Source organism: Phalangium opilio, unplaced genomic scaffold (genome assembly GCF_054372755.1).
Source record: "Phalangium opilio isolate 3A_F unplaced genomic scaffold, DU_Popi_V2 ptg000038l_1, whole genome shotgun sequence".
Classification (NCBI taxonomy): Eukaryota; Metazoa; Arthropoda; class Arachnida; order Opiliones; family Phalangiidae; genus Phalangium; species Phalangium opilio.
The window spans coordinates 5,480-149,658 of record NW_028324161.1 but is presented as its reverse complement, the minus strand read 5'-3'; the positions used below and the strand labels follow the sequence as shown (position 1 = coordinate 149,658).

General features: G+C 37.7%; 10 protein-coding genes, 1 long non-coding RNA gene and 1 pseudogene across 13 annotated transcripts in view; 2 read left to right on the top strand and 10 right to left on the bottom strand.

Annotated features, from left to right (window-relative positions):
• LOC149681522 (centrosomal protein of 290 kDa-like) overlaps positions 1 to 3 on the bottom strand; it is a 2,410-nt gene extending 2,407 nt beyond the window's left edge. The window contains exon 1 of the mRNA XM_089834231.1: positions 1 to 3. This exon is cut by the window's left edge and continues 83 nt beyond it. The gene's annotated coding sequence lies outside the window, so the exon portion shown is untranslated.
• Positions 4 to 1,764: 1,761 nt separating this feature from the next.
• On the bottom strand, positions 1,765 to 11,209 carry LOC149681520 (uncharacterized). Its single transcript, XM_089834186.1, has 6 exons — positions 10,775 to 11,209; positions 10,642 to 10,713; positions 10,433 to 10,570; positions 2,720 to 2,860; positions 1,838 to 2,191; positions 1,765 to 1,770 (listed from the first exon to the last, which is right to left on the bottom strand). The coding sequence occupies exons 1-6, from the start codon at positions 10,865 to 10,867 to the stop codon at positions 1,765 to 1,767; spliced, it is 804 nt and encodes a 267-aa protein (XP_089690312.1). The 5' UTR covers positions 10,868 to 11,209.
• On the bottom strand, positions 6,890 to 9,432 carry LOC149681521 (uncharacterized). Its single transcript, XR_016365436.1, has 2 exons — positions 7,254 to 9,432; positions 6,890 to 7,131 (listed from the first exon to the last, which is right to left on the bottom strand). It is a non-coding gene; the product is annotated as an uncharacterized LOC149681521 (long non-coding RNA).
• A 42,925-nt stretch (positions 11,210 to 54,134) lies between the features above and the next one.
• Positions 54,135 to 59,754, bottom strand: LOC149681519 (uncharacterized). The gene has a single exon (XM_089834185.1). It carries the CDS (start codon positions 59,181 to 59,183, stop codon positions 54,135 to 54,137), a length of 5,049 nt encoding a protein of 1,682 aa, XP_089690311.1. The 5' UTR covers positions 59,184 to 59,754.
• Positions 59,755 to 59,873: 119 nt separating this feature from the next.
• LOC149681516 (uncharacterized) lies at positions 59,874 to 68,892 on the bottom strand (annotated as a pseudogene). Its single transcript, XR_016365433.1, has 3 exons — positions 68,703 to 68,892; positions 67,149 to 68,644; positions 59,874 to 61,474 (listed from the first exon to the last, which is right to left on the bottom strand). The product of XR_016365433.1 is annotated as an uncharacterized LOC149681516 (transcript).
• LOC149681518 (uncharacterized) lies at positions 61,718 to 63,395 on the top strand. Its single transcript, XM_089834217.1, has 2 exons — positions 61,718 to 62,612; positions 62,678 to 63,395. Exons 1-2 carry the CDS (start codon positions 61,787 to 61,789, stop codon positions 63,229 to 63,231), a joined length of 1,380 nt encoding a protein of 459 aa, XP_089690343.1. The 5' UTR covers positions 61,718 to 61,786; the 3' UTR covers positions 63,232 to 63,395.
• On the bottom strand, positions 63,516 to 67,132 carry LOC149681517 (uncharacterized). Its single transcript, XM_089834216.1, has 5 exons — positions 66,885 to 67,132; positions 66,153 to 66,785; positions 65,797 to 66,077; positions 65,555 to 65,724; positions 63,516 to 65,470 (listed from the first exon to the last, which is right to left on the bottom strand). Exons 2-5 carry the CDS (start codon positions 66,775 to 66,777, stop codon positions 63,538 to 63,540), a joined length of 3,009 nt encoding a protein of 1,002 aa, XP_089690342.1. The 5' UTR covers positions 66,778 to 66,785; positions 66,885 to 67,132; the 3' UTR covers positions 63,516 to 63,537.
• Positions 68,893 to 69,215: 323 nt separating the features above from the next.
• Positions 69,216 to 70,973, bottom strand: LOC149681515 (putative glutamate receptor). The gene is made up of 4 exons (XM_089834218.1): positions 70,286 to 70,973; positions 70,117 to 70,220; positions 69,962 to 70,052; positions 69,216 to 69,704 (listed from the first exon to the last, which is right to left on the bottom strand). Exons 1-4 carry the CDS (start codon positions 70,409 to 70,411, stop codon positions 69,537 to 69,539), a joined length of 489 nt encoding a protein of 162 aa, XP_089690344.1. The 5' UTR covers positions 70,412 to 70,973; the 3' UTR covers positions 69,216 to 69,536.
• Positions 70,974 to 74,001: 3,028 nt separating this feature from the next.
• LOC149681514 (uncharacterized) lies at positions 74,002 to 74,970 on the bottom strand. Its single transcript, XM_089834184.1, has one exon. It carries the CDS (start codon positions 74,968 to 74,970, stop codon positions 74,002 to 74,004), a length of 969 nt encoding a protein of 322 aa, XP_089690310.1.
• A 4,937-nt stretch (positions 74,971 to 79,907) lies between these two features.
• LOC149681513 (centrosomal protein of 290 kDa-like) lies at positions 79,908 to 116,084 on the bottom strand. The gene is made up of 26 exons (XM_089834183.1): positions 115,969 to 116,084; positions 115,662 to 115,764; positions 114,556 to 114,669; positions 114,405 to 114,473; positions 114,253 to 114,342; positions 102,583 to 102,664; positions 102,287 to 102,523; positions 100,727 to 100,957; positions 99,872 to 99,992; positions 99,469 to 99,795; positions 96,952 to 97,360; positions 96,270 to 96,704; positions 94,414 to 94,568; positions 94,158 to 94,344; positions 92,263 to 92,472; positions 91,857 to 91,971; positions 90,846 to 90,934; positions 90,573 to 90,701; positions 90,249 to 90,383; positions 83,761 to 83,889; positions 83,562 to 83,675; positions 83,391 to 83,474; positions 83,138 to 83,323; positions 81,761 to 81,934; positions 80,463 to 80,684; positions 79,908 to 79,999 (listed from the first exon to the last, which is right to left on the bottom strand). Exons 1-26 carry the CDS (start codon positions 116,082 to 116,084, stop codon positions 79,919 to 79,921), a joined length of 4,344 nt encoding a protein of 1,447 aa, XP_089690309.1. The 3' UTR covers positions 79,908 to 79,918.
• A 16,179-nt stretch (positions 116,085 to 132,263) lies between these two features.
• Positions 132,264 to 133,908, top strand: LOC149681512 (uncharacterized). Of its 2 annotated transcripts, none has more exons than XM_089834215.1 (3): positions 132,264 to 132,695; positions 132,790 to 133,312; positions 133,381 to 133,908. In XM_089834215.1, the coding sequence occupies exons 2-3, from the start codon at positions 133,209 to 133,211 to the stop codon at positions 133,568 to 133,570; spliced, it is 294 nt and encodes a 97-aa protein (XP_089690341.1). In that variant the 5' UTR covers positions 132,264 to 132,695; positions 132,790 to 133,208; the 3' UTR covers positions 133,571 to 133,908. Both variants share the same exon structure in this region; 1 of them encodes a protein (XP_089690341.1).
• A 317-nt stretch (positions 133,909 to 134,225) lies between these two features.
• Positions 134,226 to 136,505, bottom strand: LOC149681511 (uncharacterized). The gene is made up of 6 exons (XM_089834214.1): positions 136,419 to 136,505; positions 136,105 to 136,328; positions 135,895 to 136,025; positions 135,325 to 135,797; positions 134,954 to 135,197; positions 134,226 to 134,894 (listed from the first exon to the last, which is right to left on the bottom strand). Exons 3-6 carry the CDS (start codon positions 135,978 to 135,980, stop codon positions 134,375 to 134,377), a joined length of 1,323 nt encoding a protein of 440 aa, XP_089690340.1. The 5' UTR covers positions 135,981 to 136,025; positions 136,105 to 136,328; positions 136,419 to 136,505; the 3' UTR covers positions 134,226 to 134,374.
• Between the last annotated feature and the right edge of the window lie 7,674 nt (positions 136,506 to 144,179).

Below are 144,179 nucleotides of genomic sequence, written 5' to 3'. Positions count from 1 at the left end.
CTTCAATCTAAGATTTGAAATGACTTAACTCTGATTCGTATGAAATTAATTATTAAATAAAATAATTACCTCACTGGCAAGAAGCATTTTCTGCTCCATTATGAGTTTTAATTGAGATTCGCTTTCATCATAAGCTTCCTAAAATGTACATGAATTAAATGGAACGAAAATGAACGTTACTAATCTAGCGTATGACGATTTAATAAGTGGAACTAACTTTCAGTTTTATGTACTCATCGGTGGTTTTCTCCATTTGATCTACCGCTTCAATTAGTTTCTCGTGTAATTGACTTTTTTGTGATCGTAGTTCAGAGTTCTCACTTTCCAGAGTCTGTAAGATGTTTGAAATTCAATCATAAGTTTGCTACTGGTTACTGAGAGCTTTTCATGAAGTGACGTAGGTGAAACGTCATAGATTCTCGTAAAGCGACGCCTGGTGAGGCTCTGTGAAAGGCTTGGTAATGTAAAACCGAATGCAGTCAATTCTCGCGTCGTCATTCTCGAACTAGCTCTCAGTAAGTCTCTAGCATTACCAAATATAGTTAGTGTCATACTTATGGAACGTATCTTATAAACTTATGATGAAACATAGGCCCATATAAACTACTAGGACGTGCCGCGCACGGTCCCATATTGTTGTTGCTTTCTGGTGGAAAAGACATTAAGCTTACACCTGGCTCTTGTTAATAGAATTTATCGCGCGCGATGTCAAAACATTGTCGCCTTCAGATGAAAAATATCTGTTGCAAGCGACAGGCGGTTGCTACTAGAGCGTCAAAAGTGGAACGTCATAACAGTGTCGCCTTCTGGGGGAAAAGGTCTGAAGCTTTTCAATAGGGTGTACCTCACTGTACCACGACTCCACGAGGGACATCAAACCAGTGTCGCCTTCTTGTGGAAAAATAAAGGTTTGTAATTCGCGTCCTTCGATTGCTGTGAAAGCGTGCAACGTGCGACGTCATAACGGTGTCGCCTTCTGGCGGAAAATATCCTCAACTTGCTACTGGCGTTTGTTTAATAGAGCACACTGCGAAAATACCTGTGGTTCACGACTGGCAGTTAATATAAAAGCGTGATATGTTCCACGTCAAAACAGAGTCGCCCTCTGTTGGAATCGATCTTTAGTTAGCTAATCGATCTTTAGTTAGCTAATGGTCGTTGCTACTAGGAAGTACCACATGTCACGTCAAAACTTTCCCGCAATCTGTTGGAAACGAGCTGTACTTCACGATTAGCAATGGTTAATATTATAACAGTGTCGTTCTTTTCAAGATATCGCCAAAACGTCATTGAAACCGCAGATTTTAAAATAGATATTATTCAAAACAAATGACTCCATTTGGTAAAAAAAATGTTGACGTCGGAAATGAATGATATCAAGTGGCCTTGCATGAGGATTGATACGAATAAAGGCAGAAGTAGGATAAGGGACTAGAAGCAAAGAGCTCTAGTATTGGTAATAGAACCTGGCACTAGTGAACAAATTTGAGGATTTTATGCCGCTTCCATCGCGCCTACACTAGAGAGAAAAAAATTGGTCAAGTTCCAAAAACATTTCCTATCCCCTTCCCCTCAACCTAAAGCCGCGGAACACGGACGCGGGTGCTTGAATCTAGTTCGGCTGTCTACCGCCACGAGCGTCTCACGTTTTGGAGGGACAATTCAGAAACAGCTACCAGAGGGCCAACCGTTGGTGTGTTATCAAGAATATTCACTTTCGCCGAGTGAAGAATTTGGTTACCTCGATACTTCTAGTCCCTTATCCTACTTCTGACAAAGGGGAACTCCAAAACAAAATTCAAAACAAAAAAATTATAGACAGATACCAAAAATATACCTTTATATCATTTAGAAGTTGATGAATTTCTGCGTTTTTAACTTTAATCTTTGCCAAGAGCTCTTTCTCTTTCATTTTGCAGCTTTCTTCTTTCGATACTTCAACATTCTTCATCATCTCTTTGCTTTCTTCCAGTTGTTCTTGCAACTTCTCGATCTCGTCACCAGGGGAGTGCCAACATGAGCCAAAATTTTCCACTGGAGCGGGGGCAAAATGGCTGCCTAATGTTAAAGTCCCATAGAGTTGAACATTTGAGCGGGGGCTATCGCCCCCGCTGCCCCCGTAGTTGGCACGCCCTTGCTCGTCACGCAAGATACTCTGCTCCTCTTCGTGCTTCTCAACCATTTTAAGAGCCTAAGTACAATTAGAAAAAAAAAATTAACAATCCAAGCTTTCTCTGAAGTCTGAAATCAACCGAGAAGATTTTACAGGGTTGCCACGGAATTTTCAGAACCAAATTCCCTGACTTTTCCAGGTTTTCGCTGACCTTTTTAGGCCGAAAGTGTGAATGTTTACAGCACGTTTTAAGTGTTTATAATTAAACTCTCTACATTAAGTTTTCCAATGTATTTTTCGCCCCAAAATGAATAAGAAACATTTCAACTATAAATAACAGTCTAAGAGATTTTTTAGAGAGCATTTACTTTATAGAAACAATTCGAGACATTTTTAAGGATTGTTCTAGAGTTTTCTGTGTTAAGAGAGGATGAGGATAAACTTTCATTACTCTTTCAATAGAGACTTATCCCCAGAAATTTTAGCCACTAAAATAAAATTCCCTGACTTTTCCCTGACCTTTTCGGCCCATTTTAAAATTCCCTGACTTTTCCAGGTTTTCCCTGACCCGTGGCAGCCCTGTTGTAACTGGTGAACTGTTCACACTTTCTCAAACTCTCGTTTGGTTCTCCTGATTTCAGTCTTCTTCGATTCAATTTCTTTACTCAAAGTCAAGTTTTCCTGTTCGAGTTCCTCGTTTCGAAGATTATGTTTCAGAAGCGACGTATCACTGCCTTTTCTCGAACCCTAAATATAAGAGTAATTAAATAAGTTTTATTTCATGATGAACATGAGTCATAATTTCTAGACTGAAAAGAAAAGTTCAGATAATATAACATTATTATCCCTCAAAGAACGGCTTTTTTCTAAATATCAAAGGAAGAATATCATCAAAAATACTTGATGTACGAGGTTACCTCCCACTTTTTAAATGTTAGTAGTTTTTGACAAGCGCCATCTAGTGAGCGAATTCTGTACTTTGATTTTATTCCGTATTTTAAAAATGGCCGCGGACAACAACAATCTTTATGACACAGAGTTAACCCTTTGTCAGGTCCCGAATGAAGTTTGCAAACGCGCGATCTCCACTCCCTTAAATCCCTATCACTACTTTTACAGCCAAGAACGGAACATGTTCTACCCCAACTTGCCACTTTTATTTTTCAAAACATACTAATCACCAATGAGAATTAAAAAATATGTTCAAATCACCGGATTCACCGCGCCAAAGGATTTCAGACGATGGTTTTGAACTTCCTGCTTTTGAACGCTAGATGGCTTTAAGCACCGACGTTTAAAGAGACAAAAATACCGAATTTTACGCTTTACTTCGACGCTAGATGGCGGTATCAAAAACTACTAAGACGCAATGGCAGCCCCCTTGGAATTTGCCTGGTAAACGACGTATAAATTATCTCTTATTACAAAATAATTAGCATTTAAATAGGCTTATAAACGAGGACTACTGCCTCGCCATCCGCCATTGGTTTAGTGGCGTCTGCTAAATCGAACCCCCTTACCTCTCTCAGCTGGTGAGAATTCAACCAATCCCGTTACTCCCATTGGTTGTTTGGAGTCTGCTAAACTGAACCACTTACTCCTACGGGATTGGCTGAATTCTAACAGGCTTGTAACCGATTTGCTGTAAAAGCGAGGTTACAGAGTGAAATAATGAGCTCAACACCAATAATACTATGTTTGAACTCTTTTATTAGGTTCTTGGGTTAGTACTTGTTACAGAATATAATTAAATAAATGAATAACAAAATAAGTGATAGTGGCTAACTGGCTATTTACCCATGTGATAGGATGGGTAGTGAGAGCGCCAGACTAGGGGTGTGCCTTTAGGAGATAGCTATATAAGCAACACTTTCTAGGGTTAAAGTAGAGCCAGTTGAGTTCCATCTTAGGCCTACTGAAGTGATGGCACGAACAGAGAGAGTTAACGCCCTTAAACTAGTCATACGGACTGAATCACTGGATTGCCTCGTAGAAGGTCAATCTACCCTACATCTAAACAGGTCTTAGCTTAGATGGTGAATACGGCCTAAGGCCTACCGTACTAGCTAACTAACTCTCTACTAACACCAACAACTATCCTGGATAAACTGCCACTCTATCAGGATACTATCAGGATGACTAATGAGACAGACTGCTTAACAGACTGCACCAAGATGAAACTGTACTCTGACTCTAAAGCACAGCTGACCGGACTTATATAGCCCTAGCAATAGGCCTGGCTCAATATAGGGGCGCTCACCAAAGGTACAATATGAGACGCCACCTAGTGTTCAACTAATCTATTTTGGGGTTAAAAAGTCTTAATATAAAAAACTTGAGATTAGAGATCAAAGGGAGCCGGACATAAGCTTAGCTAAGTGTGATTGTGAAGGCTCAGTAGCGCATCTGCTACAGGCTCAGAGACCTAATCGTAAGGTATGGTTAAGAGGTTCTGGCTAGCAGACGCCACTAAACCAATAGCAGATGGCGCAGTAGTCCTTGATTATTTTTAAGACTATTTAAATCCTAATTATTTTGTATCAAAGAGATCATTTATTTTTTATAAAATTTTTCCTTTTATACTTAGAAAAGACCATTCTTTAAAGGTATAATGTTATGCTACTTTTCCTTTAATCAATTAAAATGAACTTGTTTTTCTACTTCCCCTTACGAAAATAATGGGTCTTCATTTAGGAGCAGTTTAGACCAATTGCTTTTTTCACGTTGTTAAGAGGTTTAAGACCTCTTCTAGACATCTAGAATACTTCTATTTGAGGTCTTTTAGAAGTATTCTAGACGTCTAGAAGAGGTCTTAAACCTCTTAATAATTTGCACCTGCGCGAAACCATTTTTAGTCTGATTTTAAGATGGTCTACAGACCTCTGTTTAGAATAGCCCTATACAACGTCTGTTAAAAGTATGGTTAGAAGATGTCCCTGAGAGGTCTGATTGGAAAATGCTCTATAGAAGTCTGAATATTAGATGCTCTGTAGAAGTCTGAATAGATGATGCTCTGTAGAAGTCTGAATAGAAGATGCTCTGTAGAAGTCTGAATAGAAGATGTTCTCGAGAAGTCTGAATAGAAGATGTTCTCGAGAAGTCTGAATGGAAGATGCTCTGTAGAAGTCTGAATGGAAGATGCTCTGTAGAAGTCTGAATGGAAGATGCTCTGTAGAAGTCTGAATGGAAGATGTTCTCGAGAAGTCTGAATGGAAGATGTTCTCGAGAAGTCTGAATGGAAGATGTTCTCGAGAAGTCTGAATGGAAGATGTTCTCGAGAAGTCTGAATGGAAGATGTTCTCGAGAAGTCTGAATGGAAGATGTTCTCGAGAAGACTGAATGGAAGATGTTCTCGAGAAGCCTGAATGGAAGATGTTCTCGAGAAGCCTGAATGGAAGATGTTCTCGAGAAGCCTGAATGGAAGATGTTCTCGAGAAGCCTGAATGGAAGATGTTCTCGAGAAGCCTGAATGGAAGATGCTCTGTAGAAGTCTGAATGGAAGATGCTCTGTAGAAGTCTGAATGGAAGATGCTCTGTAGAAGTCTGAATGGAAGATGTTCTCGAGAAGTCTGAATGGAAGATGTTCTCGAGAAGTCTGAATGGAAGATGTTCTCGAGAAGTCTGAATGGAAGATGTTCTCGAGAAGACTGAATGGAAGATGTTCTCGAGAAGCCTGAATGGAAGATGTTCTCGAGAAGCCTGAATGGAAGATGTTCTCGAGAAGCCTGAATGGAAGATGTTCTCGAGAAGCCTGAATGGAAGATGCTCTCGAGAAGCCTGAATGGAAGATGCTCTCGAGAAGCCTGAATGGAAGATGCTCTGTAGAAGTCTGAATGGAAGATGCTCTGTAGAAGTCTGAATGGAAGATGCTCTGTAGAAGTCTGAATGGAAGATGTTCTCGAGAAGTCTGAATGGAAGATGTTCTCGAGAAGTCTGAATGGAAGATGTTCTCGAGAAGTCTGAATGGAAGATGTTCTCGAGAAGTCTGAATGGAAGATGTTCTCGAGAAGTCTGAATGGAAGATGTTCTCGAGAAGTCTGAATGGAAGATGTTCTCGAGAAGTCTGAATGGAAGATGTTCTCGAGAAGTCTGAATGGACGATGTTCTTGAGAAGACTGAATGGAAGATGTTCTCTAGAAGCCTGAATGGAAGATGTTCTCGAGAAGCCTGAATGGAAGATGTTCTCGAGAAGCCTGAATGGAAGATGCTCTCGAGAAGCCTGAATGGAAGATGCTCTCGAGAAGCCTGAATGGAAGATGCTCTCGAGAAGCCTGATTGGAAGATGCTCTCCAGAATTCTGAATGGAAGATGCTCTCGAGACGTCTGATTAGAGGATAAATTCAAGTCGTCCGATGTTTAGGAGAAATTCGGGCTGAGTCACGCAATAAACGTACATAATATTTTTTCAATCATCACAATAAGTTTAAGCATTTTATTTTAGGTATTTTTATTTAAATGATAATGTCTTCAATGTCACTCCCACTTTGTTGCTCAACGGCGACGGACTTGCCTTTCCCAATAGATTCTTCATTTGAATCATCTGCTCTGCTGCATGGCTACAATAATCGGAATTATTTCACTATCATTTAAAACTTAGATCACCATAGAAGAATAAATCTTTTTTTTTTAGATTTACTATTTTTCGTTGTTTATAATCTCAATTAAGTTGGCCATTTCAGATATTTCAGGCGTCGTTGGTAAAATCTATAAATATTTACATGCCACGAATAGAATATTAAGTATACTTTTCCCTGCTTACTATTAAAACAGCATACCATATTTACTTGGTACAATTTAGTCAAACGATGCAGGTTTAGTATGAAAATTAATCCGATGATACATGACAGATCTTTTAAAAACGGGAATATGGAAGCGCGAAAAAACCGTTATGTACATAACCGGCAGGCTCTCACCCGACTGTGGCTCGATGCTCGAACATTCATTTCCCGCCTTTTTATTATACTTCCACGCATGCGTCAGGCTGTTTCTAGGCTAGAAACCTCTTATTTTTAGACCTTCTCACGCTTTCATGTTTTTTCCTTTAACCTTCTACAGTATGCATGTTCATTTCCCGCCTTTTTATTATACTTCCACGCATGCGTCAGGCTGTTTCTAGGCTAGAAACATCTTATTTTTAGACCTCACGCTTTCATGTTTTTTCCTTTGACCTATCTACAGTCTGCATGTTCATTTCCCGCCTTTTTCTTACACAACCTGGCTGTTTCTAGGCTAAAAACCTCTTATTTTTGGAACTTAAGCAAAAAGTCTCAAGCTTTAATTTCTAGACCTACAGTCTGCCCTTTTAAAGGTACTTATTTTAGACCTTTTAAACTGTTCGAACGGAAAACTTATACGAGTTTAACGCTGCTAAGAATGAAAAGACATAACTGTTTCATTGCATACCAAAATAGCGACGGTGGCTTAGATTAAGGATAAATTATTTCTTTCTTAAACACGAACCCCCCCCCCCTTCAACCGAACCCCAGAATATTTTGCTATTGTTAAGAAACTGATAGTTGATGATTGCTTTACAACGGAGACCTAGCCTTCTTAAATCGACATCCCATAAAAATGGTTGTTTACACTAGAAATGATGGCGCAGAAATAATTTCTGTCAATAATATTAATTCGCATCAGACTTCTGTTTGGGTTTGGGATGATATTTTTCTAAATGACATTGTTAACGTGTTGGAATATGACAAGATCATGAATAAACATAGACGTCTGAAAATGTAGATCATGATTTTCTGCGTCTATAAGGACTTGCAGCTTACGACGTTATCCTTAACCCTGAGCATAAGCGTCTATAAGACTGCTTAAACATCTTAATATTAGACCGGACTGAAAAACGTACCTCTTGGAAAGAGGTAGAATTAAAACCTCTAAGTTGGTCTACAAGGGCAACAGATTTTGGGTGTCTTCTTTAACCCTGAACATAGGCGTCTTTAAGACGTCTTAAATATCTTAATGTTAGACTGGACTAAAGAACCTCTTGGAAAGAGGAAGAATGAAGACCTCTAAGTTGGTCTACAAGGGCAACCGTTTTTAGATGTCATCCTTAACCATGAAAATAGGCGTCCTTAAGACGTCTTAAACATCTTATCTTGGACCGGACTGAAGAAACTCTTCGAAAGAGGAAAAAAGTAGGACCTCTATGTTGGTCTACAAGAGCAACAGAATTTAGATGTCATCCTTAACCATGAAAATAGGCGTCCTTAAGACTTCTTTAAACATCTTAATGTTAGACCGGACTGAAGAACCTCTTCGAAAGAGGAAAAAGTAGGACCTCTATGTTGGTCTACAAGAGCAACAGAATTTAGATGTCATCCTTAACAATGAAAATAGGCGTCTTTAAGACTTCTTTAAACATCTTATCTTAGACCGGACTGAAGAACCTCTTCGAAAGAGGAAAAAGTAGGACCTCTATGTTGGTCTACAAGAGCAACAGAATTTAGATGTCATCCTTAACCATGAAAATAGGCGTCCTTAAGACGTCTTAAACATCTTATCTTAGACCGGACTGAAGAAACTCTTCAAAAGAGGAAAAAAGTAGGACCTCTATGTTGGTCTACAAGAGCAACAGAATTTAGATGTCATCCTTAACAATGAAAATAGGCGTCTTTAAGACTTCTTTAAACATCTTAATGTTAGACCGGACTGAAGAACCTCTTCGAAAGAGGAAAAAGTAGGACCTCTATGTTGGTCTACAAGGGCAACCGTTTTAAGATGTCATCTTTAATCCTGAACATAGGCGACTTTAAGACGTCTAAACATCTTAATGTTAGACCGGACTGAAGAACCTCTTAGAAAGAGGAAGAACGAAGACCTCTAAGTTGGTCTATAAGGGCAACCGATTTTAGATGTCATCTTTAACACTGAACATAGGCGTCTTTAAAACGTCTAAACATCTTAATGTTAGACCGGACTGAAGAACATCTTGGAAAGAGGAAGAATTAAGACCTCTAAGTTGGTCTACAAGGGCAACCGATTTTAGATGTCATCTTTAACCCTGAACATGGGCGTCTTTAAGACGTCTTAAGCATCTTAATGTTAGACTGGACTAAAGAACCTCTTGGAAAAAGGAAAAAGTAGGACCTTTATGTTGGTCTGTAATTTAGGGAATCCAGAATTGCTCTTGGCTAAGACCGTGCAAAGACGTATCATAAGCCTAAAATGGATCTTAAGTTAGACCATCTTAAAACTAAACCTAAATATTGGTCTTATAATAGCCTAAAATAAACCTTCGATCATCCCTATTTTTAACTTAGACGAATCAAGAACAAAATAAGACTTCTTTTAGCGTTTAAAGTGCAAGAATAGACCATGTTTAGACCGATTTATTTTCGTAAGGGATCATTATCCCTTTGTTTAAAAGGAATTTTACATTGGGATTAATATTAAAGTAATTAATAATAGGGTCACAACTGGTCTTAAACCGGAGCCTCCGAAATGATCTAGGCCCATGCATGTCAAATTTTATGTGGGGAAATATCCAGTTTGTTAAGGAAAATATTTTCACCATATATGTGTACGAGATGGCGCATAATTGACCGTTGTGACAGGGGTCTTCCTTAAATTATCCTTGATATTTTAGGGGTCAATCATAAAATTTTTATGATAGAGAAAAGTTTCATCCTAAAATTAACGTAAATGTTTTTGGTGCTATTCACTTTTTATTGAATCTTTCGGTTAGATTGTATTGATGACAACAAAATAAATTATTTCAATTAAAATAATTCAGTAAGAGTTATAAAAACGTATACTTACAATCCGCGACCTTGGCCCAAAGCAGTCGACAGGGTCACGGGGTTGAACTTTGTTTATTTTACGGTAATATAAGCGCCCCCAAGCGTAAAACCACGGCGAACTAAATTGGTTAAAAAAATATTCTAGCTTCGCGACACGCATGGGCCTAGTTCATCTCGGAGGCTCCGCTTAAGCTCTTAATGAAGAATCAAAGGGTCACTGCTTGTGACATAATCCTTTGCCTTTCTCTTGTGACAAGTGTAAATATTCCAAACCATTTGCAACCCAAGCTTTTGGGGCATAAGCCGCATAATCAATCCCAAACCTGAACTAGATTTTTACGAAGTACAAAACTCTACCTACATGATACAAATACCAACTGAAAATAATTTTCCACAAGACAACACAACAACACAGACAACTCAATAGAGCTATTTCAGTGGGGGGAAAATTTCGTCTGCTACAAAAATTGGGCCTGCCTTTGAGTGTAGGGCGGCCATTTTATGAGGGTTTTCTCTATGGGCAAATAGCATTGGTGACGTAGCCATTACCCCCTCTGAAATAGCTCTATACCTTGACATTCTCCAACTCATCCTTCAGATCTTCAATCTCGGCTAAAAGCTCCTTTTCATGACGAGCGCTCAGTCTTCCTTGATTCTTGGCCATTTGCTCCAATTCTTCCATCGCAACCTCCGCTTGCAACCCTTTCAGCTTGAACACGATGTGATTTATTTATTTTATCTTAACTCTAATTAAAGTTTGTTTTCTTAAAGAACTTATACCTGCAAAACTGCTTTTGACACCAGAAAGAGCTTATGCAGTCTTTTGGGATCATCTTCGTTTGATGGCTTAAACTTTAATAATATAGGTTAATTAAAACCAATGGCAAATTTATATTCTAATTAGGGTACTTACATTAATTATTTTTTTGTAGAAACTTTCGGCTAAATCGTCATTTATATCCTGAAGATTGCATTTGTCAATTTCGTTCCAATCAATAGGCGCCATGTGAACAGCGGAAGTGCAAACTTATAGGGTAATGGCAGCCGTCTGCCTTCGACTGTATTAAGCTCTATGGGGAAATAACATGGGGTGCCATTAATCTATATTGCATGTGTTATTGTTATTTATTTTTAGGTAGTCATTGTCTTCTTTTCACAAATTTGTTATTTACCATGTGTACCAATAATAATAGAGGTTATTAAAAAATACGAACACCATGGAATCCATGTAACACACAACCACAGGGTTCCACTTTACAATTTTGAAATTCGAGTTGAAAAATCCAAGTTGACTTAACCCAGGCTCGGACACAATGTGGCACTACGAATCGTCGAAGTAACTAGGGTGCTTCCCCGGATATTGCTCGTGAAATGCTCTTCTAGCATTATAAACATACCAAAAACGGAGTAGTCACATCATCATCTAAATGAACTTAGTCAATTTTATTATATCTTATCTTTTGATTATTGTCTCAACGTTTCAATCAATTAGCCTGTTTTGAAAAGCCTTGGTAGAAGCTGTCTGCTTAGCCACTTCTATGTCTTCTTCGGTCTGCTACAAACATTTCTGTTTGTTATGTTTCCATAGCAACGAAAGTAACAAAGAGCTGGACATAGGAAATCTTACAGCAGTTCCATTGCAGTCTGCTATAGAGTGCTACTGCTACCACGAAGCTAGGGGGGAAAAACTGTGACGTCAATATTGGATCCCGAATTTGTATTGCCCAAGCTGACGACTTCTCGCGACTGCCAATATGGTCGCCTGAAAATAAGGTAAGAGATAAGACCATGTGACGTCACTATAAAGTTCGTGGTAACACACTATTTGAATCTGAAATCAGGCTCTATATAAGCATGAACGCTGGATCTCTAAAGGGACCGGAAAACGCCCGCCTTCCACTGTACAAACCGATACCTCTCTAGCATAGCATTGGGGGAAGGAATGGGGGCTGTCAATTTGGGAACACTCAAGGCCATTCGGTCTTTTGTGCTTCTTCAAAAACCTATTGAAAAAAATTTAAACGACCTTGGCCGTACCCGTTTTTCTTTTAATTTATTTTTTTACAAAGCAAACGTGCTTTAGAGAAAAATCTATTCCGTTTACCAGTCCCTTTAGAGATTCAGCGTTCATGACATAAGGCACTAGTCGAGGCATTTGACTACTAAAAAAATGCCTTGACTACTAAAATAAATCGAAATCTGGGGGTTCACTAGTCAACTTGACTAGTAAAAAAAATGTCCCAAATATTCGTAAACCACGCGTCTCTTTAGTCAGTGACTACTAAAAAAAATTGGGATAGGGGGGCTCACTAGTCAGGCTGACTACTAAAAAAAATATCCTTATGTAGAGCCCTGTCTGAAATCGCTTGCGGTTTACTTTATTTCGTCATGAACTTCTCAGTTAGATCTTGAAGAGAAATACGCATAATTTCCGGACCAGTTTTAACATTGGTTTTATTCCCGCCAAAGTGTTTATGCTGATTTTGATTTACCAAACGATCCGTACTGACATACTGATCTATCTTTTAATAGAAATCGGTTCCGAACTTCCGACTCGAGTAAGTCGAGTTCGCATTTCGCAAGCGAACTATATGGAAGATGTGAATCCGAGCATAGCCCACTCGATCACGCGTTAAACTGATCGAGTGGGCTATGATCCGAGTTAGAGGTGATCTCGACTTACCCATGGATGAAGAATGCGCGTGAGGAAATTTGTTTTCACTCTACAGGATAGGCAACTCCCTATCTCGAGCGACAGCTTATTCTGTATATACTCTGTTACAACATCGGTTGTCAGCACGCGCAAAGCTGGGTCTCTATGTAATCTAGCCTTGCGCGTGCTGACAAGTGACAAAAAACTTCAGGATATTTTAAACGATTTTAAATCCTGAAGATCCTAAGGTTTTTTGTCTCTTGTCAGCACGCGCAAGGCTAGATTACATAGAGACCTAGCTTTGCGCGTGCTGAAAACCAATGTTGTAACAGAGTATATACAGAATAAGCTGTCGTTCGAGATAGGGAGTTGCCGATCCTATAGCGTGAAAACAAATTTCCGCACGCGCATTCTTTATCCATGACTTACCTATGAAACATTGGTTTGCAGTTTCTCTCAAGGATCCCACACCATAACGTTTCCATGTCGTCCATCTTTATGTTGAGAGGCGAAATTGGTAGTGTATCCTTGTGATAGATACACACACCACCTCCCGTTTTATGGGTGCGGTCCTTTCTAATGAGAACGTAATTGGGGATAGTAATTACTATGTCTGGGACTGTGTCAGATAGCCATGTTTCTGATAATCCCAGGATATCAATATTGAAGTTCTTCAGTAGATAAGTAATGTCGGAAATATGACGCTGTAAGCTCCTAACGTTCAGGTGGGCGATTTTTAGTCCTTTTGGATAAACTGTTGATGGTTCCTTTTTCTGTTGAGATCTTATATAGCCGTGAGTTTTATATTGGTTTGGGTGAGTAAGGGTGCTAGTATTGGCCAGTCAGACTTCGTCCACCTGAGGTTTGGAGTTCCGGTGCCTTCGGATGGTCATTGGGCTTGGCCAGTTAGCTCTATCGAGGATAATGTCATCGAGTTTCCTACTACATTCAATGATGTAATTGGACGACCAGAAGTCTCCCTGTTTATAAGATGATATTCTTATGTTATCAGTATCAATGTCTAGGGATTCCAGGTGTTTGGCGATATCCTCGATGGTGATATTTGGATCACATCGTGAGAGAACGTCGATTGCGGTGTATTTGACCACCTTAAGGGGGTTAATTATATCCCCTAAACGATGGTGAACTCATTTAAAATATTAGTGATGACGTAATTGCTTACGTTCGGCGCACAAGAGTGACGCGTGCTCCCAGACAATTCCCTTACAAAAATCTTCTTAAGAACTCTTAAGAAAATTCCTTGGGAAATTTCTTTGGAAATCCTTAAGGCGTTCTTTAGAAAATTGGGGAATATTGGCCCCTTTTTCTTTGGAAATTACTTTGGAAATATCTTTGGAATTTTCTTGGGAAATATCTTTGGAATTTTCTTGGGAAATATCTTTGGAGTTTTCTTGGGAAATATCTTTGGAATTTTCTTGGGAAATATCTTTGGAATTTTCTTGGGAAATATCTTTGGAATTTTCTTGGGAAATATCTTTGGAATTTACTTGGGAAATATCTTTGGAATTTACTTGGGAAATATCTTTGGAATTTTCTTGGGAAATGTCTTTGGAATTTACTTGGGAAATGTCTTTGGAATTTTCGTGGGAAATGTCTATGGAATTTTCTTGAGAAATATATAGGGAAGATTATGGGTTAATTCATTTAGTCACTTGAAACGAGGATAGTTCTCACATGGAAAACCATATCCCAATACAGGGAGTGTAGTTCTTATATGCTGAACTACACCCCTTACAGCGAGGGAAGTTCTCGCATGCAGTGTGAAATTGCTTATAAAGTCAGACATTTAATCGACTTAAAAACATCCGTAAACGGCAGGAAGCTTTAAACCTGTCCAATTGTATGGGGTACTAAGTGGGTTTTGGAGGCTTTAATGGCCAAGCAGTAGATACAGACGTTGTTGTTAAATTTAATAATGTATATTCACTGAGAGTTTTTCGAGTATCAGAAACGCGTTTAACCTAATTTTCTCTACAATGTTTTTTAAAAAACATTTATTTTGGACTCTAATTACGCTCGAAATAAAGCTAAAACATGCCATAAGAGAATTAAGCAAAAATTCCGACTGACAGCTTAGATTCCCTGTAAATCTAAACATAACGATTTTAATTACTCTTATTTTACTTTTAATCTATTTCATCCTTTACAAAAACACCTCACGGATTATTAAAGGCAAAAAAAAGATAGAAAAAGAAAACAATAGGTAAATATAACATTCCATTTCAGCGCTTGCTGAGTCTTATAGCTACGGGACAAGCCTTCGTGAAACGTTTTTAATTTTTTTAACCATCAAGTTAATGTCTATCTAGGAAAACTTTAGCTAAACAATTAGGGTAAAAATATTGTTTAGATAATTATATGTAAAGCATAATTGCAATATATCTGGCCCTTTGAAATTCATCTCTAAAATTCTAAACTAATTTCGTTGGAAAATAAACCCTAGACCTTCTTTTGAAATTTATCTCTTGAATTCCAAACGAATTTCATTGGAAAATAAACCCTAGATCTTCTTTGGAAATTTATCTCTAGAATTCTTAAAGAATTTCTTAGGAAAATAAACCCTAGAGCTTCATTGGACATTTATCTCAATAATTCATAACGAATTTCTTTGGGAAATTAACCCTAGACTTTCTTTGGAAATTGATCTCAAGAATTCCTAAAGAATTTCATTGGAAAATAATCCCAAGAAGTTCTTTGGAAATTTATCTCTAGAATGCCTAAAGAATTTCTTTAGAAAATAGTCCGAAGACATTCTTTGGAAATTTATCTCTAGAATTCCTAAAGAATTTCTTTAGAAAATAATCCCACGACATTCTTTGGAAATTTATCTTTAGAATTTCTAATGAATTTCTTTAGAAAATAATCCCTAGACCTTCTTAAGAAATTTATCTCTAGAATCCCTAAAGAATTTCTTTAGAAAATAATCCCAAGACATTCTTTCGAAATTTGTCTCAAGAATTCTTTAGGAAATTCCAAGGAAGTCTTTGGAAATAGTTTCTTTAGAAAATTATCCCAAGGGCTCCGTAGGGTTCCAAAGAAATTCCTTTAGAACTCTTAAGAAGATTTTTGTAAGGGATTTCCAGGGTTTCTTCGGCCATTTTCTTGACGACTTTCTTAGTGGGCACTGATTTGTATTTATTAGTTACGATGGAGTGAATGACCAGTAAAAGTGACAGAAGGATCAAGGTTAAAAAGATTAAAATCACCACCTGAATTAATCAAGAGGAAAAACTCAATGAATTCTGTATATATCAGGTAGATTGTTATTGAGAAAAATTTACTTCGAAGTCCATATTTAAGAAGGACCAAGAATTGGACGTGACTGTCTCTTGGGGGCTGGACACGATAATCAGCTTGTTTATCCCAACGGGCGGAGACGGAGTGAAATGGTCCAATCGAGTACGGAAAAAAGAACTTGGCTCGTTCCACGCCATAACATGAGATTTCTAAAAACGGCGTAAGGGTTAATTACTTTTTAATAGGTTCAGAGTTTTTCAATATTAGCCGTAAAATCGCATACTTTGAACAAATTTGACTTATTGTATACATTATGACCGTCATTATAAATATTTTCTTCCAGTCTAAAAGTCATCGACAGAATTTAATTTACAATATAATGATAGCAATGATTTATAGCAGTCTGTAATCAGAGATTTGTTTCTGATAGTTGCGTATAGTGAACTCGGGAAAACATTGTCATGAACTTCAGTTACCAAACAATGCATTTGGCGGGGGTGTGCGAATAGTTGATTTCGACTTAAGTAGCAGATACGTTTTGGCATCAAAAGTTAATTGCTACGAGCAGAAGTAAGATAAGGGACTAGAAGTATTGAGGTAACCAAATTCTGCACTTGGCGAAAGTGAATATTCTTGATAACGCACCAACGGTTGGCCCTCTGGTAGCGGTTTATGATTTTTCCCTCCAAAACGTGAGACGCTCGCGGCGGTAGACGGCCGAACTAGATTCAAGCACCCGCGTCTGTGTTCCGCCGCTTTAGGTTGAGGGGAAGGTGGTAGGAAATGTTTTTGGAACTCAACCAATTTTTTTCTCTCTATATTGTGTAGGCGCGATGGCAGCGGCATAAAGTCCTCAAATTTGTTCACTAGTACCAGGATCTATTACCATTGCTAGAGCACTTTACTTCTAGTACCTTATTTTACTTCTGCTACGAGTAATGACATCGTTGCAACGAAACGACAAAAACTGAGTAGATAAGTCGATTTAGGATAAATGAAAATTCAAAGTTTCGGTTGTGTCTCTCAATTAGGGTAGAGACGGTGTAGCAACAGACAAAAAACAATGACAGACACGGTCGAAACAGAACCATTCCGGGACATACGTCACTCGGAGAGGTGAAAATCCCAAATAATCATCAGTACGATTATGATCGACTTAGAAATCGAGTTTATTAATTTTTCGCATACCCATTTGCCCGAAGAAGACAGCCAGGGTTTTGTTCAAATTATAGTGCACTCAAAATCCGATTATTAAATTTACTTTATATTGAGCAATCGTTTTAAATATTCAGCCATGAACTGGAACTGTGCATAAGACGTCCAGTCCTGACAAGAAATGAAAGTGTAATTGTCATCTAGAAAGCATTCTTTATTCTCACCTCTGATATCTAAATAAACTCACCCCAAAATACTCAAGTATCGAACAATTAATAGTTGTCTCATTTGAGTACCTTTAATAATAAAATAGTTTTCAAATCAACGAAAAAATGAAGGATTTGAAAATTCGAGTTCTACCTGTATTTGAAATATCGATCGTTTCCCACAAATTCAATTTCGTTCAATGCCATCCTATCATGGACAAGTAAAGACTTGGTGAGAGTAAATTGTAACAGGATGAGATAGACGGTGGAGTTTGATTTGAAACAAGACTTTCTAAACTCAAACATAATTAAAGCACAAGTGTCATATTTCGCATTCCTTTTATTCCTGGTAAGCTGTAAGTATTTTAAAAACATGGGTTTAAGCTAGTTTATGATAATTGGCCACAATCGAAGCTTTTGTTTTGATTGGTAGCACATGAATATTAGAAAGTTTCCGAGTTTAATTCAATAAGCATAAATCAAAAACCAACCTTAATTAGGAGTCCTATAAGCAAAATATTAACAGAAATATAAGAAACTTTCGTACTTGTCTTTCATTACAATTTTTTAATCGAGTATTTCTTCAGTTATAACGCGCAATTACCCCAAACGGACATTGGGTAACGCGTCTGTACGCATCCCGTGACCTGCGCTTTCTTAATCTGCTTTCTAAAACTGCAGTAGATTGGGTCAATTTAAAGAAATCATCAAGCTTGGCGCAATAACGGAAGTTAAATGGAGTACTGTACTTATTCTTTAGCGGCGAGTTAAACCCGGAGAATCTGATCAATAATTTTGCTAAGCAACATTAGAAGAGTTGGACATGCGAAAATTTAACACTGGAAAGAATCGGTTTTCTACGAGAATATTTATCCTTTCTGAGATTGAATTCTACTATAGTTAGCTTCGTATTATTTAACGTTTAAAACCCATTACGTCGGGGTTTCAGTAAAAGTTAACTTAATGTAAATATAGTTGATGAAAAATAATAGACTTACCTTTATTTAGTAATGCTTTAAGTGTTTCTAAGAAAACTTTGTGAAGAAAATTCGATATCAGAAAAGTAGACAAAACATATTTCGTTCGTGTGATTCAATCTAAGGTTAGGAAACGTTCTCTTTTAACGCCATTGAAAATAACTCAAAAGACCAAATACTAAATTATAGCAACCGAAGGGTACTTCTAAACGTTATATTCAAGTTTCTACGGTTATTGGGATTCTTTCGTAACAACAATTGCCATCTTGGGTTTTGGATAACAGTTGCAACGGTAAACGGACTTTGCGCCCTGGAAATGAGCCTTCTAATCTACAGACAAATTTATCCAGAGAAAAGGGACAATTTCTTACCGCACACTAACACTTACGTCGACTGTTTTCCATCAACACTAATTACTAATACACTAATGTTTAGTAAATTAAGCAAGAATTATTTGAAGCAATGTTCTAATATCATGGGGACTGATAAAAACTCGTGGATACTGAACTGTCTCCTGTTTGTAATCCTTGCATCGTTCACGTACCAATTTCTGTATTCGGTTAGCGAAGCTTCGAAGATTAGCATTGAACATTACGTCTACCTGCATCTCTTCAACTCAAAATTCTTGCATAGTCACAAAGAAGTAGCTTACGCATTGAAAATATTCCAGTTCACATCAACTCAGTTCGGAATTCTGGTAGGATACGTCATTCAAGCAATGATAATATTAACAATTGACTCGGTTATAAATGTTGCAAACACCTTAGCTAAACGTGTCCCTAATAATTACAATATTCGACAATTGGCAAATGCCCACACTGAAATTTGTACAATTGTACAAGCCCTAGACGAAACGTTGAAACCTAAAATCGTAATTTACTTTTTGAAATGGGCAGCTAATTTCTTTTTCAATTTCGCCATATTGTTTCATATCTCTCATCTCTCAAACGGTTCAGTCTGGGGAAGAAATACGTGATAGTTTATGGTACATTTTCGTGGCGACTAAACACACTGTCCCCGTTTTCAGTATCTTGTTAACGTTAATAACATTGTCGCTTATGGATAATTGCAACGGGACGCTATTGGCGGCGTGCGAATCGCGTTCCCTTAACAGAATTGCTATAGATGGTGGTGATAAGTCGTTAGTTGCAATTGCGGAGGAAGCCTACTTATGGAAAAAAATTTGCGTGGCTCCTTTGAGGTTTACCATTTTAAAATGCGCAACATTGAACGTGGCTTTCATTGGAAATACATTCGTGGCTTTGTTCTCAAATTTTTTGTTTATTCTTTCGTTGTTGCATATTAACAGTGCAGAGGTAGAGTAGGCGCTTCAAAATATGTGCAAGAATTCAACTAAGTCAAAGGCTTAACCTTAATGTTTTCAATAACTGATAGCTAATCGATTTTTTAAACTTGTGCTTGCAAATTTTTTTTCGAAAATATATTAAAAAAATCATGGTCTTATAACAGGTAGTTGAGTCAAAAATTTAAATTCCGTATAGGAATTATAGGATTTTATAGGAGAAAAAAATTCACGTGTTTTTATAGGAAATTATAGGACTAAAAAATGCATGCTCATATAGAATACTATTTCGGCTTAAACTATGTATAAAAATCTAATTAAAAATCTAATAATAAAAAAATGGGACTTTACTTTGAAAATTCAGAGGAACTTAATTAAAATAGAATGTATAAAAAATCCTAGTCAAATGTGATCTAGAAAAAAGAGTTAATTTTATGATAAATTTGATGCTAAACTATACGAAAACTTCCCCCAAACTAAGTCAAAAAATATAGGATATTATAGGACCTTTCATGAAATTATGACAGGTACAAAAATATGGGATTTTATAGGAATTATTATAAGACTGCTGGGTTCCCTGTTGAATGCATGGACAACTCCGTAAATTAAGTACAAGTATTGATCTACAGTTGGTTCACGCTTCAGGGAAATATAATTAGCTGACCTTATTTGGAGAAATGCATAGTCACGAATAAAAGTGAAATAAGTTCCGCTTGGTAAATTCAATAAACTTAACTTGGTGACCTGAAATTAGTGAAGGATATTCAGATACTTAAAACAGGCAAGTCCCACGAAACCCACGCCTTTGCCTAGCAGCAGCGAGCAAGAATAAGAAGGAGAATCAAAGAGGGGATAGGGAAGGTAACCATAACGGCACAGCCCGATCTCTCTCTCATGCGCACCTACTTTGGCGCACAGCTAAGGATCCAGACGTCAAGTGATCCGCGATTTTCTTCCCCTCTCTGTTACTTCGGTTGCGCATGTGCGGAACTCTGACACCGAGCCACAGCTTGGCTGACGTAGCATTAGGTCTCTCCAATCCTCCTCCTAATACGTGCTCACTGCTAGCAGGGCTTCGCTGAGTTAATCTTGGCATGAAGCGGCTCGAAACGCACTGATGTATGTCCAAAACATATTTATTGCCACTCTCGAAACTAAAAAGAGATCGAATACCGACTTAAGCGCGAAAAAGGTTAAGGTACTGAAAAACTTCTTAGAACTTAGCAATTAAGCCTTGTGAAGGTCTAAATTGTATATGGATAATTAACAGCGATTCAATTAACTGAACTTAGTGAAGGAAGAAACCTAGCAAGGTTCGCTAACAAAACCTCCGCCTCGCAGAGGTACGTTGGCAAAGTCATGGAATAAGTGACGCTAAAATATACAACTTGCAAATGAGACATCGATGTGTAAAACTTGAACCGAAATTAGGCACTGTACTAGAACCAACTTAAGGAATTTTCATGGGAAAAAACGTTAGCAGAATTTTGCGGGATCTCAGTAACCGAAGAAAACGTAGGGTTAATTGTTCTACTCAAGTGATTTCGAATAAAAAACGACCAGTGAGGAAGGTGGACAGTATACCAAGCATTATCAGAAGAAGTGTGGTGCGTCATGCTTTCTTTCGATTGCTACGTTTAATGGGATTTTTTAGGAAAAGCAACTGTCATTTGGGGCTTTGGATAACGTTTACTGTGTTGAATGTCTTCGGTGTAAACTCTGTGCTTACATTTTGTCACAATATTTGGAACCTAAAATATAATTTCAATAGTTTTCTTAATAGTGTAAGATTTCTTTTAAATATACTGTCAGTTATTTGGATAGCCAATGTAAGCTTCTTTGACGCAAAATTGATGAAAACCTGCTTGAGAACATGGATGAACTCTTCTTCCACGCGACCAAGTTTCAAATTGCTAAATATCATGCTCATCTTTATATTCATTATGATAGCATACAAATATATTTATATAACACTTAGTTATTTACGATATAAACCGAAAAATTTTGTTGAATTTTTCGTAAAAGTGAATTTCTACGACTCAAACTGGTTACGCTATTACTGGCGTTTCGCATACATATTGGCAATGTTCTGGATTTTACTGGCTTTAAATTTGCCATCAGTGTTAGAAGAAATGTTACTGGCTATGATAATAATTACCGTTGACTGCCTTAATACTAGGATTATAAAACTAGCGAAATGCATTCCTAAGAACAACTTCAGTGTTCTTCAATTATCTATGAAACACACAGAGCTCTGCGAATCCGTGCAGGACCTAGACAAATCGTTAAGATTTACCATTTTTACGTATTTAGTAAAATGGGTAACAAATTTCTTTTACAACACGTCATGCAGCTTTAATTTCTTGAAAAAAATAATGTCATGGTTAGCAGTTGGAATTTCTTGTTTATTCTTGCGAACTCATTTTCCCCATTGTTTACCATGGGTTTATTGTTTGTCAAATTATCTTAAATTAGCCAGAGTAAGGGTCTACTATTGCCAGCTTGTCACTCTCGTTTCTACACGAGGGTATCAATAGAAAGTGACAAGTCTCTGCTTAGAATAGCCGAAGAGTCCTATTTATGGAATCAAATAAGCGTGACTCAACTGAGATTTACTGTCTTCAAAACAGCTACGATAAATTTGGCCTTTCTTAGCAATTTCTTGCTGACCCTGTTCTCTAACTTTCTCTTCATACTTTCAATGATGTACAGACCTGTTGCAAATAAACCAGATTGCTAAAATTCCACAGCGACAATAACAAGCCTTTGATAACAATTTCGCCCACCTTATAATGCTCAATACGAAAAACCACACCTGCTGATGTAAAAATTGTAAATCAAACTTTGGTTCATAACCAAGTTCGACAAGTTACAACGATATTGATAACTTGAACTATAATGTAATACTTCACATTTCAAATCAATGCAAGTTTTAAAAAATGTCGGTTTCAACCTTGTAATCTAGAAATAATAAACACACAAATAATTAATTTTAATGAAATATTTCAATTGAAATTAAACTCGGTTCAAATAAACGAAAAATGTCAGAAATTTGTTGGAAACAAATTGTAATAGCGTTTCTCAATAAAGTATATAATAATGGCTTAAAAAATTTCATTTTACATTTTGCAAAATATTAAATCGCACTTAGTTGCATAATCAATATGTCAATACCATATTTTTGATAATTGAAAACAGTTGCTGAAATCAATGTTACGGTTCTTGACGTTTCTCATTAACACAGAACGCACATTTCACGCATCAGTAAGACAAAACTAAATTATAAAAGGCCCAAGAACTCAATTAGGCTTAAGCGCAGTCAAACAGAAAAGAACATGAAGTAAGTAACTGTAGTAGATTGAAAGCCTTCCGTTACTTTCCCTCTAGCACCATTATGGATCAACCAATCGCGTCGTACTTCAATATTCCATGTTATTATGTTATCTATTTTCTCTCTCAGACTACAGTAGTTCGATTTTAAGGCATTAAAGGCGTTAGAATATTTTTGGTTCTTCGTGATCATATATTAAGTTGTGCAAAACTGGTAATTGAAATGGGGTTTGACTACGGAGGGTGGGGAATTCAGAGGCAACGAGAATCACACGTCGATTTAATAGACCTAAAACTAAAATAAACAAGCTGGCCATATATATACGCCCGTTAAGGGGCAGATTGAAAATGAAGCAAGCGCCATCTAGTTAGTGGTCGGCATTTGGATAGGATTATATCTGTTTGTTTTATCTTTATTCATAATTTGAAATTATCCACGGGAAGTCTATGGTTAATGCAATGTAATCACGAAAAATTATCTGATTATTATTCATGAATAACTGATTTACCAAAATTCTGTGGATTATCTTGTCGAAACGCCGACCACTACATCTAGTGAACAGAAATACAAACTCAAAGGTGACATTTTTTCATTGGCTGAAAACATTCTGACACTAAAATTCTGCCTCTGCGCATTTCTAAGCGAACCAATAAGATCACCCCTCATTCGTGAAAGCCCGGTTTAGAAACTCGTAAGGCCGTTGTAAATTTTGAATGAATTTATTTTTAGGTGTATTCTCCTTCTAATACTTTCATTTACTTTTGATACTAGCTAATATGTGTTTGTATGAACTTGGTAAAAGTGGGGAATGGACTTGATTAAGGTATTAGTAATTAGCAACTAAATGGTAAAAGTTTCGAGTTCAGTTTCACCAAACATTGGGAAATGGATAATCAACGGAATGTGAAATTGAATCGCCCTTAAAGGCCGACTTCCAGCGAAAAAGGGTTCTAGTGAACTGAAAACGGAGCATCGAGACTAACAATAGAGCGACAGTTCCGATTTTTGAATCCCCGCTGGGGCAAGAGTTGAAAGGGTGTTCTGGTTCTAGCTAACTGAATGCCGTGCAATGTGGTTCTAGCTAGCTGAATGCCGTGCAATGTGGTTCTAGCTAACTGAATGCCGTGCTACGTGGTTCTAGCAAATGAAAGCCGTGCAATGTGGTTCTAGCTAACTGAATGCCGTGCTACGTGGTTCTAGCAAATGAAAGCCGTGAAATGTGGTTCTAGCTAACTGAATGCCGTGCTACGTGGTTCTAGCTAACTGAATGCCGTGCAATGTGGTTCTAGCTAACTGAATGCCGTGCATTGTGGTTCTAGCTAACTGAAAGCCGTGCTATGTGGTTATAGCTAACTGAAAGCCGTGCATTGTGGTTCTAGCTAACTGAATGCCGTGCATTGTGGTTCTAGCTAACTGAAAGCCGTTCTATGTGGTTATAGCTAACTGAAAGCCGTGCATTGTGGTTCTAGCTAACTGAATGCCGTGCATTGTGGTTATAGCTAACTGAAAGCCGTGCTATGTGGTTATAGCTAACTGAAAGCCGTGCTATGTGGTTATAGCTAACTGAAAGCCGTGCTATGTGTTTATAGCTAACTGAAATCCGTGCTATGTGGTTATAGCTAACTGAAAGTCGTGCTATGTGGTTCTAGCGCACTGAAGATAGAGAATTTCCTACAGAGGAAAGCAAGATTTCGGGAGGAAAAACATTTTAAAGAATTTATATAGTTTATCATCAGTTCGCTAAAACCACATTGCTCGGCTTTCAGCTAGCTATAGAGTATAGAACCAACTTTTGTCCCAGCGGGGATTTGAAAACCGGCACGGTCGTTCCATTGTTAGTTTCGATGTTCGGTTTTCAGTTCGCTAGAACCATTTACCTTGGAAGTCGGCCTTTAAACTCAATCATTTTTTACGCTAAAATAAATAGCGTTCCATGTCGCCAGTAATGATCATATATCGAAGAAAAACTGCTGAGAGATTTTTATCGCGTCTAAATTTCAAATCATTGGTTAGTTTATACCGGCATTTTTTTGCTTGAAAAGAGTTGCGGAATGGACGGTAACGGAAAATCAACGTGGCACCGCTAAGATGAGAGGCCAAGATGTGGGGAAGTTCCCTTTGGTGACATATGTTTCGTTATTTTGAGCGCATTAATAGTACAAAATGAATTTCTTTTGGGAAATTTCGATGAGAACATTAGGTTAAATAATCAAAAACTGTTAAAACAGTAAAATCATACGAAAACGTTGCTTCTGAAATATGCCTAATGAGTATTCAAATAGAGCTGTTCATAGTATTTTCTCCGTCATCGGTCTAGCTTTTTGATCTAGGAAAAAATACTACTATTTTTACTACTATCCTACTAAAAAAAATCCCACTATCGAAGGCGGCCTCGTAAATAGGAAAGATCCGACTTTGCTTTCCTCGGAAATTTATTCGTGGCCTTAATCTCTAATTTTCTATTTATGCTTTCTATAATTCAATATAAACCACCGCCCATCCCTTGTTCTAATCATAATGCTAAACATAAACCATAACAAACACTTTAGCTTTAACTGTCTACAAGATGAAATAGGAATGCCACTGAGTTAGATAAAGCCTATATATATAATCAGGGATAGACTTAATTTTAGAAGTAGGAATGGAGAACGGTTAGTATTTACTTCAGTCAGACTCATATCCTAGTATAGAGCCCCTCCCTCCAACACGTAACGAGAAGTTTAAATTATCTTAGTGGCTCAATTAAATTACGTTTTGATGACGTTGCTGACGGGGACGGCGAAAAATAGGTAATTCCTTTCTACCTCTGTCGCTATGACCCACCCGCCTCTTCTTCCATACCCCCCTCCGTCCCGTGGAAGGGGATCCGGGACTTTGACGCGCGCCCAGATTACTCTGTTCTCCATACCTACTTCTAAAATTAAATCTATCCCTGGTAATATTAAAACAAGTTGGGAAAACCAAAATATTACCTCTCCGAATCTAGAGGAGGACTACTTACAAACTTATTTACCCAGATATGGAAATGTTTCCTTTTTTATGAACAAATACTGAAGTTAAAATATTAAAGCAGTATATAAAGCATAGCAAATATACTGTAAATCAGACGGCATTTTACATCCAATAAGCATATACTTGTACACATTAAAATCATCCGATGAGGGAAAGGAAGAGATAAAACTTTGGAGGGATATTACCTTTACGCACTACCTCCTATATAAGAATCAAGGCCCGAGTATGCTCCCTCGTCAGATGGGGATTTGAACTTGTATATAATTGTGCGGTTTCCCCGTGAGGTGGAGCTCGTATCAGGATTTCTTATTTCAAATCACGCCCGTTCGCATTAGCACAATGACTTTGACTATTTGGCCAACATTGGTTAATTAGAACTATTTTATGTTTATTAATATTAATAGACTTAATTCAATACCAGTTTCATACTTTTAATTTATAATTATAGGCAAGCTTAAAAAACAGGTGTTATTAAAGTTTAAAAATAAAATTATTTAAACTCAGTGCATCATTTTAAACTTTTAAATCTCATTTAAATGAGTGAACTTAAACATCAACTTATCTTGTTTAAATAATTATATTCAGGGAACCTTTTTGAACCTAAATTAAAAATACTGTTATGAAAGAATTGAAAATTTATTTCTACATTTCCTATTATGAAAATAGACCAAGGGTTAAATGCAACCTTCAAATTTTAATAATGCTTTTTAAGTCAATATTTAATACAAGCAAATCGATAATCAAATATTTAGTACTTCTTTAGTATTTTGAAAGAAAAAGTTAAAGAAATTACCTTAACCAAAAGTAATATAAGAAACCTTCCGTAGGGAGGTTTCTACGGAAGGTTTCTTATATTATTTCTGCCTTAACGCATAATTCACAAATGTGACGAACAGAAAGGTCTCGAGCAGTCCCTCCCAATCCGCCAAGACAACCACGAGAGCCTCTCGTCTGCTATAGACGTCACAAACACGTCATAGCTGTGACGTCAAAGTCTGGAAACGAGCGCCGCGCTGCGTCTAAATCCCGCGAATTAAAATTCCTCATTTCGAAGATAAAAAAATTCCCATACTCGGGCCTTGATTCTTATATAGGAGGTAGTGCTTTACGTGTTTGTAAAGGCCAAATTTTCTACTCCTCAACTGTATACCCTCTATGTTCAAAGCCATATTCACAACAGGGTTGCCATGTAAACACTATCCTCTCGTTTCACCTCAACGATTTTCTCAGTTTGTCAACATGACTGTTAACGTTACATAACACTAAAGCTAAATTGTGGCTACACACACAGAAGGTAAATGCGCACCATAAAAAGCATGAAAACACGAAGTTATAATCCGATTACGATCAGACCTTTCACTGGTCTGGGCTGCGTCCAGCAGAGCTCCCCAAAATGACAGCGGATTTTGGAAACGGTTACCGGTGAGATCTGTCTTCATAGCTTTTCTCCGGTCATCGGTGTTTTAAAAATGAAGCTAGCGCAATAAAGCGTGCAAGGTGCAAAGGCTTAACAAAAATTGTATGATAACATATTAAAAGAGATAGATAACAACAACTTTTATAATTAAAATTAGAAACTAACATGTCTCTTATAATTCTCGCGTGATCAACTGGTTTCACGCCAATTAAATAGCTATAGTCCCATCACAATCAGCAAGAGCTATTTGTATTAATTCCTCCACGTTTTCTTCGCCAAGCTGAGAACTACGCGTTTTACGTCACGTGATCCAAAAACCCGACTATTTTCTTTGAAGACCGCGCTGGTTTAGCGCTGAGCACCGTGACGTCAAAATTCATTAACACTGCTAACAGCGATGAGCTCTGCTGAACGCGGCTCAGATTTCCACCATGATTATAAAATCTAAGCCTAATTATTTAAAAGTGTATTTAACTTTCGGCTCACTCTGAACCGTTAATGTCTCTGCATCACAGAAACGAAAACCAAGCGTTTATTTTTTGGTTCTCTAGGCCTATTGAAAAATAAAAGTTCATTTGACCAGTATAGTCACGTTCTTCTTGAAATCACTTTAGAAAGGATTATGCTATAAACAGATGTAGTATAGCTTAAGTAATATATAAACATCGATTTCAAATAATAATATAAAAAATATTCTTGGGATATCAAAATGAAACAGAGCTTTATAGCTACAAAACCACTAAAGGCATCGAAATTACGAAAAATATTTCCATATATTAATTATACATTATGAGAAAACCAAATATTAAGGTTTTGTAGGATTTATTTCCACAAAACAAAGCGAACTGCTAACGCGGTGCACTAACGGACGGACACACACAGACTAAAACATAGACTGCTTTTTAACTCTTTCCGTTTTAATTTTGAGTTGAGAAAAGGGATTATCTTAAATATTAAAAAAAATATATTTAATATTAAATTTTTTCTTCGTTAGTTGTTCGCCTTATTGAGCGTTACATAGCGTTGATAAAGAACAATTAGACATTCTTGAGAGACTTGACTAATATTGGCTTTTGAAATGAAGTATACGCCGGTTGCTTCGCCTTACTCAAATAGGTATTATATAAGGGTGTCGAACTGCAGCTAAAAGCAAGAACAACCGTAATTGCGAAAACCTTTGGTGGCGATCCCACCTTAGGGAGGCTAGACGTTTCTCGTAACCCTAGCTGATCGCCGCGAATGTGTTAAACCCAACGATGACGATGGAGTAGAAGCCAGGTGTGCAGACTGGTGTCCATGTGGGATGGACAAAATCAAAGACCTGAAGATGTTGGTGTAGAAGCCAGGTGTACAGACTGGTGCCCATGTGGGATGGACAAAAACAAAGACCAGAAGATGGTGGTGTAGAAGCCAGGTGTACAGACTGGTGTCCATGTAGGATGGACAAAAACAAAATCAAGGAGATGGTGGTGTTTGAAGCCAGTGTGTACAGACTGGTGTCCATGTAGGATGGACAAAAACAAAACCAATGAGATGGTGGTGTTTGAAGCCAGTGTGTACAGACTGGTGTCCATGCGGGATGGACAAAGACCAGAAGATGGTGGTGATTAGAAGTCAGTATGTACAGACTGGTGTCCAAGTGGGATGGACAAAGACCAGAAGATGGTGGTGATTAGAAGCCAGTATGTACAGACTAGTGTCCAAGTGGAAGGGACGAAGACCAGAAGATGGTGGTGATTAGAAGCCAGTATGTATACAGACTGGTGACCGTGTGGGATGGTTCAAGACCAGAAGATGGTGGTGTGAGAACTCAAGTGGAGGAGCCATTTTCGTGACTGTGAATGCAGTTCGGAAATGGCGAACACGTTTGCTCCGATTTGGAAACTGCGAACGCGGTCACGTGGGTGTAACAACAGACGGAACCTCTCCGTACATACGTCACTCGGAGAGGTAAAAATAGATTATCCTATGAAAAACATTAACATGTACAAAAATGGGCCAAGCCTCGCTTCGTGCCCACTCCGCCGTAAAACGTTCTGAGATCCCATGTAGAGCCAAGTCTGCCTTTTGTTCTCATTCAATCGCCAATTGAACAATTATGTTATAAATTAAGTCCTTTTCCTAATTAATAACCAATATTCTTTGACTCTATCATTATTATACATCTTTGTTCGTATCAAAAATATCGTGACTTGGCAATCACAGATAAGTAATATTAAAAGTAAGTCGAGGGGATATTCACTAAATCGTTTATGGTCGAGGGGATAAGTACAAGTTTATAAGATGAGTCATGCACAACCCTATGTACAAATTATATGGTGAGTTATGCATAACCCTATTTACAAGTTTATAAGGCGAGTTATGCATAACCTTATGTACACCTGCGCTTGCCAAGTCACGATATTTTTGATACGAACAAAGATGTATAATAATGATAGAGTCAAAGAATATTGGTTATTAATTAGGAAAAGGACTTAATTTATAACATAATTGTTCAATTGGCGATTGAATGAGAACAAAAGGCAGACTTGGCTCTACATGGGATCTCAGAACGTTTTACGGCGGAGTGGGCACGAAGCGAGGCTTGGCCCATTTTTGTACATGTTAATGTTTTTCATAGGATCTCACTTCTTTTTGTAGACCCTCTCGTTATACTTCGGTAGTTATATTAAAACAAGACCCTCTCGTGGTACTTCGTTTGCCAATATAATCGCTAACGTTTGTCCATATTTACGCTGAATTACCCCTTTCGACCCGCAGAGAATATGCAATAAAGACTGTACGCGATATCCTAATAAAATAATGTAGCATCAGTTACGACACATTTCTTTTAAACTACTACTCCTATTAGCTTTAATATATATTTAACTTTTGGTTAACTTTGGACCATTACGTCCTTTCATCAAGAACACACACTTTTTCTGTTGAAAATGCGGCAGCACCATCTAGTTTTAAAATAAAGAACTAAAGAACAATTTTATAAATATTTCGGGATGTTTTAATTTTTCTGTGCTTTATAAAATAAATGAAAACTAAATCCTGAATTTTAAGTTTCTATCTACTCTAGAAGTACCTTAGAATTTTGATGATCGGTGAGTGAGTGAGTGAGTGAGTGACAAAATAAGGTAAATTTCACCTGCGATATTTCGAAAAGTATATAGGGTAGGAACTTGAAATTTGGAATCTATAGCTACGATTGACAGTCCTCGCGGCAAGCAAAATTTCAGACTTTTACCTGTACCCATCACGAAGTTACAGTGGGCTTAAAAGTGCCACGAGTTGCTTCGAGAAAAGGATGTCAGTGCTCGACTTGGCTGGGAGCACTGCCGTGCTCCCAGATTAGAAAATTAGACCATGTAAAACATGAAATAATTGGCCAAGCAAAATTAACGTATAAAAATATATTAGCCTATTCTTATCAATGGTTTTAAGCAGCAATGGTCTTGTTTAGACGATTGTAAGGGAGAAATTTACCAAACAAAACCTTCCGGAGTGTTTTATATTCAATTCTCGGGTTTTGTACTAAGAATGAATGTATGAATGGATGTTTAATGACCAAAATAATCCCTTTTAAGTCAGGGAGAAACCCGTCAGTGGTTCACAGGTCCAAAAAAAATAAGACAAAACAAAATTGGTAACAATCAATGATACCGACAATAATAATATCAATATCAAAACCAAATTGGCTAATGACAAAGAATCGCTTCACAAGAATAAAACTGTCCCAATAGACTTAATGGATGGAATATACAAATTATACAAAGAACCGATCACGAAGAGCTCTGGAAGCGTAAAGACGCCCATCGATTTAAAGCCAATTTTGTGACCTCAAGTACACCGTTGGCAAAATCACCCCCAAGAGCCTGCCTATCCGCAAGGGTTAAATAGTACACTAAGGGAAAGCTTTCACGGCATTTTTCCCTCATATAATTTAAAGCCAGTTTTTGTCAGAGGAATCTATAGAATTAATAGATTATACTTATTGGTAGATCATAAGTTTATGGTACTTTTAATAATTACAAATGTGTCAAGTCAAATTATAACAGATCACCTCTTGAATTTTATTATGTTATTGTATAAGCACATATAGGGCGTGGTTAAATTTATTCCCGCAATATTTTTTCTTGTAAACAGTTAATGTTGTATTAAATAAATATTTTTCGTTTTCACCATACTCGTATTTGCTTATCAAAACTCTGAGATACTTCTTGCCTTACAGAAAGTTTTCTTCAGTCATTAACTGAAAGACGATCAAGCACACGAACAAATTTTAGCCATGGGTGCATCAATTCGCAAATTTTCATCAAGTAAAATTAAAAGTTTAACCGAGGAAGATTACATATCTTCGCGTCTACCCGTAATTGGTTCAAACACACCATTATTTATCAGTATCTATTTCTGGTCATCCGTTTTCATTTCGAAGTTCTATTTTGTGGTCAGGTTAACCTCTTTATATTACTATCCCAAAGATCGTTACGTCTTGTATGTGAAAATGCTCTCAATAATTGGTTATTTGACTTCGATATACATCATCGTGAACAAACGCAAAGAAATTCGGAAAATTTTTCTTGGTTTTTCTCGTTTCAAAAATGTTTCTACCCAAAGGGCGATCCGCATAAATAATAACATTATGCTCTGTGCTATCGTGGCTGTAGTGTTCAACGTTGTAGGTTTAGCCATACATCTAGTGTTCGAGCCCGCAATAGCGTATGGTCACAATCCAAAAATAAATTTTACGAGGGCTCTTACTCTTAATCTCGACTCAAACCTGAACGTTACGCCATTAATCGAAACAACTTGCGCTATGCTTTTTTATTCATTGGAAATACTGAGTCAACTCGCTTTGAGAAGGAAATTGCAGGGTGAAACAGTTCTTTAAAATTAAAAGTGTCTAAACTATAGGAAAAGCACTATTATGTATAAAACCAGAAAAAGATATGATTAACTAGTATTAACATATACGTGTGTTATCCTAACTCATTTTTAATCTCTTAGACTCTTCAATCAAATTTCAAATTATGTATTGATAGAAATTGACCAACACTACGAAATCGTAGTTAAAATAAAAATATCGCCTACATAAATAAGCACCATTCCCGGTAATGCTATGTTTATGTACAATGAAAGATAAATTTGTGCGACGACACAAAAGCCGCAGTGAACGCTACATTTCAACCAACTCGTTCGTTCTATTCCGAAACGAGCTTTTAGCTGATGTCTTTTTGCATTCATTCTGTGTCTTCAGAAATTCATGTATTTTATGTTGTTGTAAAAAAATAAAGGGTGTAACTATAATTTAAAAAACAGATTATTAGAAAATTAGACGATGTAAAACATGAAATAATAGGCCAAGCAAGATTAACGAATAAAAATATATTAGCCTATTTTTTCTTAGGCTTTTTAAGCAGCAATGGTCTTGTTTAGACGATTGGAATGGAGAAAATAACCGAACAAAACCTTCCGGCGATCGAGGAGTGTTTTATATTCAATTCTCGGGTTTTGTACAAAGAATGAATGAATGAATGAATGTTTAATGACCTAAATAATCCCTTTTAAATCAAGGAGGAACACTTAAGGGGTTCACAGGTCCAGAAAACAAGTTGGGAAAGCCAAAATATTACCTCTCCGAGTGGAGATGACTATCACTACCCCTTAAACAACCTAAATATATGCATCTATCGCTTTTTTAGCCATATCGTAGTATACGATAGGCTCTTAGTTTGACCCGAGCCGTCCGTAGTAATGGCCGGGGTTGTCGCTTCGTTATCGTCAGATTTTAGCTTAAAAGGAACTATATATTACCACAACTCACCCATAGGGGTTACTGGGCTCGGTTAGAGATTTAATTTTAATTAAAACTTTTTTCAGGTCAGACCCGGGAATCGAACCCAGGTCGCTGGCGTAGTAGGCAAACATTCTACCACTGAACTATAGAGACTTGATAGAAACCCCGAGTTTTTTATTATTTAATTTTATCTCTAAAATGTCGGGGTGATGTGGGGCGGGGTACCTCTTAATCTGTGGGATCGGATACTTTTAAATTTTTATCTGTGGGGTCGGATACTTATGAATTTGTATGTTTGGGGTTTTTATGTTTATTTTCTTTTATGTATGTGCTAATTAAATAGATAACGATTTTCCCCGTTTCCTACCGCGCTCCTCATGTGTTTCGTTCTCGTTCGGTAGCTATCGTCATCTATGTTATGTTTGACTGGAACGTTTTGGCGGTTAATTCAAAGGTGGGTTTAGATAGAGCTAACATAGTGTTAAATGAGCGTTATGCGTTTGATCATTTTAGCATTGCTAAAGGTAATTCGAGGGGATAATCACTAAAATGCATAATCACTATAACTAAACTTTCTCTTTCAAAAGTTTCTGGGCATAAGTCCTTGTTAGAAATTTATAAGATGCGATAAGTGTGCATCGGCATAAGTCTATTTTGTAAACTCATCGAGGGGATTATCACTAAAAATTATCTGTTCTTCCATTCGCCGGAATATTAGAATTACAGCGTAAGTAAATTTATACGGTCATAATTTAATCACTGTTTAGAGTAGGGAATCGAGGGGCTATTCACTCTGATTTTATGCACGGTAAATCATTTAAGCATTGAAAAAGATAGCGCTATTCACTCATTAGGGTAAGGTATAGAGAGGTTATCCACTCATTAGGGTAGGGTATAGAGGGGCTATTCACTCGTACGATTTGGCTACTATTACGAGCCCTTGGGCCGTCTTGTTTAATTCTTTGCAAGTGCAGGAATTCAATTTTAAAATAGTCAATTGTTCAAGCCTTTTCAATATCTCTCAATTGCTGTGGAAACTCTAGTCTCTCGCTATACCTCAACCGTATTCTTAGTCTACCAGTACGATTTGTAACATTTGTCCATATCAAAGCTGAATCATACCTCGCCACGCAAAAAGCAAATGTCCCCAAAACATGGAAGCCACAACCCAATCACACATAAGCTAGGCTCCCACTTAACCAAAATAATAATTAAACAAAAGGTGGGGTGGCGGAGCGATTAGCGCTTTCGTCTCGCAGCAAGAGGATCCCGGGTTCGATCCCGGACTGAGGCACCGGGTGAAAATCTGGGAACAAATCCTTCTGCGTAGAGTTTGCAAGTTCTCTCTCCGCTTGTTAAAGGAGTTTTCCTCCGCGGTCTAACCCGGTTTCTCCTTTCCATCAAAACTTGCAGAGGTTAACGGTAATAGTTAGTATAGGGCGCTGTCGGTTAGCTGTGGCATAGGGGCTAGCCACCACCCCTCTATGCATTGTAAAGGGACCCACCTGTAAACAAGCCACAGGCTTTGTGTGGAAATCCCTTCGTAGGCAAAAGCTTAGATTAAATTATTATTATTAAATACTCACAAAGATTGGCAAAATCAATCTCCTTCAGTAATACGTAGCGCTTAAATATATTATTTTCCGAACAAAATTAATCGAGCAAATTTAACGTTTAACTTCTTCCTTTGAAATTCTATCAAAGAGTTATTCAACTGTTTAAAAAAAGGTTTTTTTCGCAAATAGGCGATATCATCATATCAACCGCAATTCCGTCATATTTAAAAAAGATACATTGCCAACACTTTTTTAGACACAATAGTGGAAGTTTTAGCCTCATTTAAAACATGTAAAACATTATCTTATCTACAAATAGCTTACACATGTCTTTTTACCAATACCTAGCCGTTTGGATTTTTCTAAAGCAATCTTAGCACCAAAATATTTTTTGATACAAAATAAATGTTCTATATTCTTCATTTTTGAAAATATATTTTTAAGCGTTTATAATGATTACTCTCTACACCTACACTAATCTTACACAAACAAGGAGTATAAATCCACTAGTGGAAGCGGTGTTTTTATTGTAAATATATATGTTTAAGCGTTTACCATGATTACGCTCTACAGCTACACTAATCTTACACAAACAAGGAGTACTATAAACCCACTACTGGAAGCGGTATTTTTATTCAAACGTAAAACAATTTCGCTTAAGTTAATCATCTCTAGGCATCGTTAAAAATGTCTCTATCACTCCTAGGTAACTGTATGCACAGGATTTTACGACATTGTAACTCAATTTCATCTGATTATGTTTTAACAAGGTTAAATCTAACTGAGAGTAAGATGAAAGGAGTAGAAGCTTATCTGTCTTAGGAAATATGAAATTTTATCTTAACAGTTCGTTAAATCATAAGTTTATAACGAAAAAACGCGGAAGGGGAAAACGAGCAGACAACAGCGATTTTTGGGGGTAGAAGGTTAAGAGCGCCATCTGTCGTCCGTGCCAAAGTTGAACTTCCTCTCGAAACGCAATGAGAAAGTGGATAAAATAATGCCATCAGCTATTTAACTGCGTCGATATATTTAACAACTTGACCCATGACATGCGCGTAACACTGGCTTTTATGAATCCTATTTATTGTTGGATTCTAGGAAACTTGGTAGACGTAACAGTCTGTACTAGTACCCAAGCATCCTTCAATAAACGCCTGGCAACATTGTGGTACGCATGGTACGACTAAAAAATAGGATGTGTATTTATCTTTCGACTCACTCCAAGCCTTTAAGCCCTCATTACAGAGGATTTGAAACACTATCGTAATTCCTAGTGTCTCGAATCTCTACGTTCCTGTCCATTATGAACAGTGCTGAGAGAATGATACATCAGAAAGAGCCATTCAAATCGAATTGCCGAAAATATTATCCATATTTTCATTTCATATAACAGAGAAAACAAATTATTATGGTTCTGAGAGGAGCTTCCCATTTTGGTTGTTGTTTTCAAAAATATATCGCAATGCACGGGCCTCGATAGATATAGGAGGCAATGAAGGAAATATATCACAACGCTCGGGCCTTGTTGGATATAGGAGGCAATGAAGGAAATATATCACAATGCCTGGGCCTTGATAGATACAGGAGGCAATGTAGGAAATATAACGCAATGCACGCGCCTAAATAGATATAAGAGGCAATGTAGGAAATATAACGCAGTGCACGGGCCTTGATAGATATAGGAGGCAATGATTTAACGACTTGGGTACTTGGGTTTATCTTTAATATTTAAATAAATATAATTATTTTTAATTATTTTAATCGCCAGTAAATAACTTTAAAAATAGTTAAATCGTTTAAAATAAAGTTGTTCCTATTATCTTTCGAAACTTTGCTAATATTGACGTTTAAAGTGAAGGGTACCCCTCTTGCCCGCTTTTTTCAAATTTTGGGCTATATATACGATTCGTTTCCATTATTATAATAGATAACAAGACGGCCCAAGGGCTCGTAATAGTAGCCATATCGTACGAGTGAATAGCCCCTCTATACCCTACCCTAATGAGTGGATAACCCCTCTATACCTTACTCTAATGAGTGGATAACCCCTCTATACCTTACCCTAATGAGTGAATAGCGCTATCTTTTTCAATGCTTAAATGATTTACCGTGCATAAAATCAGAGTGAATAGCCCCTCGATTCCCTACTCTAAACAGTGATTAAATTATAACCGTATAAATTTACTTATGCTGTAATTCTAATATTCCGGCGAATCAAAGAACAGATAGTTTTTAGTGATAATCCCCTCGATGAGTTTACAACATAGAATTATGCCGATGCACACTTATCGCATCTTATAAATTTCTAACAAGGACTTATGCCCAGAAACTTTTGAAAGAGAAAGTTTAGTGATTATCCCCTCGAATTACCTTTAGCAATGCTAAAATGATCAAACGCATAACGCTCATTTAACACTATGTTAGCTCTATCTAAACCCACATTTGAATTAACCGCCAAAACGTTCCAGTCAAACATAACATAGATGACGATAGCTACCGAACGAGAACGAAAAACGGGGAAAATCGTTATCTATTTAATTAGCACATACATAGAAAGAAAATAAATATAAAAACCCCAAACATACAAATTCATAAGTATCCGACTCCACAAATAAAAATTCAAAAGTTTCCGACCCCACAGATTAAGAGGTACCCCACCCCACATCACCCCGACATTTTAGAGATAAGAATAAATAATAAAAAACTCGGAGTTTCTATCAAGTCTCTATGGTTCATTTGGTAGAGTGGCTGTTTACTACGCCAGCGACCCGGGTTCGAATCCCGGGTCTGACCTGAAAAAATTTTAATTAAAATTAAATCTCTAACCGAGCCCAGTAACCCCTATGGGTGGGTTGTGGTAATATAAAGTTCCTTTTAAGCTAAAATCTGACGATAACGATAGCGAAAACTCCGGCCACTACTGTTACTACTACTACTACTACGGCTCGGGTCAAACTAAGAGCCTATCGTATACTACGATATGGCTAAAAACGCATTCGCGCGAACCGATGGTGGAAGCCCTGCCATTGGGAGGCTAGACGTTTCTCGTAACCCTAGCCGATCGCCGCGTAGATCTTGAAACCAAACGATGACGAAGGAAAAGAAGCCAGAATGGACTGACTGGCGTCCATGTGGAATGGACAAAGACCTGAAGATGGTGGTGCATGCATAGAAGCTGGTGTCAATGTGGAATTGACGAAGAACAGAAGATGGTGGTGCATAGAAGCTGGTGTCAATGTGGAATTGACGAAGAACAGAAGATGGTGGTGCATAGAAGCTGGTGTCAAGGTGAAATTGACGAAGAACACCAGATGGTTGTGCTTGGAAGCTAGCAAGTACAGACTAGTGTCCATGTGGGATGGACAAAGACTAGCAGATTGTGGTCCTTAGTAGCCAGTTAGTAAAGACTGATGTTGGTAGCTGAATGGCCAAATTTCCGTGAACCGCGAACGCGTTCCGGAAATCGGGTATTTGTTTGCTCCCATACGCAAACTGCGAACGCGGTCACGTGGGGTCTGACAGACAGACACACAGACAGACAGAGAGACACACAGACACGGCCGGTGTAATACCTCTCCGTGACATACGTCACTCGGAGAGGTAATAAAATTTCTTATCAATTGATGAGAGATTCAATTTCAAATTCTAAAAAATAATAAAATAATTCCTAAATCAGGAAAACGTAATTAGTGCTATTTTCAATTTTCAAAGGTTGAATTATTATTTTTTTTTCTAATATCACGTATGACAAGAACTTATAACGAGTTATTGGCGATTACAACTGAGCCATGGAACGAATTTCATGTTATTATTTAATCATATTGTACATTTCAACATTCGGTTAACTAGACTGTGCCCAAAAATAAACACACTCATTGTTTCGCAATATATCACCTTAGCCCCTTGTAAAGATTTGAAATGAGAAAAATGGTATGAAGAAGAAACATTATTCGCTTATACTCTGTACTCTGTGAAAATCAATAAAAAGTCACCATATTTCGAGTCGTAGCTTGTTGCTAAGAAACTTTAAGCAATTTAATGAGCTTATTGGAAACTGAAGGCATGGTACAATGAATACCAGTGAGTGGCAGTGACGCCTTACGCGACTAATGAAAATCGAAAGTAAATTCCGTTCCAATGAAATTGTCCATCGTTTTGAGACACTATTTGGAAACCTTGCACCAGTTTGATAAGGCAAACACAAAATAATTGTTAAAATGTACGGTGCTAAAGAGACTTGGCGTACTAAACGTCGAAAAAACCAGAGTATGCGCTATTGACAACACGGACAAATTTAAGAAGAACGAAATTCCAGCTTGCGTAAGACAAAATCTATTGTTTAACGTGTTGTTTCGCCTATTACGAATATTGGGATTTTTTCGCGAGAACAATTGGCACCCGGGCTATTGGATCACGTTAATAATAATCAACGCTTCTTTCTTACATGAAACTTGTTTCTGCGTTTACGATCAAATTAGAAAACCTCAAATATCACCCCGTCTCATTTTACTGTACTTTAACCATCACTTGAACTTATGGGCAACAGCTTACACAATAAACGTATTTTTATTGAAGAAAGATTTAACTAAAAACATCTTGGAAAGCTTAAGAGTGTGTTCACGGATGAGTTCCAACTACAAAATATCTCGAGTTTTAAACTTAATGATCGTGTCGATATTTTTGGGAATTTTAAACAACATCGTTTACGATAGTTACGGACTTTCAAAGCTATACATAGAAAGTATAAGCATTTACATAGAAATATGTTTTTACCTCTCCGTGTGACGTAGTCCAGGAGAGGTTCTGTAACGGCCGTGTCTGTCTGTCTGTGTGTGTGTCTGTATGTCTGTCTGTGTGTCTGTCTGTCCGTTGTTACACCCACGTGACCGCGTTCGCAGTTTGCGTATCGGAGCAAACGTGTTCGCCATTTCCGAACTGCTTTCACAGTCACGGAAATGGCTCCTCTACTTGAGTTCTCACACCACCATCTTCTGGTCTTTGTCCAACCCATACGGACACTAGTCTGTTCTTACTGGCTTCTAATCACCACCATCTTCTGGTCTTCGTCCATTCCACGTGGACACCAGTCTGTACATACTGGCTTCTAATCACCACCATCTTCTATTCTTTGTCAATCCCACATTGACACCCGTCTGCACTTACACTGGCTTCTAACACCACCATCCACTGGTCTTCCGTCTATTCCACATAGACACCAATCTGTATCATTGGCTTCTACTCCATTATCATCGTTTGGTTTTAGGATATACGCGGCGATCAGCTAGGGTTACGAGAAACGTCTAGCCTCCCTAAGGTGGGATCGACCACCGAAGGTTTTCGCAATTGCGCTTTTTCCTTACTATTATAATGGAAACGAATTGTATATATACCCCAAAATTTGAAGAAAGCGGGAAGAGGGGTACCCTTCACTTTAAACGTCAATATTAGCAAAGTTTGAGAAGATAATAGGTATAACTTTATTTTAAACGATTTAACTATTATTAATGTTAATTATTTAAGATTAAAATAATTAAAAATAATTATATTTATTTAAATATTAAAGATAAACCTCTCGTGCAAAGAGAGATTATCATTGCCTCCTATATCTACCAAGGCCCGTGCATGCGATATATTTCCTTCATTGCCTCCTATATCTATCAAGGCCCGTGCATTGTGATATATTTCATTCATTGCCTCCTATATCTATCAAGGCACGTGCATTGTGATATATTTCATTCATTGCCTCCTATAAATATCAAGGCCCGTGCATTGCGATATATTTTTCAAAACAACAACAAAAATGGGAAGCTCCTTTCAGAAACATAATAATTTCTTTTCTCTGTATATGAAATGAAAATATGGATAATATTGCGCTCCTTTAATGGTATGAACCCTTGCCTGTTTATTAATATTTTACGTAGGAGTAATACGTTTTTAGCGAAGTCTAGAGAGGATAAACATAAGCGAGATTGTTTCGGAAAAAAAATACTGCTTCCACTAATGGGTTTATACTCCTTGTTACTGTTGTATAGAGTAATCATGATAAAAGCTTAAAAAATTACGAGAGGACAGACCTTTTTTATCCTCTTGTTCTATTCTTAATAAGAATATAAAACATTTATTTTGTATCAAAAAATATTTTTTGGTGCTAAGATTGCTTTAAAAAAATCCAAACGGTTAGGCATTGGTAAAAAAGAGAAATGATATTTTTCAAATCTAATGAGATAACGCCCACCTAGTTGAAAATTGCCCTTTTTTATCCGCGGGAGCCATTCTTAATGAGAATTTCGATGCTAGTAGGTTGTCAATTAAACTACCGGTATATTATTGTTGTTGGAAATTGGATATTAAGTCAAATTAGGTGGTTGTAAAGAGCCAGCAGGTTTTTGCCACTTCTTTTTGTGAGTATTTGATTTTTATATGTAAAATGGAGGAAGATAATGTTGAGAGTAAGGATGAAATGCGGAAGCGCAAAGCGCGGGAAAGGATGAGGGCAAAAAGGTCGACGTTTTCATTGGATACTTAAGGTTATATAATCTTCTCGACACGGAGAGGTAATATTTTGGTTTTCCCAACTTGTTACAACTTACAAGGTTTATCCTCACATCCAAATATATTGTATGCTTTAAAAATATTAGAAACCATGGGCTATAGGTATTCATTTCTACTAGGACATTTGATTGAAGCTCTTTTAATGCTAACCTCGGAGAGCGTTAGAAATCAAGCCGAACAGATAGCTAAACGCATTCCAAACCACAGCTTCAACGCCCGCCAACTTGGTGCCCAACACACGCTGCTTTTTGCAGTGGTCAATAAATTGGACTTAAAATTAAAATGGATAATATCCGTGTCTTTAGTGAAATGGTCCGTTAATTTCTTTTATAACGTAGCATTTCTATATGGATATGTCTATAGTTTTAAAAGATCTTCAATGGGAAATAAATTGTTTTCCTTTCCCAGAATATGGCTACTTATATATTTCATAATACGTGCACTTATACCCGTTTTAAGTAAAGCACTGATGTTGATAATTTTGTCACTTATGGACAACTGTAACGGGTCTCTTTTGTCAGCCTGTCACTCGCGTTCGTACAAGAGAAAACTGCGCGATGGTAACGACACCCCAATTACGGCAGCCGATGAACTGTATCTATGGAACAAAATTAACGTGGCACCGTTAAAGTTTACCTTAATGAAAGCAGCCACTATTGATTTAGCTTTCTTCGGAAATTTATTCGTGACCCTGTTCTCTAATTTTCTCTTCATACTTTCGATGTACCAAAATTAACCCTTGTCTCAACGACAAAAAGGTTGGCTCAAGGATTATTCAAAATGTCTAAGGACAAAGGGCACACACATATCTCTGTAGTAAGAGAATGTTCTTTTGTTGTTTGTGTTTTGTATTTTATAAATAGTTGAACAAGCGTCCAAAAGCTGTCGCTACTATGTTAAAGATAACCTATACCATAACAAGAGAAATAAAAGAAAGACCTAGCATAAAACGTGTCACGTTATTTCGTAGCTCTATTAATTCATAACCCTCAATAAACATAACAGTTTGTAAATTTTAACCTATGCCCCTCATTTCCACCTACTGAGGTCAAACGGATCTGATGTCGTTATGGCGCCACCTATCTTATTATGGCGAAAGATATTTTTAGAACCAAAGCTTGGCGCAATTTTTGGATTTTCATTGTTAAATTTGAAAAACGACTTACCAGGAGATCTATCTTCGTAGATAATTCCCTTAATTTTTTAAACACGAACACATCTTATATCAGAATTAATACCTTCAGCGATCATTAAAAAATATATATTCAGGTAAATACACGGGTAACCACCTTATATCGGCTCTTATGCCTCTGTGGTTGCCAGTAACTTTGTTTGCGTAATAAATAATAACAGAAGTAGGATAAGGGACTAGAAGTACTGAGCTAACCAAATTCTTCACTTGGCGAAAGTGAATATTCTAGATAACACACCAACGGTTGGCCCTCTGGTAGCGGTTTCTGAATTTTCTCTCCAAAACGTGAAGCGCTAGTGGGCGGCGGTAGACGGCCGAACTAGATTCAAGCACCCGCGTCCGTGTTCCGCGGCTTTAGGTTGAGGGGAAGGGGTTAGGAAATGTTTTTGAAACTCGACCAATTTTTTGTGTAGGCGCGATGGAAGCGGCATAAAATCCTCAAATTTGTTCCAGGATCTATTACCAATGCTAGAGCTCTTTAGTTCTAGTCTCATCCTACTTCTGATAATAATAATAATAGTTTGAAGTTTTAAACTTAGAACACCACTTAAGTAGATCTGCCGCTCGAGATCTGCTCACTTGTGCTCAGTTAAAGCAGACGAGAGAGAGAGAAGGACAAAGCTTTAACTTTTCAAGAAACGGGTCACATGTTCAAAATAAATAGTAGCTTTTAATGTGCACTGCCGCTAGGAACCGTTTGGAACATTTACCTTTGATATTTTCCCCTCTGCACTCTATCCTTAGACATTTGATAAATCTGTTTACATTTTACATAATTATTAGAAAGAATTTGTAAAAACAATAGCTTGTAATCAATAACAACAGTGCCACACTATAAAAAACATAATCTGTCAAAGTAAAGGCGTAATATTCTATCAATTTTAGTTTTGTTTTCGTACAATCAAATGTTTAAAATAAAATTTCCCTAGACAATTAAACCATTTCGGCCGTAGAACCGTGACCTAAGCACATTATTCGTAGTGACGCATTTTGTGACTAATAAAAACCGAAAGTAAATTCTGTCCCTAAAAAATTGTTCATGATCGTTTTGTGACACTATTTGAAAACCTTGCACCAGCTTGCTAAAGCAAATACAAAGTAAATAGTACGAAACAATTGTTAAAATGTACGGTGCTAAAGAGACTTGGCGTACAAAACGTCGAAAAACCAGAGTTCGTGCAGTTGACAACACGGACAAATTTAAGAAGTACGAAATTCCAGCTTGCGTAAGACAAAATCAATTATTTAGCGTGTTGTTTCGGCTATTACGAATACTGGATGTTTTTCGCGAGAACAATTGGCACCTGGGATTTTGGATCACGTTAATAATAGTCAACGCCTATTTATTACATAAAACTAGTCTCTTCGTTTACAATATAAACTTCATAAATTCTAAAATGTCACCCCGTCTCCTTTTACAGTACTTTAACGAAAACTTGAACTTAGGTGCAACCGCTTACATAATAAACGTATTTTTATTTAACAAAGATTTAACTAAAAACATCTTGGAAAGCTTAAGAGTTTGCACTCAGATGAGTTCCAAATACAAAATATCCCGAGTTTTAAACATTATGATCGTGATGATATTCATCGCAATTTTAAACAACTTCATTTATTATAGTTTCGTGTTTTTGTTGTACGATACAAACAGGACGAGTACAAGTATTTATTTAGGAATATTGTTCTACAACTTACAATGTTTATCCTCACATCCGAATATACTGGATGCTTTACGAATATTAGTAATAATAGGCAATAGGTATTCAAATCTGGTTGAACATTTAATCGAAGTTCTTATAATTCTAACCACGGAGAGCGTTAGAAATCAAGCAGAGCACCTAATTAGACGCATTCCAAACCACGGCTTCAACGTCCGTCAACTCGGTGTCCAACACACGCAGCTTTATGCAGTGGTCAATAAATTGGACTTAATGTTAAAATGGATAATATCCGTATCTATAGTGAAATGGTCCGTTAATTTATTTTATAACGTTGCAATGCTATTTGCATTTTCCAATATGAATTATGAAAGGAGAGTTGAAGCGTTTTCCATTTTCAGAACGTGCTTCATTGTAAGTCACATAATATATGAATTTTTACCCGTTTTGAGTAAAGCACTGATGTTGATCATTTTGTTACTTATGCACAACTGTAACGGGTCTCTTTTGTCAGCCTGTCATTTGCGGTCGTACAAGAGAAAACTGCGCGATGGCAACGATACCCCAATTACGTCATCTAATGAACTGTATTTATGGAACAAAATTAACGTGGCACCGTTAAAGTTTACCTTAATGAAAGCAGCCACTATTGATTTGGCTTTCCTCGGAAATTTGTTCGTGACCCTGTTCTCTAATTTTCTATTTATAGTTTCTATAATGCAAAGTGAACTACCGCCCAACCCTTGTCCTAATCAGTGAGCACATATTAGAAAGAGCGTCAAAAAGGGAAGGTAACTATTACGGTATCTCTCACGCGCACGGGCCGGAAATAAGAAAAATTTCTTATAGGACATGTGTGCAGTGACCCCCTGTTTGACTGAAAAATTTATGGGACATTGTCCGCTGGAGTGTGCAAAAATAGTATCATATCTCCATAGTCAAAATATCTAAACTTCGTAAAATTTATTGGTCAAACTGTCCAGTGACCCCCTTAGTTATTAACAAAATTGTGGGACATTTTAAAATTTTATAGGACAATGTCCAGTGTCCTGTGCTTATTTCCTGCCCTGCGCGCACCTACCAGGATCAGCGTGGTTAACTGTAGCCTCGGCAGTAAATAAACTTCTCCGATATTTTTCCCCCCTCTCTGTTGCGCCGATTGCGCATGTGCAGAAAGGGGGGGATGACGGAAAATTTGCTCTCCACAAGTCTCCTTCTCATACATGCTCCCAGTCATAATACAACGCATAAACCATAACAAATACTTAATGCTTTAACTGTCTATAACATCAAATAAGAATGATATTAAAAGTGTTTTTCAAAGCTGTTCTTAAGTTGAAAAATTATTATAGGTTTGTAATCAATAATAACAATGGCACGCCCTAAAATATAATCTGTCACACCTTTTTGTCATCAATTTAATTTTGCCTTCCATTGTTTGAAAGGGAAACTTCTAAAAAACAATTAAACCATTTCGGAAAAACCGTGCACTAAAAATACAATTTGTCGTGTTTTAGTCTAAACCATAACGTGAGTTGCAGTACGCAAAATGGCGCAAGAATTTAAAATTTACTTCATCCGTTTATTTAAAATTAATGCAACTATTCAAACGGTTCCTAAAACCCAATACCGAGCAGGACATAATTTGCGCGAAGTGTAACACGCTAACTTGGCTAATACTAAAATTTCTAAACTTATTTGGATTATTTCGTCACCATAAATCAAAATTGAACCTTGGATTTTGGATAACCATTGTGATAGTAAACTGTTATACAATACATTACACATGCAAGATCGTATATTAACATAACTTCTTTCAACATGGTGACATGGATAGTTACTGTTGGATTAGCCGTATAATAAACTTGTACGCGACCGCCTACGTCATCAACTTCTGCTTACGCAAAAATATACTATCGAGCAAATGCGTAAGATCGATTGAATCGTGGCATAAATCGAATTTTAAATTATCGAGAATTCTCACAACGATATTGGTAATGTTAACCGTAATTTCATGCGTTACTTTGTCATTTGAAATTATATCCTGTATATTTTATATCGACCAAGACCCTCAACACTTGATACCACTTCGATTATATAATTTCGAGTTTTTAAAACATCGATTAAATCTGGCAAAGTTTTTGATTATTTCTGACGTGTCATTTGGTCCAATAATGAATTTTTTGGAGTATTTGATAATTGTAATGATAATTTTTCTGTCAGAAAGTTTAAGAGCAAAGGTATAGAATTTTGCCAAAAATGTATCGTTCAATATCGAATCGAAGAATGAATTATCGTCTAATATCGAACTGGCAAATGAAATATCGGAAAATCTTGAAACTTTCAATACAATATCGTCTAATGTCGAATTTACCTTAACCAATAGATTGTTTAAAAATTGTCGGGCAAATGAAAAATTGTTTAATGACGATATTACCAATCAGATATCGTCTAGCAACGATATTCCCAACAAAATATCGTTTAGCAACGATATTCAAAACAAAATATCGTTTAGAAACGATATTTGCAACAAATTATCGTCTAGCAACGATATTCCCAACAAAATATCGTCTAGCAACGATATTCCCAACAAAATATCGTCTAGCAACGATATTCCAAACAAAATATATTCTATGAACGATATTCATAACGAAATATCGTCTAGCAACGATATTCCCAACAAAATATCGTCTAGCAACGATATTCCCAACAAAATATTGTTTAGCAACGATATTCCCAACAAAATATTGTTTAGAAACGGTATTCCCAACAAAATATCGTCTAGCAACGATATTCCCAACAAAATATCGTTTAAAAAAGATTCCACAAATATCATTTCACTAACAAACGATCTGGCTCATAAGCTATCGTGTGACAGTGACCTACCTAACCAAGCATCGTTCAATAATTGGTGTAACAATTACAATTCAGCCACAACGCAACAATTAGCCGAAATACACACCAAATTATTCGCTACCATATTAGAATTAAACTCAAAGTTTCAATACATAATTAGCATTTTACTATTAAAATGGTGCTCGAATATTTTACTTAGTTTAACCGCAATGTTTTTAAAATTAGAACTAAATAAAATCACATTAAACACGTTAGCATTCACCTACGAAATGAGCCTATTCCTATTTCCAATTTGCAGTCTAACTATATTCCTATTTATTTTATCCTTAATGAATAATTGCAACGAATTACTAGTGTCAGCTGGACACTCTAGGTCAAGGGTCACTGGGAAATCGCACGAGAGCTTGGCCATCGAATCGTACTTATGGAATAAAATGAACACGGCGCCAATAAAATTCACGGTACTGAATTACGTCACGTTAGACACGCAGTTATTGGGTAGTCTATTCCTGGCAGTGTTCTCTTATTGGACATTCATGGTTTCGATAATTAAAACATAAAATACTTAATATAATATAATACTTCTCTTCGAGAGACGTTTACTTGAACAGAGCGGGGTGGGTAATTAGTAATTGTAACATGATTCTTCCCCAACAACATCTCTTAATTAACATTTATTATAGCAGGGTTACTAAACCGAATCATGCATGCATGCACATACGCCATTTTAAATAGTTCCCTCGTCATTACTATATCTATTAGCGCTGCTTAACTATTTGCCAAGGCGCATGCATGCGCTTGTTGGTTAATTTTTGTCCCGCCACGTCAAGACAATCAAGGTTTGTGCCTGCTTGATTGCTGAATGGGGATTTAGTAAATACCACCAAACAATTATAGAATTCACCATAGCACGGTGCGATGTAATTACACCCATTTTAATTTAATTAAGTTTGATGAGCGGGAGAGCAAATGTTCAAAAAGGGTAATTCCCTCGCCTGGGAAGAATCATGTGATTACATAACTAAAACATTAAGAGCTGGAGTGTCACTCTTCTTCAATTATCCCCTTCTGATAACAATAATAACCTTATGTATGATACAACAAAAGATTTGAAACATTTTCATGACTAGAAAATTAAATATAAACACTGTCTTAAGAAATACGACAAAACTGGATGTTTTGAAAAGCGTACTGGAAAAGTTTTGTTGTTTCATGTCAATAAAGGTGTGGCACAATAAAAATATCCCATCAATTTTTTGTACCCTTGACATCCAACGTTTGAAATTAAAAGCTATTAGTGGATATAATATTTCACTTTTAAAGCATGTCGTTGCGCGACTCCAAAATTCCAAATTGTATTAAAGACAACCCAATATTTAACGCTGTATTTAGCCTATCAAATATATTGGGATTATTTAATTATGAAAATAAAAATCAATTAAAAGTCGTATTGGATTTTACATTACATTCGCGGTAATTAATTTATACATAATTAAAGAACTATGTCAGTGTTTCTTCTATAAAATTCAAGGCGCCGAAATAAACGTTAATGTACAATCAAATTTATACCTAGTTCAACGTATTATTAAATTCGGTTCAATCGGATACACGGTAAATTTATTTTTATTAAATAAAAAAATTAACAAAAAATGTTTAGAAATTTTAAAAATTTGTACAATTCGTGAATATGGAAATGGCAAAGTTAAAATAACGAATTTTTTTAATTACGTAATGATTTTCTTCTTCATTAACATTATTTACGTGTTAATACTTAGAGCTTGGTTAAACAGTACCAATGTTAACATGGCAATTGCAAATTACATTCGAGATTACTTGTACAATATAAATATCTTCTACAATTACCCCGATATTGTTCAACTTATAAGATGTATAAATTTGGTATTTGTTATGTTCACGTACATGGTACAATTTTTAATCGAGGCGATGTTGATTTTCATCTCTGAATGTGTCAGATATCGCGTAAACCAATTGTCAAATCGCGTAAAATGTGCGCGTAACAATATGAAAGAGCTCTGTGAACAACACACGGACTTGTACTCAACTGTACTCAAACTGGACTCTACTTTGAGTGAAATTATATGTATTTCTCTGATAAAATGGGCCGCTAATCTGTTTTACAGCATTGCACTAATTTACGAACGTCTAGACAAGTACACAATTCGTAATCAAACTGATAGACAACCTGAAATATTAATTTTTTATTTGGCCAATTACTGCATACCCGTTTTGACTACGGGGATATTTTTAATTACGCTTTGTTTAATGAGTAATTGTAACGGATTATTGTTAAGCGCTTGTAATTGGCGGTATGGTAAAAAGGGTACTACGTCATCGCGACAGACGTACATTTCATTGGCCGAGGAAAATTATCTTAGAAATAAAATATTATCAACACCATTTCAATTTACGCTTATGAAAAGTGCAAAGTTGGATTTGGAGTTCATAGGTGGGGTTTTTATGGCCTCCTTTTCGAATTTTCTTTTTATTTTGTCAATGATTAAACACAATTAAGCAATAGACCTAAAAATAAAATAAACAAGCTGGCCATATATATACGCCCGTTAAGGGGCAGATTGAAAATGAAGCAAGCGCCATCTAGTTAGTGGTCGGCATTTGGATAGGATTATATCTGTTTGTTTTATCTTTATTCATAATTTGAAATTATCCACGGGAAGTCTATGGTTAATGCAATGTAATCACGAAAAATTATCTGATCATTATTCATGAATAACTGATTAACCAAAATTCTGTGGATTATCTTGTCCAAACGCCGACCACTACATCTAGTGAACAGAAATACAAACTCAAAGGTGACATTTTTTCATTGGCTGAAAACATTCTGACACTAAAATTCTGCCTCTGCGCATTTCTAAGCGAACCAATAAGATCACCCCTCATTCGTGAAAGCCCGGTTTAGAAACTCGTAAGGCCGTTGTAAATTTTGAATGAATTTACTTTTAGGTGTATTGCAAGAGAGGACTTCGTTAATATTGTTTGCAATTAAAAATAGCGCAATGCTTTCAAAGTGAATTTTAATTTCTTTAAATAAATAAATAAATAAATAAAAGAATTCTAACGTAATGTTTGCCTTAAAATATCAAAATAAAAAATAACTAAATGTATGCATAAAGTATGTTAAATTTGTGACCCACATCTACATTAATATCAAAATTAAACCAGGGATAGATTTAATTTTTGAAGTAGGAATGAAGAACGTTTAGTATTTACTTCAGTCCGACACATAGCCCACCCAGTATAGAGCTATTTCAGTGGGGGAAAAATTTCGTCTGCTACGAAAATTGGGCCTGCCTTTGAGTGTAGAGGGCGGCCATTTTGTGAGGGTTTCTCTATGGGCAAATAGCATTGGTGACGTAGCCATTACCCCCTCTGAAATAGCTCTATAGAACCCCTCCCTCCAACACGTAACGAAAAGTTTAAATTATCTTATTGGCTGACTACGTTTTAATGACGTTGCTGACGGGGACGGCGAAAAATACGTCATTCTTTTTTACCTGTCGCTATGACCCTTCCGCCTCTTCTTTCATACCCCTCCGTTCCGTGGAAGGGGGGTCCGGGACTTTGACGCGCACCCAGTTTACTCTGTTCTCCATTCCTACTTCTAATATTAAATATATCCCTGATTAAACTAAATGTGTGCATAAATTTTGTCAGAAGTTTTTTAACTCTTTTCTTTGAGAGATGTGTACCACCACATAGCGTGGTGTTTGTAATTAACATCCTTCTATTATCCCCTTCTGATTATGTAGCGAAAAGTTCTGTTAAATAAAATAAAATGTTTGCCTAAATTTCTTGAATTTCTTTTTAAAAGTAATTAAATTAATTTTCAACAAAGTATTGTGACCCTTAACCTTATCATTTCAAAAGACATCAAAGCTCTTTTAGTTCCTATAAATCGCTACAAATGTACTTGATAACACGGATAAAGCATGAGATGTAAGAATACTCTATGTTAAATCCTATTCCTCAGAAAGTAGTTAATACCAAGTACAATTGCACTTAAGTTTAACAAAGTTAATAAGAACTGCTGTTCTTTTATCTTCTTGCAACTTGGATGGGCAAACACTTCGTCTCCAAGACCGTTGGAAAAGGTTTATACCATAGGGGTTATCTTTAAAGCTATTCTACCGCCTTGCCTCCTGTAATTGAACGAACCAGTAAACGTCACGCTCAATTCTTTATTGTTGACCCCGCAGAAGTGACACAGCTAGCGACTATTTTGCCGAGGCCGGTCAATTCTGAGAGAGCGGTTGCTCTCTTAGATAAGACCTCATACTGCGTTTAATGTATAAGGGTGGTTTTTTTGATTCGATGTAACTTTTTTCCTATCATGGTTACTGCTTTGAAAAAATTCCACTGAACTAAAATTCGGACCCTTAATATGTGGTTAAAATTTCAAAGAGATCCCTACATTAGTTTTTATTATAGAAAATAAAGTTGCTAAGGGTGGTTTTCAATTCCATTAAAAAATTCAGACATTTTGGCAAAAAAAGGGAAATTTTCCCTTAGGAATAACATGGGAAATGTTTGCTGTAATAGCGAAAGTTTCTCGACCATTTTTTGAAGACTATTTATTCGATAGGTCTGAAAATGGTTTTAAATGAATGGTTGAACATTTTTCTGGTGCCTTTCGAAGTTTTATTGAAAACAATTAATATTAAGCATTACTTTTTGTCAGAGCTGTGCTAATTAGCTGACAACTAATTGAATTAGAATTAGCAATTAGCGAAATATTTATGAACTAATTAATTAGCCAATTAGCAATTAGACATAGAAACTAATTCAATTCAATTAGAAATTAGGCATTTATTTATCAAACTTATTAATTAGAATTACTAATTTCTAATTAATTACTTGTCTAATTAAGGTAAAAAGAGACCATAAGTAAACATAAAAGTTTAAAAGTGCCCATGGATTTAGTACTTTGGTAATGCAAAGTTTAATGTTTTAATGTCATTGAAAAACGGGTACGGAAGCCATGAATTATTCTCGAAAAATGAGACAAGCCTCGAGCCTTCCGTCATGTTAAAATTTGCCTCATTTCTTCATTTTCTTCCCACAGTTCCTATAATGGACCCCTGAGTAGTAAATACATGCGCACTGCTATTAATTCGAGTAGGTAAAACAGTCGAAATTTCGAAATGGGGCAGTTGCGAACTACGAAATTTTCTACTAGTACTAGTATTCTCTCATGTTTGAGGAGCTGAAAAATTTAGAGTAGCACTAAGGTTTCCTCATCGATATAATAAGGCTTTTTCATATTCAAATAGATGAATCAAGAGTTAATTCCTCGATTTTTTTACAACAAATTGGCGTAAAAGATTAATTGAAAATTCAATTAGCTAATTAGTTAATCCTAAATCAAATTAAATTTTAATTAGATAATTACCTTTCCGATTCATACTAATTAATTAGAATTACTTCTCAATTAGCACTAAGGTAATTAAAATACAATTACCATTTTCAATTAGTAAATTTTGCTAATTAATTAGAAATTCAATTAGCTAACTAATTAATTAGCACAGCTCTGCTTTTTGTACTTTTAAGCACATACTTAAACTTACGACCTTTTATTCTGTTGGACTTACGTTGTATAATCCTAGCTAAAATCATAGAGAAACGTACTGTTGGACCACAGCCCACTCGATCACGCAAGTTGCACGTGCTATAGAAGCCCGTTCAAACAGCGAAAAGTCAAGAATATGACCGATTAGTACTCCTTTGTCAAACGAGTCTAAGAATTAGCATTATGTCTATGGGAAAATGCCGTTTTTTGGAGTAAAATGGGCGTAATTTCGCTTTTTGTGGATCAAATGTCGTGAAAATTTAAGAAAAGGTGCGTAGTAACGTTTTCTAAAGTCCTACAAATTTTCAAGTTTCAAGAGTGAATAGTTTTTCAGTAAAAAAATAAACACTAGGCCCATTCGATAACGTTCGTCAAAGCAGTCTAAGAATTAGCATTATGTCTATGGGGAAAATGCCGTTTTTTGGAGTAAAATGGGCGTAATTTCGCTTATTGTGGATCAAATGTCGTGAAATTTTAGGAAGAGGTGCGTAGTAACGTTTTCTAAAGTCCTACAAATTGTGAAGTTTCGAGCGTGAATAATTTTTCAGTGAAAAAATAAACACTAGGCCCAAACAATCCCGCTGATCGAGGGGGTAGACGCTCTAAATCTCTGTGTATGTTGTGTTTCGTAGATTAATCTGCCCAATCTAGTTCTGACTTAAGAGTTACTTTATTCGTTAAGTTACGAGTCGTTATTACATAGTTAAAAGCGTTCATCCGAGTGCCGTAATCATAGTCGGGTTGCCTTATATACAGTTCTAGTTAGGGCAAAGTTCACATGTAAAGCCGCATTTTCATAGAAGCTAGAAGCGTGAAAAAAACGCGCGAGAGCGAGAAAATGCCGCTAGAACTCAATCTTGCTTCTAGCTTTGGCATTTTCATTTACGCTGGAAGCATATACTAGAAGCCAGAAAATGACAAACTAGAGCGAGAAAATGACGCTAGCTCCGATCTGTCTGAGACAGATATTTCTAGCGTCCCGCTTAGCGAGAAGCGAGATGCTGCTGCCACGTGATGCATTTTTAACGAATCATAAGGACATAAACAAAGTGGGGTTTTCTTGACGTGGCCTAATTGTAAATTTAAAATCATTCAGTGTTATTTCTTGGATGTTTCTCTATGCAGATTGGTCTTATAATTAGGAGAGGAACAGATAAAACTCACATGATTTTCCACTTCATCATCCCTTTAAAAGAAAAGGTTTAACACGAAATGGAAATAAATAAAAAGATTTAAGAAGGAGACAATTATTAGTTGCATAATAATTAGAGAAGGTATATCGACCGAAAGTTGAAAGATTATAGAAATAGGGAGATCAACGAAACGTTGTGGGAGGAAGTTGCTTACCAAAATAATCAGGCCTATAAATTTCGTCTTGGCCTACTGTTGTCGTTGCTTTTGCCTTGAAACGTTGTTACTTCAGAGGAGAGTCTTAAGATCAATTGTAGTACTAACTACTTTTAGTTTTTGACGGTAGAGGGCGCAAAGGTTAAAAACTTCAAGTTTACCGTCTTCAATGAAAACGCGTCAGCGAGAAATGAATTGCGAGAACGAGCTGTGTTTTTCTAGCGCGAGAGTTTGAAACCGTTACAGCAACACGCTACTCGCCAAGCGGGAAGCGAGAACGCAATTTCTAGCTTCTATGAAAATGCGGCTTTAATCTATACAGTTCAAATCAGTTCAGTTCCGAATATACCACATCTTTCTCCCAGCATTTTTTTTTTTTTTTTTTATATACACACAAGAATCTAGTTTCACAAATTAAGTTTCTGAATCGTTTTGACTTGACGTCCAAATCGAGTTCTGACGGCTTGGCCCTGATTGAGATTGGAGGACTGGAATCTACTTCGCTTGTCTGGACTGCTTTTGTGTTTGGTTGCAGCTGGAGGGAAGGCGGGTGGCAGCGCAATAGATACCGGAACAATAGATGACAATGGGCCTGATGCTGGAACAGTGGTCGGCGTCGATGGTAGGGCTGGAACATTGATCGGCGTCGAAGGTAGGGCTGGAACATTGGTCGGCGGCGATGGTATGGCTGGAACATTGGTCGGCGGCGATGGTATGGCTGGAACATTGGTCGGCGGCGATGGTATGGCTGGAACATTGGTCGGCGGCGATGGTATGGCTGGAACATTGGTCGACGGCGATGGTATGGCTGGAACATTGGTCGGCGGCGATGGTATGGCTGGAACATTGGTCGGCGGCGATGGTATGGCTGGAACATTGGTCGGCGGCGATGGTATGGCTGGAACATTGGTCGGCGGCGATGGTATGGCTGGAACATTGGTCGGCGGCGATGGTATGGCTGGAACATTGGTCGGTGGCGATGGTATGGCTGGAACATTGGTCGGCGGCGATGGTATGGCTGGAACAGTAGTCGGCGGCGATGGTATGGCTGGAACAGTAGTCGGCGGCGATGGTATGGCTGGAACAGTAGTCGGCGGCGATGGTATGGCTGGAACAGTAGTCGGCGGCGATGGTATGGCTGGAACAGTAGTCGGCGGCGATGGTATGGCTGGAACAGTAGTCGGCGGCGATGGTATGGCTGGAACAGTAGTCGGCGGCGATGGTATGGCTGGAACAGTAGTCGGCGGCGATGGTATGGCTGGAACAGTAGTCGGCGGCGATGGTATGGCTGGAACAGTAGTCGGCGGCGATGGTATGGCTGGAACAGTAGTCGGCGGCGATGGTATGGCTGGAACAGTAGTCGGCGGCGATGGTATGGCTGGAACAGTAGTCGGCGGCGATGGTATGGCTGGAACAGTAGTCGGCGGCGATGGTATGGCTGGAACAGTAGTCGGCGGCGATGGTATGGCTGGAACAGTAGTCGGCGGCGATGGTATGGCTGGAACAGTAGTCGGCGGCGATGGTACGGCTGGAACAGTAGTCGCATACGTTTTATCGGCGTTTGAAGGCATCGAAATTAAATGATAGCGATTTCTCCGTACCACCCCTAAAGGGGTAGCGACCCAGTAGGATCTAGGTTCCCCTGACGTACTCTTAATAACCCCTTCGGTCCTCAAGTCGGTTATCCAGACCTTGTCTCGATCTTGAAATGTCGGCAATGTTCTGGCGCGATGACGTCGATCGTAATTTTCCTTTTGCTTCTGTCGATAATGATCTTCGCGTTGTTTAACCAAAGCTTTTGGAGGAATGCACGGTCGTAATTGGGCTTCTGGAATGAGTACAGTGGTCCTGAGTTTCCGTCCCATAAGTAGTTCTGCGGGCGAATATCCGTTTAACAGTGGAGTAGAACGATAGGACAATAGCGCTAATGCAGGATCTTCGTTCTTCTTTAGTAGTCGCTTTGCAATTTTAACGGCCGCCTCCGCGCATCCGTTGCTCTGGGCGAATCTGGGACTTGACGTAACGTGACTAAAGCCATAGGACTTGGCAAACTGCTGGAATTCGGACCGAAACTGAGGACCATTATCGCTTCTGACTATCTCCGGTATCCCATGAGTGGCAAAGATATTTTTCATATTGGCAATGGTAGTTTTGGCCGTGAGGTCTCTCAGCACGCGTATCTCGAAAAATCTTGAGTATGCATCAGTCACGAGGAGATACCATTTGCCTTGGTGGAAAAATAAATCCGAAGCGAGGTTTTTCCATGGCCGATCAGGGAACTCGCATGGAATCAGCGGCTCATGCATGTTACTAGCTTCTTTGATGCACGTAGTGCAGTTCTGGAGTTTTTCCTCGATGTCCCTAGATATTCCAGGCCACCATACTGCTGACCGGGCCCGAGCTCTACACTTGGCAATCCCTTGATGGCCATGATGTATCCTTTCTAACGTGTCCGGCCGTAGGATTTCTGGGATGATGATTCTCGGTCCTTTCATGAGAATGCCATGTTGACTAGTGATGTCATCGCGATGTGGATAGTATTTAAGGAGGCCACGGTCCATGTTAGTCGCCGATTTTGGCCACCCTTTTTCGACTAGAGAACGAAGTTGCTGGCAAGTGTTGTCGTTTGCTTGAGCCTCCCATAGCTCTGCCAAGCGGATATCGGATATTGGCATGCTTGACGTTATCAGCTGTACATGGGCTGCGGCATCCATTTCCAACTCGTTTGTGTCGAATTCAGGTAGAGGTCCTCGAGATAGTGTATCGGCCACGATGAGTTGTTTACCTGGAACGTACTGAACAATGTAATCGTAGCGCATTAGGCGAATGCGAAAGCGCTGTAGACGAGGAGACAACTCATCGAGAGGTTTGGTTTGCATTATCGTGACCAATGGTTTATGGTCGGTCTCGATGGAGATTTTAATCCCTACTACGTAATCTTCGAAACGTTGACATGCCCATGTCATAGCCAGTGCTTCCTTTTCAATCTGGGCGTATTTCTGTTCTGCAGCGCTTAGTGTTCTAGATCCATATGCAACGACTCTTAGACTGCCATCCTGCTGTTGTTGTTGTAGGACGGCACCAATTCCAAAAGATGAGGCATCTGCAGATAAGATGGTCTTTTTCATGGGATCGTACGGGGCAAGAATTGGCATCGTGGATAGGATGGTTTTTATCTCCGAAAAGGCTGTCTGATGAGAGGAAGACCATATCCATTGATTCTTGTTACTCAGCAGTGCGTTCAATGGGCGTATGACATCTGACATACGGGGAATGAACTTCCCCAGGTAGTTCGTCATTCCAAGGAATCTTCGGAGTTCCGGGACGTTTTGAGGTTGTTTGAAATTCGTGATGGCCCTGACTTTATCCGGATCAGGACTAATACCGGTTTTGTCGATCATGTGGCCCACGAACTTAATCCGTGTCACGGCAAATTCGCATTTGTTAATGTTCAATGTGACCCCTGCCTCCTGTAGAAGGCGCAGCGTCTGCCGTAAGGAGCGGTTGTGGTCCTCGTGGGTTTTTCCAAACGCCAGGACATCGTCCTGCAGGTTGACGGTACCCGGTATTCCTTCGAGGATGGCGTAGATCTGACGTTGAAAATGTTCCGACGCGGAACTCAGTCCAAACGGAAGACGATTAAAGTAGTATCTCCCGAATGGTGTGATGAATGTCGTTAGAATTGCAGATTGGCGATCCAAGGGTACTTGCCAGTATCCGCAGTTCGCATCCAGTTTAGAAAATACCGTAGCACCTGCGATTTGGCCAAGTATGTGATCCACGGCGGGCAGTTGAAAACGTTCGCGGCGGATGAATTTATTCAGGTTGGTGAAGTCCACGCAAATGCGGATAGCGGGTTCTTTAACGGAGGAGTCGTTGTCGGCAGTTGCTTTCGATCCATCGGCTCCAGGTGGCGTCTTTTTCCTTACAATGACCATAGGCGCACACCAATCTGTTGGTCCTTCCACCTTTGATATAACGCCACGCTTGATCATGTGATCCAACTCTGTCTTTACTTGTCTCATAAGAGGAATTGGAATCCGTCGTGGGGTCGTTAACGCATATGGAACAGCATCTTGGGTCAAGCTGATATTATATTCGGTTTTCATTTTACCCAAACCATTGAAGAGTGCAGGAAATTCTTTAAGTGGATTGACGGGTGAGCTATCCGTAGGTAATTCTGACGAGACGGCTTCAAGTACCTTGATCACGGATAGAGCCTGACTATCCGTTAGACCCAATAGGGGCGTCTGTAGATTTTCGATGACGTACAGATAGGTTTCGACTTTTGTGTGCTTGTAGGCAAGCGTGACCTTCAGTCTGCCGGGTACCTTTAACTGGATTCTTCCTGGGCCGAAGAGACGTCGGTCGGACGGAAGCAGAGGTAGGTGCGTCATGTTAGCTTCATACGATTGCAGGGAAATGGCGCTGACATCCGCACCGGTGTCGATTTTAAAGACAACTGGTAACCGGTTGACACGAAGTTCTAGCATCCATTTGCGAGGAGAGACCGTTGGTGCTAGGTGGGACGTGGTCGAATTCAGATAAGCATCGTGTCCTGAATCTGCCAGCGAGCTCGTGATAGATCCCAAAAACAGTGTATCTCCGGCTTCGATTTCGCCTTCCTGGTAAGTAGGGGAGCTCCGGCATACTGAAGCGAAATGTCCAGATTTTTCGCATTTAAAACATGTGGCGTTCATGGCCGGGCATTTTTCTCGCTGATGGGGGCGTCTACTACCACAAGAATGACATCTATTCGGACTGGGATGAAAAGCGCTAAAAACCCCATGCTTGGTGAAGTCTGATCTCCTTTGACGACCTCGGCTACGGTACTGGGCTGGTTTCCGGGACTGATTGGCCACGTAGTCTAATTGATGTGTTTGCGGGGCAGTGTCTCCTAGTTCCATTTGCTCCCGTTGGCGGTCTTCGGCACTGCGTACTCTCTGAATGGCTTGTTCGAGTGTAAGTTTCTCGTCGTCTTGTAGACGCTCGGATAAAGACTTGTTTCGAATGCCGACCACTATGCGGTCGCGTATGAGTTCCTCCTTGAGAGCGCCGTATTGACAGTGTTCAGCGGCTGCGTATACTGCAGTGATGAATTCATCGGCTTGTTCGCCTTCCTTCTGGGTACGTGTATTAAACTTGGCTCGTTCATAAATTACGTTACGACGTATGATGAAATGCTTCTCGAATTTGGCTAAGACTGTACCATAGTTCTTCTCGTCGGCAGCCGAAAGTCCAAAGGAATGAAAAATATCATCAGCTTTATCACCCATAATATAGATAAGTGCATTGACTTGCTCGTCTTCATCTTTAGAGCTTAGGCCAGAGGCTTTACGAAAGCGTTCAAACCGCCTCTTCCAAGAAGGCCATTCGTTGGGACATCCAAATGAAAAAGACTCCGGCGGAGTGACTTGAAACGAGGTTGTCGTAGGTAAGTTGTGCGGCGCAGCCATGGCGTCCCAATTGCAACAAAAATGTTCTAAGCCTCGGCGTAGAGAACAGCAAACCAGTATCCGTATAACTACCCCACTTCTGACACCATGTTGTGTTTCGTAGATTAATCTGCACAATCTAGTTCTGACTTAAGAGTTACTTTATTCGTTAAGTTACGAGTCGTTATTACATAGTTAAAAGCGTTCATCCGAGTGCCGTAATCATAGTCGGGTTGCCTTATATACAGTTCTAGTTAGGGCAAAGTTCACATGTTAATCTATACAGTTCCAATCAGTTCAGTTCCGAATATACCACAGTGTACACCCGAGTTCAAAAGAGTTCAGCTTTGACAGTGCATAAAGTTCAAATCCTTCGGAACTCAGAGTTCAGCTTTGACAGTACATTGAGTTCAAGTCATATTGTACACCTGAGTTCTCAAGTGTCTTCCCCCTCGCCGCTGATATGTTCTTCATCAAAATTCTGTATTTAAGGTCTTATATTTTATTTATTATTACAATTAATTAGTCGTTAAAACTATTTGTGAAATATGTGACTGAAATACAAGAACTACAAGTATTGGGGGAAAAAATTATTTATTTGAAAAACTGAAGTGTTTTGAATCAAATATCATGGTCTTTAAGTTAAATGTGTTATTTATTTCAATTAACTAATGGTTACAATTAATTGGCAAGTAAGTGAAAAGCAAGAACTACAAGTATTGGAAGGAAAAATTATTTATTTGAAAAATTAAAAGTGTTTTGAATAAAATATGGTATTTAAGGCAAATAAAGGTGTTATTTATTTATTGTATCAATTAACTAATGGCTACAATTAATTGGCAAATAAGTGAAAAACCAAGAACTAAAAATTAAGGTGCTTCGAATTTTTCACCTGTTGGTTGAGAAACAAAAGGATTATTAAATAAAAACCACAAACGCAAAAATATTTTATTAAAGTCTGTTTTTACATGGCCTAAGTGAAAGATTACACTTTATGAATTTTTCTTGATAGTGGTTTTGAGACGAGTTCTTTGGTTTTCTCGTATTTCTCTGATGTTTTTCGAGAAATATTGTCAATTAAAATGGGCACAAGCTTTTCGCAAATGAGTTTGGCAACTAGCAAAGGATGCTCCCCATGATCATTAAACTCACACAGAAGGACTGGTGAACGTTGGATTTTTTACTCCAAAATTGTTGTTATATTGGCGCGGATGTGAGGAGCGCTTTGCAAATGCGGTACTGCTCTGTCTACGAAAGATACCACTGTGGATATCAGCGAGACAAATGCTGGGCTTGGATAGCGAAGTTCACCCTGATCTGTGCTTCTTATCAGGTCAAGCAGAGGTGTTCGAAGACGTGGTTCAGATATGTTTAATTGGCAAAAGCCACAAAATTTCCTTTCTTCCATCAATCTGATAATGTATCCCGCTAATCCAGCAACACTAGCCAGGTTTAGTGTTGCTCTCTGCGGAGCTGGGAGTTCTGATAGCTCATCTAGAATGGAAATAACGTTTAAGGGAAGTTTTGGTTCTAATACTGTACCTGACGTAGTTATTTGGTCATGAAAATCGGTGTTAGAAAGTTGAGGATGTTCTGGGAAATCTTCAGCTTGAACATTTGCTCCGCTGGAAGAAGCGTTAATTTTCCCTTTTTTCAAAATGTTTTCCAGACTAAACAGGGTTGCTCTGGCATCAAGCATGTCATTTCCACCTGACATAGATCGAAGTTTAGAGAAAAAGAGCTCAACATTGTCACTCGTTAGCTTCCTGGTCAAAACGTAGTGTAAACCTTGCTCGAGAAGATAGCCAACACAAGCGACAGTCGACTCGGTGGTGACCTTAAATGCCTCGAAAGTTTCTGTTGTAAAAAAGAATTTCTGTTTATCAAATTGAATGTCGTTAATGTATTGTAAAAAAGTGGTTTGGAGCCACTCCAGCCTCTCGTCATCAATGGTGGTGAATGGTGCTTTGTTGTCATTACGAGATTGGTAACAGTGCCTCTTATTGCAGATGTTGTGCAAATCGAACCACTTTTGCACCATTTTAATGTACTCGATAGTAGGTCCAGCCTTTCTAAATTTGTACGCTTGCGGGTGACTGTTGCTATGCGTGCACAGGTATTCAATGGCAGCGATGACTGGTGTAGAAAATATGTCAACTGCTCTCTGGACATTCATTTTCTCAAAGTTAGATGGATAAACATGTTTTCGTGTCAAACGTCTAACTGGCTTGACCGTTTCGTTTTTTTGAAGTTCGTAAAGTTGAATTACGAATTTTCCAGATATCAGCAAAAATATATAGACCAACCATAAAGTTTAGCACTGGGCCGCTAGCACTCAACATGAAAAATAATAAACCCCTCGGTGTACCGACCCCCATCTGTGGTAGGAGGGAAAGTAAGGTGGTTCGCCGCTGCGCAGTATTACATTTGCGTAGTTATACACAAGGTACATGAGTGAGTTGGTTACAAAATATAGTTCCACCAAAAGTGTAAGAAGTTTCATCGGCCGCTTAAGGTTGCAAAGGCCTAGTCAAAGCGTTGTTTTTTTCTTCTTCTTCCTTCATGTTTCTTTACATTTCACTTTCGCGATTCTGAAGCTGTGATAAATTAATAAGATAAGCAAAATGTGTGATGATAGTTCCTTGGACTTACTCAAATTATTGAATAATTATGAAAACGATGACATTTTCGTTACTGATAAATTTGGAAAGCTAAAAGCTGCAGTTGAGTACATGAAAACAAATGGTAGTTTAAAGGAATTACTAGAGGATATGTGTACCCAGTACAATTTGCTTTGGAAAAAGTATGAGTCAGAAACGTGCGGATATTCTTCTTTCTTGTACGATTGGAACAATTGGCTTCACAGTTTATTATTTAAGAATGAAAAACCAGATCCTGTTATCGTTCTCGCCGAAGAATATATGTCAGAACTGACAAAATTAGTGCACTGGTTTTCCTGGAAAGTTTTAGACGCAAAAGCTAGCATTAATAGAGAAACTAATTTAGAAAAAGCTACCGCCATTAATAATCCTAGAAAGTTTGAACGCCCCTATGATCTAAATATTCCTGATGATCAGGCAAAAAGATGTAAAACCAGACATTTACGGTCAGACAGACTTTATACTATGAATCGACTAATTGGTGGAGCTATGGGTGAAATGTGGTCAGTCAACAAGGATGGGATGCAAGTTGTGAAAAGACTTAAGAGAGGGAAGAAACCTTTAACTGCTCAACAGAGGGATCAAGCCCATACCTTCTATAAAATTAGCCTTTCCCTCCGCAACAGAAAATTATTGCAGAAAGACATACCACCAGCATTGGAAGCAATAAACAACGGGGGTTTATTTGTTGCTGATGTAAAACTAATCCCATATGTAAACAAAATTTGCAAAATTATAGTTGATACGTATAGGAAATTTAGGTTTTCCACTGTTCCGGGAAAATCAATAAGTAGGTTGATTTATTAATATTATTTTTTATTTAGATTGTATCTAAAATGTAATGGTTTGTTATAGAAGAAACAACAGCAAGAGTGAGAAATGATGAGTCATTAAAAGTTCAATTTCATGAAGCAGTGAAAGATATACCTGCCGTTATTGATCATGGGTTTCAAGAAGATGATCTGGAAAAATTTAGGCTTATTTTTCAAAGAAAAATAATGCATGCAAAGATCGCGGACTTTATTAGGTCTGCAGCGAGAAGAAGAAATGAAAGAAAAGGGCACAGAGGACAAGGAGGCCAGAATCTTCGTTGCATGCTGTATGGTATGCGAAAAAACAAGGCAGTAAAGTCGGCTAAAGTGAAAGCAACGACTGTAAATTTTTTCAAAGCTACAAATAAGGCCCCAAAGAAGAGGTATTCTAAGAAAACCGAAAATATAAATTCTAGTCCCCCCTCAAAACGAACGAAGAGTGAAGAATCACTCACAGTGAACAGTCCACTGGCAACACCTTTAACAGAAGAAGCCAAAAATATAGCAATAACACCAAAGTTGGCTAATAGTTCAAGAATCTCAAAAAGAGGAAGACTTATTAGAAAAAGGATTTGTGCAGATTTTGAATATGATTAAGAACTTTAAGATGAGCTAAGAGCTGTGATTTTAAACACTGTTGTACCTAAGTTGATAAGTTTTATTATAAACCAAAGCAAGCCTTTAAGGAGTAAATAGTAGAATTTCAGTATTAATGTTAAAGTTAAAAAGCCAATTGAAAAAAGATGAGCCCAGGGCTTGATAGTCTACACTGTTGTTCCTAAGTTTAATTATAAACCCAAGAAAGCCTTGTCAAGTTTCATTTTAAGAAGAAAATGGTACAATTTCAGAATTAAAGGCAAAAACCAAATTAAAGACAAATGTTTTGTTATACTTGTCACACTTTTATTTCTCACAAATATCCAATCCAACTTTGCGATAGGACGCCTCAGCATTTTGCGAAGTTTTGGTACATCCTTTAATTAACAGAGCCCTACGGGCACTACTGTAGTTTAGGCTAGTGAGTTTGCCAGCGGTTACATATTTCATTTGACTAAATATTGTTTCCACCGCCGAACCATTAATCCTTACGGGGAAAACATAACGCTTAGGGTGCCTAGTTGTGAAATCTTTAATGTAGTCTGCAAACCCATAAACCGAAACTCTCAGCAGCTCCCAGGTTTGCCGTGCCAAAAATTTTGGATTGTTTGTCATGGAAACGTTTGCATCTTCATTAATCCGTTCAGTGGCCCATTCTTCAAAATATTTAAGACCCTTAAACATGGATTTCATAGGATCAGAGTCCAAACAATATACAGGCTTATGAGAAAGCAACCCTTCCTCAAAAATATCATGACATGCTCTGAGATAGTCATAGCAGGCCATTACTTCTGAGCGGTCGACAGGCTTAGCTTCAAACATGGGATTTGCATAATTGTATAGTTCGCCTAGAACTGGCATTTGTTGCATAATACTAGCAGGTGTCATGTTCAACTTCGTCCAAGAATCTCGATCAACATAGGACTTCAGAAGGCCTTTCACCTGTACCAATTCATCAGAATCAACGCGATGATCCTCCCGCTTCTTCATGTCTTTTATTTGAGTCCAACCAAACCGAACACCACTTTTTGAGAAATCTCTGGTCCCGTCTATTTGGGAGTTGTGCAACGCATTAATCATGTTTTTCAGTTGGTGGGTAGGACATACAATCCAATATATCCAGGACTCTTTATGGAGAGGATTTCTAAATTTTGTACTAAAACGAAAATCCAGAGATCCATCTTCATTCACCGAAGGTGATTGCGCTCTAGTTATTCCAAGACTTTTCCTCATCGCGGTCATATTGGCACTTCCTCCATCACAAACTAACAGTCCTACTTCAAAACCAACATTATGGAATGCAAAAATACACTTAAGTGTGCAACTCGAAATTGCTGCGTGTGACGCTGGTTTTTCAAACATAAAATAGGGGCCAATAACATCAAATTTCGTGGTAGTACACCGCCATAAATATTGCAAAGCATACTCTGCTTCCAGCAGTTCTGAAGTAGTTTTACATTTGAAGAGGTCTTCCATAGAAGCAAAATTGGTGGAATCTATGGCGCATCCAACAAATTCACCATTTTTCGAGTTCCACATCAGTTTACCGATAATTTTGACCTCATCAAAAATTAGCGCTCCTTCTTTTGGGGGCTTATTGTATTCAGGATGGTCGTTGACAAAATTATCAAATCTTTCTGACTCTTTTTGAAGATGAACATAATCAATGCCACTGTTACTTGGATATTGTCGAATTTTATCGCGCAAAGTGTGAGCACTTGGTAGTTTCAAAATATCAAAGCTGTTAAGGGCTTCATAAGCTGCTGGGGAACGTGAATACACCGCTAATGCTATTCTATAAGTCAGTGGGCTCCATCTATTTCCATTTGATCCTTTAATGCATTTTTCTTGATTATTTAGAAAGCCATTCTCGCAGTCTCTCTTACTATTCATCTGCCAAGCTTTCTTTAACGCCAATCCAACAATTTTATTCTTCTTCATCGCCAATTTGAAAATTTCGTTTAAATCTTCCTTTCCTTCAGTGTTTATTTCATTTAGAACTTCAGACATATTCTTGTCCTGATTTTCATTTAATTCGAGACTAGTTTCTTTAATTTTGTTTTCAAGGTGCTTAATTTTTTGGGTTAATTTAAATCGATTTTGCTTGTTTTGTAGGATTCGCTTATTCTTGGATTTTGGAGTTAGAACGCCAATTCGACATTTAGAACTCGCAGCTTGTCTTTTCAATTTTGTTTTTGGAGTTACTTGATCCATCTTCTTAGAACGACCTTTGATATACCTTAAATACAAGATGTAAAAGTAAAAATGTTTATATTTAAGACAAAGTTGCACACTTATGAGTAAATTAGGGCTAAATTCAAACCATTTTAGAGCACGGCATTTTGAACATTGATATGTTTGTTGTAGAAGTTTATCTTTTGTTGCATTAGTTGGTGGCTTGAACCAAACTAAGCATTCCTTCGACTGAATACGTTCAAAAGGAACATGATGTTTTTTTAGTTTTTTTGTGTCCTTTAGAGTCCCCAATTCATCCTGTCACATGAGTTATATTATTAATAAAACTAAGTATATGTTTTGACACTTAGCGATGATTAATATTCGTACCTTTGTTAATCCTGGGCAAAACACACAGTCTTCGTCTAACTCCCGTAAAACCATTTTAACTACATCTAAATTTAACAATTTGGTGTCTTTGTTGAAAAATTCAAATTCGGTTGTAGGTTTGAATAGTGTCAGAACTGCAACTTTTCCATTTGAAGAAAACATTAATTTGGTTGGATAATCATAATACGTCGAGACTCCTATCAGTCCATTGCTTCTTATTACTTCAATATGTACTACAATTTCATGATCATGATTCGTAATTTCTTTAAAACATAAATCACCTAAATTAAGATAAAAATTTTCATTTTATTTATTTTCAATTGTTTGAAAATTAATCTCATAAAAAGTTTATTTACTTGTATTGACGCTTTGGAAGTAAAACTTCAAAGCTGGTAAGGGTGAAATTGGTCTTCCCCGTTCCTTCACTAAAGCTAACTGTTTGGGTGCAATACCTTCAGGGGGTACTTCCCGGTTGTGTTCTTGGGTCTCCAGTTCTTGGAACATGGCTGTTATCTGCTGTCTTGTACATGTTTGACTTTCATTAAGCCTTCTTTTTCGCGAATGAGAATGCATAATGTTTCCATTGCCACGAGCCTTAACCAAAATGTTTATTTCCTCCCATTTTTCAGGAGGCACGTAGCTTCCGAATATCTCAGTTTGGGTTTCAGAGACGATACTAGTGGCTGGGCTGTAATTTTCAGTTTGCATTTCAGTACTACAAACACTGAGGCTGTTAGTTTGAGTTCCGATGCACGTCTTTGGTTGGAATTGGATTTCATTTCCAACTCCGATTTCAGCCATCACTTTGTTATCTGTTTGGCTAGATTTGTCCTTGGTGTTTAATTTAAGGATGGGAATGTTCATCATTGTTTGTACACCAACAGTACCGCATTCCTTCACATAAAAGTTATACTGCGTGCTTTGGTTTTTTGGCTTTAAAGCCGAAAGGGCCATCTGTTCCGCGGTTTTCTTCCGAGGCATCTCAAAAACTGATTATAATATTTGATCAGTATTTATATACAGAATTACTACTTTAAAAACATCGACTGTCTAAATTTTATATTATTAAGAATGAAAACAAAACTTACCAAAGATTAAAATTCAAATCAACTTAAGCCTTGGGCGCCCAGCTCCCGCTCATTAGAGTAATTTTCCCGCAATTTTTTAAAAAATAGCAGACGATCTGATCGTGTTTACGTTTTTCCTCGGACCGCGCCGCTACCGTCGCAAAACTACTTTTAGATGTCCGTTGACTGTTCAGGTGACGCAATGAAAGTGGGAGCTTATTGGTGGAACAGAGGGGGTGCAAACGTCCACCCTACAAGCTTCTTATTTTACATGGATATCAAAGCCAGAGCTTAGGAATGGGTTGTGTGCTAAACTTTATGGTTGGTCTATATATTTTTGATATCAGTGAAGAATCATCATCTGTTTCAATGTCCATGAATCTATTTCTAAGGTTCTTTAAGATGTGACTTGGGTCAAAGCTTAAAATAAGTCGCCTGGTTTCATCATTAGGATGCTGAATGTTACATTCCAGTTTGCAACGAGGGCCACTGCTCATTCGGCGCATCATGGCCACGTTTGTCTTGGCATTGTCAGTGACCACTCTCACAATTGAAAATCCACATTCTTCAACATCCTTAATGACCATTATAACTAGGCGATACAAGTCTTCCCCAGTGGTCTGTCTGGTAAAAAAATAAGCAACTGGTATTGTGTATGATGTAGAAAGACCATTAATCACAAAGCACAGGAGCTGATTTGCGACTACAGGTTCCTTTGGCCTTTCACTTAGACACTCATCAATGTCATCCATTGACAAATTTGAAGAGGCCTCTGCTGGTGGTTTCTTTAAGTCTTTCAACCCAAACACTCTATCAATGCGCTTGTCATAAACTAGTTTGGGTTTATTGCCATTTCGTCAATGATCAGTGATACAAATATTTCTTGGGTTCTAGACGTTTTGCTTCTGCTTCAAGGCGTTCCTTCACCAACTTGGTACAACCAGTCTCCCCATCAACTCCACCAGTATACCTTTTAAGTGTACTTTTCGAAGGAAGAGTTAGAAATCCAGATTTCTTTGGATGGTTATAACCTTTTGGTGAGGTGAAATTCCAAACAGCACACTGTCGAACTACTTCCAAATTCCAAGAAGGCCTTTTCTTCTGAAAGTTGTAAATAAGGTCCAAGAGGAAAGAAGCTTCTCCACAACCTTCATCAGCTTCTTCGATAATTCGTTTGACCTTCTTGAAAGCGCCTTGCTGGTACTGTCTTAGTTCGCATTGTGCGTCTGTTAGTTTTTCTTGAAGCTCTTGCAATTTCTTGTCTTGCCGCCAAGCTTTAGATGTAAGGTTTCTCACGTTTCTTCTCAAAATATCCTCCGATGTCTGTGGAGGACAAACATCATGTGACACATTAGATTCGAGTTCATTGTTAGGTTGGAGAGTCAAAATAGAATTGGCTGTAACAACTATATCAGTTGTAGTTTGACTAGTTGTGATTTCCTTAATGGTCTCATCAGTTTGGCTGGATGAAGTTGCCAAATCACTGGGGGTTTCATCAGTTTGGCTGGATGAAGTTGCCAAATCACTGGTGGTTTTGTCTGTTTGGCTGCAAGAACTGGTCATTTCGTTACTTGTTGCATCTGTTTGGCTGGATGAACATGCCAAATCAGGATGGTAATCTTCACTTCGAGATCTACTGCGGTATTTCCTTTTGCAAGGTGGTTCCGATGAGGACCTTTCCCTTCTACTCCTAGGATTAATTTCTTTCGGAATCAAATATTTAGGAAAGCCAGGAAAAATAGATGGTACCGCATTAGGTACAAGTTTTCGTATTTTAAGACCTAAAATAATTGTATTTTAATACACGCCAAAAAACAGCTTTATATTTACAAAACTTACCTTCCAAATAATCCGTTTCTTTGAAATGTATACTACAAACCATTCCCGAAGTAGAGGAAAGGTTCACGTCTTTTCTACGTATATTTTTGATCCAAAGTTATCGCAAGTCTTCATTTACTGAAAACTTGTGAAAGCACAATGATTTACTTGCTTTTTTGGAGGTACAAAACGGAACACAACAGGAAGGCATATTTTCATTTAATGGTGTTAGATCTAAAGACTCAGACTGTGAGAAATATTAATTATTATTATCATCTAGTTAAATTTTAAATACTTATCCTTAAAGAGAGAATCCTTCTAGGCATCGCCGCACCGCAGAGCAAAAAAAGGCTCTTCGGACTTCGCGCTTGTCGGACTAGAAATTCAGAAAAAGGCGGCAAAGTGCGGCGTTTAATACCGATTTAAACCGGTTTTGTCTAGTTTTTACTGGTTTTTCTCCTCAATTTTTCGCGCCAAGGTATGGGCGCCCTCTAACTTCCAAATGACAGCCTTGAAAAATTTGCCCCCCGCGTTTTAAAATGGCTAGAAGTCATCCAGAGTTGAAAAAACCACAAACTGAAAGTTTGATAATTTTTAGAAAAATAACTATTAGTCCTAAGCCTTTCAAAATATTTTCTAAATTTTTAGTGTACTTTAATTTACAAATAGTAAAAAAATCAGGAAGCTAGAGCTTACATTTTTCACTTTCCTATAAAAGTTTGTTCATCAACTCGACAATTCCCCCTAACATTTCAGTGCTTTTTGTCTCAAAAATCGAGACTCGTTCATGTTTTTACTAGCTTTTCCACTACACCCTCTCGATTCTCATGGGTTTTGAATTCTTTGGACGGGCTTCTATAGCGCGTGCAACTTGCGTGATCGAGTGGGCTGTGCTTCTGATCTAGTTACGTTTTCAACACCTACGAAGAAGTTCGACGTGTCTTGGATGTAGGGGACACTGAAATCAATGACATTTCTTCTATCCTCAGTTACTGAAAGACCCGCAAGGCCAAAGTCGGCCTTCTACAAGATATTTTAAAAAGTTATAGAATTATACCCCTTTTCGATGTAATAACGGGGGTAGGCAACACTCAGTATGCATAGTTTACACGCAAGTAGGAGTCATACCATTTGCACAAGGAGACCAGGCAACTTAGAGTGTAAAATAGCAGACGATTTTACAAAAAGCGAGAAGGAAGGCAAAGTTTTACCCCCGTGTCCTTCCCACTCAGTTACATCGAAATGGTCTATTGCCTTTAATATTATGAACAATTACTCACTTCAGAAGCTAGTTGTCCGACATCTCCAGTCCAGGATTTATTTGGTAGCATTGTTCCATGACGTCCATGCTTAGTCTCGTAAAGATCGTATCTTTAAAAATATTAAATTCTAACGTGAAACATCTGAAGTCTAATAACTGGTAGAAATATCTCACGTAAAGTTAATTGTGCTGGCCAGGCTATTTAAAAGATTTGATTCGATTCCATCCAGAATTGGTTGACCACTAGGTAAACTTTTAACGATTTGAAGGTAAAAACTCTAATACAAAATCAAATTTCAATACAAATTAATATAAATAAATACGCGTTTAACGAAACCATCACCTTCAAAAAAGTTAGACGCAGTCTTAGTCCCGAACAAGTGCAATCCTTCATGGTCGACTGAAATATTTCTAAGTATTTATTTTTAAGTGAATTTAGGTTTGTCACAGTTACAGTGAAGAGTAACATTCATTAGAGGTATACAATACACAACACAAGACCACCCATTCCTTCAGATTTTGTTTACGATTGTGAGTTTGAGCTATATTAAGGCAATGTGTGAGCGAACCGTGTCTAAAGACCACGGTTTAATTAAAACTTTCGGCCAGAAATTAAGCTTTAATTTACGGCATCAGTAACTTCGTGGTAAAAAGAAAGTCGTCTATTTAAGAAAACAACTCTTGCACAGCAAGAAGTGATATCTAGTTTATAGACCTTTTCACCGGTAGAGCGGGGGTGAAAAGGGGGGGAAAAATTTCGAGAGGTGAGCATGCGTAGAAAGAATGTTTGGGGGCAGTGCAGTACTTTTAACCATTCCTTTTGCCTTATTTGCTTCGCATTCGCGTTTATTTTTAAAAAACAGTGTTGTATTACTTGTTGTAAAAGTATTAATTGAACTTCCGAAGTGAAATTTTATCAAATTCAATTGAAGGACGTAAAATTAGGGCATTTAATGAAATTCTACTCACTAAATTGGGCGCCAGGGCTTACGGGAATTTATAGAGTAATTTCTTTCCCATATACAGCAACGTCATAACCCTCTATATCCCCCCTCCCCTTCCCTTCCGGGGGCAAATAGTATTCTCTAGTACAAAGTTGCCCCTAACGTAGGGGATACACAGTTCACTCCCCCTCTCAACCGAAATTTCTCTATACACAGCGCTTTCGGCAGGCATCGGCAGGCATCGGCGGACATCGCCGTCTATATAGGGACTTGGCAGTAGAGGGGAAAAAAGGGGTTTGAAATATTGACGTCATCTAAAACGTATTTTGAAAAGGAACGCCACCTATATTTTTATACTTTTATTTACGTCGGCCATTATGGTATGTTTTTTTCCATCCTTATCATGGATAAAGCGGAAAAGTCAAAGCTAGGATCTAAAGTTTGGCTTAGACCCGTATAAATTAAAAAAAAGCGAGTGTAAATGTGTCGTTAAAAACCAAGACCTAAGCTCTAACTTTGAATATCTACCGCCGATTGCCTTCCCTGATATTTATAACTATTTAATTTCGGGAATTTCTGCATTCACACATGCGCAATTAAAAAACTATAAAAGCTTGGACGCTTATAATCAATTTGTTTGTGGTTTTGTGCAAAATGTCGCAATTAAAGTAATTGATAAGTCAAAGAACGTTGTGGTGAAATGCAGGGTAAGTTTCAAGTTCTTTTTATAGCTATATATATACAAAAACAAAGCAACAGCTCTATTTTTTTTAGGTTTTACATTCGCAAAGATTGCGCGAGACTCCACTGAAAACGTGGATAATCTCTAATAAGGATGGTGTCATCCAGTCTGGTCATTGTACGTGTATGGCTGGACTGGATGAGTGTTGCACTCATGTTGCTGCTCTTCTGTTTTATGTGGAGTATGCGGTCCGCTACAGGGAAGTGGCAACCGTCACTGGGAAGTTAGCGTACTGGAAGGTCCCTACTATGAAAGAAGTGAACTACGGTCCAGTGGTAGACTTAAATTTGAACTCCGCCAAAGCAAAACAAAAGCTTCTAGACCAAACTTTAGAATGTGCAATAAGTGGTACAAATTTAAATTCGATTAATTCAAAAAGCAATATTAAGAAGCAAAAGGAAATTCCAAGCATGGATTTGGTAGAATTTAATTCAAGAAATCAAAGACTTTTTGAAAAGGATTCCAGAGCTGCAATATTCCGCATTCTGTCAGATTTTTACAAAAATTTCATACCGAAATGTCTAAACAAGAAATATCCAATTTATTTGCCAGATCTGTATTCAGAACAAAACGAAGTGCTTACATTCAATGAACTGTTGATTGAGAGCGAAAAAATAAATATTGATCTCGAAGAGCACCAAATCGCTAGAGTTGAACGCGAGACAAAACTACAGTCAAAAAGCCAACTTTGGCAACGTCAACGTGCAGGAAGGATAACTGCATCGAATTTCAAACGTGCTTGCTGTTCCAATGCATCCATTCCTTCCATTTCTTTATTAAAAGATATATGCTATCCAGCTAGTCGCTGTTTCTCCACTGAAGCCACCAAATGGGGTTTGGAAAAAGAAGAAGAAGCTAAAAAGATTTATATTGAGCTAACGCAGAATAAGCACGTTAATTTTGCGATGTTGTCCTCTGGTTTGATCCTGAATAAAAGTTACCCTTATCTAGGAGCATCTCCTGATGGTATGATTTTTTGTAACTGTTGCGGTAAAGGAGTTCTCGAAGTCAAGTGTCCTTTCAGTTTAAGAAGTAAATCTTTCAAGGAAAAATCTAGTAATTCATGTTTGGAGCTTACGGATGCAGGGCACAGATTGCGGAAGAATCATGCTTACTATTACCAAGTTCAAGCTCAAATATTTCTCGCTGATGCCCTTTATGCTGATTTTTGCGTTTGGACAAAAATTGATTGCCACGTAGAAAGAATTCTTCCAGATACACAATTTTGGAAATCAAACGTTCAAAAGAGTGAAACATTTTTCAAAGTAGCCATATTTCCGGAATTATTAGGAAAAATTTTTTCTCGAGCAGCACTTAAAACTACAAACACTCAGTGTACATCAGGCTACACTAAACAACCTCAAGGCAGCCTTTCTAATACATGTGAAACAAAACCCCTTGAAGACACTACAAGTCAAGGCATCATTCACAAACCTCTCAAAAACTGTGATACAATCCCAATCACTAGTCAAGGCATCGTTCAAAACCCACTAAAAAAATGTGATACAATCCCAATCACTAGTCAAGGCATCGTTCAAAGCCCACTAAAAAACTGTGATACAATCCCAATCACTAGTCAAGGCATCGTTCAAAAACCACTCAAAAACTGTGATACAATCCCAATCACTAGTCAAGGCATCGTTCAAAAACCACTCAAAAACTGTGATACAATCCCGATCACTAGTCAAGGGAAAATTCCCAAAAAATCCATCATCCACCAAAATAAAAACCATTCCAGTTCAACCATAACAAGTCCATCAAATAATATTTTAAGTCCAACTTATAAAATTACCAATAATGTTCAAACTCATACAGTAGATAAAATAAACAACTCAAACATTCTCAGCCCTAAAAAAATAGATTATAATCAAAAACAAGATAAGTATGAAATATGGTGCTTTTGTAGAGGAAGAGATGACGGATCAAAAATGATCGGATGTGATAATGAAAATTGTAAAATACAATGGTTCCATATTAAATGCTTGAAAATAGTAATTCCGCCCAAGAAAAAAAAATGGTACTGCCCTGATTGCAGTAAAACTCATCAACCATGTAAAAAACGTAGACGATAAAGTCATTTATGGTTTTTAATTACACTCTTTGTAAGTAATGGTTCTGGTTGTTTTTATTGAGAAAAATAAATTTCCATTTGTTTTCAAAAATTATCTTATTTGGTTTCAAAAATTATTATCTTATTTGTTTTCAAAAATTATTATCTTATTTTGATTTTTTGAAAATCAAGAGTACATTTATGGTTCTTTTTTTAATTAAAAATTTAATTAAAAAACTTAATTATTCTAATGGAACAACCGACGGGCAAAGATTTACAAGGGCACACGCAACTACAGTTATTTTATCAATGCTTGCTAAATCCTACTCTGGGGCACCATGCAGAAGTTCAACCGGTATTTTGTTATGCAAAATAGAAATTTTTTGACGTAGATGACCAATTACTCTTTCGACATGAATACGAACATTAGCTATTTTCCTTGTATCTTCTATAGCTTTTGGATCTAATTGAGCCTTATTTTTGGTGAAGGCTGGCAGTTTTACCGTAGCATAGTAAAGACCAACTGAATCCTGGATGTTAAAGCCTCTATCTGCTAAAACTATATCTCCTGGCAACAACTTTTCTAGGAAATTACAGTTTTCCGTAAGATGCTTATCGCTAACGCGACCTCCCCACCCTTTTGATAAAAAAGCGACAGTTCCTTGAGGAGTAATACCAATAAGATATTTGACTGTGTTGTGATGCTTGTAATTAGACCAGGTTTCTGCCTGTCCCACTACACTAGATGGCTTTTCCGTAAATATTTCAAAGCAATCAATTATTACGGCAACATTTGAATCAAAATGTTCGCGAAAGCACATAGGCATTGTTGCTCGCAAAATGTGCCTTTCGGGCCAATAAATGTATCTAGCCAGGCGTTTTGATAAAGCATCCAAGGTATTGTAGAAAACCCTTCCCGCTGTCCTTTCTGATACGTAAAAACGATAAGCTAAATCCCTGTTCTTCAAACCTAGCCTCAACTTCATCAGAGTTAGAATCAATTGTTGAAAAGTTGAAAGTTTCGAATTTTGAAATAGATAACTTTTAACTTCGTCAAAAATTTCTATTAGATATTCGTAGGATTCTAAACCTGTGTAAAATTTAACTTTTTCATTGTTACCCGCAAAGCAATACTCCGAAAAACTTTTCATTTTTAACTCATCATATATGGCGTTTAAGTTAGTTACTTTTTCTTGCATTTCATTTTGGTAACTCAAAATAAGGTTTTCCTTCTCCACTAATTTTTCTCTTAATTCATTAATTAATGTTTTAGCACCTTCTTTTTCAATCATAGCACTTTCTAAATGAACTGAATCACACACTCTAGCAAATGTTTGTGTGTTCGCATCTTCACTTCTTTGCTCTGTTTGTGTACTGTCCAGGATTAACCACGCTCTGCTACCATGTAAAGGTTTTTCCGTATTATTAAAAGAAGTACGCAGCGGAATCAAACATAATTAATTTATTAGAGTTATATAAAACGAACTGAACATCGCGAGAGCTTGTTGGCAACTAACTTAGCAGTCTAGCAGAACTCAAAAATCTTATCAATCTTGGAACCGGAAATAACAGCTAGAATATATCACGTGACCTATACTCCCCCTGAATGATGTTAAAAAACTAACTCACCAACAGTTACCACTGGTCGACGTTACGCTCGGAAATACGGCTGTCACCCTCCTGATGGACACAGGTGCCAGTGTAAACCTGTTAAACCTACAAAGCTATCACACGCTGAAAGACAAGCCATCATTGTCTCCATCTTCGCTACAGATATTTCCGTATGGCTCAGACACGCCTCTCAAATTAATCGGCAAATTTCACACCGACATTAAGATGTTAAACCGACAGGCCCACGGATGCTTTCACGTTACCAGTGATCAAGGAAGCTCCTCACCTTCCATCCTAGGTTATCATAGCCTGCGTGATCTACAACTTATCAATCCACCTGGTAGAGTGAAGCACACTCTCAACTCCATGATTGCGAGAGATATTATTGACAAATACCCAAAGCTATTTCACGGCATTGGACTCATAAAAAATGTCAAGATTAAGCTGGCCATAGATGAGTCTATTACACCAGTAACCCAACCGCATCGAAGGATTCCTTTTCACCTAAGAGAAGCTCTAGAAGCAGAGTTAACCCAGCTCCAGCAAGACGATATCATTGAACCCGTCACTGGACAAAGTACATGGGTTTCTCCAGCAGTTTTGATTGTCAAGCGACCACCGTCTGAACAGAACTCTGACAGCAATATCCGATTACGCCTCTGTGTCGACATGAGAATCCCGAATACCGCAATCATTCGAGTCCGTCACGTAATGCCCACAATCGAAGATGTGATTCACAAACTGAATGGATCCACAGTCTTCTCAAAATTAGACCTTAACAAAGGTTACCATCAGTTACTACTAGATGAATCGTCCCGAGATATCACCACCTTCAGTACGCATCGCGGCCTCTTTCGGTACAAACGACTGAGTTTTGGAATAAGCTCGGCAGCCGAAATCTTTCATCACGTTATCCATTGCATCATCCAGAACATCGACGGCGCTCTAAATGTCTCGGATGATCTTTTAGTTTTTGGAAAAAACTTGACTGACCATGACGAGGCACTGGAAAAAGTCCTCCAAAGGCTGTCCGACCACAACGTCACGCTTAATTCAGAAAAATGCGCTTTCCGCCAGTCGGAAATAGACTTTTATGGTCATGTTTTTGGACGGTATGGTGTTTCCGTCCATCAGTCGAAAATCCAGTCATGGCAAACCATTGACACACCGACAACACCAGACGAGATCCGTAGTCTCTTGGGTTTGGCAACGTATTGTTCTCGTTTCATACCCAACTTCTCAGATGTTACACGTCCTTTGCGCCACCTCACGAAAAAAGAAGCAACCTGGAATTGGACCGACGAACAGGACACTGCCTTACACGTCTTACGTCAACACCTTGCCAATGCCTCGATTCTGTCATATTTTGACCCAACCAAATGCACAACCATTTATGTTGATGCTAGTCCGACCGGGCTCGGAGCTATTTTGACGCAAAAGGATAAAGACACAATCCACATTATCGCTTTTGCTAGCAAAGCTCTAACAGATGTGGAAACTCGTTACTCGCAAACTGAAAGGGAAGCGTTAGCCGTTGTTTGGAGTTGCGAGCACTATCACTTGTACATCTATGGATCTCAGTTCACCGTCATTACTGATCACTTACCACTGCTAACATTACTGGGAAATCCCAAGGCAAGAACATCTGCAAGAATCGAACGATGGAATCTCCGCCTTGCACCATATGACATGAAGTTAGAATACCAACCAGGAAAATTCAATCCTGCAGACTATCCGTCGCGACATCCAGCGCGAAACCCGTCAGAACCAAACAAGTGTCTGTCCGTAACGACCGAAGCTCACATTCGTCATATCGCTCATCACGCAGTACCAAAGGCAGTAACTTACGAAGAAATCAACGCAGCTTCCAATGAAGATAAACTCGTTCAAGCAGTAATCCACTGTCTTAGTACCAACCAATGGCGAAGCTCATCTATTGATGCCGATCGCAGCGACCACTTAAAGGTTTTTGAATCCATCAAATCGGAACTCGCTGTCGTGGACGGCATACTCTTAAAACATCATCGTATTTATATACCACACGCTCTACAGAACCGCGTCATCGCGATAGCCCACGAAGGACACCTTGGCCTGGTTAAAACAAAGCAACTTCTTCGTACGAAAGTATGGTTTCCGAGAATGGATGTACTAGTGGAGCAAGTGATTCGAGCTTGTGTACCTTGTTTGTCTTCTGTTCCACACTCCGTGAAGGAACCACTACAAATGACCACACTTCCAGCCAAACCTTGGTCACAAATTGCATTGGATCATCTAGGTCCTTTTAAAGGACATTACCTACTCGTCATAATGGATGAACATTCTCGTTATCCTCTAGCAGAAATTGTATCGTCTACCACGGCGGAAGCCAACGTCAAGATTCTGTCTAGAATATTCGCCATATTCGGGTTACCAGATGTTATTAAAACGGATAACGGCCCGCCGTTCAACTCGCACGTATTCGCTGATTATTTGTCAATACTTGGAGTACACCATCGAAAGATCACACCCTATTGGCCTCAAGCCAATGGCACGGCCGAAAGATTCATGGCCTCACTTAACAAAACGATCCGTGCTGCTGATGTTGCAGGCACCGATTGGCGCGATGAACTCCAACGTTTCCTGTTCAACTATCGCAATACCCCTCACAGCACGACCGGAGTACTACCATCAGAGCTCATGTTTGGACGTTCTCTACAAACGAAACTACCATCCCCAGGTCAACCTACACCTCGCTCAATGAAGGTTGCCGATTCCGATCGTTGCGAGAAAACCAAAATGAAGGTTTATCATGATATCAAAAAGAACGCACGACCCCATCAATTCAAGCTGCACGACCAAGTTCTAGTCAAAGCGTCTCGCACCAACAAAATGTCACCGTATTTTGACCCTGAACCCTATTCCATCACAGCAATCAAAGGATCAATGATAACCGCGGAACGGAATGGACAATCAGTCACACGAAACGCGTCGTACTATAAACTGTTACCAAAAGTAGATAGGGGAAAGTAAAGCTCGAGGATGGTCCCCCACCTTTGACTGTGGGTTTCCTCTAAGTTTAGAAGCTCTCTCTCCTCTCCCTTACCCCCTATGCGAGTTAGCGAATGACGTTTGAGAAAACACCCCAACCCCTTATCGATTTTTTTTGAGAGGTAGTTCATAGCGACGGCAGCGCCCCGGGACAGTAGCCGGTGAAATTGTCTGCTCTGAAGGAAAATTCAAATCGACCAAGTGTTACATCGTTTAAAAATTCGGGGCGCTGATTTTTATCCTTTAATAGTCCAGGCAAAAAGAAATGCAGAATAACCACCACTATCTTCTTCATGTTTTGACTTAAGAAGATCACAAATCATATCATATAACAGTTCATTCATGGATCCATTACCTTTCATACAGTTAAATATTCTAATTCTACTTCCAGTATCGTCCGTGGTAAAAAGATCATTTATTAATTTTAACGTATCCACTCACAGATGTTGCTTTACCGTATATCCGTATGCAATCTTGTTAAGCCTTGGCTAGTAGGAGTCCTTTTAAAACTGTTTACAGAACTATTTTTCAGTTGCAAATAGGCACTGGCAATGTGCAATGCCTCTCCTACGCGAGGGGGTAGGAACTGTGAGAGAGAGGAAAGGGGGTTTCTAGGTTTTCATGGCGCGGGGGATCTTCCAAGTGCTTTACTTTCCCCCCTATCTACTTTTGCTGTTACCAACTCACACACCTCTCATACCATGTGATAATTCTGATCTCACTAACACACCACCGCACCTCCAAACGGAAGCATTAGCAGTTGCTACCTCACCATCAGTGCCTAACGAAGATAACTCACCGGTACCTCAACCTCAACCCCGGTATAATCTTCGCTCTCATCGATTTGCCCCGAAACGCCTCATCGATGAGATTTAGTTCTTATAAACGTTATGTACATTTTTTCTAAAGAAAAGAGAGATGTAATGTTCTATCTTTTATTATTTGTTTTCTATCTGTTATATTTCCCGCCACCACTTTGTTTGTAACGCCATCTAGGCTAGTCCAAATATATAGAGCTAAGAGAGATTCGCGGAGCGAACTACGCAATAAATGTTTTCCTACGTTCTAAGATAATGTGTCTTTATTTAATCAACTAATCATCACCAAACACTACACCCCCGTTACTGTAAACAGAAGTCCATAACCCCCCCCCCCTGAGTGTGATGGACTCCTGCTTAAGGCTAGAGTAAAAAAGCAGACGAATGTTTTCGGCCAATCAAAAAATGTCACCTTCGAGTTTGTGTTTCTATTTACTAGATGGCGCTAGCTTCATTTTCAATCTGCCCCTTACCGGACGTATATATATGCCCAGCTTGTTTATTTTATTTTTAGGTCTATTATATATATGTGTGTTTTGTCGTTTTGTGCCCTTTTCCAAACCTAGTAAATTGGTTGTTTTAACACGATAATGGCGCACTAACATTTTATATTTTTGCACACTATGTGTTTACCAATAGACCTTTCCAAAAAATCCATATGTTGCCGGGGAAAAAGCAGAAACGAAGGGCGTTTTCCCTTCCGCGAAAGGAGTTTAAAGAAAGACTTGTATGGCACCTTCAGAAAAGTGTACAATGATAAAAGATTTGTTACCTTAATTTTTAACTAAGCTATCTCCATCCTTAAACGTTCTTCTTTCTTCGCTTGCTCTTTTGTTACTGTGAATACCCGATGATATTTATTCTTCTACATTAAAATATTTTCAATCACATTTCGTTATATGGCGATATATTACATAAGAATTTTCTTTTCAAAATAGGGAGTAGGCCAAGAGGTGAAAATCCCAATAAAGGACTTTTGACTTAACTAGATGGGTCAAAAAGTTGAGTCAGCAAAAATTGGTCAGTGATAAATTTTTAATGTGGTGATTCAACCAGTCCGAGAAAACCAGTTTATAAATTGCTTGAACTAGTTTTTAAGTTTATTAATTTCAAATCTATAGGAAAACTAATGTGGGACCAGTCCAAGGGACCACTTTATTATTTTGGACGATATGGGGGTCACTGGTCCAAAGGACTGGTTCAAAAGATATCCTAATTTCCCACTGCTCCCAACTAGTTTACTCAACTCAAGTTGACTCATCTATAATGGAGTCAAAAAGTTGTATCGTCTGTAAAGGCCTTTAAACTCCCAAACTTAATTCACTTACTAATTCTTCTAACTCTTTTTCAAGACCAGAGATTTTTTCCTCGTACATCTTGGTAACTACGTAAGTTTTGTATTGTCGCGGAGGCATGGAATGTGGCGTTGGAATTTGTTGCTTTAAACTTTTGATTAGTTTCTCTTTCTCTTCAAGCGCGTCTAAAACTCTACGGTTTTGTTCCGTTAATGTTCTGTTCCGCTTGGATAATTGGTCAATTTCACGTTGACACTAGATAAATTAATTGACAACTTCTTCACCTATTTTGTCTTGGAAGAACTCCAGACTGGAAAAGTATGAAAATGGCCAAAAGTCGCGAGTCATCAGAGTTTCGCCGTAGTTGACTGTTTTATTGGCGTAGCTATACTGGGCCTGTTCACTCCCTTAAAATAGGTCTTGTGTTAATTCGCGGTTACGCGGTTACCGTCGTCTGCTATTGTGTATGCTAGAACTTCCTCGATTTGTGTTTGTAGTCAGGACAGAGTAGCTGGTGATGTTTTAAAAGGTATTTGAAGGTAAAATATGGATTTAAGTAAGGTTATCGAAGTAATAGAAGAGCACATAAAACTAGATACGTTTAAAACCAATCTCGGTAATTTATTTAGCTATAGCGCGAGCAGCTTGCGTCGTGATGCGCGTGATCGAGTGGGCTATGGTTAAACCAAGGAGCATAAATGTCTGAACTACTTTCAGTCGTGAGTTTGCAAGTCCATCAGTCACTAGTAAACTAAATAGTTATTGGCGAAACTTTGATGTCCGCGTTTTTTAACACAGGCTCTATGGCCATTGTCATACTTTCCCTCTCATCCACATTTGAATATATGTATTAAACCTAGAGTCACAACGTGGGATCTCGAGATGGACGTTTCGCGATACACTTTTTGTCGAGCATGAATCTTTATCAAATACGGGTGGCGCCACCTATTAATCACTTGAAGAACTTTTTTATTGCCGTCTGCTGCTATAATCTGTGCAACAAGTTGTCAAGATAGTTTTTCAAACGTGTTAAATAAAATACGCGAGTTAAATAATAAAACCGTAGTCCTTTTTAATCTAATAAATAAAATGAAATAAAAATCATAACGATGTTTCTGATTGCAAATAAGCGAGTAAAAGTTGTAATTAGTTCCGCTAGAGGCTCACAGGTGGCGCTGTCACGTCTTGATAAACGTGCTTGCTTGATAAAAGCAATGTGTGTAAGCCGATTTGAATTGTAAGTAACTCTATCTATCTCATTGAGTTCAGGAGGAAAGTCAACTTGCAGGGAAACCACGTGACCCGCGCTTTGCTATCAAATAAACAAATACCTTTTTAACTTCATGTTGAAGTTTCATATTTTCCGAGGCAATTTTATTAGTTTTGACATCAAGCAATCTATGTATGCTGGCACTACTTGCACATTTATTGGTTGCGGAATTGTTGCTTTTATCAACATTGTTATCAAGTACATCACTCTGCGATTGATCCAGTATTTTTGGTTCCTGTATTAACAAATGTTTCAAATTTAAATCAGGCTGATATGCTAAATGAATAAGTTTATAAGATATGTTCCATAAGTATAACACTTCCTAAACTTCGTAATGCTAGAGACTTACAGCTCGAGCTAGTTCGAGAACGACAAGCGAGAATTGACTACACTCGGTTAAAATTGCAGTCCATCTTCCTATTTAGTTTGTACTAAGCCTTTGACAGCGTACTCTCACCAGAGTCTATGACGTTTCACCAATGTCACTTCATGACAAACTCTCAGTAACCAGTGACAAACTTATGGAACATATCTTATAAACTAATGGTCTTAAGGATAACCCTTTAAATTTAAGTAATAAACTAAAGGACAATGCTATTTAAAGTTAAAGGAACTGTAAACAGGGCATAGGTGGGAAGGTAAAAATTATTTGAAATATGTCAGAATCACGTGACCAAGGAGAGGCGTGGTTCAAAGAAGCTTAGTTCATTTTATTTCGAAAACTACCACTTCATGGAATTGGCGCTGCAATCTTGCGAAAAACAAGGACTAGATGTCCAGTTCCACTCCATGAGGAGTCTTTTAGCGTTTTTCTTTGATGTGATCCGAGCGCTCCCGGAGCGCTCCGAAAAAAAATCGTCTTTCATAGGTTATAAACGAGCTGCTCCGAGACGGAGGCGCGTCTTACAATGACGCAGTCGCTCCCTCTCGGTTTGCTACCGGTTTGATCCCAACCGCTCCGACTCTAGAGACAGAGCGACCAAAATGGAGCGCCTGATGACGTCACAAAACTGCTCTGAAAAAACTTTTGTCTTTCATTGGGAGCAACTACATTCGGTCCTCCGAGCTAGAGCGATGACGTACCACGAAAATATGGAACGATCTCGGAGCGCTCTCGGGCGACCACAAAGGAAAACGCTATTTGTATCTTGGCATCACGTGATGTCTGTGACGTATTTCAAATAATTTTTACCCACCCGCCGATGCCTTCTTTGCAGTTCCTTTAAGGGGTCATCCATAAAAAACTCTAATCAGAGCTTGAAAACGGTGGTCCTTGGATCAAAATGTTACACAAAGTTTTCAACTCAAAATCGCCCATAGAGCCCACTATACTTCGTCTTATCACCCCCTTTTTTAACATCCCATATTTTTTAAGACGTGGACATCCGGTCCAATCTAGACTTGACAAGCAATAATCACATTAATGTTATTATTTTACTTTGATATTTGATTGTTCTCCATTTGAGAGCTGTTCAATTATGGCTTCTTTGTTCTTCAAATCTGATTTCAATATATTGATTAAGCCTTCCAAGGTAGATATCTGCACCTTGTAACGAGGAACATCAATTTTCACTTGCTCCAATTCAACCTTGAGCTCAAAATTTTCCTCCGACAGTTTCAATACCTGATGACAAAATCGAAATTAAAAATAGGTTTTAGTTCTGAAATTAACAGTTAAGCAAAACCTTTACATGTTTTTGAAGATTATTTATTTTCACAGAGGAGCTGACTGAAGGGTCATCGTTGAAAATATCTCTAGTGGCTCGGGCCATAGTCTACAAAAAATGGTTATATTTTAACATGCATAATAGTTAAAAGCATTTATCGTCTGTGGTTTAGTTAACTCATTTCATCGTTTATACCTCTCTGGATACAGTATATTTCGCCAACTGCTTTTCTAGTTGATAAATTTTATCAACCAAAATTTGGTTTTTTGTTTTCAATTCTTCCAATTCATCCGGTTTTCTTCCGGCGGTCTTATTAAAATAGTTAACTCATATTTGAAGTTGCAAAGATAGGGCTTGCTAATTTCTAAATTAAACTTCATAACTTGGATTTTACCTCTTCTTCAAGTTGCTGTAATTTTTTCTTTAGTTCTTCAACTTGTGCCAATTCTGGTGGATGCGCTTTAACCAACAATGCTTTTACTCTGTTCTCCAGAAGGGTTTTCTCCTTGTTCAATTTAATCAACTATGAAACATAAACATATAATCGTTTATGGGCATGTCACAATTATGGATAGTTTTTACTAATGACAAGACGCTAAAGCACTGTCAACCAATTTAGTCCAGTCCCTATCCAAACTAAACTGCTAACCAATTGATACCAAAATGGATTGGCAACACTGTCAACCGTCAAAACGACCATTCTTAGCTTAAACCAAATTATAAAGAAGACAGGGCGTAACGCGATTGGTCGGAGGTCCTTAATTTCCAATTATTCAGAAAATCAGAACCTAATTTTAATTTTGAAATCATTCGGAGATATTTCCTGGATGTTTTACTGCGCAGACTGATCTTATATAATATTTAGAAGAATCGATAAAAAAATCACTTGAATTTCCACTTCACCCTCCCTTTAAGAAGTATAAGCAAGGAAGATGGAGATAGGGAAGTTTCGTGTAACGCTATAACTCCGGTCGCCCAAAAATCCCGCGCCGCACTTTTCTCGCGCATCGTGCTGAGGATAGGCGGCAGTGCCGGTTTCCCGCGCAGTTCAAACTAACGCCGAATATAAGTCATGTGACCTGCTACATTTCGTGAAGAGAGATTCCTATACTGAGCAAACTTCCCTATCTCCATCTTCCTTGGTATAAGTTTAATATATATACACGTTTGAACACAAGTTATCTTACACTTTAGAGAAGGAATATGTATCTATACCGTGCATTTAGTTTAGCTCCAGATTAATACGCCCTCTAGTGCACATTTTTCGACTAAAAAATAAGACCCATACAGAAGAATACGGTACTCTTCTTCAATAACACGTGAAACTTTAACACAACAAAAGCCGCTACCATAGCAACCAAATTGATTTTTGGGATATGGTATTCACTCAACCATTTAAAGCAAGTCTCGACTGTGGATTAATTTAAATCAATACCACTAGATGCTCCCATAGTCGAGGGGTGGAGTTGACAGGCCCACCAACCTTAGTTAAGGCTAGCTTTAGCTCCGCCCTCGTGGACCAATTTTAATTGGTTCCTGCCTTTGACAAGTTAAATTTTGGTGTGTAGAAGAGTAGTCGGATTTTAGGGACGAAAAGGTAGCTTTAACAAGACCGCAGAGCCTCCAAGTGGACAGTTTTAAGAACGCCCAAGATCAGAGCTCCACGTGGACAGCTTTAAACACCCCATTCGCGCTTGTTTTCGAATTATTATTGGGCCAATTATTATTATTATTATTTAAAGCTTTTTTATTTTGGATATTCCTTTCAGTTACAAAAAGTTCCTGATTTACAAAGGAGTCCAGTTGGTTTAAATTAAAATCAGAATAAAGTCAATGCAGAGTCAAGTGCTTGCATTACAAATAAATGCCCTAATGTCTTGTTTAAATTGTTTTGGGGAATCAACACTCTAATTAATACTGTTTGGTAATAAGTTCCATAGCATAATACCTCTAGTTTTAACACTTTTTTGACTAAGGCTCGATATTTTTGTTGGTAAAACGAAAGAGGTGTGACAGGCACGTGTACTGTATGTATTTATCACAGTTTCAAACATGTCCAAAATATAGGCTGGGGCTTTTTTGTAATATATCTTATGCATTAGTATCAACAAGTTTATTTTATATTCTTGCAGCAGAGTCATGCAACCTAGATGATTTCTAGCCTCTGTTGCAGAAGACCTCTTCCCTCTTTGCAACAATGTTTTTGTACATTTATTATGAATTACTTGTAATCTTTTTAGATGTTTCTTAGATCCCACATTATAAAATATATCACTGAAATTAAATATGGGCTGGATAATTGCCTTGTGCAAGATGATTCTGCTATGAATATTAAGACATTTATATAATGGGTTGACAAGCCATAATCTTTTGTTGACCTTATTAAGGGTATAATCAATATGATCCATAAATGTGAACCTATCATCAATTTTCGTCCCTATATAACAATATGAGCTTACACGTTTGATACCTAAAGACCCGAGCTTGGTTTTTTCAGTTGTCATACTTTGAAATTTCTTTGGTTCTAATATCATAAATACAGTTTTAGTTTCGTTAAAAATGAGGTTACGTTTTTCCAAAATTGATTTCAATGAAATTATATCAGACTCTAAGTTATTAATTAGATTATCAATATTTTTAGATGCAGAAAGTATCGCATTATCATCTGCATACTCAAAGGAGTCAGAATTGGTCAAACATTTGTGATTATTACGAGTATATATATTAAGGGGGAGGACAACTGACCTAAAGTTCGAATCTTTTTCAAACGATGGCGCTCAGATCTGCGGGGAATAACACAATTCTATCCCCCGTGTAGAAGGTATTATAGTGGATATTTAGAAGTTTTCCTTCTATAAACCATCCCTGTACCGGAATTCAGTTAACTATTTATTATTATTCAACGCTATACTAACGCCGATAGAAATAACTGTCATGAAGGCTTTAATGTATTGAACATTAGGTGAGACGAACCTGATCTCTCATCTTTGAAAATGGGGATTTCTTTTTTTTTTTTTTTTTTCCAAACGCGGTGAAGATTACCAGTGAAAGGGAAAGGGCGTGCGTTACTGATCAGGGATAGATAGCGACCTGAACAAGAGGGAATGTTCACCTCCACATTTTTCATTAAGGGGCAAGACCACTGAAGACAACCCAAAATAGTTAAGAGTCCAGTGTTCAAAATAATAGCCCCATACGGATAAAATTTTACTCACTTATAGTTTAAACCCTCTCTTAACGATTAAAATAGTTTTCATTATTTTTAACTCAATATTTAAGTCAGAATATTTTTTCCCGCTGGTAAAGTTTTGGTTGTAGTTATTCAAGACCAGCTCTTACAATTCAATACCTAATTTTATGCCTAATATGTCATTCGAAAGACAATTTTGAGCTGTATCGATTAAAAAAAATTTCAATTAAATCCGTCCACCTGACCTGTGAATACCTGAGAATGTTACGGGAATTTTAACTTTGGATAGCACAATTTCTTTCATTGACCACCATTACGCGAGTGGTTTGCCCCTCGCGTGACACCGTTACCCCCTTTTTCAATAGAAACGCTTGTAATATCTGTAAAGTTTTTTTTTCTTGAAAGAAACTACAATACCTATAAAACTAGAGCTGTACTTCTCTTCCCTATTGAAAGTACATTTAGTATGGCTTTGGAGGCACTGAAGTATTCATCTGAAACATGGTGACATTTAAGAAGGTCTGAACTAGGCCTAATGCACAATAAATGTAGCGCTATTCGAAAGAAGGGATAATTTGAGCGTCAGATAAGGTGCGAGTCTTGCTCCTAAAATGTACACGTAGTTTACGGTTAGTGAACCTTTGCATCATTTTAATACAATAATGGCAGTGCTGCGTATGCAAACGTCATACTCTTCTCTCTTAGCTCAGTGTCATCCCCCTACTGGGCGCGTACAGTGTCCCCTCTTACAAGAGCGAGCCCAGATGGAGGGATACACAGTCTACGCTCCTCTCTACCGCCACTAGTAGTCAATTTTGTTACAACGAGATCAGTTTTTAATTTATTAAGCAGCAAAACTTTTCCTAAGACTTTATATCGCTAACCAACTTCGAAATTAAAATGTATATGGCAACAGAGTTAAGTCTTCCTTAATCACCCCTAAGAAAAAAACCAAGTTAATAGAAAAAAAAAGACCACGAAGTAAAGTTCTTAGCGCCATCGACATTATAGGAAGAAATATTACGGCAATACCAAGCATCAGACAACGACACATCTCTTTTCGACGCCAGACCGTTTGTGAGCCCAAAGAGAGTATAGGGGAGGAGTGGAAGCTCCCCCGCTCCACAAGGCTAAATTACAATGTTGCCCCTAAATTATACTAGTGGTACGAGGGAGTTTCCGGCTCAGTCGTGCCACCTACGATACCATTTAATGTCTCAAACAGAAATGCCTCGGTACTGCGCATTGAAGATGCGCGGTAGAAAAGAGCGACAATATTTTCCCCTCTTTCCACTCCTCCCCTATACTCTCTTTGGTGAGATAAACAAAATGTAGAGAGGAAGGCTAGCAGTTCAGTTTCACTCGTTACTTGACTAACTCGGCTAATTTCAGAGGGCCTGACAACACTGCACTGCAGTTAAAGATGAGAGAGGAGGAGGAAAAATCTCTAGCCCTTTTAGTGGAAGCTATCTATATTTAGAATAATAAAATAACATTAAAATTGCTTTAAATTAATCTAAATCGATTAAAACTGGTTGTATGACCATTTCTGACTCCCTTTAATTATTAAAAATCATTTAGTAAAGAAAATTTTATTTGAACACCCGGGAGAGGGTCAGTGAGGCCTAATTTCAAGACTAGAATTTGATAGCCCCGAAATCCGTTAGGAGAAGGTTTGAACTATAAGTTAGTAAAATTTTATCCATATAGAGCTATTATTTTGGGGACTGGACTCTAACTAAAACGGGCTATTTTGATTAATCTTCAGTTGTCTTCCCCCTTAAACAGTAACGGCCCCAAGATACTCCCCTGAGGTACGCCTGCTTTGATATCTTGTGGCGTCGAGTTAACATCCCCAAGGCATACCGACTGGGTCCGATAAGCTAAGTATGATTTAAACCATTCTATGGAGCCAGTGTCTCCTCCACAGTCCCGTAGGTCCTGTAGCAACAACTCATGATGAACACAGTCGAAAGCCTTGGAAAGGTCAACAAACACAATGCCCACATACATATCTCTGTCCAGGTTCTGTATAATATTTTCAAATAAGTTCATCGTACAAGTGGTCGTCGAGTGACCAGGCACAAAGCCTGCTTGCATGTGATAGAGTAGGCCATTAGTGCTAACATGATTCATTAGTTGCTCATACACACATCTTTCAAGAACCTTTGATAAACTTTGCAGTATTGACACTCCTCTATAATTATTCGGGTTTGTTGCGTCGCCCTTCTTAAACAAGGGTACAACCTTAGCCTCTTTCCATGCGGTGGGAAACACGTGTTCACGAATAGAAAGATTTAACAGTTTGGTTAGATGTGGTGTTAAGATAATAGCCAGGCCCTTAATAAGGGCACTCGACAGACCATCAGTACCCGTCGCCCTCGAAGCTTTTAAGTTTTTTAGTATTGTAAATGTCTGACCCTCTGACACCTCCTCTATGCTAAATATCTTTACATTTTCCGTCCTTACGTTACAAATTCCATCCAGCTGACCATTACTAAAGTTACTTGTAAAATGACTATTTAAGCAATTCGCAATATCTAGGGGATTTTTATATTCCTGATTATTATGACAGATTATTGGGATAAGCTTCTTTTCCTCTTTTATATGAGGTTTGACCATCTTCCATAGATTGACACCATCATTAAGTTTATTTTGAAAATATGACCGTTTCTCCTGTTTAATCATGATATTTACTTGGTTTCTTAATTCTTTATATTTTTCCACAAAGATTGGCTGGCTATGCGCTTTCCTCTTAGCTATATCTCTGAGATGCATGGCATGCTTAATCTTGTTATTAAGCCACGGGGGGCAATTTATGACTTTACGTTTTTGGACCAGCGGCGCATGTCGATTCAGGGTATTCAGTATACACTGCTGAAGAGATTTAACCCCTTCATCAAGTGAATCTATCGTAATTGATTGCAAGCGAGTCATCAGATCAGAGATAAAACTACCCGGGTTACATTTCCTATAGTCACGTACACTACTAAATACTCTTTCTATCTTAGGGGCATGATTTTTTCCTAACACAAAAAATTAGCTCATGGTCAGAGGCACCGGATTGTATAATCTCGTGAGATATTATTCTATCCGGCTTGTTGGTGAAAATTAGGTCCAATAAAGTTTCAGTTGTTATTGTTATTCTAGTAGGTTTATCAATTAATTCCTTAAATTTGATCATCGTTTTTTTGGTAGTACCGGTTTATGTAGGTAGTCACAGTTAAAATCACCCAGCAATAAAATCTCAGTATCACGATGGATTTGGTGAATCTTAGTCAATTGTGACTCCAATTCTTCCATAGGGACTTGGAAAGAAGATTGGGGTGGGCAGTAGCCAACCCCAATGATTAAAGGTCCAGTGTTGCATTCCTTCAGGACACACCAGAGTATTTCTAAATTAGTATTAACATTCTGAATGATCCCTTGATTAACGGTAAGGTTTAAATGGTCTCGAAAGTAATGCACACACCCCCTCCACGTTTTGCACGCCTATCTAGTCTGATAATGCTATAACCATCTATTGAAACACTAATATCCGGAATATCTATGTTTATCTAAACCATATTGTATTGAACGTTATTAGAAATAATAGCTACATAGAATTTTAGCGACAAACTATTCAATGCAAACTTCTCTAACCGCTTGAAATCACCATTAATGAAACAAATACAAAAGGTTAGTTTCTTTACCTGATCTCGCAGTGTTTTGTTCGACTTGTCAAGTGATTCCACTTCGTGTTCTTTCTCTTTCAGCTTACTTTTTAAACGCTCAGTAGTTTGTTGCCACTTTTTACTCTCTTCCCAACGAATAAGTTCTTCCCTTGACTACAAAACAAGAATGATGGATTTACTACACTGCATATTTGGATTGGTAATAGGACATCGTTGTTGGGGTACAGAGGCAACTGTACTATAATAGTTAGGCATTACAGTACTTGACGCATGCAGTGGAACTGACCCACATCAAATCCTGTGCAAGACTAATTCGCAAGTATTAACAAATATACTAATTACTTTTTGCGCTTTCTCATCCTCAACGTAAGGCTTTTCCGGTGGTTCATGACGACGTATTAGTTCCTCTAAAAATCGAATCTGTTCCTTCAGCTCTGAAACTTCTTCAACACCATTCTCTTCAACCGGAGCCTAAAATGCATCTATTTCTAAACACTATCAACAACTCATGACCTCAGGAGTGAACCAAGCATATATATTACACATTTTACACCTCTAATGGGCTGTTCACTCCTGATGCCAACTGATTTCTAAGAACATGCAGTTTCAACGTACGTTTGAAGTAGGTGGTCGAGCTCTTTCCAGTCGCCTTTTCATATCTTCATTTTCTTTAAGGGTTTTCTCCAAAAAGTCGTCATTTTGATCTAAAAGAAACACAATTTGCATTACTTTATTAGTCAATGACACATTTCGAAGCAATTCCTGTAGCGCTCCTAACATCCCGGCTAATCTATATCTATATAAATCAAAGTCCTGACTGACTGTGACTGATAATCAACGCCCAGCCCAAACCGCTTGCCCTAGAAGGCTGAAAATTTGCAGGAACGTTACTCATAAGTAGTAGGCGCGCACTAAGAAAGATTTTTCCAATCCGCCGCCATCTTAAAAAATGGCGCCCCGAAGTTTAAAAAATCTTCTCTGTGCAACAAAGTCCGCGCGTTTCAACCGATTTCACAAATATTTAGTACACGGGTTTCCTTTAACCTATAGACGGGCTGAATGGTCCTTCGGGCTCGATTTGTTGCCATCTTTTTAAATGGCGGCCACAAACTTAAAAACCCTTCTTTATAGAATAATGTCCGCGTGAAAAGTAATAAAAAAAATGTCCCGACGGGCTGACGGGCAACGCCGAGTGCCTTCGCTCCTAGGGTGCTACAAAAATATTAGTCATCAGTAAAATCTACCCATTCTTTATATCATTTTGGTGGTAGTTCTTATTGCACGGGTAACAGCTAGTCTTTAATAAACCAAATTTATCCTGCCAAAAGCAGTAACCAATAGGGACTTGGCATTACTACGTCAGGCTACCTTCCACTATAGTACTAAAAAACATACCAGGAGGAGGGGCTTATATAGCTTGCATTCTGTAAAAAAAATACCATAATGGCGCTGGGGGCGGAGTTAAGCCCTAATTGCCAAGTCCATATTAGTATGAACCTAAAATTAACCTTTGCCAGGCTTAGCGGGCCTGTCAACTCCACCCCTCTAGCAAGCGCTTTGACACTGATGGGACTATTTTCAGCCGCGTATTCACCGTTGTACTTTGTGGATTAAAAATATACTAACCCGAGTTCATCCGTAGTGCATCCAGTTCAACAGCAAGTTCACTTATCCTTTCATCCCTTGAATTTATCTGCTTTTTCAAATTTTCTCGCACTTTTTCCAAATTGTGGATTTTATCCTGAAGTTATAAGTGATCATTATAGCCACTCCATAAGTTTATGAGATATGTTCCATAAGTATGACACTTCCAATACAGCCCTAATTCAGCTAGTTCTAGAAAGACTTGATAATTGACTACACGCGGTTTTGCAGTCCTCCTTCCTAATTAGTCGATACTAAGGCCCAGCAGCCACTTACCAGGCGTTGCTTTATGAGAATCTATGACGTTTTACCTACGACTCTCAGTAATCAGTGTCAAACTTACATTACAATTACGAGTACACTTATATTTAATAAATTGAAGTTTAACCTGATACTCTTTATATTTTAAATCAGTTGAAGTTTGAGTTTCTTCGTCTTTTGTCTCAATTTTTGCGACAGTTTCCGGCTTATCAAATTGCAGTTGATTGATTGATCTATCAGGCTGACTTAGTGATTCGTGTGTATCCGCCTGTTTAATTGATGTCCTTCTCATAAACTGCATTTTAGATCTCAATTTCCCAATTGCGTTGATTAGTTCCTGGGATATTAAGCAAAACCAAAAGCACTTTTGTATTTATGATTTTGATTTAGTTATGGCATTTTCCATTCTTAATAGGATATTTTTAACTATCGTCTTGATACAAATGACACTTTGAAAATTTTCACTCGAATTAACCTTCGAGGGATTGATCATTCTGTGCAATTATTGTACACGCAGCTTGAATATTGAATTAAGTTACTGTAATCGCGCCCTATTCTAGGCGTAATCTTGAAATATTGGCGCCATGATCTTGGCGTAATCTCGAAATCAGGCTTCATACAACATTTGGAAAACAAATTTCCCTGAATTTTCCAGGTTTTTGCCGTACATAAGTATCCTATGGAGCAAATGTTAACGAAGGAGGGGGGGGGGCAAATAGGACTATTACGTAATCAAAGGACATCCCCGTATATCTAATATAACCAGAGTTTAAACTTCCAACAAAGTTTAGTGCAATGTTAATCATGTGGAGGGAATATTCACGACCATTTTGCTTAATTTCTCGGCCCCTGTTTGACGCAAATTTCCCTGATTTCCCTGAATTTTATAAAAAATTCTAAATTTCCCTGAGTTTTCCCCTGAGGTTTTTGTCAACTATTTATTTCCCTGATTTTTCCAGGTTTTCCAGGTTTGTATGAACCCTGGAAATAATCACGCCCTAATTTCACCTTATTCTCAACATAATCTCGATATATTTTCGGTGTAATCTCGTCATATTCTCGGCATAATATCGCCTTACTCTGGTCATAACCCGTGTAATCCAAAAATTAAGTAGTCGGTGTACAGCGATCACCATTTCAAGTCTGGAAACTAATAGAGACCGACCTAATGAAGGTTCACATGACCAGTGTGTAGTGATCGTACGGGGAACAGGAACCCGACCAGGGAAGTCGAAATCCCCGGTTATTTTCCAACCCGACCTGACCCGGCCAGTCAATTTTGAAGTCGGGTCTAAAAAAAAATCGGGGTGGGCCCGTAGTAGGGGGTTATTATTGACGGTTGCGCTTTGTGATAAAAGTAGATAGGAACTCTAATCTGATTAGGGCGAGCTTGAATATTTAATTTTTTTCCACCTCGAGGCTTCGAAAGCCAGTAGAACACTGATATATTTCGGCAATTTTATGGTCGTCCGCCAAACGCCAAGGTATTAATTGTGTGTTAAATTGCGAGCAATTGATTTCAAAATTGAAAAAGTGGTAGAAGAGTTTCACGAGTACCAGAAACCCCATTCAGTCACTGCCCAAGACATGGACAATTTGGATACTTTACAGGTGGAAATTGCACCTGTTCTGGGACAATTAGTTACCCCAATCCCTTCCACGACGTTCTGTTAGATAGCAATGATATGGCAGAATCGCCTACTATTGGATTCACTAAAAGAGTGATAACTTGGAACTAAATTACTGAAAATGAATTTCTTACATTACATAGTACATAGCTACTATGTATAATTTTTTAGAATATATTAATTACATTCATATTATTAAAAAGGAAAACCCCGACCCGACCCGATTATCCGGGGTTGTTTTTTTCGCAACCCAACCCGACAAAAATATCACCCCGTATGATCACTACATTACGTTAAAAGGCTGGAGCGCTACGTCACCATTGTATTAGGAGTGCGAACCCACATCAAATTTTACTGTACATCATAAAATCAAATATTAAAAGCACTAGCTTACATTCAATTGTTTTTCTTTGCCATAAATCTGATTTTTAAGATCTTTCAGTATGAATTTCAGTTGAATAACTTGAGCAGGCTGATTGCCGATTTGTTCCTCGAAATTTCGATTCAGAACTTGTACCATCTGTTGGTGCCTCTTTACTTCTTCCACACCTTGCAGCCTTAAATACAGTTCTTGCTTAGTTCTAAACAAATAAATGCATAAAGAGAACATTTAGAGTTCTGAAAGAATATTAAAATCAAGACATGTATACCTCTCCTGTTCTTCTTCAAGTTTTTCCGTCAAATTGTTAGCTTTGATTTTCCACTCAACTGTTTCTTGTTGAGCTACGTTTAACTGTTTCATGAGGCCCGATAGTTTTGTCTGATTGATATCCATTGATTCCTCAAGCTCCGTCACTTTCGAAAGCTAAGGAAGACAGAAGATGGAACACATCTTGTAAATTTATGCTATTGTCAAATAGTGTCCAATGCACCGGAGCCTCCGAGATGATCTAGGCCCGTGCGTGTCGATTTTTATGTGGGGAAATATGCAGTTTCATCGAGGAAATATTTTCACCCAATACGTGTACTAGATGGCGCTCGTATTACAGTTGCAAAGGGGGTCTTCCATAAATTGCCGTTGATATTTTAGGGGCCAATTATAAAAATTTTATGAAAGAAAGGTTTCATCCTAAAATTAACGTAATTGTTTTAGGGGCTATTTACTTTTTATTGAATCTTTTGGTTAGATTGTGTTGACAACAAAATTAATTATGAGATTTTAACATTGTTGTTTTTTTAGTAAAACCAGGGATAGATAGACTTTTTTTTAAGACGGAATGGGTAACAGGGTTATTCGGGCGCGCGTCCAAGTCCACGACCCCCTTACCCGTGACGGAGGGGTATGAAAGAAGAGGCGGGTCTTATTTTCGTTATCGCGTTGTATGTATATCCGGTTCAAATAAACGTTGTATGCCCCTTCGTCTGCCAAGTTGGAATGGGCTCGGATTGTAATTTTTGAAAGAACATTGTATAAAAATGGAAGTTACACAAGACATAGGGCTTGCAACTGAAAAAAACGGGGAAGACCCAAGAAAATTAAAAGTGAGTTAGAATTGAGTAAAAGTCTTCATAGATGTTACAGCACGAACAGGTTTTAACCAAACACTAAGCTCACAAAACTCCTGACCATTCACTAAGCCTTGGTTAAACTCATCAAATTCGTTTACAAAATCATGAGGATAGTAGAAATGATTGGCTTGAGAAAGAATTAGCGAACATTTTTCACCTTTACAGATGTACTCCAAATCCAAAACACCGGCACCAAATTCACTAACTACCTTCTTCTTAATTGCTATTAAAAACAATTCCCGAATAGTTACCGGACCCTCGCATTTAGACGGCTCCATTTTGAATTCCTGTGAAGACGCTTATCTGTTCAACCATAGCCCACTCGATCCGCGCTCTATAGCTATAGCGCGAGCAGCTTACGTCGTGACGCAAGTGACCGAGTGGGCTATGGTACAACGCAAGAGGGGTCGTAGTCATGGCGACAGAGGTAAACAGGAATTACGTATTTTTGGCCCTCCTTGTCAGCAACGTCACCAATACGCAGTTTTTGTGAGCCAATAAGATAATTTAATTTTTTGGTTACGTGTTGAAGGAAGTGACTATATACTCGTCTATGAGTCGGACTGAAGTAAAGGCCAAACATTATTTATTCCGTCTTAAAAAAGTCTATCTATCCCTGGTAAAACAAAACTTCTTGACGTTGCTAATTCACAGAGGAATTTTTTTACTCCTTCGTAACCTGTCATTTTTTAACCTTAGCTTTTTTATCCTTTACTTCTTTGGCACGATTGTTTAATAAAGGTCTTTGGAAATCTAAAACATTTTTTTACTATTCTCGACCTCAGTTTCACCGCTCTACGTCTATGCCTTGCCCTAATATTGTAGCAGTCGACGGGGTCACGAGGTTGAACTTAATTTTATTTTACGATACTAAAAGCGCCACCCGAGCGAGAAAACACGGCGAACTAAATTAGTTAAAAAAATATTCTCGCTTCGCGATAGGCACGGGCCTACATCATCTCGGAGGCTCCGAAAAAAACGCATGAAAATTCCTCACTAGATTCGAGTTCAGTTCCTGCATCAGCAACTTTTTATCATCAGCATCCGAGGCACTTTTGGTTTTGGAAAGAACGTAATCTCTCTGCGCACTTTGAAGTTTACTCTGCAGTTGCAACAATTCTCGTTCATAATGCAGCTTTTGCGATACCGTATCATCTTTCAGTTTATTGAGAAGTTCTTGATAACGCGTAATACTTTCCTCTTTTTGGTTCAAGCGAGCCTGCAAACAATCTATGGTAGTTTGGGCGACACTCAGATTCTGTTTCGCTTCGAAATAGTCCACCAGTTGAACTTCGGGGCTCTGCGATGTTTGCAATGAAGGCGCTGTGTTCAGACTAGTTGGCATTCGGGCTATCAAGTCATTTAAGGCTTCTTCCCTCGATTTCAATGCATCTTCAGCTTCTTTAAGGCGTCTTTCTAGATTAGCTACAGTCTGCGCAAACAAACGGACAAACTATTAGAAATAATAGTATATCAAAAAGAGAAATAAGCTTAAAAATGTCCATTAATATGGCACCCCTAACATGCTGGCTACTATCTTCTACACAGCGATTTTATCTTGCCAAAGGCAGGAACCAATCATAAGCTTAACGAGACAGTCAGTTCCATCCCTCGACAATGGGAACATCTAGTGGCATTTGTATGAACTAAACCACAGCCAAGGCTTAATTGCTTTATACCTCTCTAAGTGCTCGAACTTCACTCGCAGAGACTGACGATTCTAACGCTTCACTTAAAACGGAGTCTTCTTCTAATGGCAATTCATTCAAAGCTTCTTGCTCGTGAATTGAATCTCCATTGAGGCTTTCTTCAATTTGAACTAATTCTTCTTGAGGTTCTCTAGCTTCACTTCGAGTGGAAACACTTTGAAGCCTATTTGAAGAGAGCCCTCCTAAAAAGTCCAAATTCCTAGCATCAATTTCCAATTCTTGCTCTCTAAGTTGAGACTCTAGTTTCAGGTTTCGTTCTTCCAATCGAAGGATTTTTGCTTCCAATCGATTTACAAGCTCTTTCAAAGTATCACTTTGACTGGAATATCTTTCAGCGAGTCGTTTCGAGTGAATTTCTCTCATCTGAACCACTTCAATCCTGAAAATTAATCGTACGGATAACCTGGATAAGTTAGCGATTCGGAAATTAGGGGGAAAAAGTCAGGGATTCAAAGTTTTTTCCTAAAATGTCTCGGATATGTCAGGGATTTTGTTTGGTATATCAAACCATACTTTGAGCAATGCTTAATATGGGCTAGGTGTGATGAAGTGCTCTCTGGCAAACACCTTAACTTGCTCAAGGATAAGCTGGAGAAGTCAGGGATTAAAAAAAAATTTCGTCCGGACTTTGATTTGGTTATTTAATTTTGAACATTAGAATACAGCTGAAACATAAATACTTAACTGACTGTGTTACCAGAACACCTGGTGTTTCGAGGAACTAGTGACAAATGAGTACAGTGCTAAAAACTAGGGTTCTAAATCGGTAAATTACCATGGTAATTTACACGGTAATTTACCACGGTAACTGTAATTTACGATTTTCTCGGGTAAATTACGAAAACGGTAATTACCCTGGTAATTACCGTGGTAATTTACGCTGGTAAATTACCACAATGGTAATTTACCACCGAATTCTCATTTCTTTCTTTTTGAAAATGGTCTAAAAGCTCCATATTTTGCTCTACCCGCGCAGGCGCACTTATTTCTTCTCATGAGACATGAGTCATGAGTAAGTCATACCCGAGGTCGTACAAAGTCGAACGGCAAGCGTGGGAAAAATTTGATTAAGGAAATGAAATTTTATTTTCTTGTCTATTCTTGTTGTCGAGTTCCTTTGCGTCAGCTAGAAACCATGTAATTGTTTCAATTTACTAGAGATGGGCAGATACCGATACCAATATCGGTACTGATATTTGGCTATACCGATATATCGGTAACGGTTTAAACTGGTATCGGCGGCTCGGCCTGTCTCTAGAATTTGGTTCTAAAACCATAAATAGCAATAATTCGCAAAATAGGTAAGAAGAAAAAAATGGATGTTTCTGTTCAAAAGTATTTTGAGCTACAAACATTCAAACTCGGTGTTAAATAATGCACGATACTATGCTATAAAAAGTATAGCTATGTTCAAGTGATTTTTTTCATTATTTAGCTTATAAACGATCAATATAATTTATTTTTGAATTTTCTTCGTAATTTACCATGAACGGTAATTTAAGCGAGGAACACACATGCGTAAAAGTTCGACATAAACGTAAACTGAAACGTAAACGTACAAAAACCTTCGACGTAAACGTACTAGAAAAGAGAGTTGAAATTGTCTCAACTTTTTCCGTCGTAAAACATTTTACGCTAAGCTCAAGCCAATCAGATGCTCGTATCCGTACGAGGTTTTGGGCAAAAATGGCAGGGAAAAAAAAGCAGATCGTAGAAGAGCTCTGATTTGGGGCAATTTTAGGGAAGGTTAGAAGCTTTCCATATCTTTTTGACAAGTTTTTTTTTAATTTTAATGTGACGATTTTCGAACAAACTATTTGGCAAACCATTAGGACACGGTACAGTTTATTAGGTTCGTAGCATTGATTTCAACCCTAAGCCTCGGTCTCCTCTATGAGCATATAATCCTTTTTAACCGAAAGAGACTTATCATAGATGTCACTGTTTTCGAATTTCAACACCGCAAATTAAGTTTTTCGTTTGCGTTTACGTGTACAAGTGCGATTCAGATCCAGAAACGTAAACGTAAACGGAATAGAAAATAGTTTACAGTTACGAGTTTTTAGTTCGATTCCGTGAAATTTTTACGCATGTGTGTTCCTCGCTTTACGCGGTAAATTACGGCGTAATTTACCATTTTCCAAAATTACCGTAATTTTCGAACCCTACTAAAAACACAGCCTATGTAAATAATTTCTGACAAGGACGTGGTCTTGGAGGTCATAAGTGCCTGTGTGTCTTATCAATAACAACAAAATAATTCCATAATTCTTTGAGTTTGCATAGGGTTGTACCTTTGAACTGATTCCTGTGTATGATATGAGATCACACACATGAGACGCCTCCAAGTTTTATCTGATTGTTGTGCGCGTGACGGGGCCTATAAAACAAGTTGCCTCAAGTCCAAAAACCTTTGCGGAATGGCCTATTACTTAAATACTTTGTGCCTAATGAACTCTTAAAGGGGCTCAAAAAAGAAACCCTTACCTTTTATGCCAATCCATAATCTTTTCAACTGAAGAGCCGGATTTCAGTGTCTGTATCAACTCCTTTGCAGATTGAAGTTTAACGCTCAGCTTCATTTTATCCTCGTCAATCTTGGAGTTTTCCTCTTTAACTTTTTCCAATTCTTTTCGCAAATTATTCCTCTCATTATTGAGATTTTTAACTTCCTTCATCAACTCCTCTTGTTTAACAATAGGAATTGACGAAGAAAATTGCCGTCGCAGTTCGTAAAGTATTCTAGTCAGGAGCTGTATTTTGCTTCTAGCTTGGCTATGAATATTGTACACTTCGTCTTCTTTGTCAACACACCTAATTTTTAATAATGTCGCATTAATTAATACAATTAAGCAATTGGGGAATTAAATTTTGTAGTGGGCCTATATACTTTTTCTGGAGGTTTTGGTTCCGTTTTTCACTTTGATCCAATTTTTGTTTGACAGCGTTTAGTTCTTGTTGCAGCTTGGTTTCACTGAGTTGAAAACCTATGATTTGTCTGTGCAAATTACCTGTAGAAAATATTTAAATTTAACGAAAATCGCCTATTAGAGTGTTTGTGCACTTTCGGCCATATTCAGACCAAGGGCTTATCAATTTGCATTTGCATGTACACCGATTATGTAATCTATCCGTGGGCGAAGATTAATTGGCTTACACCATGAGTACGAAAATTACGCTGTGCGGAACACAGAGATTACGCTGTTTACATCAAGAGTACACACAAGGTTCGTTTAGAATACCCGATTCCGTTTAAAACGCGTCGAGTCCGTTTTGTATACTAAGCGTACGTTCCAATTGCACCATGAATCTATTTGACTAGTTATATAGATTGATGATTGCACTGATTATGCCGAGCGCTTTTAGAACGCGTCGAGTTGCTTTTGGACCGCGTCGAGTTGCTTTTAAGACGCGTCGAGTGCTTTTAAACCGCGTCGAGTGCTTTTAAACCGCGTAGAGTGCTTTTAAACCGCGTCGAGTGCTTTTAAACCGCGTCGAGTGCTTTTAAACCGCGTCGAGTGCTTTTAAACCGCGTCGAGTGCTTTTAAACCGCGTCGAGTGCTTCTAAACCGCGTCGAGTGCTTTTAAACCGCGTCGAGTGCTTTTAAACCGCGTCGAGTGCTTTAAGACCGCGTCGAGTTGCTTTTAGAATGAGTTGAGTAAGTCGAGACTATAGCAGTATTACCACAATTACGTGTTTAAAGCCGACAAATGAAGAGTGACCAGCCCCTTGCTGAAGACTTACCAGATGATAGCTTCTCGTCACTAGAGGCTTGCATATCCAAGAGTAAATTCCTTGTCATTTCCAGTTCTTTTTCGGTGACTTCCCTGAATCTTTCAACTGTTTGTATTTGATACTTGGCAGATTCCAAAGCTGCCTTATAGCGATCAGCATCTTCTCTTAACCTCAATTCTTCGCATTCTAACTCGCTCACTTTTGCGTTCAAGGCGTTGTACACTTCATTGCTGACACAATCTAATGTAAAATAGAATAACGCGTGTTTGTAGTCACCATTTAATATAAGGGAAATAAGAGTATAAATGTTATATATGAATACAAGTACCAAGAATTTCAATTACAATAGGTACTGTAGTCATCAAATCTGAAGCCAAGCTTTCAACGCTTAAAATATTGTGCTTTCATCAAAAGTTCGTTTCGTTAGTAAAAATAAAGTGATCTAGACGGTATTGCTCGAGTTCATGTCTAGTTCTTAAAACAAAAATGTAGGATCGGCTCAATTAAAGCAATTAGCAAAGCAGTGCTTTAGTTCAAACAAATGCCACTAGATGCCGCCATAGTCGAGGGCTGGAGCTAACTAGCTAGCTAAACTAGGTAAAGGCTAGTTTTAGCTCCGCCCTCGAGAATGAGTTTTGATTGGTTCCTGCCTTTGACAAATTAAGTTTAATGTGCAGAGGATTACCAAGCATGTTTGGAACATGGATTAACTAACACTAGGGATTATTCACTAAACGGGTTTCCCATGTCTTGCTATCGCCAACTACATGTTCCGAATTATTCCCTGATTCCCTTCCTCATTCCCCCAATTTATTGGACCAAAACGGATGTTGATATAGCGCTATCTCTAGGGAAAATAAATAGTTTTTGCGGATTTTAAAGATGGCGGCGCCCAATTTAGGCAGGATTTCAATTTTGACGTCATAGGGCAGGTGACATTTGGTCCAACTTTCTTGTAACTTCCTGTTAGGGATAGTAGTTGCTGCTAGGGGGCGTTTGGAATACGCATGCTTTATCTTTTAGGGGGAACGAACAACCCCTAGCGGTAGTTAACCCATGTTTGGAAGCGCCAAAGGAGCATACATTGCCTTTAAGTTCAGCATAATGTTTCTATTCAAACGTTTAAAGGAACTGCAAAGAAGGCATCAGCGGGTGGGCAAAAATTATTAGAAATACGTCACAGACATCACTTGATACCGAGATACAAAGACTCCTCGTAGAGTGGAACTGGACATCTAGTCCTTGTTTTTCGCGAGATTGCAGCGCCAATTCCATGAAGTGGTATTTTTCGAAATAAAACGAACTAAGCTTCTTTGAACCACGCCTCTCCTCGGTCACGTGCCTTTGATGTATTTCAAATAATTTTTACCCACCCGCCGATGCCTTCTTTACAGTCCTTTTAATTCAGCTGTGTGTTGTAAATGAGTCGAATAGTTTAAAGATACGTCAGAGATCCAGTTTCTTCACTCATTTCTTCCCACAATTATAAGTATCATGTCAATTGTAAACCGTACAAGTGGGGTTTCTGGACATTTGCCTTAACATCCCATAACACCAAGCTTCACATACCATTCAACTTTTCTTTCAGAATCCTTTCCCTGTTTTTGATGTCCACTGCCTCTCTGGTTAGCTCGGCAAACTTCTTTTCCAGTTCAGAATTTCTAGTATCCATGCTATCAAAAACTTGTTTGAGTTGCTCGTGTTGCAATAGAAGGTGATCTGCTCTTTGTCGTTCATTGGCTTCCTTTAACAAAGAAACTCGCAGTTCATTTTGTAAACTAGCTTCATCCATACTTGCGTCATTTTCTGTAAGGTTATCAGTTACGTAAGGAAGTTCGTAAAAATTTGAAAAGTGCATTGCTTACCAAGAATTTTGACTTTCTCATTTAAGAGGCGATTATCTATTTTAAGTTTATCACATTCTAATTTTAATTTCTTGGTAAGCTCCTGAAAAAAGGTTTTGATATGCATCAATGTAATTTTTTTATTCATAAAAGTCAGGACAATACAATAAAATATTCGCGTTTGCACCCCATTTTCACGTTGAATAACTATGCTGCCGGTTTTCGCGTCCCTTAATTACGCTGCTCGTTTTCGCGTCCCTTAATTACGCTGCTCGTTTTCGCGTCCCTTAATCACGCTGCTCGTTTTCGCGTCCCTTAATTACGCTGCTCGTTTTCGCGTCCCTTAATTACGCTGCTCGTTTTCGCGTCCCTTAATTACGCTGCTCGTTTTCGCGTCCCTTAATTACGCTGCTCGTTTTCGCGTCCCTTAATTACGCTGCTCGTTTTCGCGTCCCTTAATCACGCTGCTCGTTTTCGCGTCCCTTAATCACGCTGCTCGTTTTCGCGTCCCTTAATTACGCTGCTCGTTTTCGCGTCCCTTAATCACGCTGCTCGTTTTCGCGTCCCTTAATCACGCTGCTCGTTTTCGCGTCCCTTAATCACGCTGCTCGTTTTTGCGTCCCTTAATCACGCTGCTCGTTTTCGCGTCCCTCAATTACGCTGCTCGTTTTCGCGTCCCTCAATTACGCTGCTCGTTTTCGCGTCCCTCAATTACGCTGCTCGTTTTCGCGTCCCTCAATTACCCTGCTCGTTTTCGCGTCCCTCAATTACCCTGCTCGTTTTCGCGTCCCTCAATTACGATGCTCGTTTTCGCGTCCCTCAATTACCCTGCTCGTTTTCGCGTCCCTCAATTACCCTGCTCGTTTTCGCGTCCCTCAATTACGCTGCTCGTTTTCGCGTCCCTCAATTACGCTGCTCGTTTTCGCGTCCCTCAATTACGCTGCTCGTTTTCGGGTCCCTCAATTACGCTGCTCGTTTTCGCGTCCCTTAATTACGCTGCTCGTTTTCGCGTCCCTTAATTACGCTGCTCGTTTTCGCGTCCCTTAATTACGCTGCTCGTTTTCGCGTCCCTTAATCACGCTGCTCGTTTTCGCGTCCCTTAATCACGCTGCTCGTTTTCGGGTCCCTCAATTACGCTGCTCGTTTTCGCGTCCCTTAATTACGCTGCTCGTTTTCGCGTCCCTTAATTACGCTGCTCGTTTTCGCGTCCCTTAATTACGCTTTCCGTTTTCGCGTCCCTTAATTACGCTGCTCGTTTTCGCGTCCCTTAATTACGCTGCTCGTTTTCGCGTCCCTTAATCACGCTGCTCGTTTTCGCGTCCCTTAATCACGCTGCTCGTTTTCGGGTCCCTCAATTACGCTGCTCGTTTTCGCGTCCCTTAATTACGCTGCTCGTTTTCGCGTCCCTTAATTACGCTGCTCGTTTTCGCGTCCCTTAATTACGCTTTCCGTTTTCGCGTCCCTTAATTACGCTGCTCGTTTTCGCGTCCCTTAATTACGCTTTCCGTTTTCACGCCCCATAATTACGCTGCTCGTTTTTCGCGTCCCTTAATTACGCTGCTCGTTTTTCGCGTCCCATAATTAAGTTACCCGTTTTCATGTTCCATTAGCTAGGCTAACCCTTACTAAAATATTGCATGATAAATAGGTAGATATTACATGAATTTCGCGTGATTGTTACCAAGTACAAGTGAATATTACGTGACACAACGTGTCAATGATTATCACTTGTGTTTGAGAAGTATTTCATTAGTGAATACCAGCTCTTTAAAGTGTCACGTTAGATGGCTTTTCATACTCAAGGTGATTCATGGGTGACACTCGCTTCACTAATATATACCCATGGATATCGGTCACGTTCAAGGCAAAGTCTTTATGAAATGAGGGTTCCTGATAGCAATATCAGGTGAATAACATCCAAAAATCACTTCGGGGCTCTGTCGATACTGTTTGTTAAGAACTCAGTGAGCGCATGTCGGATGGATATCTGACAACAAGTAACACTTCACTGGGTTTATGTACACCTTGTTGAATATTGGACATTCAATATTCACCCGAATTACACCAGCCGCGCACATCACAAACATTCGTGAATTAATGTACAGTCCGCCATTCATCCAAGAACCACCAACAGTAACTTATATGAAACGTAGCGAATATTGAAGATTCGATATTCACCCGAAATTCACCAACTGCATATACGTGAATCAATGGTTTATCATTTATGTCTGGTGTATCTCAGATCTACAGCGAGTGATAAATTATCACTTATATCTCATATTAATAGAAAGTGATACATTATCATTTATGTCAAGTGCATCTCAGATAAATAATGGATGACAAATTATCATTTATGTCGAGTGCATCTCAGATAAATAATGGGTGACAAATTATCATTTATGTCAAGTGCATCTCAGATAAATAATGGGTGACAAATTATCATTTATGTCGAGTGCACCTCAGATAAATAATGGGTGACAAATTATCATTTATGTCAAGTGCATCTCAGATAAATAATGGGTGACAAATTATCATTTATAACGAGTGCATCTCAGATAAATAATGGGTGACAAATTATCATTTATGTCAAGTGCATCCAGATAAATAATGGGTGACAAATTATCATTTATGTCGAGTGCACCTCAGATAAATAATGGGTGACAAATTATCATACATGTCAAGTGCATCTCAGATAAATAATGGGTGACAAATTATCATTTATGTCAAGTGCATCTCAGATAAATAATGGGTGACAAATTATCATTTATGTCGAGTGCACCTCAGATAAATAATGGGTGACAAATTATCATTTATGTCAAGTGCATCTCAGATAAATAATGGGTGACAAATTATCATTTATGTCGAGTGCATCTCAGATAAATAATGGGTGACAAATTATCATTTATGTCAAGTGCATCTCAGATAAATAATGGGTGACAAATTATCATTTATGTCAAGTGCATCTCAGATAAATAATGGGTGACAAATTATCATTTATGTCGAGTGCATCTCAGATAAATAATGGGTGACAAATTATCATTTATGTCAAGTGCATCTCAGATAAATAATGGGTGACAAATTATCATTTATGTCGAGTGCACCTCAGATAAATAATGGGTGACAAATTATCATTTATGTCAAGTGCACCTCAGATAAATAATGGGTGACAAATTATCATATATGTCAAGTGCATCTCAGATAAATAATGGGTGACAAATTATCATTTATGTCAAGTGCATCTCAGATAAATAATGGGTGACAAATTATCATTTATGTCGAGTACACCTCAGATAAATAATGGGTGACAAATTATCATATATGTCAAGTGCATCTCAGATAAATAATGGGTGACAAATTATCATTTATGTCGAGTGCATCTCAGATAAATAATGGGTGACAAATTATCATTTATGTCAAGTGCATCTCAGATAAATAATGGGTGACAAATTATCATTTATGTCGAGTGCATCTCAGATAAATAATGGGTGACAAATTATCATTTATGTCGAGTGCATCTCAGATAAATAATGGGTGACAAATTATCATTTATGTCAAGTGCATCTCAGATAAATAATGGATGACAAATTATCATTTATGTCGAGTGCATCTCAGATAAATAATGGGTGACAAATTATCATTTATGTCAAGTGCATCTCAGATAAATAATGGGTGACAAATTATCATTTATGTCGAGTGCACCTCAGATAAATAATGGGTGACAAATTATCATTTATGTCAAGTGCATCTCAGATAAATAATGGGTGACAAATTATCATTTATGTCGAGTGCATCTCAGATAAATAATGGGTGACAAATTATCATTTATGTCAAGTGCATCTCAGATAAATAATGGGTGACAAATTATCATTTATGTCGAGTGCACCTCAGATAAATAATGGGTGACAAATTATCATATATGTCAAGTGCATCTCAGATAAATAATGGGTGACAAATTATCATTTATGTCAAGTGCATCTCAGATAAATAATGGGTGACAAATTATCATTTATGTCGAGTGCACCTCAGATAAATAATGGGTGACAAATTATCATTTATGTCAAGTGCATCTCAGATAAATAATGGGTGACAAATTATCATTTATGTCGAGTGCATCTCAGATAAATAATGGGTGACAAATTATCATTTATGTCAAGTGCATCTCAGATAAATAATGGGTGACAAATTATCATTTATGTCAAGTGCATCTCAGATAAATAATGGGTGACAAATTATCATTTATGTCGAGTGCATCTCAGATAAATAATGGGTGACAAATTATCATTTATGTCAAGTGCATCTCAGATAAATAATGGGTGACAAATTATCATTTATGTCGAGTGCACCTCAGATAAATAATGGGTGACAAATTATCATTTATGTCAAGTGCACCTCAGATAAATAATGGGTGACAAATTATCATATATGTCAAGTGCATCTCAGATAAATAATGGGTGACAAATTATCATTTATGTCAAGTGCATCTCAGATAAATAATGGGTGACAAATTATCATTTATGTCGAGTGCACCTCAGATAAATAATGGGTGACAAATTATCATTTATGTCAAGTGCATCTCAGATAAATAATGGGTGACAAATTATCATTTATGTCAAGTGCATCCAGATAAATAATGGGTGACAAATTATCATTTATGTCGAGTGCACCTCAGATAAATAATGGGTGACAAATTATCATACATGTCAAGTGCATCTCAGATAAATAATGGGTGACAAATTATCATTTATGTCAAGTGCATCTCAGATAAATAATGGGTGACAAATTATCATTTATGTCGAGTGCACCTCAGATAAATAATGGGTGACAAATTATCATTTATGTCAAGTGCATCTCAGATAAATAATGGGTGACAAATTATCATTTATGTCGAGTGCATCTCAGATAAATAATGGGTGACAAATTATCATTTATGTCAAGTGCATCTCAGATAAATAATGGGTGACAAATTATCATTTATGTCAAGTGCATCTCAGATAAATAATGGGTGACAAATTATCATTTATGTCGAGTGCATCTCAGATAAATAATGGGTGACAAATTATCATTTATGTCAAGTGCATCTCAGATAAATAATGGGTGACAAATTATCATTTATGTCGAGTGCACCTCAGATAAATAATGGGTGACAAATTATCATTTATGTCAAGTGCACCTCAGATAAATAATGGGTGACAAATTATCATATATGTCAAGTGCATCTCAGATAAATAATGGGTGACAAATTATCATTTATGTCAAGTGCATCTCAGATAAATAATGGGTGACAAATTATCATTTATGTCGAGTACACCTCAGATAAATAATGGGTGACAAATTATCATATATGTCAAGTGCATCTCAGATAAATAATGGGTGACAAATTATCATTTATGTCGAGTGCATCTCAGATAAATAATGGGTGACAAATTATCATTTATGTCAAGTGCATCTCAGATAAATAATGGGTGACAAATTATCATTTATGTCGAGTGCATCTCAGATAAATAATGGGTGACAAATTATCATTTATGTCGAGTGCATCTCAGATAAATAATGGGTGACAAATTATCATTTATGTCAAGTGCATCTCAGATAAATAATGGATGACAAATTATCATTTATGTCGAGTGCATCTCAGATAAATAATGGGTGACAAATTATCATTTATGTCAAGTGCATCTCAGATAAATAATGGGTGACAAATTATCATTTATGTCGAGTGCACCTCAGATAAATAATGGGTGACAAATTATCATTTATGTCAAGTGCATCTCAGATAAATAATGGGTGACAAATTATCATTTATGTCGAGTGCATCTCAGAAAAATAATGGGTGACAAATTATCATTTATGTCAAGTGCATCTCAGATAAATAATGGGTGACAAATTATCATTTATGTCGAGTGCACCTCAGATAAATAATGGGTGACAAATTATCATATATGTCAAGTGCATCTCAGATAAATAATGGGTGACAAATTATCATTTATGTCAAGTGCATCTCAGATAAATAATGGGTGACAAATTATCATTTATGTCGAGTGCACCTCAGATAAATAATGGGTGACAAATTATCATTTATGTCAAGTGCATCTCAGATAAATAATGGGTGACAAATTATCATTTATGTCGAGTGCATCTCAGATAAATAATGGGTGACAAATTATCATTTATGTCAAGTGCATCTCAGATAAATAATGGGTGACAAATTATCATTTATGTCAAGTGCATCTCAGATAAATAATGGGTGACAAATTATCATTTATGTCGAGTGCATCTCAGATAAATAATGGGTGACAAATTATCATTTATGTCAAGTGCATCTCAGATAAATAATGGGTGACAAATTATCATTTATGTCGAGTGCACCTCAGATAAATAATGGGTGACAAATTATCATTTATGTCAAGTGCACCTCAGATAAATAATGGGTGACAAATTATCATATATGTCAAGTGCATCTCAGATAAATAATGGGTGACAAATTATCATTTATGTCAAGTGCATCTCAGATAAATAATGGGTGACAAATTATCATTTATGTCGAGTGCACCTCAGATAAATAATGGGTGACAAATTATCATTTATGTCAAGTGCATCTCAGATAAATAATGGGTGACAAATTATCATTTATGTCGAGTGCATCTCAGATAAATAATGGGTGACAAATTATCATTTATGTCAAGTGCATCTCAGATAAATAATGGGTGACAAATTATCATTTATGTCGAGTGCATCTCAGATAAATAATGGGTGACAAATTATCATTTATGTCAAGTGCATCTCAGATAAATAATGGGTGACAAATTATCATTTATGTCGAGTGCACCTCAGATAAATAATGGGTGACAAATTATCATTTATGTCAAGTGCATCTCAGATAAATAATGGGTGACAAATTATCATTTATGTCAAGTGCATCTCAGATAAATAATGGGGGACAAATTATCATTTATGTCAAGTGCATCTCAGATAAATAATGGGTGACAAATTATCATTTATGTCGAGTGCACCTCAGATAAATAATGGGTGACAAATTATCATTTATGTCAAGTGCATCTCAGATAAATAATGGGTGACAAATTATCATTTATGTCAGGTGCATCTCAGATCAATAATGGGTGACAAATTATCATTCATGCCAGGTGTATCTCAGATCAATAATGGGTGACAAATTATCATTCATGCCAGGTGTATCTCAGATAAATAATGGGTGGGAAATTATCATTTATGTCAAGTGCATCTCAGATAAATAATGGGTGAAAAATTATCATTTATGTCAAGTGCATCTCAGATAAATAATGGGTGACAAATTATCATTCATGTCAAGTGCATCTCAGATAAATAATGGGTGACAAATTATCATTTATGTCGAGTGCATCTCAGATAAATAATGTGTGACAAATTATCATTTATGTCAAGTGCATCTCAGATAAATAATGGGTGACAAATTATCATTTATGTCGAGTGCACCTCAGATAAATAATGGGTGACAAATTATCATTTATGTCAAGTGCATCTCAGATAAATAATGGGTGACAAATTATCATTTATGTCAAGTGCATCTCAGATAAATAATGGGGGACAAATTATCATTTATGTCAAGTGCATCTCAGATAAATAATGGGTGACAAATTATCATTTATGTCGAGTGCACCTCAGATAAATAATGGGTGACAAATTATCATTTATGTCAAGTGCATCTCAGATAAATAATGGGTGACAAATTATCATTTATGTCAGGTGCATCTCAGATCAATAATGGGTGACAAATTATCATTCATGCCAGGTGTATCTCAGATCAATAATGGGTGACAAATTATCATTCATGCCAGGTGTATCTCAGATAAATAATGGGTGGAAAATTATCATTTATGTCAAGTGCATCTCAGATAAATAATGGGTGAAAAATTATCATTTATGTCAAGTGCATCTCAGATAAATAATGGGTGACAAATTATCATTCATGCCAGGTGTGTTTCAGATCAATAGCGACTGATAAATTACCATTTATGTACTGAGGTTGGTGAATATTACACATTCAATTTTCACCAGAGATATACTAGCTGCGCTCGTCAGAAACATTCAAGAATTAATGTGAGGTCCGCGATTCATCCAAGAATCACCAACATATATAAACCATAGTGAATATTGGAGATTCGATATTCACCCGAAATTCAGTAACTGATATATGTCACACACTTAAACGAATTAATGTTTTAACATTTATGTTTGGTGTAACCTTTGGTGTTACTCAGTTGAATAGCGAGTGATAAATTATCTATTATGTCAGATGTATCTCAGATCAATAAGGAGTGAAACATCAGTTTTGACAGGTGTATCACAGATCAGTAGCGAGTGACAAAGTGTCATTTATGTCTGGTGTATCTCGGATCACTAACGAGTGATAAATTATCATTTATGTCTAGTGCATCTCAGATAAATAATGGGTGACAAATTATCATTTATGTCTAGTGTATCTCAGATCACTAACGAGTGACAAATTTTCATTTATGTCGGGTGTATCTCAGATCACTAACGAGTGATATCACTTAGATCAGAAGTAACTTCTGCTTAGATCAATAGCGAGTGATACATTATCATTCATCTCAGGTTTATCTCAGATCAATAACAGGTGATATCATTTGTGTCATTTATTCGGCCCTATCTTGGTATGATAGTGCTTCCTTTAATTCGTATTATAATAAAGATTTTGAATAAAAATGAAAGATAAGATCAGAAGTCTTTTTCATTAAGTTTGTTAGCTGAGAAATAAATATATTTTTTTCGTTTTAATTATTATTTAAGCGTAATAACAGATGACCAATTTCGTAGTATGCCTTATTTTACATTTCCCATAATGATAGATAACCCAGTATCTCGTAATTGAATAAATCGATCATTGCGTCCTCGGATTCTTTAATCATTCGTGGATATCGAAGCAATGTTAAATTATCGTTAAGTGCAGCCACTTGACACCGTCCATATTTTTCGAAAACCGCCCACATGCGGGGTTTCGTTTGAATGGGACGTTTGGATTTTGGGTACAGCCGAATGGGGGAGAACATTCGCGTCTCACTTATATTAGGTGTATTTCAGATAAACTAGTGATATAATATCAACTATTTAAGGTGTATCTCAGGTCTATCGCAAGCCAAAATTTGTCACTTTTATCAGGTGTATCCCAGGTCTGTTGCAAGAGATAATTTGTCACGTACGTCGGGTCAATAACGGGCGATTATTTGTCATTCATGTCGGGTGTCTTTCGGGTCCATGGCAAGTGATTATTTGTCACTCATCTCGGGTGGCTTTTGGGTCAATAACGGGTGATTATTTGTCATCTCGGGTCAATAACGGGTGATTATTTGTCATCTCGGGTCAATAACGGGTGATTATTTGTGATCTCGGGTCAATAACGGGTGATTATTTGTCATCTCGGGTCAATAACGGGTGATTATTTGTCATCTCGGGTCAATAACGGGTGATTATTTGTCATCTCGGGTCAATAACGGGTGATAATGTGTCACTCATGTCGGGTGTCTTTTGGGTCAGTAACGAGTGATTATTGTTCACGCATGTCGGGTGTCTTTCGGGTCAATAACAGGTGATTATTTGTCATCTCGAGTCAATAACGGGTGATAATGTGTCACTCATGTCGGGTGTCTTTCGGGTCAATAACGAATGATTATTTTTCACTCATGTCGGGTGTCTTTTGGGTCAATAACGGGTGATTATTTGTCATCTCGAGTAAATAACGGGTGATAATGTGTCACTCATGTCGGGCGTCTTTTGGGTCAATAGCGGGTGATTATTTGTCACTCATGTCGAGTGGCTTTTGGGTCAATAACGGGTGACTATTTGTCACTCATGTCGAGTGGCTTTTGGGTCAATAACGGGTGATTATTTGTCACCTCGAGTCGGGTGGCTTTTGGGTCAATAACGGGTGATTAATTATCTGTCATCTAGGGTCAATAACGGGTGATTAATTATCTGTCATCTAGGGTCAAAAACGGGTTATTAATTATCTGTAATCTCGGGTGATTATTTTACATCTCGGGTCAATAACGGGTGATTATTTGTCACGTATGTCGGGTGTCTTTGGGTCAATAACGGGTGATTATTTGTCACTCATGTCGGGTGGCTTTGGGTCCATAGCGGGTGATTATTTTTCACTCATGTCGGGTGGCTTTTGGGTCAATAAGGGGTGATTATTTGTCATCTCGAGTAAATAACGGGTGATAATGTATCACTCATGTCGGGTGTCTTTTGGGTTAATAGCGGGTGATTATTTGTCACTCATGTCGAGTGGCTTTTGGGTCAATAACGGGTGATTATCTGTCATCTAGGGTCAATAACGGGTGATTAATTATCTGTCATCTCGGGTGATTATTTTACATCTCGGGTCAATAACGGGTGATAATGTGTCACGTATGTCGGGTGGCTTTTGGGTCAATAATGGGTGATAATGTGTCACTTATGTCGGGTGTTTTGGGTCAATAATGGGTGATTATTTTTCACTCATGTTGGCTGTCTCTTGGGTCAATAACGGGTGATTATGTGTCACGTATATCTAGTGAAAAATGAGTGATCAGGTGTCACACAGGTTTATAACGAGTGATAATATGACTCTTATCACGAATGACAATCAAGTGTAAGTCACGTAATTTTTACGTAAACGGTCAACGTGAAATATAAATAAATAGCAGGTCTATATTGGACTAATTTTAGGCAATACTCGGAGGTCTATTTTTGAGTAAGGGCCCCTTCCGAAAAGGTTCGAGGTTCAGGGCAACTTGCTTTGAAGGTCCCGTAACGCGCATACTAAGTTGATAAACGCGAGGTTATTGGTGCGATATTCTGCGCTAGTGATTTTGGTAGGGTCGGCATTGACTCGAGGAAAACTGCCATTGGATCCCAGGATTCCTTTAGGTTTTTATTTCAGAAAGGTCTATACAACTAACAAACTAATTGTTTGAATTCCATAACGGTTATTTGTGTTGTGTCTCGTGCATTATGGGTAGGAGGTGTTCTCAGTTATTAACTGGTTAAATAAGTGGCGCAACATTCAACAGGACTTAACAAGGAGAAGTAGAGCAGGTGAAATTACTAACCAATAGGAAGCTAGAAGCCGTACGTGATCTACTGTACCCCATAGATGTCGCTCCATCGCTCACACCCAATTCATCCCATTTTAATACAGGGTTCGTACGAAATTTCTACATTGAAAATCCCTGACTTTTCCAGGTTATCCCTGACCAAATTTTGCCTATATCCCGGACCATTTTAAGGTGTTCACCAGAGCCCACTTCATCACTCCTGGCTCATATTTAGCAATGCATGAAGAATGGGTTGATATACCAAACAAAATCCCTAACATATCGCTGACTTTTTAGGAAAATGTTTTAAATCCCTGACGTATCCCTGACTTTTTAGGAAAATGTTTTGAATCCCTGACGTATCCCTGACTTTTTAGGAAAATGTTTTAAATCCCTCACTTATCCCTGATTTTTTCCCCTATTTTCAATATCCCTGACTTATCCAGGTTTTCCAGGTTCCGCACGAACCCTGTAATAAGCACCTCGAATGAGCCTATTCCTGATATGTATTTTCCCGTCTATTCCGGATTATTCTGTTCTCCATTCCTACTTCTAAAATTAAATCTATCCCTGATATTACATAAATTGAGTTAATTACCTTCCATTCTTGAACTCTGCGACTGACAGTCTCCATAATTTCATCATCAACTTCTCCTTTTTGAGAAAGTTGACTTTTTAAGTCTTCAATCTAAGATTTGAAATGACTTAACACTGACTCGTATCAAATTAATTATTAAATGAAATAATTACCTCACTGGCAAGAAGCATTTTCTGTTCCATTATGAGTTTTAATTGAGATTCGCTTTCATCATAAGCTTCCTAACATGTAAATGGAACACAAATGGAACGTAAATGGGCGTTACTAATCTAGCGTATGACGATTTTAATAAGCGGAACTAACTTTCAGTTTTATGTACTCGTCGGTCGTTTTTTCCATTTGATCGACCGCTTCAATTAGTTTCTCGTGTAGTTGACTTTTTTGTGATCGAAGTTCAGAGTTTTCACTTTCCAGAGTCTGTAAGATGTTTGAAAAGTTTATAAGATATGTTCCACAAGTTTGTCACTGGTTACTGAGAGCTTGTCATGAAGTGACGTAGGTCATAGATTCTCGTGAAGTGACGCCTGGTTAGGCGCAGTCAAAGGCTTAGTACAGACTAAATAGGAAGATGGACCTGAAAACTAACAGAGTGTAGTCAATTTTGGGATCGTTCTCTAACTAGCTCTCAGTAAGTCTCTAGCATTACCAAGTATAGGTAGTGTCATACTTATGGAACATATCTTATAAACTTATGATACAATTACTAAACAATGTAAGTTCTGAAGGGAAAAACCAATTTACAAAACGAAGACCAAAACTTCTGAAACTTGGGCCCATAAACCATGGACGAAGCAATACTGAAGGACCGATGGCAGCCCATAGAGCCCCATACTAAGCGACTAAACAACCAATGTTAAGCTTACTTCCCCCTTTTCAGCCCCAAAATGGACGAGGGGGGGTGGTTATGAAAAACACCGAGTCAAATCTCCGAAAAAGGTAGCGCCATCTAGACAAAATAATACGTTTGATGCTTCCCTCTTTAGAACGTTGATTCCCCCATAAGCCCCCCCCCCCACTATCCGGTTTGCTACTATCTGCCGCTAGAAGGCGAATTAACAAGTATTTTTCAACTTTCTCCCTCTGCCATCCGTCCTTCAGTATTGGTTCGCCCATGCTTAAACTACTAGGGCGCGCCGTGCGCGATGCCATATCAGTGTCGCCTTCTGGTGGAAAAGATGTGAAGCTTGCTCATATTATTAGAATTTACCGCGTGCGATGTCAAAACAGTGTCGCCTTCTGATGGAAAATATCTGTAGCAAGCGACAGGCGGTTGCAACAAGAGCGTGAAAAGAGGAACAGAACGTCATAACAGTGTCGCCTTCTGGGGTAAAAGTTATGTTGCTTGTCAATAGGGTGCACCATGCGCGACATCAAACCAGTGTCGCCTTCTTGTGGGGAAAATCATGAACCTTCAGTCTAGAATGAACCAGAAACTGGGAGGTTTTTTTCCCGCTTACAACGTCTGTGCGCAGTTGCTCGCCAATTTCGCAGGGTACGCGCACCCCGGTACAACTTAAACAAACGTGACGGTTTTTGGGAAGGGTATTTCCATTTCAATTTCCTCGAATCACTTTCACAATTGCCAAACGTGCAAATCTTTATTTTTCCTATTTTTAATTAATTTATTAAACTTTAACTTTAAATAGATGCAAAAAAAATTAACATTAGTCCCAAGGCTTAGCGAAATTAGACCAAGCGGCCATTTTACTTGTTTACATTGTACCGTCCTTCTCCAAGACCTTGTCATCTGCTAGCTTTTTTTTCTTTATTATTTTGGGACACTTTGCCAAGAAAACTTTAACATGGGCTCCGCCATTAAGATTCTGGTCCATTATATAGAAGGTTCATGGGAAAATAAAGGTTTGTAACTCGCGTCTTTTGATTTCTATGAAAGCGTGCTACGTGCGACGTCATAACGGTGTCGCCTTCTGGCGGGAGATATCTGGAACTCGCGACTGGCGCTCGTTTAATAAAGCACATCCAGGGTTCATACAACTTTTGGAAAACAAATTTCCCTGAGATTTCCAGGTTTTTCGGTCACTTTTTCCCCATATACTTCCCTGAATTTTCCAGGTTTTTCCCTTATATGGAGTATCCTATGGAGCAAATGTTAACGAAGGAGGGGGAGGGCAAATATGACTATTACATAATCAAAGAACATCCCTGTATCTAGTAGAACCAGAATTATGAGCCTCCAAAGTATAGTGTAATGTTAATCCTATGGAGGGGATGTTCACGAACATTTTGCTGAATTACTCGGCCCCTGTTTGACGCAAATTTCCCTGAATTTTACTAAAAATTCGAAATTTCCCTGAGGTTTTTGTCAACTATTTTTTTCCCTGATTTTTCCAGGTTTTCCCGGTTTTCCAGGTTTGTATGAACCCTGACATCGCGTGCGACTTAAAAACGATGTCACTTTGTAGTGGAAAATATCTGTAGTTTGAGATTGGCAGTTGCTATAAAAGCGTGACATGTGCAACGTCATATCAGTGTCGACCACTGACGGAAAAGATCTGTAGCTAGCTACTGGCCGTTGTTTTAAACGTATCTAGTGTTATGCGCTCTTCTATGGCTTCGATAACCTTACTAATACCTTCAAATATATTTTATAACATTACCAGCTACTCTGACCTCTGTCCTGACTACAAACACAAATCGAGGAAGTTCTAGCATACACAATAGCAGACGACGGTAACCGCGTAACCACGAATTAACACAACTTACACAACACCTATTTTATGGGAGTGAACAGGCCCAGTATAGCTACGCCAATAAAACGGTCAACTACGGCGAAACTCTGATGACTCGCGACTTTTGGCCATTTTCATACTTTTCCTCTCATCCACTTTTGCTAATATTTATTTATATTTTATGTTATATCAAGAGCAGATGACAAACGAGTCTCGGACGCTAGCTTCCACAATATAGAGGGCAATGGGACCCGCGTACGTCACAGCTGTAGCGTTATCGTTTGCCATAGAGGCGCTATTAGACATTATAGCAGACGATGCTTTTGGTGGATTATATGATATCTGGCCCCAAAAAAAGTCTGCTGGGAATTGTTTTTGTAAGAACGGACTAACGGTGGCTACTGAGGTTCGATCGCGACATAAATAAACACAATATAATTACTTTATTCAAACAGCTGTAACCGTTGGTATTAAGATAAAAGATAAGACTACATTTTGAGACTTTAAACCTACTAAATAGTCAAATTAAGTCCAAACCAGCAGAGAAACCCAAGTAAGCCAAGGCTTAATTAACAATTTGTGCCCACTGGAATGACTGGACTCCGGTTTTCAAAAGATAAAAGCAAGGTTTTAGGACCAAATTATTCCGTATATCTTTTGAATTAATTGACTGCTACAAGAGGTTGGAAACGAAATCACTGTCTCTTACTTTTTTGGGTTTTAAAAGGTCGTGAGTGATTTCTTTTCCCAACCTCTTGTAGCTCTCATTTAATTCAAGAAGAAATTTAGAAAAAATTGGCACTGAAACACATTTTAGTTTTTTAATAGTGTACATACGTTACTCGCTGGGCTTTTCATTATCAATTTTAGTTTAGAAAAAGATTAAAAAGCCGTTGAAATTCATTTTTAAACTCTAATACTCGTTAAGCCTAGGCTAATTATAAGCAGACGATACGTATTTTTAAAGAGAGGCTCCAGACGCGATTTCCCAGATCTCCTTTCGAGACTTTGCAGCCACGCTATTGGTTGGAAAATAAAGCTCAAATTTCCTACGAGAGGTGGCACTGGCGTAATGATTTTGGTTTATAACCGTGACGTTCGCGGATCCCATTGCCCTCTACATTATGGAAGCTAGCGTCCGAGACTCCTTTGTCATCTGCTCCTGGTTACATTCATTATGAAAATACTTTAAGCCTGCCGTTTTACTGTACTTGATGTGTACATGAACGAAATAGTGAACAATCCAGGACTTAACAGCCGTACCTTTACACGCACAAAGCGAGACATCCACTAGTTGTAACAAGAAGGGGGTGGAAAAATAGTAGGAGGGGATGGAATTCTGAGAGAGAGAAAAAAATTGGGGACAAATTGGAGCGGTTATTTCCGGTTTTGCTAACGCCATCTGCGGGAGAACAAATAAAGTAGAATATTTGAACTTATAAAGGGTAATGGTGTAAAACGTTATCTCTGGTTCGCTTTTCGTCAAATTATTTTAATTTGGTAGTTATTAAAGTAAAATGGGTAAGAATAAGCACTGTGTATTTCCGAACTGTAACAGTGATAGCCGGTATTCACATAAACCGCACATGCAAGGAGTGGAATTTGTTGCATTTCCAAAGCTTAAACAGAAATCTGAGTACTGCATTCAATGGGTTAAGTGGCTATCACAGTTTAAACCTGGCTTTAATGTTAATAACGCAGGGTGACCACAATTCCTATATTTTATAATTTTTCCTATTTTTTCGATACCTTCCTATTAGTTCCTATAATTTAGACAATTTTCCTATATTTTCCTATTTTTCGAAATTTTTTGAAACTTTGCGCGCTCTCACTGTTGGTTTTAGTAGATGGCACTCAAAAATATAAAGTGTGACACACATGAATGCAGTTTTGCATTTCTGAAACCAAGGATTAGTAACATAAGCTAACGTTTAGCTTGTATTATAAAAACTTGCTGCCAGCCTGCGACCATGGAGCTATAATTTAGGAGACTTAGATGCAATGTAAGGCACTTTTAAGGAAACATAATTCTCACGCCGATAAAATTACTCCATGAAAATGTTATGGGAAACGGAAAACTTGTTGTCTGCTTCAGATCGTGTTTTTAGTTTAGCCAGGGACGGATTAAAGGGGAGACCGAGGGGACACTGGCCCCGGGGAACAAGGCTTGTTGGGGGCGCATTGAGTTCTCCATCCAACCATACTAAAAACTTGGGGATCGAGTAAAAAGGGGCTGAGTAATTAAGAAAAATGTTCATAAACACACCTTGCATAGGAATAGCATTACAGCCAACTTTGGAGGCTCATAACTCTGGTTCTACTAGAGATACGGAGATGCCCTTTGATTATGTAATAGTCCTATTTGTCCCCCACCATCTAACCATACTAAAAACTTGGGGATCGAGAAAACAGGGGTGAAGTAAATGAGGAAAATATTCACAAACATACCCCTCTCCATAAGAATAGCATTACACTACTTTGGAGGCTCGTAACTCTGGTTGTTCCAGAGATAGGGAGATGCTCTTTGAATATGTTATAGTCAGGGACGGATTAAAGGGGGCGAGTGGGTAATGGCCCCTGGGCGCAAGACTTGTTGCCGTCGCATTGAGTTAAACTATTCCCCCTTAGCAACATTTGCTGTTCTTTTTTTTCCAACTTAAGGGGGCGCACATTATCTTGGCGCCCGGGTGCAAAATTGCTTAATCGGGCCCTGAGTTTAGTATTCCGTCATTTCCACGAGGTATCTGGCTAACGAATTGTATTTAATATTTTTAAATTAAGTTGATTAATACTGTTTTAGTTTGTGTTGAAAATCATGAAAATGGCAAATATCCTATATTTTTCTATTTTTTTAATGAAACATCTCCTATATTTTCCTATTATTTTAATGAAAAATCTCCTATAACTTCCTATAAATCAATTGTAAATTTCCTATTTTCCTATATTTTTTTGAAGGCTTTGTTGTGGTCACCCTGATAACGTCAATTATGATACGTTTTTGTGCTCAAAACACTTGAACGATGAATTTTTTAAAGGCCAATTATGGCTTAAATATCCAAAACCCCCAGGTATGTGTTTTTATTTATAGCCAAATTTGTTACGTATCACACATTCACACACCCTTTTTTTAGTTGTGAAGATAATCAAACCCCAGTGTCAATTCTAAAGGAACAAGAAACAAAGGTAGATCATTTTCCTGAAGTATCCAAAACAACCCAACGAATACCAATACTAATGTCAGCGGTAGAAAATCTCAATTCTGCCAACGAGGACGTCGCCGTTATATCAGCGTCACTTGTAAACGCGGTGGATGTACATATGCCCCAAAATAATGATATTATTGAAAATGCAGTTACATATGAACAAGCCCCTGTGAAGATATATAATAAAAAATCTACGGAAACTGTTCCAAAACCAATACTACAAAATCTCCTTGATCATGATTATGGGAAAACCACCTTTTCTGATCAACAATCAAATGATCAGCATTTGTCAGTATTTGATGATTATCGTTCCATTGATGTACTAAACGAGTGTAGCCATCAGCATATCCCATTCGTTGTTGGAGCAAATGCCGTTGAGTTAGTGTCTCATGCTGAAACAGTTTTAACATTTAAAAAAGCACTGGTCGAAGATAAATTCTCATCCTATGATTTTCCTAAGGATTGGGCGATAAATTTTGAAGATGACATGAAAATGTTAAAGATTAACTATGAGACTGGGGGTGTTGTTATTTTAATAGCAATTTGTACCGAATTTTACGTTTCACTGAGAATAATGAACAGGTCAATAACAAAGCACCCTCTTATCCCAGAGTTCCCTTCAAAAATATTGTGCCATGAAGATTTAGCAAAGTTCTTGAAGAAACTTAATTCGCTTAAAATTTGTTCTGGAACTCGTGAGAACGTTTACTGCAAGATGTTTGAAAAAAAGACTGTTCCGAATGGTGCTAGGTGTTGGATTAGTGATTCCATCCGTCACACTTCCTGTTGCCTTTTATCGCAAATGAAAAGGTGTGGCAATTGCGTGAAATTAAGAAATTCATTTCGTGTTGAAATTTTCAGACAGAAAACAGAAAAGAATGTCTTCATTTAAAAATATGAGTAATTCAGAACTTATTGTCCAATTAAAGAAGAGCAAATCTGATGGAATAACCTTGAAGAAGAAATTAAGTAGAAGGGAAAAAACAATTAGCAAATTGATTATGAAAACTGGTGAGACAAGTGGTGCCAAAGCGGAAGACTGGCTTACAGATATTCTGACTAAAAACATAAATGTCAAATCTGACGAAGAACTAGCCAACCTTGACTTTCCAAAGCATTTCTTGGCCACACAATTAAAGATGAGCCAATTAAAAAGTAAAAAGTGTCGTAGGTGGCATCCATTAGTGATTCATTGGTGTCTCTTTATGTATCATCAGGCTCCCAAGTTATATAAATCACTTGAAAATTCAGGAATTTTACATTTGCCTAGTTATCAAACATTATTAAGACACACACCAGATGTGGGTCGCAAACCTAATTTTCAACCAGGAATGTTCATACAGCTAGCTCATGACCTAAAGCTGAATACACTTGAAGAAAATCAAAAATACTTCTACCTGCTATTAGATGAAATGAAGATTAAAGAAGATCTTATATATAGTAAAAGAACTGGAGATCTTATTGGGTATACGAAAATCAAGGATCCTTATGACAAAATAGCTGCAATCAATCCTGAGCTCTTTGACAAAAAGGAAAAGCCCATAGCAACACATGCTTTGGTTCTTATGGTAAGAGGTGCTACCACGAGACTTAAAGCGCCAATAGCTCATTTTCCAACAGACACTATCAGTGGTGATGAGCTTCACTTTATAGTTTGGCGAGCAATTACGCTCTTAGAATTAAAAGGATTTAAAATCATTGCTGTAATTGGAGACGGTGCGTCAACAAACAGGAAAGTCTTCACAAAACACCATGGCCATGAAGATGGATGCTACAGGTGTAAAAACGAACATGCTTCGGATGAAGATCGATTTATTTATTTCGTATTTGACCCACCACATTTAATTAAAACGATTCGGAATTGCCTCTTAAACAGCGGAGATGGGTGTAAATTCAGATTAATGTTCAAAAACGGACAGTATATGGTTTGGAACACCATTATAGATTTGTTTGAAAGAGAGCGTTCTAGGTCAACTTTAAAAAAGGCTTTCCGCCTTACTGACGATCACGTATACCCCCAAGCTCAACAGAAAATGAAAGTTAAACTGGCAACTCAAGTATTAAGTGAATCAGTTGCGAATGCAATCTGTGAAGAATTTGGCGAGGAGAAGTCGGAAACCATAAAATTTCTAAGAACATTTAACCGGTGGTTTGACTGTATGAACACGAGGAATTTCCAAGAAGGTTATCACACTCGTAACCCATGGGTGAACCCGTACAAAACCTTAAACGATAAAAGGCTAAAGGTGATATTTTAGAGATGCTTCCATTGTTTTTTTAAGTTAGCACTCATCTACAATATTTAATATTACAGTGGCTCCGAAATGACTTCCTGCAATATCTTAGCGATTGGGAAAATGATGTTCAAAATAGACGGAAAATTAATGGAAAGCCATACACCCCTGAGGAAAGGAAAAAAATGCTTTTAAGCCAAGAGACTTTATCAGGATTGAAACAAACAAGTACGTAGTTTGTTACGACCATGCAATACAATTCAATAAGAATTATTTTTGTCAACGAAAAAAAAATATTTAATGGTTAATTTTAAGTCTTTCATTTAAAGCCTTCCAAATGAATGTCAGTGTTATTAAAATTAACCAATATATGTCGGGTATTAAATATTTATCTTGAATTAAAAATATTGATTCGAATTAATTTATATTTGCAGCCATGGCTATTGTAGAAATGATAGAGTTCTTGCTTTCCAAAGGCGCGATGTTTGTATTGACGGCAAATGTTAATCAAGATCCATTAGAAAATGAATTTAGTCGTCAACGACAGGCAAATGGCTCCGGACAACATCCAACATACCAGCAGGTGTGCGACAACAATCCCAAGCTTCGAGCTATAAAACGAGGGAAAATGAAACTTACAATAAAGGGCAAGAATTGTACCAACAATAATAATTCTTAAATTCGTTTATTTGTAACAATAAGTGTTATAATGAATTATTGGTTCTTTTAAAAAAAGACGCATGTTTGACTAGATTATTTGTTCGCGGTTCCCTGATTGCTAATATCTTGGAGGTCTTTTCTTAAAGCTTTCTTAGCCCTTGCTTTCTGGTTTTTCTTCCTTTGAGCTTCTTTCATGTCATCTTTTTCGCTTCTTACATGGCCATTTCCCTCGATGTTGATGAATTTATTAATCATAATGTTAAAAATTTTCTCCCCCATTGCGTAATCTACATTGCATTTATCTAAGGCTTCAATCCAAAAGTGTTTAACGTCCTCATTGTTTGTTAGTAAACTTTTAACTTTGGATTTCCTATCAAACTGTTGCTTATGTGTTTTACAGAAGACTTCTGAAACAATTGAATGAATCCTGCTGAACGTTTTGAACGTTTTATCCGTAGCATAAATAAGACCACCTCGATCTTGAAGTTCAGTCCACTTGCGAGTCGTTAATTCTACACAATCTGGGTCGGTTTTTTCACATGTGAACTCATTATACAGTCGACGTCCTTCTCTTGTTGATTGTAGACTTCTTAAAGTAGCTCCTATTACGTAGTATAGCGCTCCGTCATTTCCCTTACTTTTCACCGGTGCTTCGCCTGGACTGAAAAGTTCGCTTGGATCGTCGTACCTTAAACTCCTTGTCAATATTTCACCTAGCATAAACTATACAGCTATTTTCTTATCGAACGTTGTGACTTTAGGTTCCTTTTGAAGTTTAAAATGAGTTTAGATTATTCTGCAACATATTTTAATTGTTTGACCTACATTTATATTAGTTGTTGTAGCCAATATTGCTTCCATAAAGTTGGTAGAGCGTTTGATATTCTCTGACTTTGTGAGAAATTTATCCATTGGCGTTTTGGTAAATAATTCTTGCAATTCTATTTTAAATGCATGCATAGTATCTGGGTTACGTAATTGAATTCCCCATACTAGAAATGCTGCTTCCTCAGGTTTCAGATCCATTTCTTCTAAGGCTATTTCGATAGCTCCGCAAGCAAATTTGAAGACATTTAAAAACATCACATCATATCTGACTAGATCAACTATTTTTCCTTTTGGTTTCTGCCTTTCTTTCTTCGCTGATGGGTCTAGGGTTGGGATTATAGCCTCAAGTTTAACTGGCAGTGGCTTCATAGTTTCCGTTTGAAGAGGTTTTTTCATCGGTGATTTCCATCTCCTCTTTTTCATCTTTGGCTTTGGTGGTGTATTTTCACTAAAGAAGGTGAAAGTATTAGTATCACGAAATCTTAAACAATTCGATGTTAATTATAGGTACCATTTAACTTTCGAAGTGCTCGCTAAAGGTTCATCTTTATCAGTTTCAAAATCACTGTTATCAAAAATTTTATCACAAGATTCTAAAAAGTCATCGAAAGAATCGTTACGAGTATTTTGATTATTATCACAGTCAGAGTCTGCGGAGATTAAGCATGTATTAATTAGTATAATGTATTAATTACGATAATATAGGGGGAAACCTTTAGTACCAGATAAAATAATAACAGGAGGTGAAATTCCCAAAGTATCATAAGTGTTTAGACGAAACATTCTGATAGAAATGTAAAAAATGCTAAATACATAATTTATTAAGAAACAAGCTCAATTCAAATTTTAATGTATTTTAAACAAGTACTTACTTTCCTTCACGCTTGCAGAAACCTCAATCTTTATGAAACTTTAAACACGACGCCAACAACGTGAAGCTCACACGGTCACATCACCATTCCCTAATTCATATATGCCGCCATATAAAGGCGTTAGCAACCCTCTCACGTGACTTTAAATTCTGTCCCTAAAATGACGTAGTACCGCTAGCGCGAATTTGTCTCAACAGGGGGCAACAGTAGCCGCTTGTTACACATAGTGGACGGGGTTATTTGTTAAAGGTATGTCCTGGATTGTTCACTATTTCGTTCATGATGTGTATAACCGCGATCGAGACGTCCTCCTAACCAAACCAAAGCTAACCGAACAGTAACTTTTTGGAAAAGACATATTATTTGAGAAGTCAATGAAGATAAACATCAATATTTTGGAAAAGGCGTAACAATGTTAAATGATTTATAAAATATTACTCACCTAACCTGATTTTGAACAAAAAGGCTATATTGGACGAAAGTGCTAAATGCTTAACCATAAGCATATCAAACTAACTTGTGAATTCACAATAAGACCACGGGTAATCACCATAGCCCTTTTCGCATGTCGGAGGGTAAAAGTGGGGGAAAATGCGAGGCGCATGCGTGTTAGTAACAACGTGGATAAAATAGCAGACTACGGTCTTAGCCTCCGCGTATTTCCTCATTATTTTAGAGGCATCAACTTTGCCATTAAATCTGATCATTTTCAATACATTTTCTTGATTTTTTTTCTTAAAAATTTGGAAAAAATGTGTAATAAAATTCATTTAAGCCAGTGGTTTTTTAGTTAGTTCAATTTTGTAGCATTGTTCCAAAATTCTTTTTTCATATGATTCTTAAGCCTTTGCACTATGCCTGGATGCTGTGTTCAATTGTGTCGTGGTAGTGGGTGGGATGCAAGAATCAGTCGTATAAAGTAAAGAGGGATGGTAAAATAGTGGAAATTAAATTTCACAGAATTGTTGTGAAAAGTAGAACGAGTTATAAATCGAAAATGTTGGAACTACAAAGACGGGGTTATGTAACATGCATTTCGTTAGTGGGTATCGGATCCTGGTCGGGAATCGGCGGCCCTCGTGGGGAATGCGCTCTTTTTTGAGGGGTTGCTCTCGTGGTTTTGCCCGGCCCTGCTTGGATACCGACATTATTTATGAAGCCGACACTAAGCCTTGGTTATTAAGGGAAATATTTTCGATATTTTCTTTTTTTAAAGCTTCAGTGTGCATGTGTTTTCTCCAGTAGGATTTAAATATAATTCCCATATTTTTACAAACTTCTTTAAGTTCCAATATTTTTAGTTTAACATAGTTTAGATTCAAATTTACTCCGTTATCCACAATCCCAAGTCCCAACTAGTATTTCTCCGTAGGCCGATGGCGTCGTCTGCTATTTTATTTACGACGCACGACAAGCGCATGCGTGCATAAAATTACGAAAAGGGCTATTGTACAAGGGCGCCAGAAAGAAATTTGAGGTTCTACGCCACCTAGAGGGAAAACGAAGCAATTCTCTCCTTCCCGATTCCCCCTACCAACTTATAACCCGGAAATCTAAGCAGTCGTTTGCTTCTGCAATAAATGGCAGCGGTAATCGGTTTAGTACGGGCTTTTAAGACTTAAGTTGTTTGTTTAAGATTAGGAACAGCAAATTATCTCGAATTTTTAAAGAAAATGGGAAAAACTCTTAGTGATAAGTTTACACAGTACAACTGGTTTCTTATGAGTAGGATAAGTACAAAAGAGAAAAGTGTAAGTTGCCGCATGCCTTAATTACGCGAACTTCAAAATCCACGTTTTAGCCGCACTAGCAGACGACAATGTTTGTTATGATTACAAGTATTAATAGAGGTAGAGCTTATAATTGGTAAGTTTAAGATATATATTAATCCTTGTATTTATTCCCGAGCTTCCGGTAGCATCCCTTGCCCGATTTGAATAAAATTTCCCTTTTGTGCCACCAGGAAGACTTGTGTCGCGAGTTTTACCTAGACAATGCCTGTGGCTAATTTCCCGCCGATTCACGCTTACGGGTAGTTTGATATGCTTATGGCTTAACCCAAGTCCAATTTTCACTTTTTGTATCACACGGTGTTGAAAAATTACCGACGTCCTTTTTTATTATCATCTTGTTGCACAGTCGTCAAATAGTGGCGCTTCCAAGGCAGTACGAATGTATTGAAAACGCTAGCACTTTTGGGGTCGCTTAATTCGGCAAATAGCGTCGTTTGAATTGTAAATACCAAACCCGCGGTTGGGCTAAATTCATTAGAAACTTTGGCGGGATTCGGTCTAATGGAATTCTGCGCAATGGAAATGTATACCTATTTAAACAAATCTAGCCGACCTGTTGGAAATGTTGTTCTATTATGAAAGCCAAGAAAGCTTATTTATTCTTCATGTCGAACCATCACTTTAAACATATAATTTTGCTCAAAATTTGAGTAAAGGAAGTCCTTTTCTCAACATAAAATGAAAGTCATTGTGGCTTACATTATGAATATAGCCACAAGGTGTTAGATTATTCACCTTGTGGTAAAATATACCTCCACGTTTTCATTGTTTTTCTAAAATATTATAATTCTTAATAAAATAAAGATTTAAAAAATTTAAACCATATACCAACGTATTAAAAACATGTTACATTAAAAAATACCTGGCAAGCCTTGATGTTTAGCTTAGTGTTAAGATTATTCTGTGTTTACCTCTTAAACGTGATAAAATAAGAAGTGTTTCTATTTGGAACACATTTTAAGGATCCTTAGAGAACGGAGATGTAATTAGACATCAACATTGAAGAGATAAACATTACCTCACACCAATGTTTAACTTTATAACATGTTCAGATGTTGCAAACCTAAACACTTTTTTTTCTGTGTAGCATACATTTTTCTTCCATTTTCGTTAAGTCGTCAAAAATCAACACACTCATAGAGAGTTCTAATAAACAATTCTATTTGCCAAGAAACTAAATCCATTTTCTACGGAATTTCTAAAACCACCTTATCGCGACTAATCACTTTCTGCTGAAATTGGCACTCGAGAAGATACGGTGTATTAAGTTCCGAATTTAGCAAAGTGAACCTTACGTTTCTACCCATTTCTTTCTTTACCTATACGAGTTTCAAATTGGCTGAGGATCTTTTCAGAACCCCCGTTTCTTCACATGTTTTCGTGTTCACGACCTCCATAAATTTACATCCTCACATACCCACCCAAGAACATCAGCGCATTACATAACCCCACGAAGCAGAAATAGGTTATTCAATGATGATTTTAGTCGTTTCAAAGGATTAGCATATTATTCATATGTTAAATTGTAGTAGGTTCTTAAATTAATAATTTACAGGCAGAAAGTGATGAAGTTATGCAACAATTGGTGAAAAGATTGACTGAGACCAATGGGTTTGTGGAAGTTGCGACCTTGCTGGTGAAAGGCACGATCTTTGATGAAATATTAGAAGGAAGGAAGGCGTTCATCATTAGTGAGATGTTAATGAAAGGAGTGGCTGCTTTGGCATTTGAAAACCTGAAAGATGATGGAGACCAAAAAACCTTCTATCTTGGGCAAGAATCTCTCAGCTCGTCTGTTGTTACACTACCACTTAATCGAACTCTTCCCGCGCGTGATAAAGAACTGATAAACCAAGCGTAAGCATTTTAAATTATTAGCTCGTCTCTTTTGAGTACTGCGGAGGAAAATGTCTCAAATATACCCCTTCATAGAAATTGAGAAGATATTCATTCTTGACCGTAACATTGTCATACAGGGCAGCTTAACGCTCTGAAAACGTTCAACTCGCCAAATATTAATTTCAGCATAAGCATATCATACCACACGTAAGCGTGAATTCACAATACGACCACGAGTTATCACCATTGTAAAATTGAGAGATTTGAGGTCCTACGCCACCTCGAGGGGAACCGAAGCAATTCTCTCCTTCCCAGTATCCTCCTACTACCTTTTAGCTCGGAAATCTAAGCAGTAGTCTGCTTTTTAAATAACTGGCGGCGGCAATCATCGTATAATTGTTACTTTAGGTTTATAAAGCGTAAATTATCTCGAATTTTTGTTCAAAATAGAAAAAAAAACTAATAGAGATAAGTTTAAACAGTGCATATGGTTTCGGATGAAGAGGATAATTACCAAAGATAAAAGAGTAGGTTGCCGCATGCCTCAATTACTCGCTAAGCCTTTGGAAGTGTTGTATTCGCCAAGTGCTGTTATAAAAATTCGGTGAACTCTACCATCCGAATAAATAGATGAATAAATAAAAATTTAAAATAAATATCAACTCTGCACGCCTCCCCCCACGCCGATCATTAGCGAAGACGCGAACATCAAAATCCACGGTTTAAAATGTTTGTTACGATAACAAATATTAATGTAGGTAGAGCATATTATAAGTAAGAATAAGATATTTATTAATCCTTGTATTTGTGTCCAAGCTTCCGGTAGCATCCCTTGCGGGATTTTAAAAAAGTTTCTCTTTTGTGCCACCAGGAAGATTCGTGTCGCGAGTTTAACCTAGACAATGCCTGTGGCTAAATTCCCTCCGATTCACGCTTACGGGTGGTATGATATGCTTATGATTTCAGTTATAGTAACTAACAATGTTTATTAGGCAGGTAATTGCGATCGAAACCTTCATCGCATACTTACCAAGACGCTCATTGACTGCTCCAAATTGAAAAAAAGCTGGATGGTAAATGAGTAGGACGCGTGTCAAGAGATTTGAGAGAAATACATTAAATCTTGGAGAAAAGGGAAATGGAGCAGAAACCTCTATATTTATAACGTTACAGTCTGTACCTACTAAAACGTCTTAAAACAAGACGACCCAAGGGCTGGGCTCGTACTACTACGACGACGAAAATGACAACAGCGCAGGTCAAACTATAAGAGCCTCATCGTATGATGTACATCATACGATGTGGCTAAAAAGGAGCTATTTTCTATTATAAATACAATTGTGCTACAGGGCAGCACTTTACTATCGCCGACCAAAGGATAGTGGTGTGATCAAGGTACAATGGGAGACTTTCATTGCCGCATGGTCGCCCATCATCGTTTCAACACCATCTTACCTCTTTTTTCTCTGATCAAATAATACTATAGCTTCTTACAGTGTTATACACTAGCTTTCAAAATTGAAATGGGAATGTATTGTAGGATCTTAAACAATGTCTTATTGATAAAACCTAACTTGTGAGACTTGTTTTAGGGCGGAGTGGAAAAAATTTCAACGAATGACGATACATATCCGAAGTTACATTATACACTCTGACATAAGTCTATTATGTAAGGTCCCCATAAGTATGAGTCCCCAATTAGGTCCTATACTACCGGCATTGTACTCGTATTAACATTTTGAAAATTTGGCGGGTACGATAAAAGCGCCATCTATAATTTCTAAGTTGTTTGGGGGTACCGTTTGCATTGCTGTTTATTTGGTAAAATCATTTCACATACTTTAAATATAATAGCGGAGACAAATAAAAGCGGTCATTGTCATCTTCACGTGGAGGATTAAGTTAAGTTACAAGATGAAAACAAGCTACACTTTCAGTTAACTGACTGAAGTAATGGATCTGGCAGTTTTTCTTGATAAGACTTTAAATGGCAAGGCTTAACTTCAGATTGAACATCTTCAACGGTGTTTAGAAGAAAATCTAATAGTAACACTAGATACTTTTCGTGCAAATTGTTTTCTACTAACCTTGAATACATTCTACCTGTTTAAGTGTTAATTAAATGCACTTCTTCATTTAAATACTACTTTAGTTTAGGCTAATACCTCCCAGCTCCATTCCTGGCCACCGCCATTTTTAAACCTGCCTACGATTCTATCTTTAAGACTAAGTCATGAGCAATACGAAATTCGATTACGTCAGCTCCGCTTTGTGTATACCTCCAGAGTCCGACAGGGGCGATGAAATTTCCTTACCTGCTTCCTTCATTAGGGGCATTTGTTATTGACTTAAATTGACTTTGTTTCTGACTTATGGAGACCTTACATAATAGACTTATGACTCTAAGAAAATTCGGTGTGCTTTAACACCTTTAAAAATAGTTTATACGGGTTCAAATTTGACACCATATGACGTGTTCATTTACACCCCTGAAAGGATTTAATAACACTTATTTGAGCAATGGGTGGTAAAGATAAGTATAAACATTGCGCAACAGAGGTGCAGTTTAACACCTTTTTAATTCGTATATTGCACTAAAAGTTAATTTTTACTCTCATGTGAGTGTTGTGTAATTCCTTAAAGGGTGCGGCATAACACCTTTAAGAGTGTCGTTTAACACCTTTGAGAGCGTCGCATATAACTTTTGAGAGTGTCGCATATAACTTTTGAGAGCGTCTAATAAGTTTTGAGAGCGTCTAATAAGTTTTTTAAGAATGGGAGATTTTATTTAGGATAGCAGTAGAAATACTAGTACTTTTCCTAGACTTAATTAAGAGCAAAACTGATGCCGGAAATAACACTATGGTAGCTACACTTTGACCACTAATGAGGCATAACTCAAATATCGAGTAGTCGTATGATTTTACTGTTTAATTAAATTCTGATTATCCGCCATTCCGTGCACTATTATTAGCAATTAGTGCTATATTCATAGCAGGGTTTCATTTTAAGAACTTAATCCCCTATAGGGAGGAAAGTTCTCATAGGGAGGATAGTTCTAACATGCAGAACTGTACCCCGTTAAGCGAAGGTTGTTGCGGGCTTATAAACTTCCGAAAAAGGCAGAAAGATTTTTAATTGTACAAATGCATAGGGTATTAAATTGGTTTTGGAGGCCATAATGTTCAAGCAGTAGATAGAGACGTTCTTGATAAATTTAATAATCTCTTTTCACTAAGAGTTTTTCGAGCACCAGAAACGCGTTTAATCTAATTTGCACAACAATTTTTCAAAAATAAATCCATTTAGTACTCTAATTTTTTTCAAAATAATGATAAAACATGTCACAAATGCAAGTGCCCTACATGTTGGCCTCTCAAGCAGGCGTCTATATAGTCGCCCTACTGTGAGCTTGGGTCACTTTTAAAGGTACTGTATCAACCAATTTTGGACGAAGTACATAGTTTCAAATTTCCTAATTTTTACCTGTCGTAAGGTGGCGCCGAAGTAGAAAAGCAGAGAAAACCTGAAACATTTGTTCACGTGTAACAATTTGCGGGGAATTTTAAACTCTCCACCCCTAACTTTTAAAACTCCAGGTTGTCAACCCCCATCATCATGCCACGATTTTTGAACTATCAAAGCCGTAACTTTCTCCAATTCCTTTTACGATTGAATTATCCATGAAATCGCGTGCACTGCCTTTGTATGTTCACACTAAATAACTCGGCATCAGCGCATTACTCCGTAGGTAATTACATAAAAGAATTTAAGATATTCTGGAAATGCCGCTGACGTTATATGTAACGAAGCCGTGTTATTGTAGAATTTCTTGCACTAGATCAAATACACCTTTTTGGCTAGAAATTGGGGCAAAAACGGGGAAGAAACGCGCATGCGGAAGACGTTTATTTGTTTCGTAAAGCGCCGAGCGGCGGGAAACGGTCCAGCTTTGTGCTGTGAATTTGTGAACGCGAGTGAGCCTTACTTCTTTTTTGAAACTAAAAAAGTAAATTTGAACATGGTTTGGTGCAGTGTCGTGGGTTGTAAGAGTAAATATGGAACTCCAGATATTAAATTCCATCGAATCCCAAAGCATAGAAGTAATCTCTGGCGAAGAATAATTAACAGAAAAAACTGGAAACCTACAACATGTTCACGCGTCTGCAGCCGACATTTTATATCTGGTTTTCCGGACTGGGAGCCAAGCGATCCCGACTGGGTACCATCACTTAATTTACCGTCTAATAGAAAAGTAACTGAATCAAAACTTAGATTAGCAACGCAAAGGGCTATTCGGCTTGAAGCAAGAACCACAAAAACTGTAAGTAATTGATATATTGGTATTTGGGCATGAAAAGGTTTAAACATGTAAGCCTTGGTCAGAGAATTGAAACCTGAAATATTTGATTTCTTAGGAAGAAGAGCATACACGCTTAAGGAATCAATGGCTTCTCCAACAACGGCTTAAACTTTCGCTGCAGTTTCACGATTATTCTTGTACAGAAATAAGCTTGAATGAAACTATAGAAAATTGTACCGAGAGGCTAAAACTAAGAGCAACGGAAGGTACAACCTCAAACATTGACGAATCATTAGGAATTCTCTCTTCCGCTAGTCCACAAACAAATACTACTGACAATTTGGTTACTAAAGATACTCAAATGGAATGTGATAGAACTGTAACATCACCTAAGAGATGCCCATCTTTAGATTCATTTACGGAAGAAGCTACTCGTGTAGATTTTTGTTGTTCGAAAGGTACTCAGACAGATTACATTGACATTGAAATTGAGAACAGAACTCTACGAGAAAAATTAGACAACTTAAAGAGGAAATGAAGAAGAAGACCTGGGGAGTTGAAAAAATCCGGAGGAATGATGAAATGACAAAGTTTTACACTGGTTTACCAAAGTTTTCCATTTTTATGTGGCTTTTCTCGTAAGATGATAGAAATATTACAAACTTGAAACTAGGTAGCCCATAAAGTAATAATTGTTCTCATTTAGATTTTTGCAACCCAAAGCGGAAAGAATGACATATTGGGGATCGAAGAATAAAACTTCAACTAAGAGGACATACAAACTCTCGCTTTTGGATCAGTTTTTGGCTGTGATGATGAGATTGAAAGTGGGACTTTTCCATCAAGATTCGAAATTTCTACAGCAACGTTCTCTCATATATTTTCAACCTGGATAAAGCTAATGAAACTAGAACTATCGGAACTCTTTCCTTTCCCCACAAGAGCTTTGGTTGATAAATACATGCCCCACTGCTTCATGAAATATCCAAATACTAGGATTATTATAGATTGTACTGAAATTTTTATAGAACGTCCAAAATCACTAACAACTCAAAATCTAACATTTTCTAACTATAAAAGTCATAACACTCTTAAGTTTTTAGTTGGTATAACCCCTGGAGGTGTTGTTTCTTTCATTTCTGAAGGCTGGGGTGGCAGAGTGTCCGATAAAGTTATTACGAGAGACTCAAATCTGATATTATTGTTAGATGAGGGGGACAATGTCATGGCAGACAGAGGCTTTTTAATTCAAGATCTTTTGAAGGAAAAGAATTGTGGCTTAAATTTACCCCCTTTTCTTAAAGATCGTGCTCAGTTTTCTGAAAAAGAAATTATTGAAACCAGGCGAATAGCCGAACTTAGAATCCACGTAGAGAGGGCTATCGCTAGAACCAAAAAATTTCATATTTTCGATGGGACTATGCCTATCACTTTTGCCAAGCTAACTAATGATATTTTTGCAGTGTGTTCATATTTTACCAACATTTACGAACCATTAGTTTAACATTTAAGAATGAGTTTTATTTAGGAACTTTTCTTTAATTTTCAAATATAAAAGAGTGAATTTTTGTATTCAATAAAAAAGAAACTTTTGTATTCAATAAAAAAAAAATTTTGTATTAAAAAAAAAAATGTCACATTAAAAGTAGGAATGATTCTCCACACCTTTTCTTTTAAAAAATAACTCTAGTCCTAACATTCTATTTCATCAATAAGAAAAGGAGATATATACTTGGTAAAAAACTGTAGGAGTTTAGGAAATAGTTTTCTTTCCCAAAATGGTTTATCAAAAAAATCCTTTCCTTGAAAAGTCCATCTTCTAGTGCCTCGTTAAAAACGACAAAATCTGCCCATTCCAACTTTTTCACAGCCATTTCGCCCTGGACTTGAGCATAATATGATGAATTCCTATCCAGCATAATTTCTTCATTTTTCTTTTTAAGAAAGAATGAGGGAAAAGTATCTACGATGCTTGAGATTCTAATTTTTCTAATATCTGTTCCTTTTATTGAGCAAGGGCATTTAATTTCCAAAATCCCCTTTGTAGCAGCGCCTGGGTCATTAATTATTCCGTCACCACTGGCTCCAATAAATCCATATGCTGGGATGAGTGATAGACCACTCGATTCCACAGAAACGTTGAATTTCTTCTCGTACGCATCCCTGGCAATGGGTTCCAGTTTTTGTCCACGTAACATTGCTGGTGGTAAATTGGCATAACTAAAGGAAGTTGATTACCTTAGATAAAAATACTTCCAAGTTCCTTATTAATTAATTACTTATCAAGTTTTGAAGGGTTCAAAATTGTATCCACAAGAGAAGTTGGGAATCGTTTCTCTCTACAAGCTAAGATTCGCCCAAATAGAGAACTAGTTATCCTCCCTCTTCGTAATTGTTTCCACAAGTTATTGGCCGACTGTTCTTTCGTTTCACGTTCAATTAAGTCAACCACTTCCTGACTTAACACTTGACTATCAACAAACTGCTGGCGCACATTCTCATCAATATCTCGGTATATCACAGCTTTAATTGATTAATTTGATTAAATAATTATTTTCCATATGAACATGCATTAAGCCAACGGAATGCCGCGACAAGCAAATAATTCCATGTTCCGATGGCTATGGATTAAGATTGTAGAACAACTCACCAGGGTTATAAATGAATTGATGCAAAAGAGAAATATTTAAGTCACTCTTATCATCTCCATTCTGTTGAACTGAATATTCCACTTCAATATTGTCATCAGACTGAACATTAATTTCATAGTCATCAAGGTCCCAGAAGTGTTCAGCCCCTGTTTTAGGGTAAATTTTCTTAAGGTCCAATATAGCTTGTTTTAAGCGTTGCGGGTCTGTAGCTCTGTCGTCTAAGTGCCTCGGATCAAATTTTGAATAAAGATTGGTCTCAAAATTTTCCGGTGTTTCATATTTTTCCTCATACAATCTAGGCTTGTTGAAGCTGATTTCTGTTAATGGTTTGCAAATAACTTTTCTATTTTTGGGCGCATTCCAAGCACACGGTTTAGAGGTACAAGCCACTTGAAATTCATCATTTTCCATTCTGGCATAGTTTTCTACATATAGAAGCAAAGCGCCAACGTGGCTGCATATCCCTGATTGTCTTAAATGAAAATAAAAAAATATATTTGCAGTCACAAGTTTAAATAATAAACTATGGATGTGTTACTCGCTTGCAAACATTACAGTTATTAACGTACCCAATTGTGCATTCGCAAGCCCCACCGCAAATTGTACGGTCTAATGAGTCCAGAACCGCAACGACGCTATAACTCTCGGACTTCATAGAGGCATAGCATCTGGATCGTATGTACAAAAATTGATCACACACCTGTTTGAATTTAAGAAGTAAGGGGTAGCTATTAAATCTGAGTACAACTAACTAAGGCGACACAAATCAATGTACACACAAGACTTGATTCTAGTCCTCCAATAATGTCTTTAGCCTTATGGTGAGCCACAGCCTTTGCAAAGCCTTTGAAGTGTTTGTTTGAATTGTTGTCAATGGCTGACTTTCGTTGCACCAGATAATCATGGATTTCAACACAAGTAATCCTTGGAAAAGTGGAGGGAAGGGGTTGCTTTTTCCAATTTAAAATTAGGTCTGGTTGGGGAGCGTCTTCCCCGATGATTTCTAGCCATTAAATAATAACGCCATTTTCATAATATGAGTCTTACAGTTATGAAAACAAAGTTTATAAATCTACGATTAAAAATTATTTACCATGGAAGAACTTGTGAACCCCTCTACCACTGCCTTCTCTAATACTAGGCCATGAAATACGAATAAAAGGGAGGTGGCAGATAGGATTTCACAAATGCCGCTAGATATCGCTTTTCTGAGGTTTTAAACTGGCGGCAAATTCAAAACTATGGGAAATTGTTAGCAACGACGAAGTGTAATCTGCTAAGTTCGTCTCGAAAAACAAAGCAAAAAACTGGTCATTAAACCGGTTCATGATGCTGAACGGTTTCCGAGTTCGAAAAATACTAGTTTAAATTTGGTGTATGTTTTGACACGTGTCAATGGCGTCTGCATGGAAATTTCAACCCATCACAGCCCTTAAGTTTTATCCCAAAAACTGCCACTGCCAATGAAATGCCTTAAGTTTGATCTGGATTGCCCAATGAGCGAGCTTAGGAGAGGTAGGAGGAGATTTCTTTGGCAGCTGAATTCGGACACAGACATTTTCCAATATGTTAATTATCCACTTCTCTAGTTTAGCAGACGATGTGCCCTGATCAATGGTCACGGACCAGGTTATTTAGTCCAGTTTAAAAAATCCTTATTTCCCTTCCTGGTCCGCCATAAGCGAAAGACGTGACATCACGAGACTGCGCAGTACCAATTTACTTTCGTCATCGCGAAAATTCGCCTCAGAAAAGAGCCATCTAACGGTTACTAAGCGCAAATTCAAAATGTCACATAAAAAATGCTTCTGTTGTACATTTTAAGGCCTAGTATTAGAGAAGGCAGTGCCTCTACCTAGTAAAAGCTCTGGTTTTTTCTTCTTCGTAGTCTTAGGTATAGCTGTTGATGCTTTCCTTTTACACAAGCATTCCTCAGCTACTAGTTTGCACGTATTGCATGGATTGAAAAGTTCAGAAGTGTTTTCGAGTTCATCTGATGCAATATCTGTCTCCAATTCTAATATTGATTCTGTTTCATTTCCAAAAACAGACTGAACAACAGGTGCGTTTTTTTCAGGCCCACCAAGGCTTACGCTTAAATCGTTTTCGCGCCTTTTGTCTACAGTTTTCTTAATCTCGGCTATGTATTCAAACTTTCTCCATTTAGTTTTAAATTTAATCCCTAAGTTCGTGCACAAACTTTTCAACTTTTTAATATTTAAGTTGACCAAATCTTCGTCTACATTGTAATCCATAGTTACTGACTAGTCTGAAGCATATAAAAACTTACAAGGAAAGCAGACGAAGTCTCACAAACGAAACAAATATCATGATGCGCATGCGCGAGATATAAACTAAAAAGGTGTATTGAGCAATTTCAAGAAATGGTGCATGTACAATTAGTCAGTAATTAAAAGTAAGCAGCAATTTTTTTTTCGAAAAGACGACCATTGATTTGGGATGTAAATGGAAGAAAACAGAAATATAGGCTATGAATTCTTCTGGTTTTGAGTACATCAGATCCCTTATGCCGTAAAACAAGAGAAAAAGATTCACGAATTGCGCTCATTACTAACAATTCCAACTGCGATGCTTAAATGCTTAAATGCACGAACTAATACAATGCTATCCCGCTTTCCAAATCACGGTCTCACGAATCAGTGAGGGATTCTAGATGTCCCGCCCGAAATGGAAATTTTTCAAAACCCGTATAAATCCAAAATAGCGACCAAAGAAACAACATAGGGGAGGGAAAATCTGTGGAGTCCGCACACGTACTATTCGACCCCCTCAATAAACCCCCCTCAGAAAAATTTCCCTCAACCCTTTTTAGCCACATCGTTTCATGAACATCTAACGATGGGGGTATTAGTTTGACTTGGTCTGAAGAAGATGTAGATGAAGAAGGGGGAGAAGAAGAAGAAGATGATGAAGAAGTATGTTCGTCTTTTTAAAGGGATAATGAAAAGAGCGATTGATGATTTTCAAAGGGAGAGCATTAAAATTTGCCTATAACAGTGCATTGGGAATGTACTCTGCACATATAAATTAACACACTTAGAGTGAAAAGGGATAAATTGTACTAAGGTGATATTTTTCATTCATTGGTGATTTTAAAGGAGAAAGGACTATGATTTACCCATTACAGTACAATGTGGATGCTCTGTTGTAAGAATATTAATGAACAAACACTCGCAAACACTAGTATCTGTATGTCTTTTGTGAACACACAAATTTGTCATATTGCCCTACATAAAATTGCTGATTTCATACTCTCTTTAAAATTTCCCACCTGTCAAGCCATAAATATTCTAAGAACCCGAACAACTTTGTATAAAGTAAAAACTTCGGAATTTACACAAAGAAAGAACTCAAGATGGGTGTTTTACCGAATTCTTTCTCTTTCAAACGCTCCTGGTCATAAGTCAATGTTAAACATTTATAAATATGCATGGGTATAATTCTATGTTGCACACTTAAACTTTCAGTGCGTGTATTAATTGAGCGTTACGTGTTTATTCATTTTAGCACTGTTAAAGGTAACTCATCGAGGGAGATAATCACTAAAACTTTGTTCTTCTATTAAGGTCCACTTAGATGTTACGGGTAATCATTTTAGCACTGTTAAAGGTGTCAAGGGGCTATGAACTTATGAAAATCTTCGCTCATTGGAGATTTCCATTGATACTTCTAAAAGGGTTAGGGGTTTTTTGGTGATTTTCATTAATTCTTTATAAGGGATAGGGATTCATTGGTGATTTAAATTGGATGAGGATTAGGGGTTAATCATCGAGGTGCTACTCACTCGTCGATTTTAAACGGATTTGGGATTAAGGTATACTTATGTGTTACGGGTAATCATCTTAGCTCTGTTAAAGACAACGCGTCAAGGAGCTATTCACTAATGGTAATTTTCACTCATTAGGGATTTTTATTAGTGATTTTAAAAGGGAATTTGTTTAAGGGTTACTTATTTAGATAGAAACGTTAAATATAGCATGTCGAGGGGCTACTCACTAAAAAGTCATTGGCGATTTTAAAAGGGATTGGGAATAGGGGTTATTTAGTGGTTCCGAGCAATCATTTTGGCACTGTTAAAAGCAACGCGTCGAGGGGCTATTCACTAATGAAGATTTTCTTTCATCGGTGACTTTTTATGGATGATTTTAAATGTGATAGGGATTTATTGATTATTTAAAATGGATGGGGATTAAGGATTACTAATACCAACGGGGGCGCATTCCCCGATAGAGTTTTTTCCTCTTGTACAGTATTGACTAGAGTCGGTAGAGGGCACCAAGCGCGAGTGACGTCGGTGGTTACAACCTGGGTGGGGGTCTGCCTTATTAAAGCCGTTAGTTATGTCTGTCCGCATCGTATGAGGAAGTTCAGCTTATGTCTTGAGAGTTGACACTAATCCAGATTTATGTAAGGCAGTTATTGTCTCATAAAGTATACACTTGGTAATTTTCTGGTCAAATCCTAAAAACACGGGTTGCTTCCAGCTAGCAAAAAGACCCCTAGCCGTAATTACTTGAAGTTTGTTGTGAGGACCGATAACCTGGTCTTGTTTCGCGTCATATTCTAGCAAGGATCTTAATTTGACCTCATCGAAAGTTAAAACTACTAACTTGTCTAACTCTTTCATGGTTTCACCGCTAATTTTGATCACTCTTAGCACGTCATGTAAAACTCCATTTCTTAGGTCTAGTTGTGCTGCGTATCTTTTTAGTGTAGAAATGTGCGGAAGGGGAAACTTGCCACTTTTCCTCAAGTGAACGTAAGCTCTTTTACTTAAATAACGTAAAACAAACGCACTTGCTATATGTCTTCCTTGCTCCATGTAACCTTTTTTTGCCTCTAAGCATTTTTATTTGACAAGGACTATACGCTTTCTCCAATAAATCTTCAAACTCATTCGCTCTCTGTTCTAGTGATGAAATTTTCTTTTTCTGGCGTTTAATTTCATTTAGGCGGAATTTCATTTCAATATTCGTTGCGTAGCCTTGTAATTTAACTTTTGAATTTTCTGGTTTTTCTTCAAAAGTTTACAACAAACTTTGTTTACTGTTTTAGAAGATTTTATGAGTCTTTTTCTTAGCTTCTCTTTTTCAACAACCTCTCTTAATCTACAAGGGCAATTTCTTCTGGAGTTTTTTGATCTACCAGGGCACTGTATACATTTATTATAAGAAGCGGGAGTCTCAAACTGCAAGGTTGACCTTTGTGACCGTGGTGGTGAATCGGGAATTTGACTGAGAGTCACTGACTCGGGGGATTGACTGAGAGTCACTGACTCGGGGGATTGACTCAGAGTCACTGACTCGGGGGTTTGACTGAGAGTCACTGACTCGGGGGTTTGACTGAGAGTCACTGACTCGGGGGTTTGACTGAGGGACAGGGACTCGGGGGTTTGACTAAGGGACAGGGACTCGGGGGTTTGACTAACGGACAGGGATTCGGGGGTTTGACTAAGGGACAGGGACTCGGAGGTTTGACTAAGGGACAGTGATTTCGGGGCTTGATATGATAAATTTGAGACATACAACATGGGAATGGCAAAGGTTTCTGTAGTGTCCTGTTTTTGAAAGTTCTTAGCACCACTTTTAGCAATGAATAAATTATTAATTTCATTAGAATCTTTTCCCAAGAAAATTGGTATTTTTCTGCAAGTTTCTCGAGATTTTCTACCTTCAGAGTTGCAAAGTTCAGTATTTGGTAAATTTACAGATGGGACAGGGGTTTTCTTTAAACATTTCTTTGGTTTAGAATTCACTAATTCAGCTCGAAAATCTCTTTCAAAATCATTTGGATCGAAATGATCTGAACAAATCCTTGCGTTTTTAATATTTAATGACGTAGTATCACTTAAATATAAATTGCATTTCCTTAACCATAAGTTTCGAGTTTCTTTATCGGACGGAAATCTATGATAGGATACTTCAGTGCTTCTAGTTGATTGAAAATTATTATTGCAAGCTACTACGGCACATTTAAGCGGTATTATAGCATTTAAGTTGGTTTAAGCTCAACGAATTATCAATTTAGGAGAAGAAAATATCTATATTGAAAAGATAATCCATACAAATTTATAAAACAAAAAAATAATGAAGGAAAACACTCACTTAAATAATAATTGCTTAAAGCCAGACGAGGTGTACTGACTGTTAACGGAAAATAAATTTAAAATCTAGGCTGTGTCTCGCTCATGCTCACTCTCTAATACCCTCTTCGCCTTGGTGGGAAGGTAAGAAACTCACCCTCCCCCGATATAGCGGACTATATATATATATGCACTATATATAACCTGAACCCATTCATGTCAAACTGCGGATGCGAGTTTAAGAACCTTGAAACTGTCCAACAGACAGTAATCGCCTTAGGGAATCTCCTATATAGCGAATGTACTATACACACCTTGAACTAATACCTATTCCAAAGATAGAATGTTCTCGATAGATGGAGCCTTACAAACGATGGAGCCGGGGCCATCTTGTTTTAAATGAGCTATCCCTAAATCTGGCCAACATTGGCCGGGTAGAAAATACATTCCACAAATGCGAACATGACTACTTTAAAAAAACCAGGTTTCATTTCTAGGGTGGCGCCATCTAATACAAAAGAAGGAACTACTAAGTTTTATTTTCGAAAAAATAGCGGTAATACAGTACCTTTAAGAGTGTCGCCTAACACGTTTAGCAGTGTTTTATGAAGGTACAACACCGTCAGATTACTAATTTCTTTGTTAATTTTATTTAAAGGATAAAACTGTTTTCTTTCATGAATATCATCTTAAAAAATGTTTAACAATTACGTTTTTCAATAATTTTTACTGTTTGGACTGACTTTAATATTAAAACATTAATAAATATAAAATACTATTATTAAGAAACCCGGCAATAATATAATTTTCCGTTTTTAATTTCAAACGGTGTTTTAAAAGAATTATTTTACACAGAATTTAGACCTTAAATTGGCCACAAAAAAATCAAGGCAATAAAACTCTATTTTGGGTTTTTTACGGTGCAAAAAAAAGTGTTTTCTTATATTACACCTCTTTAACTAATTTTTAACACTTCCCTTTCTTAGAGTGTAGACAATTCCATTATTTCTGGCAGAGATGCAAATACAAAGGAAGGGAGAACGCCATATTAGGTTATATATCTCGCGTCAAGAAGCACCGTTAGAGGCAGTGGGAGTGGGCTAGCCTTCCACGTGTCTTGAACTCAGGCTCCGTCTGGCGTTGCCTCTTGGCATGAGAGAAATAACCTAAATTTGGGCATCACCTCTGTGTATTGGTTTCTTTGCATGTACCTAATGGAAGACTCCATTGTGCCTTAGCTTGTGGGATCTGATAAAATATTTAATATTTTTAATTTACAGAATTTTGAGAATAGTAGAGTCATCCGCTGTGTATAAATGCCTCACGTTTAACAATTATTTGTTGGAAAGAAAATCCTGGCAGCCAGATATGGAGTCATCGCAAGATCCATTGAAATTACATGATGTTGGAGCAGCATTCATTTTTTGGGCATTTGGAAGCGGTTTAGCAATCGTTTTTTCGTTGATGGAAGTTCTGTCTTCTTTCCATCGGGAGCATTGAGCGAATTTATTTAGAATTATTTACCGTAACACTTTCAATGACTTCGCTAAATGCAGTATATTTTGTTTCCACTGATTAAAAGACTCAAGCTGAATGTAGCTCGAAAGGCTTTTCAATGCTTAAAAATACTTGTTATTCGCCAAGTATTTACTACTGCAGTGTATGTGTAAAAGTCGAGCGCGCTCTTGGTTAATATTTCATAATTGTTGTAAAATTCTTAACTTAAATTTACCCAAAAAATCACTTAAACCGTTCTTGTACGTAAACAATATTTTTAAAGAATTTCAGTAGATTAGAAAAATACCATAATTATGTGCAAGAGCACTTGCTACAAGATGACCCAAGGGCTGGGCTCATAATAGCCTAAGTAGCCACATTGAACCGTATCTAACTGGCTTCGCTAACAGCGCTAAAATGCTTACACGCAGCGGCAATGTAACCTTTCATTTTCCGATTAAAGAGTTTGAATGAATAGTCCGTCGATCCGCTACATTTAACAGTGGTAAAGTTATTGCTCTTAGCAATTAAGTTTGAGTAGCCCCTTGATGCACTACAGTGATTGAATGATTATCCGTAACCGTTTAAGAGTTACAAGCCCTTCGTTGCACTACAGTATTAGAATCATTAGCCTTAACCCTTAAAAGGTGGGTGAAAAGGAGAATCAAGTGATTTTTAATCGATTATTCTACGAATTATCTGCATAGTGAAACATCCATAAAATACATCCAAATGAGTTTACATTTCAAATTAGTTTGAGATTTAATAGATATAGTTTTCGATTATTAGCACCTCCGACCAACCGTGTAACGCCCTGCCATATTGTTAACTAATTGTCCTGGCACATTCCATGCATGTCGAGTAAAAATTAGCATGCGATTTGATATTATTTTCCCGCGATATGACAATCGTGGCGCGAGATAAAGGGCATGCCACTGGAATTTTGTTAACAAGAAGGTAGGGCGTTACGCGATTGGTCGGAGGTGCTAATTTCAAATGACCTAATAAAGTCTCAAGAATTAGAATTTCTCTCGGCCGAAAACTTTTTCCCCTTTACCTAATCAATAGAATATTTCTATCGTGTCCCAATCGATAGAATTAATTTTAAGAACTATCATATCTAACAAATAGCTGCACCTAACAAAAAACGTTTCTGACATCAAGCAGAAATATATTACCTTACACGAAGTTCACTTCAATAATGGCACATTCCATGCATGTCGAATAAAAATTAGCATGCGATTTGATATTATT

What these genes read in the sequence shown, in the direction of transcription:
- LOC149681520 (XM_089834186.1), bottom strand. Translation starts at nt 10,867, where the DNA reads ATGGCGCCTATTGATTGGAACGAAATTGACAAATGCAATCTTCAGGAT. An exon ending in TCTACAAAAAAATAATTAAT is followed by an intron (nt 10,714 to 10,774) that starts GTAAGTACCCTA and finishes ATATTATTAAAG; the next exon opens with TTTAAGCCATCAAACGAAGA. An exon ending in TGTCAAAAGCAGTTTTGCAG is followed by an intron (nt 10,571 to 10,641) that starts GTATAAGTTCTT and finishes ATCGTGTTCAAG; the next exon opens with CTGAAAGGGTTGCAAGCGGA.
- LOC149681519 (XM_089834185.1), bottom strand. Translation starts at nt 59,183, where the DNA reads ATGGCTGCGCCGCACAACTTACCTACGACAACCTCGTTTCAAGTCACT.
- LOC149681518 (XM_089834217.1), top strand. Translation starts at nt 61,787, where the DNA reads ATGTGTGATGATAGTTCCTTGGACTTACTCAAATTATTGAATAATTAT. An exon ending in TGTTCCGGGAAAATCAATAA is followed by an intron (nt 62,613 to 62,677) that starts GTAGGTTGATTT and finishes GGTTTGTTATAG; the next exon opens with AAGAAACAACAGCAAGAGTG.
- LOC149681517 (XM_089834216.1), bottom strand. Translation starts at nt 66,777, where the DNA reads ATGCCTCGGAAGAAAACCGCGGAACAGATGGCCCTTTCGGCTTTAAAG. An exon ending in TTTGCCCAGGATTAACAAAG is followed by an intron (nt 65,725 to 65,796) that starts GTACGAATATTA and finishes CTCATGTGACAG; the next exon opens with GATGAATTGGGGACTCTAAA. An exon ending in AAATGCCGTGCTCTAAAATG is followed by an intron (nt 65,471 to 65,554) that starts GTTTGAATTTAG and finishes CTTGTATTTAAG; the next exon opens with GTATATCAAAGGTCGTTCTA.
- LOC149681515 (XM_089834218.1), bottom strand. Translation starts at nt 70,411, where the DNA reads ATGTTACTCTTCACTGTAACTGTGACAAACCTAAATTCACTTAAAAAT. An exon ending in TGCGTCTAACTTTTTTGAAG is followed by an intron (nt 70,221 to 70,285) that starts GTGATGGTTTCG and finishes ATTTTGTATTAG; the next exon opens with AGTTTTTACCTTCAAATCGT. An exon ending in GCCAGCACAATTAACTTTAC is followed by an intron (nt 70,053 to 70,116) that starts GTGAGATATTTC and finishes ATATTTTTAAAG; the next exon opens with ATACGATCTTTACGAGACTA.
- LOC149681514 (XM_089834184.1), bottom strand. Translation starts at nt 74,970, where the DNA reads ATGATTGAAAAAGAAGGTGCTAAAACATTAATTAATGAATTAAGAGAA.
- LOC149681513 (XM_089834183.1), bottom strand. Translation starts at nt 116,084, where the DNA reads ATGGACCAGAATCTTAATGGCGGAGCCCATGTTAAAGTTTTCTTGGCA. An exon ending in TTGGAGAAGGACGGTACAAT is followed by an intron (nt 115,765 to 115,968) that starts GTAAACAAGTAA and finishes CGTTTGTTTAAG; the next exon opens with TTGTACCGGGGTGCGCGTAC. An exon ending in TGGTTCATTCTAGACTGAAG is followed by an intron (nt 114,670 to 115,661) that starts GTTCATGATTTT and finishes AACATCTTACAG; the next exon opens with ACTCTGGAAAGTGAAAACTC.
- LOC149681512 (XM_089834215.1), top strand. Translation starts at nt 133,209, where the DNA reads ATGAAGAAGAAGACCTGGGGAGTTGAAAAAATCCGGAGGAATGATGAA. An exon ending in ATTTTTATGTGGCTTTTCTC is followed by an intron (nt 133,313 to 133,380) that starts GTAAGATGATAG and finishes GTTCTCATTTAG; the next exon opens with ATTTTTGCAACCCAAAGCGG.
- LOC149681511 (XM_089834214.1), bottom strand. Translation starts at nt 135,980, where the DNA reads ATGAAGTCCGAGAGTTATAGCGTCGTTGCGGTTCTGGACTCATTAGAC. An exon ending in GCTTGCGAATGCACAATTGG is followed by an intron (nt 135,798 to 135,894) that starts GTACGTTAATAA and finishes TTTTCATTTAAG; the next exon opens with ACAATCAGGGATATGCAGCC. An exon ending in TCAATTCATTTATAACCCTG is followed by an intron (nt 135,198 to 135,324) that starts GTGAGTTGTTCT and finishes AATCAATTAAAG; the next exon opens with CTGTGATATACCGAGATATT.